This window comes from Alosa pseudoharengus, unplaced genomic scaffold, assembly GCF_046254945.1.
Source record: "Alosa pseudoharengus isolate Yale_2024_CS ecotype anadromous, Long Island Sound unplaced genomic scaffold, YU_APseudo_1.1 YU_APseudo_1.1_scf_11, whole genome shotgun sequence".
NCBI classification, from domain to species: Eukaryota; Metazoa; Chordata; class Actinopteri; order Clupeiformes; family Clupeidae; genus Alosa; species Alosa pseudoharengus.
In genome coordinates, this window is record NW_027468576.1 from 23,738,333 (window position 1) to 23,878,332 (window position 140,000).

Sequence of the window (140,000 nt, forward strand, 5' to 3'; positions counted from 1 at the left end):
CTCTCTCTTTCTCTCTTTCTCTCTTGCTCTCTCTCTTTTGTTCAGCAGAAGTCATGGGTCGAAAAGTTCTGGTCACCACCGCTCCAACAGCCGGGACTGCTCCAGCCTGCCACGTCACGAGGACTTGCACCCGCCGGGCAGCTCGGAGGCATTCCTGAACGGCAACGTGCCCTCGGCCGCCGCCTCCAGCCTCAGCCCCACGCTGCACCCCAAGAGCTACCAGCCGCAGAGCCTCAACCGCTCGGCCTCCTGCGGCAAAGACCTGGCCATGTCTAACCACAGCAACCTGCCTCACATGCTCCAAGGCTCCAAGGACCCCGACTTTGACATTGGACCGGGCCCCGGCAAGCCTGCTGATGGACCGGGGGCCAAGTACCTCAAGTCCATGGGCTCACGCTCGCAGAATCGCCACTCCTTTGTGGAGGGCAAGACCGGCACGTTGCAGGGGGACCGTGAAAAGCATGGTCGACATGGCTACGGGGAAGCGCTGTCCTCTTCAGGCGACAGGAAAGCCTCGTCGTTCCTGAGTTTCTCCAAGAGCCATGGCATGCTTAGTGACGCCAAGTCAGTTGGCAACCTGAGTGACCCGCGTCTGATCCCGGACGAGCCCCCACCTAGCCGCTACTTCCCCGCTAGCTGCTTAGACCTGCACCAGGGCCTGACCGCGCCTGGTAGCCCTTCCCTGCGCCATAACGACCGCAGTGGACACAGCCCGGCAGCCGCCTCCACCTCTTCGTCCTCCCGCGGCAACAAGGGAGAGCGAGAGGGCGGAACGTTAGACTCGTCCTTCCGCCGCTCGTCGTCGCGCCACAAGAGCCAGCAGCAGGAGGACTCCAAATCCCCCGACGCCCTGGACCCCGGAGGAGGTGGCAGGAGCCACGGCCACTCCCTCTCAGCGCCCCACGAGGCGGCGCTCCCCTACGGCCTGGGCTACACCAGCCCTTTCTCCTCCCAGCAGCGGCCCCATCGCCACTCCATGTACGTGCGGCGCGAGCGAGGACGTCCCCATGGCACGGACAGCGGCGGCGGAGGTGGCGGTGGTGGTGGTGGTGGCGGTGGCGGTGGCGGCGGAGGCCTGGCAGTTGGGCAGGGCATGCCAGTCCGAGCCAGCAGCCTGCAGCTGCTCTCGCCTCAGCTGCAACACCGCACACTGCCCCGCCATATGGGCAGCTCTGTCTCCAGAGAGGACCTGGGTGAAGACATGGGCAGGGTCTGTCTCTCCTCTTCCTTTCCTCCTGTTTATTATTACTGTCATACACCCACACTGCCTCCCTCACTCTCTCTTACTCCTGGCTCATGTTCATGTTTTCCAACTTACTCTCCCTTTCTCTCTCTCTCTCCCTCTCTTTCTCTCTCCCTCTCCCTCTCTTTCTCTCTCTCTCTCCCTCTTTTGGTTATTATTTCTCTTTGGCACTCCCTCTACCTCTCTCATTCTCTCTTACTTTGTCCCTTCCCTTCTCCCTGGGTTCTGTTCCATTTCCCCCTCCCCCTCTCTCATCTCTCTCCTTTCTCTCCTTTCTCTCTCTCTTTCTCTCTCTTTCTCTCTATATCTCTTTCCCTACCTCGTTCTCTCTCTAAACTACATAACTCTGCTCCCACTGGTCCAGTAACTGCTGTTTTTATGTGGGCCTGAGAGCAGAGCCGTGGAGCTGCGGCTCAAAGCACCGCTGCAGCTTCCAGCACTGTGTTTGAGAGCTCTGCCACCACACTCACTCCATCCTAACAATGGAGACAGAGGCTATTTATGTTCCAGGTGATCTTGCCCACAGAGCCGTAGCTGTTCACACTGCCTCACCATGCAAGGTTCGATACAAACAGCATCATGATAGTTCCTGGAGCCAATGTGTTTGAACCACTGGATAGAACAGGAGTCAATGCTGGATGTTTTAGAACTCTTGTAGCAGGGTTTTGTATGTAACAGAGTTGGGTTTGCTCTGAATGAGGCAAATCCAAGTCTGTATTTTGTCACACTTCTTCTTCTGCTCATATATCTGTGCCTTTGCGCTTGTAATTTATCTATGCTCTCTCATGTTTGTTTGTGTGTATGTGTATACATGTGTGTATGTTTATCTGTGTGTCTATATGTGTGCAAATGTGTATGTTATGTGTTTGTGTGTCTCTCCTGTGAGTTTGTGTGTGTCTGTGTCTGTGTCTGTGTCTGTGTGTGTGTGTGTCTGTGTGTGTGTGTGTGTGTGTGTGTGTGTCTGTGTGTGTGTGTGTGTGTGTGTGTGTGTGTGTGTGTGTGTGTGTGTGTGTGTGTGTGTGTGTGTGTGTGTGTCTGTGTGTGTGTGTGTGTGTGTGTGTGTGTGTGTGTGTGTGTGTGTGTGTGTGTGTGTGTCTGTGTGTGTGTGTGTGTGTGTGTGTGTGTGTGTGTGTGTGTGTGTGTGTCTGTGTGTGTGTGTGTGTGTGTGTGTGTGTGTGTGTGTGTGTGTGTGTGTGTGTGTGTCTGTGTCTGTGTGTGTGTGTGTCTGTGTGTGTGTGTCTGTGTGTGTGTGTGTGTGTGTGTGTGTGTGTGTGTGTGTGTGTGTGTGTGTGTGTCTGTGTGTGTGTGTGTGTGTGTGTGTGTGTCTGTGTGTGTGTGTGTGTCTGTGTGTGTGTGTGTGTGTGTGTGTGTGTGTGTGTGTGTGTGTGTGTGTGTGTGTCTGTGTGTGTGTGTGTGTGTGTCTGTGTGTGTGTGTGTGTGTGTGTGTGTGTGTGTGTGTGTGTGTGTGTGTGTGTGTGTGTGTGTGTGTCTGTGTCTGTGTCTGTGTGTGTGTGTGTGTGTGTGTGTGTGTGTGTGTGTGTGTGTGTGTGTGTGTGTGTGTCTGTGTGTGTGTGTGTGTGTCTGTGTCTGTGTGTGTGTGTGTGTGTGTGTGTCTGTGTGTGTGTGTGTGTGTGTGTGTGTGTGTGTGTGTGTGTGTGTGTGTGTCTGTGTGTGTGTGTGTGTCTGTGTGTGTGTGTGTGTGTGTGTGTGTGTGTCTGTGTCTGTGTCTGTGTGTGTGTGTGTCTGTGTGTGTGTGTGTGTGTGTGTGTGTGTGTGTCTGTGTGTGTGTGTGTGTCTGTGTGTGTGTGTGTGTGTGTGTGTGTGTGTGTGTGTGTGTGTGTGTCTGTGTCTGTGTGTGTGTGTGTCTGTGTCTGTGTGTGTCTGTGTGTGTGTGTCTGTGTGTGTCTGTGTCTGTGTGTGTGTGTGTGTGTGTGTGTGTGTGTGTGTGTGTGTGTGTGTCTGTGTGTGTGTGTGTGTGTGTGTGTGTGTGTGTGTGTGTGTGTGTGTGTGTGTGTGTGTGTGTGTGTGTGTGTGTGTGTGTGTGTGTGTGTGTGCTCTGTGCTTGGGCTGCCGCTGCCACTGCTGCTTCATCTCTCCGCTGACAGAGCGAGCCACCGCTCGCCTCCGACGCGCCCCACTCCCGGCCCCTAATCAGGGACTCCACGCGGGACAACACCACATCCTCCTTTCACGCCCCGCGCCAGAAGAGCGAGGTCCGAGTCAGCCAGTCACCTCACTCCTCCACCCACCTCCCACCTGCCAGCACTCACCTCGATATTCCTCTCTCTCCTCTCCACTCTTTCTCTGTCTGTCTTTTTCATGACTTACTCCCCCCCCTGACACACACACTCTCGCATACTGTGTATACCCCCACCTCTATCTCTCTCTCTGCTCTGCTCTTTGCTTAGCTGTTGCACCTTGTTGATAGCTGAAACAGCAGTGTGATCACAAGTGTGATTACTAATATCCCAGTTATCCAGAATACAGCGACAGGTGATATTGTCAGTACTGTAAATGTGTGAATGTTATGGTAAGGCTAGGCTTATTTAAAACTGGTGAGGCTGACACTGGATGTGTGAATGTTATGTTAGCATCCTTTAAAACTACTAATGCTGGCAGTGAATGTGTGAATGTTATGTTAGCATCCTTTAAAACTAGTAATGCTGGCACTGGATGTGTGAATGGTATGGTTAGAATCCTTTAAAACTAGTAATGCTGGCAGTGAATGTGTGAATGTTATGGTAAGGGTTTATTAAAACTGGTGATACTGGCAGTGAATGTGTGAATGCTATGGTAGGGGTCCTTTAAAACTGTTGATATGAGAGTGGATGTGTGAATGTTATGGTAAGGGTCCTTTAAATGGAAGAGTAATGTAGTGGAGAATCCTGGAGGGGGAATCCCATCCCAGCCATGTGAGGTGGGCTCAGCACATTTCCCCTCATTCTTCTTTTGATCTCAGCTTCCCTTGACTTCATTATTAATTCACATGGAAAAGAGTGTCTCCCCTGTCTCGTAGTCCCCTTCCTCCCTTCTTCTGTGCCACCCTCCACCCCTCTGCTTCAAAGACACTGTAGCAAAACACAAACACTGTATCAAGTTCATATGGTCAAGGAAAAATCAAATGCTTCTGGAACTACGCTACTACAAATGATGTAGTAATGAAAGCACTCTGAAAGCATTTGGGTTTTTATCTGACCGCTGAAGCCACATGCTGCTCCCTTGACCAGCCTGTCTTTGTAGTTGAGAAAGGGTAAGCAGCTGAGCAGCGTGTGCATGAGAGAGAGTATGTGTGTGTGTGTGCGTGTGTGTGTCAGTATTTCATTCTCTGATGTCACAGGTGGGCATGTACCACGAGCAGCACCCCGAGGACACTGGCTCCTCGAAGGAGAACCGCATGATCTACAGCGAGTCCATGCCCCGCAGGGTGGGAAGCTTCTACAGGGGTGAGCACACACACACACACAGACACAAACATACACACACACACACACACACACACACACACACACACACACACACACACACACACACACACACACATACATGCATACACACACACACACACGAACATACACACACACACACATGCACGCATATATTTTCTTTCCGGAATCTTCTTTTAATTGGCATTTTCTATGAGCTGTTCCTTGAGCTGTCCCTTGAGTTGGTTGAGGCACGTTGTTATAATGTCTCCCCTGTCCATTCGGGTCACAGTGCCCTCTCCTCGACCGGACAACTCCTTTCATGACAGTGGGAACCAGAACCGTGGCTCGGGGTTGACCGGAGGGGACAGCAGCTCCATGAGCAACCACGCCAAACGCCAGCCTGCCTTTGACCCCTGGTGAGTGGACAAGCCAACCCACCAGACTCAGAAATGTACAAGCACTAATATAGGGGCCACCCTCTCTACAGTATGACTAGCCAGCCATGCCATTTCAGGTAGCACTACATACTGTAGTAGAGTGTGTGGTGTATGGACAGCATAGGAAAGGTATAGGGTGAAAGAGATACTACTTAACTTAAAGATGGTGGGGTTAAATGCACTTGGTGTGACCATGTTTAATTGAAAAGCCAGACTTGTGCTGTCTTGTGTTACACAGTGTAAATGTCATGAAAGGGGTTGCATTTAGACATTAGCCCTGTATAGTCCTGGGCATTAGCCCTCTCTGAGTTATGCCAATCTGAAACGGATATTTGACCCAAACCTGGACTATGCATTGTGTTACTTAAATAATCATACATGATGTTATACCTCATAATCACAATTGTGTGTTAAAGATTTGGTAACCATGACACCTGAATGCACCTTCTACCCATACACCACCCAAGCACTGTAGTATGTATTATTGCTAGGACTACTAGAACTAGTAGCATATATACCATATATATAATAGCTAGTAAGATACTGTAAGATTGTATGGGAGTGTGTGTAAGATCTCAGTGGAAAAATGTAATGTAATTTATTAAGTGGAATGAAACTACATTGCTTACAACAAAACAAGCATGACAAAGCAAAGGTCCAACATGTCTATGAAGATTAATTGAATGTAAACAAAACCGTACAAGAAAGTGCTGAGGAGGGATTCTGTGGGACTCTGATTTCCTTAGAGGGTTAGCTGGTTTCCCCCCTTGGCTCCCGTGCCAAGTGTGTGTTGTGTGTTTGATGTGTGCAGGACGGGACCGGAGGCTGTCAGCATGAACGCCCCTGAGCCACCCAAAGAGAAAGAGAAGCAGGGCTTCTTCAGAGCAATAAAGAAGAAGAAGAAGAAGTCCCAGACGGTGGGTACTCAGATGCACATCTGTGTGTGTGTTTGTGTGTGTGCATGCGTGATTGCATGCATGCGTGTGTGTGTCTGTGTGTGTGTGTGTGTGTGTGTGTGTGTGTGTGCATGCGTGCACGCGTGTGCAATGCGGGCGTATGTTTATGTGTCCCTCATACAAGTCTGAGCAAGAATCAAATCAAAACGGCACATCTCAGAATGGGACAAGACACGAACAAACAAGACAAGGAAAAACCCTCCAGTCACTCTCCCAATTGTTCCCACCGTTAGCCCAGCTTTACATCATTTAGCTATCTGTGTGCTATTGTCTATTAGTCTACATGCTCTGTGTGTGTGCGTTGTCTCAGTGTGTATGATGTAAATTAGCAATACCACAGTGTACCCACCAGTCAGTAGCTGAAACATGCTTTACTCATGTCATGTCATGTCAAGACCCCCCTGTGAGATGGGAAATTGTCTGGTGTCTAGTTGTCCTGCAGCTTTGTTGTCCAAATGTCCCATCATGCATCTTGTGCCTCTTGTATTCCAGGCTGACGTCGTAGACGGACGGAGTCCCATCATCAAGAAATGTCTTTTCCCCCTGTTTAACTCAAAGAGTCACTTAAAGCATAACTCCTCTATGAAAGTGCTCCCTGTAGTGTCTTCACCGATGGTATATCTGGTCATTCATAAAAATCAATGTTCCATTAACCAGCCCTAAACTAGTGCCGCCAATCCAGTGCCATTGCATGCCACTAACATTATTAATCAACATTATTTTCTCCCAAAATCAATTTTGTTTTGCAATATTTCCACCAGATCCATTACATGCTTCCCACACTTCCCTACAGACAGACAGCTCTGATAGCTTTCTGTCTCATATTGCAAGTGCATAGGGCACTCTAAGCAGCATTAGCCATGCCTGCTGCCAATGGATAAAGACCTGGTGCTTACCAAGAGCTTACCTCTCTGACTATACGTCTGTATTTTGCCAACGCACTCTCAGGGTAAGCCTGTGTGGATCTGGTGGAGTGTCTTTTTTCAGGGGCCATCCGGTGGTGTGACAGGGTGGGTGGTGACATCTCAACTGACTCCTCCAGCATGTGAACAGAGGCTAGGGTTGGGTGGTAGTGGGCGGTGGTTTCCATCTATTGATTGTCCACCCAGGACAACGTTTGCATGACGCCAGAGGCCATTTGGAAGCCAGTGCCTGCTTACATACATTTCTTTTTAAAAAAGCACACAGAGTGTGTCGCCTTCACAGACATGCAACATCTCACCAGAGAAGGGAGTGTCCTACAGCCACAGCAATGATCAGCCACTAAACAGCAACCCAAAATATCACTGATTGCACGCTGTAGATCCAGTGTGCCAAGTCTTTTGCCAGATCAATTAGTCATGAGTGACTAAATGGCCTCTTGGTCTAAGTGAATTATTTAGAAGAAGTGCAATTTCCAAGTTTACTTATTTTAGCCTCAGACAAGAGCGGGCGCCTACTGCACAAATGGTATGGTTTTTAAGCTCGGGAGGAGAAAGACAAAATTCTCGCCAATTACCAGGCTCCCTGCCCTCGTTTATCACCCAGCTGTGATCGACGATGGGGGGATGATGGGAGGAAGGGCCTCAACGAGTGGCAACGGCCAGAATAGATTCATTCAGCCTCTCATGTTAATAACTTCCCCCGGCCTCAGATCAGCCTCAGCTGGGGAACTCTGTCAGAAAGCAAGCTGCGGGGGGTGGATTGCCTTGTCTTGTGCTTAAACGACAGAGAGAGACTGTTGTCAGGTTGGAAATATATATATATATATATATATATATATTATAATAATAATAATAGTCATTTACTCTTCTCGCCGAATGATTTGGCCAAGTGCGATAGCAAAGCGGAAAGCTTCAACAGATTGCCTACTCCTCCACGCGGTGACATTGAGAGTATATTTCCACCCTCGAGAGGTCCCAGCAGCAGTGCTGTTCCAGTTTTGCGGAGGCACACACTCAGTGCTTGTAATTGATTAACGATTAATTTCATTCCGCACCATTCTGTCAGAATTCAGCAGCTAACTCAACCGTTTGGGAATGCAAACGATCCAACACGTCTTCTAAATGGGAGTAGTAGTGTGGGAGTTGTACAGTACTTTTTCAGAGAACAACCACACTACGAATAAGAATGAGCTAATGAGAACAAGGTGACCATTGGCTGTGCTGTAGTACCCTCTCCTCATGGTCTATGGGGTATGTAGGGTTTGGGCTCTGAAGCGGTTGGCTAAGACAGTGCTGCCATTGGGCCACGTTGCATGTCTGTCTAATCTATCTGCCATCTGATTGGCCAGGTCCCAACCGATGGACCGGATCCTGTGGTCATGCAGAAGTCAGTCAGGTCATCCTCGCACCAAAGCAGCCGTCATCGGAACCGGACGCGAGACCGCGATCGCGACCTGGAGCAAGATCGAGATGAGTGGAACATTGAGAAGATTACAGAACCTCCTCCTCAGGTACCGCGACTGCTAACCTTTAAAGGAAAAACAATGTCTGACAGCAGAGTCTAACAGATAGAGGCTTATTCTAGAGCAAATATGCCCAAAATCTGGCCTTGGTCTAGCAAAAATCTGTCATGAATCTAGCCCATATCTAGCATGGATCTTCCACAAATCTGCCATTGATATCACCAGATCAGGCATGAATCTGCCATTGGTAAACCCAAGTGCGGCATAAATCCAACATAAATCTTGCCTGAATCTGGACCGCATCTGTCATGAATGTGCCGGATGTGGGCTAGATTGGTGCCGGAGTCAGCCCTCATCTGTGAGCACTGGCTGTGCAGCGTGTCTGGGGAGCAGTGCTGAGGCCCTCCCTGCTCCTGTGTAAACAGCGAGCGATGACTAAGGTGTGGGCTGACTAGCGGAGACAGAGCCGCAGAGCTGGAGGTGGCTGAAAGAGCACTGTGTAGGAGTGTGTTCCTCTGGCTCCATCACTGTGCACACTCAAACACACACACACACACACACACGCACACACACACACACACACACACACACACACACACACACTCTCACGGAAATACATACACACACACACACACACACACACACACACACGCACACACACGGAAATACATACACATACAAATACATATACATATTATACACATATACTGTACATATACACATACAGTATACACGTACTGTATATGTGTACACTCATACACACACAGACACACACTCACACACACACACACACACACACACACACACACACACACACACACACACACACACACACGGAAATACATACACATACAAATATTTACACATATACACACGTATACGTGTACACATATACACACGTATACGTGTACACATATACACATGTATACGTGTACTGTACACACATACACACACAGACACAGACACACACACACACATACACACACACACACACACACACACACACATACAGGCCTGCTCAGATCCCACCTGAACCAGACTTTATAGCGTAAGAGACAGAGAGTGTGTGTCAGCAGCATTGCATGGTCAGCCGATAGCTGATGATGGACCTCTCACAGAGACAGACTCTGCTCTGCCCTCCTCAGCTGGTGCTCTTTGGGGAGTTGTTGCTGCAAGTAATGAATATGGTGCTGAAAACATCCAAGCCAGTGGACTTTGTCAGGTAGAGAATGTCAAACTTGTGCACAGACATACACCAGTTGGCGGTGTTATAACAAAGTCCTTTAAGGCAAGTCCCTCCACTCTGCAGCCATATTGCTAATAAGGGTATAAGGATACACAACACCAATCTTGCTCCAGCAGCGAGATCACAACATGTGATTGGCCATATTGCTAATAAGGATATAAGGGTACACGACACCAATCTTGCTCCAGCAGCGAGATCACAACATGTGATTGGCACGATGTCTTCACAACACACCACATGATTGGCTCAATGTATTCACAACACAACACATGATTGGCTCAGTATTTACATGTCAATGTTTTGCCGTGGAAGGGGTGGGATATGTGTAGACATCTGCTATATTGGTGTTACAAACTAACCCCATGCATTTCTATGGAGGATTTTTTGAGTGCTGTGTCTCCTCATTAGAAAGTCTCTGGTTATAATATGCAAACTACTCTTGAATCTTGAATGTGCAAACTAATTTAGGTGTGTTACTGTAACATACAATATTCACACCATGCCACATCATGGAGACAGTGCCACGAATGTAATGGTATTTCATAATGAGGGATGGTTTGCTCATTGATGAGAACAACCATTTGACTTTTCTACCTTGGTTAAATTTGACCAAAATGTTCATGATACCTCAGAGTATGAAGAAAGAGCCAGATGTCTCAGCATTGTTTATGTAAATATTATGTAGATAGTATACCGTATCTGTAACTGTGAATATATTGCCTGTCATGAGTCACAGTAATGATTCTGGCCAAATGGTTTCTCACACACGTGTTTGTTTTCCCCTTGTTCCTGTTTAGAATCAGCCTCTCAGGTCCCTGAGGAAGCTCCTGCATCTGTCCAGCTCCTCGTCAAACCAGAATGTGCCCTCCGAACTGCGCTTCCAGGCACTGCCCAACCCGCCCTCCTCCAAGAGCGGGGGCTTCGCCGAGGCCCGCAGTGGCCACCAGGGGGGAGGCGGAGGAGGGGTGGGGGTCTCATCGCAGTCCAAGAGCCGGCAGGCCGTGTACCCACTCCCGGGGCAGCTGGAGTCCAGCTGGCACGCTTCGGCCCTGGGCCGCGCCGACGGGAACCCCTACCCCGACCAACTGGCCGCCCAGGGAGGCCAGAACGGCCACGGCTTCGGCCGGCCCCCTCGCTCGCGGATGCCAAACCTTAACGACCTGAAAGAAACAGCTCTTTAAGGGACAGAGCCATTATCTTACTCTCCCCACAGTGACCCCTGCTGTCCTGGATGACAATGACAGTATCCTATAGATTGCCTCTGAGCCACTGATGGTATTGGGAAGCACTCATGCAGGGAAATGGTGGGTCTAATAAATGTCTTAATTTTTTTTAAGCTTCCATATTTGATAGAATTTGTAATATTATTTATGTATTATTCTTATTATAATTTTGTTATAAAATAAATATGATACAGATGATGAATATATGTATATGTATATGTCATATGTTTATATGACAATCTAAGATGTATAGTATAATTGTGAAAGCTTTAGTTTCTACATAATAGAGAGAAATATTGCATTATCCTGCATTATAGTTATATATTTCATTAAGAGTATTTAATGGTATGTGTATGCAGTATTTAAGTTTTAAAGACATTATCACCGCAAATATACATACTTTGTGTTATAGTCTTGCCTGTTCTCAGTTCTGGGCAGATTAAGGCAGTCTGTCTGTAGATGTCCTCCCCTACACTGGTCATCCAAACTAAACTGGCCATTCGCTCTCCCTCGCTGACACCAGTTCTTTTGATTGTGACACACAGCCACATTTACTGTGCTGGTTTGATTTTCTAAATTTGTGTGTAGGGCAGCCATTAATGAGAACACATCAAGGTCATCCTCTGCGTTTTCTACCTGATGTTCCAGTGATGCAAGAGTGGTGCTGTTGCATTCTAGAGCCACCCTTTGGCCAAAAATTGTAATTGCAAGTTAAAAAAGCATCCTCCCATTGTTGAGATATTTTAGTCCGTAATACCATTCAAATGTGTCCCTAGTCATCACTGTGGTTTCATTTGTCTCATGTCTACACGTCATAGATATGTAAGATACAGAGATATATTATTGTATTTTTAAGAATATAAGAGCTATGAATTATATGTGCTATAAAAGTATATATATAATGGATCATTGTAAGGTATTATTCCGTTGTAAAGCAATCAGATGGTATTTAAACATATGACAAAAACTATAACTTTAATATAAACAAATTTATAGGTAGGCAATTTTATATATACATTTTGTCAACCTTAAAATTGTAAAAGGGCGCTGCTACAAAGATAAATGCTCATAATTTCTGTTTATTTTGTAATATCTTAGACATCAGGGATGGCATTCCCCAAGTTTAGAGTAACTCATTTGACCACAAGAGCTGGCTTTTTTTCTGTACTAGTCCCTCTTAGTTAATATAAGACCAGCATAAAGCCTCTACCAGTTACCAACTGTGATAGTCACAGAAGATCCCTTAGGCAGGGCTTTCCGTCTTTGGTCAGGTTTACAAGCAACTCATACTGGGAGGAGGTTAGGTACAGCAGTTATCCCAGCGTGTTCAAGCCTTTGGCATCATATCAGTCTGTGGCTGAGGGCATCCGCAGTCAGATGGAAGGACTCTGCACCTGGAATGGAGTTATCCCAAACAAACAAACAAACAAGCAAAACAAAGTCTACACAATGTAGCCTGGCAAAAACAACAAATCTCACTTTGTGATCCTTAATAGTGCACTTTACATGAACATGCTCAGTTAATGGACTTTTGTCATCCCTCCCAGTCTGTGGTCAGAGTTCAGTCAGAGCTCAGCTGAGTGTGATGACTATCTATCGAAAAAGGGGGGTTGGGGTTGGGGGGGGGGGGGGGGGGGGGGAGTCTCACATAGCCAGATCCCATGGCTATCTGCAATCAAACTTTTGTATTGTATTTTTTTGTCTGGTATAGAACATAATCAGTATACATACAGTATATCCCAGATCAACTTCAAAAACATCTGATGAAAGTACATACTGCAAAACCACCTGTCACTGACTTTACGTAATGGAATGAATGTTTTATTTGGGATTTTAAAACATGTATTATATTAATACCAATGTGAGAACATGTCTTTGGTAATATTTATAAAAATGGTTTATCCACAATGAAATGAAAACAGGTATTGAAACCTTTGTTGTTTTATTATATGAAGACACAGACATGACCTAGTAGCATACCGGTAGATTTTTAACGTACAGTATGGTCTGTTGCCACAGTTCACTTGTTTTCATTGGTATATTATCAGCAACCTGGCTATACAGCAATGTTTATATTTACATCTGTTACTGACAGTGACTCTCAATAAAACCTGCAATATATAGTACTGACCCAGACATACCCACTGTGAAAAAGCTTGTTCTTCTTTGTCGCACATTCCCTCACAATCTTTGGAGGTCTTTTGGAATAAATGGTTTCACCCTTATATTTTACATCACAATTAAAGCAATGCACACAATGAAGTTCTTTTACCTTTAAATATCAGCTTCAAACTCATTTGATGATTCGACACAGTCTTACAGTGCAAAGAATGGAGTATATTGTCGATGCATGCCCGAAATGCCTGGTACTGCGCTATGTAATGTTGTGTGGTTAAGAGCACGACAGGGGAATTCCTACAATGTGTTTCTTTAAACACACATATTTCCTTCATATAGTCAGAATGCAGCCAACCCGACCCCTTTGCAGTTGTCCTACACAGAGGACCTTTGTCTAGTGGAGCCAATTAGCATCTATAACACTGTTACTGTAAACGATAAATATTCATGTTCAGCTGCCGCCCGGGGCTGAACATTAATGAGATAGCTCAGGGGGCTCCTGCATGGCTGCCATTTAAAAAACAGGTTCACATCAGCCGCTATGATAATAGCTGCTCCATGTTTGTGCTTGTGTGCTATGTGGCGTTACATGCTATTTGTTTGACTAACCTCTGCCATGCAAAAGGATTATAATTGCTTAGCATTCTCAGCAACTATGCACAGTGGCATCCATCCATATGTCAGCATTCAGCAGTAATGGATGCAGATGGGGGCAGAGGGGCTGGTAGTCAGTCTGTCTGTCTGTCTGTCTGTGTCCATAATTGAAAAAAAACAACTATTGGTTCAGGTTTGCATTTCAGTCACTTTCAGTTTACTGACCAGATAGGGAGAGGGTCTGCAGTCACCTGACTGCCTAGATAATACATAAAAAAACTGGGTTGTTCATGCACTGCTCATCCAGTATAGAATTAGAGTCCTAAATCGAAAAGCTGAAGATAAGTACAGTTCAAACACTGGAATGATATCACTATTTAAACCCTTACAGACTGCACACACCACAGCTAGCTTTACTAAAATTGTCCTTAAACTCTGTTACATTAGGATACAGAAGAATCACAGTTGAAGATCAAGTGTGTGGATCATGTTGGTTTATTGAAGGACATGACTGCCCTTGAATAGTAATCACTTGTACACTCACAGAAAAGTAGAAAATAGACACCACCACTTTGCAGGAAAACAGAAGAGGTTTAGCTCTATTTCACCACCACGCATCAAAGCAGTAATCACATACACCACCACATACACAGTACAGTTAGGACCACATATCACACACACGCACACACACACACACACTCTTGATGACGCACACACAAACAGGGCACACACAGAGAACCACACACATAAAGCTACAGTCTGTCCACCCTATCCTTCACTTGGCCATGTTCATTGAATGTATAGCACCTGCATGTTCTATCCGCCAAAGTGTCTCATCACTTTTATCCCGTTCATCCGGTTAATCCAGGGGTTACACATGGCCAGGATAACTAACATTGCACATTCTTCCAATGGAATTTCAATGGTTCACTTCCCCCATCTAAAAGCTCTTTTTAACCCAACACATCAAGTGTGTTGTCACCATTGGCCACATGTTTTTAGAGTAACAAACCAAATGAGTAGGTGTTGGACAGGTGGGAACACAAAGAAGGGGACAAGGGGACACGATTAGCTGTTAGCACTACTCTTTCTGTGGGCAGGGGAACGAGGAGAGTAAGGTAAATAATCAGGTCTGGTTGACCAGGGCCTCAGAAGCTTCCAGAAGCTCAGGCGCACTTGTTGAGGCACATGAGCAGCTCCATGCGGATGGCAATGCGCGTGTGCCAGCCCAGGGGCAGCAGGCGGATGTAGCGTGCCACGATTGGCGGGCGCAGGAAGTTCTGCACCATTGAGGACCTGTCTGCGTTCCCGTAGAACACCTGGTGAAGCAGGAAGAACCCATGAGAACACTTAGAACTCCCCATCATCCCTTCAACAAACCTGCAGAACAGTCTCCTAATGCTTTTATTGGTAGGAACATTAAGGGTCATGTGTGTGACCTATTCGTTGCGGAGTGGATATGATGTGGATGATGAATGGATATCAATGATGATTTCACAGGTTGGAAAGTACAGAAGAGAGCATTAGCAATATAACAATAGATTGATTGATTGTACTGTTAGTACTTTGAATGAAACGATGAAATGACTCACTACAAGAAAGCTGTCACTATTTAAGTTGACGGTGTGCCTCACCCTGTTGTTCCCTGTTGTGTCCTTGTAGTACACCCAGTTGAGGTTCTCATCTGTGCGGTACTGGACGCTGTACTTGGTTATCCACTCGTCCGCATCACAGCGGCCCTGGGTCAGGATGCCAGAAATCACACCCACTTCCTTTAGGTCAACCTGGAGCCATTGGCTGGTGTCCTGGAACTTTGAAAGCCATGCACACCTTGGAAAAGAAAAGTTGGCATTTAGATTTTAATGTAAATTTGCCATGTGCATTTCCATTTTGATCATTACAGTCTATTCTAGATAAGCATAGGTTATTTACATTTATCTCCCAGTTCCCAACAATCCTAAATTTAACCTGAACCTGACCTTAATTTCCTTAGTGTCCCTGACGCCCTGTATTGTGGAAGGAAGTCCATTAGCTCAGATGGTGTAAGAGTTGGCACTCACCCATAGCCTTGGCTGTTAAGACGAGCCTTTTCAGCAGTCCAGGAAGAGAACCAGCCGATGTACTGCTCTTGTTTGCTGCAGCTGATTTGATCGGAAGTCACTGCGCCAGACTCGAAGCCGAGGGCTTGGTGGTATGGACACTCTGAAGGAAAAAAGAAAAACAGAGATCGTTGCCATTCCTCTCTAGGTATTATTCAAATCAAATCAGATTCAGAGTTCAGAGTTTTCTTCAGTGTCCCCCTTCTTTGTGTAGTTGAAGATACACTACTCATAAAAAGTCAGGGATATTTGGCTTTCGGGTGAAATTTCAGAATGAACCTAAAATCCACTATAACCTTTACAGGTTAACTTAATGTGACCTTCTCTAAACTTTTGAATGCGCATGTCCAACATGTACTTTCTGTACTGAAACATTACATTTCACCCAAAAGCCAGATATCCCTAACTTTGTGTGAGTAGTGTATGCTCTGGTGACATGCATGTTTTCATGGCAAGCGGGATTTGGAGTGACTCCTCTAAAGGCTATTTAGAGACGGCATGTGGTCCAAGTACCAGCTGGGTGGCTGGGTGCTACATATAAGATACAGTTGAACTGCCATGACATTCAGTTGTACATAGTATCACCAGTGGTCATGGCAAAGAAAGCTAAATGACTGTTCATCAGTTTTGGGCAAGCAGTCAGTCACATAAACCAAAGCTACTGGCAACTATTACTTTGCTTTGCATTCCTTCAGGTTTATCCTGCAACTACAGCACAATAAAGCCAATTACTGATTTGTTATCTTTTATATGACTACACAACATAAATCATGCAGGCAGCAGATAATTCATTAATCTCTCTTTTCACGTTTCCCTCGCTTCAGATCAAGTTATCAGAGAGCAGGTGGCGTGGGGGTGAACCAGAGCATTTTTGAGAGCCATTTGCTCTTCACGTGGGCTCTCGTGCCAGCCTTATTTCTGTCCCTTTCTTTTTGGGATTGGGAGAAGGACAGGCCCTATTTTCAGCCCTGTAATCTGTGCATCACATTGCTGCACAAGTAATGAGCTTAGCTGCTGGCACCCAGCCTCTCTGCCATGCTGTCTTGCCTTCTTGCTTTATTTCCCTCATCTTGTCTCCTCCTTTTCAGTTCAGTGCTTTTATTCCATCTCCTCTTTATCAGTCCTACTCATCCAATGACCTGAGAGGCATATTTGGATTATAGATTATTATGTGATGCCAGGGATCAGAGTATATTGGCAGTGCCCATCAAGCTTGTCTGCCATGTTCCCTTTGGTGAACCACTGCGCATATAGCTATTATCCATCCAATACAATGCCTTAGTTTAAGCAGCGGGATTACTTTGGTGCATAGATGTCAGAGTACAGACAAATGCTAATACCAGGTATATGTGCATATGTGACTCAAGGTTAAAAACAATAGTGGTTGTGCAAAGGTGCATTAGGCTACTCACAGAGGCATGATGCCATAGACCTTTAAAGTCCACCTACAAAAAGGGCCCAAAGCTGCCATCTTTGTCGTATAAGAAGATCCAGATTTCCTTCTATAGGCAAAAATGATACCTGGTTGTCCTTATATGGGCAAATATGGCAGCTTTGGGTCCTTTTTGTAGGCAAACTTCAGAGGTCTATTACCATCCTAGCTGTTGCCTACTGCAGCATGCCCAAGTGGTGTGCCACAGACACCCCGCTTGCCTAGATTGGCTTAAGTAGGCCAAGATCACTCACTCACTCACTCACGCCAAGGGCTCGCTCACCTGGCATGCATTCCAGGAAGTAGCGGGAGGGTGGGGGCGGAGCCACAGTAGTGATGGGTGCGAAGGTGGGGATCCCAGACGGGGAGCCCCCCTCGCAGTCACACGTGCAGGCCCTTCCTGTCCAAGTCTCGATGGACTCCTCTTCTTGAATATCTGGCTCCTCTTGCTCTTCTTCCTGCTCTGGTTCCGGTTCCTGTTCCTGTTCCTCCTGCTCTTCCTCCTGTAACGCACACAAACCCACATAACCAATGATGACCAGTAGGCCTCAAGTGAGTAAGTCGGTAAGACGGTGCTAGAACAGGAGTGTGGTAGATATGTGGAGAGAGCAAAGGGATAAATAGCTCTTACCTCCTGAGTGTTAACTCCAATTAACGCTATGCCGGTAAGTAGAATGCATGCAAGGACAGTTAGAAAGAGGGACTGAACCAATGACATTACAACATGACAAGCACTTTTTAACCAGACGTCACAAGAGCACCATCTGGCAATTAGAGACATTTAATTTTTCTTTTACTGACAAAAAGCTATTGACATATACATCACATTATCAACCAATGTGCATATACATATATCATTCTGCATTAAATTATGCGCACAAACTGAAAAGACACATATCAATACCCCCCCCCACACACACACACACACACACACACACACACACACACACACAATAACTTTTCACTGAAAACTACTTGTGACATTGCTTACTTAAACAATCACAGATAATCCTGTTTAATCACATTACAGGGCAAAAAATCACAAAAACATAAACACAAAACACAAATCCCACAACCGCAGACCCACTACTTTACCAAAATGGAGACCTATCGACAGTAATAGCACAAAGAGGAGCAGAGAGCAAAAGAGTTTGCACAGATCCATTCAGGTCTATCTTAAGGCCATCCTTAGGCCAAAGGGAGGGCAGTTGAGCCTCTGCACACACTTCCGCCACTGACGTTAGTGAGGATCACCGCACAGATGGGTACACATACCTTGGGTTAAGAGCAGGATAGCCAACAGAGCCACTCGTCTTGTCTTGATCTTCATGGTTGCCCCAGGCCTGAATGCGGCAGGACTTGCGCTGAGGGCTGAGGCGAGCGCACTGGATTAGAATAATCCACAGAGCTCCCATTGCCTCTCTTAATACCCTTTATCTCTCAATACAACCACACCCAAAGCTGCTCATCTACAATTTGGCCAATCTAGTGCAGAATAACCGCACGATGAAAAGATAACCGCAGAGATTAATGATATGCTGATTGCCTGATTTTGGGAAAAGACGATCCATTTGTGATATTTTTGCCAGGTCAAAGATGTGTGCTCCATGGAAAGCAGTGCTGCCATGGTAAGGATTGAGGACAACAGTGCAGAATTATTGTTTGCCATTATCCCAATCCAGCTGTTTGGCAATCTCACATGACAAACCACATTTTTATGACATGTTTCTAGAGGGTTGTGTGATTTGAATAATAAAAACAAAATTTGCACACTTGTAATTTTGTGCAAATCAGTTTAGATTAAGCAGTCAAACATCTTTCTCGTCTATTTTAGTTGCGTAGCCCTATGTGATATGTTGCGTAAGTGATATACGGTGACAGATAGGCCTACGTATGCGAAGTGAACGGAAGGTGAGGAGGCATCTCTTTTGCCAGTAATCTACCATGATGAAGTGGGCTAATTATCTCAAAATGAATACACCTGCTGTTTCCACAATCGATATGGATAAAGCTCATACTCAGACCCAATGCACGACAATCTCTCTCAAACTCCGGAGCGTCTTTTTCCTTGAACTGGTTTTGGCTCGACTAAACTTTAACAATGACCCATTGGCCAAAACAATCTAAGGAGTCCAGGAAACCGAAGAAACGTGACAAGAAGCGGACAAGGGAGTTTTCAAACTACATCTATAAGCTTCAGAAAGAGGTTAGTTGAAACATTTCTTAAAGGTTCTCTGTGTGACCATTTGGTTCAAAATAATTTTATATTTTAAAACAGAGTAGCCATCCGAACGTGGACGTTACGGTGCTCCTGCCTAAAGGAGACGTTTCACGTGTTACTGAGTTGGTTGGTGCTGAAGCGGCCCGGCTGTCGAAGTTCAACAAGCGGGGTGCCATAACGCAGCGAGAGGTTCTCTCGGCACTGCAACGACTTCAGTGGGGGAAGGACGTTCACACCGCCCGAACATGAGATTTAATGTCTTTATTTTTATAAATGTTTCAGTGATGTAAATTTTATTTAGTGTTCAATAAACTTCAATATACTTTTAAATGCCTTGGAGAATTTCCTGAGGTCTAGGTCCTGGTTATCAAGTTTAATATTGATCTTGACTGTTGTGGAGTCAAAAACCTTTCCTTGTCCAGCCATATGGTTTTGGTCTATGATCTTTTTGGATTTGGTTGTCTTGTACATCTAATTGGGTTCCTAAGGATATGACCAGGTGTGTGTGTCCTCATGATCAATGTCTGCCAAGTGCAGGTGTGTCCTCATGATCAATGTCTGCCAAGTGCAGGTGTGTCCTCATGATCAATGTCTTGCAAGTGTAGCCAAATGACCTGTCCACCAGGTTGTTCATTCAACCAAACAATTGCTGCTCTTTCTGTAACTTGGCTACATGCATCCTTTCCCTGTTTTTGCCCTAGGTAATCTGACCGCATAAGGTAATCTCTATAAGCTCATGCCACATGCCTTTGTCCTTTTAAAAACTTTGGCAGAACAAAGTAAAGGTTCATTAGGGCCTGGGCTAACCACTATATTTAAAGACTTTACTGACCGTCTGTTGTGGGGGGGGGGGGGGGGTCTTGCATATGTGACTGTTGCTTAGCAACCTGATGTGATCCTAGCACTGCCTCTGGAAGACCCATTTCTGATTTCGCAGCTGCCTGGATGTAAAAATAACAGCTTTTATCCTACATTCATTATTTATTCTTTTTTCCTCTCTCCCTAGTCCCTAGAAGCTGAACTCCTGCATAGCAAGAGCAAAAAAAAAGGGGGTCTTTGAGTTTGCCATGCTCCCAGTAAGGAATTTCACCCTGCAGGTCTCGAGAGCTATTCCAGAGAGATCAGACCAAACCAATGCAGGTGGCATTTGGCTGTAAATGTCTATAGATAGGCCTACTAGGTATTGGGTGTAATGGTTTGTAACATAGGGAGGTAACTACAATAACCCAAAGTATTGTTATTTGCCTTGAACCCTAAGGGAATAATATTGTATGCAGGACTTGTCAATGGTGGCTGGAAAAATGTTTTTGTGTTGGACATTTAGCACATTTTGTCAGTGAAATGTGGCCTGAACACTACAACCACTGATTCAAGGGGCATATTATGGGACATACTTGGTGCATTTTCATTTGGCAATTTAGTTAGTGGCACTGATTAGAGTACTGACACATATATAAAGTAGTTCAGTGACTAGGATTTGATCGATCAACGTTCTCAACAGATCTCTCTGTTCTTTTTTGTGATGGGGGGGATGTGATGCATATACAAATGTTTGAATACACACAACTGAAATGTTTAAATAAAACAAATAATTGTATAACTGTATTCAATAAGAATTTATTTTAATATGGTGCAGTGAGTGTATGTCTTAAATGCATTTTCCTATGACAAGTTATTAATGCTTGGCAATATATGCAAGTTTAACTTTTTAACTCTGGCTCTAGTATTGCAACATTAATATATGATAATATCTGTAAGGCAATTGGATATGACAGGAGGAATGAATACTCAGAGGTCATATTCCAAGTTTGTGGTTACCTTAAAGTAAATGGTAAACTGCCAAAAAGAAGAGACCCATGGATTGGTTTTGGTAGGAGAATGAAGACAGAAGGCTCTTCCATGAGGTTTACCACTTATTCCGAGATCATTTATCCAGGTTTGTCACTAAACCACACAGTTGGAATTGGGACACAAACAGCCTTGATAACAGGTTTTTGAGGACTAATGTGTGGACACTCCCATCTAGTGGATAAAATGGTGTAGTAACAAAAACGTCATGTAGGGTCTCTTGTGGGTCTATTATGGTCTATAATGGGTCAACGGGCTCCCTCGGTCACAGGTGCGCGCGCGGACACACACTTTTACGCACCAAACAACAAATCGAAACAGTGAATTACATTGTAGGCTAAATAGGACGCGACGACGTGAATAATTGTTGAGGGCAAATGTAACATTTGCCTTCAAAACAAACAAACAACACAGAGTTGCTATTACAAACTATTTTATTCCAAAAAGGCCTATAGGTTAAGGTTACACATTTTCCATTTTGCATTGTCGAATATCGTGTCCTCTTAACGGACAGAAGGGGGCGTTCTAGTTCTGCACATTACTTCTGTGATCTTTAAATCACCGTGAAGTTCATGCTTCCTCAAGTCAGTCTGGGTACGTGCTTGCGTAAAATGCGTAATATCTATGTTCAGTGTTTGAGAAATCCATAACGCGTAGAGGGTTCTCATGTAGTTGCCCTCAGTCGGCACTCACGAAAGAGGGCACAATTGAAACCAAAATTGAGAACTCGTAAATCTTTGAAATGTAGAACATATCTAATGTAGGCCTAATTAACCCCTGACCGGACATAACTGTGCTATAAGCTCATATGTGCAATGCCATCTATTATGAATCTAATTTTAGTGATAAAGTATTATCAGAATGCTATTATAGTTGTTGGTCCTTACTGTGTTATTCTTAAGAAACCATGAGGCTTATTGAAACGACATTGCGACTGACAGAAATTAGATTGACATATACTACAGCGAATCATGACCATATACTCAATCCTAGGCGAGTATAGGCGGGGATAACGGCAGGACTTGACCAATGAATATTTTTAAAGTAATCCTTAAGCCAATGAGGAAATAACGGCCAAGTGACGGTCCAGGGTAGCTCCGTCTCAGAGACAAAACCGAAGGGAACCCTGTGACAGGAATACACTGAATACAAAAACTCTGAAATCAGCGTGAGCACCACGTTGGGTATGCGCTCTTAATTTACCTGGAAAGACTGTCGTTTAAGGTCCATGGTGAGTACCTTCAGAATTCAGACCTCTGTAAATACGAATATGCTCATTGGAGCTTATGCTGAACTGTCGCGCTGCTGTCTGTCAAAAGTGTAGATTTACACTTGACGTCGTCTGCCCACGTTTCTTACCGTCTCGGTGTGGTATAATTAGCTATAAACTAGTTAACTGAATGAACTTGAAAGTAAACATGGTGGATCAGAATATAACACGACATAGTATTTTACTGCTAAGCCTGAACTACATCGAGCGCTTGTGAAACCAACACCGACCAGGTTACTATTGGGTTCTAAGTTGAGATGTTATTAGTTTAACGACCGGGCTGGTACAATTGTGTAATCCCTCATTTGTAAACAGTCAAGTGATGCGGGTAACTGGGCGCGAGTGCAGTTTTTTTTTTATTTACTTCGTATCAACATGCCGTGCGTGTACACAGTCTAAGATGCGGTCTCTAGCCAAGGCAATAAACAGATAATTCACGTTCTGAATTCGAGCGTGTTAAACATTGCCAATGAGTCTCCCTGTCCATTCTATTATATTCTGCTACAGTATTGTGAGAGACAGTCTTCCTCGATGTCGCCCTTCCACTCCCTGTGACAGAGTGAATAATTTTTTATTATTATCAATGTGTTTTATGATGGGGTTATAATGTCAGTTAGTATCTAGGTCAACATGTATCCTTGGAGTACATGTATCCTTGGATAACATTATCGATCCTGTAGAGGTCGTGAAGCTCTTCTGTCATAGGTTAGCCTAATTCATTCTAGTCTAGTCATTTTGGGATGGAAAAGAATCCTGTGTTTCTTCTCTACGCCCCCCCACCCCTCTAACCAACACCACCACCACTACCACCATTTCTCCTATGTGTTTGCGTGTGCATCTCCTTAATCTCATCTCTTCTGTTTATTTTTAAATGCTGCCATGTCCCCCTTATGAACTTTGACCCTGGCCTTCCCTTTCCGCTGCCCTCTTGTCTGTGTCCGGTCTCCGTCTCCCTCCCTGTCCCGGTGCTGCCATAATCACTGCACCTGCGGTCTCCCGTCTTGTCTCCCCATCCCTGCCCCTGTCCGTTCCTCTCCCTCTCCCCAGATGCAGTTCATGCTGCTGTTCAGTCGGCAGGGAAAGCTGAGGCTGCAGAAGTGGTATGTACCCCTGTCTGACAAGGAGAAGAAGAAGATCACCCGGGAGCTGGTGCAGACTGTGCTGGCGCGCAAGCCCAAGATGTGCAGCTTTCTCGAATGGCGAGACCTCAAGATTGTTTACAAAAGGTTGGTGTGGCTGATCTGTTTGGTTACGCACGCCCAAAGTGTCAGTGGAGTTACAGAGAGGCAGGAGAGAAGTGCAGTGCACCTGTGTGTTTATCAAGTTGGTTTTGTTAGTCCTATTGCCCTGTCAACATATTACTGTTGAATACTACAACGCTAACTTATGCAAGCACACAACATGTTGCCAGCCTTATCATAAAATCAGGGGAAATGCATTAGCTTTGAAGAGCTTTCAGTATAACTTACAGGTGCGGTGTCACCTGTTTCTACTGTAGTATTGCAGTGAGGGTGTGACATTTTAACCAAGAGTCGCTAGAATCAGCCTGTTTTTTTGTTTTCTTTTAGTCTTTCATGTTATTGACGGAGTGTGAGGCAGCATGCTCAGGCCGTTGAGAGTTAAGCTGGGGTTAAAAGAAAAGATGAAAGCAGTGGCACGCCTGGATTGCTGGGGGAGAAAAAAAAAGAGAGAATTTTTCTCGCCTCATTATTCACAGTTGCCGTGCCAACCAATGGGTTGGGGCTCTTCATGTGGGCTGAGCCACCGTGACCCATACGAGGTGGCACCACACAGCCACCAGCCTGCCAATCAAGCGGGTGACCGCACTCTGCCAAACAACAAACAGCCCCAGCTCATACACATGGATGTGGCTCGATTGGTGGTGCATTAGTGTTTTTTTTCTTAGTGTTAGGTTACAGATCCAGGTCTCAACACCCATGTCTTTAAGACATGCGGTCAGTTTCAGCACTGATGCTGCCTTCACACTTGCAATGTCATTGTTTATTCTGTGAGGCCTGTAGTGTTTTCTATGTTGCTGCATTTTCTCATGGGTGTTATTCCTTTGATTTAAAAGGTGTGCTAGAGGACACAGCCGTCAAGGGTCTTTCTGTTCTCTGTTACTCACAGAAATTTAATCAGGAACTGGAGCATCAGAAATCCAAGGAGAGACGCAGGGGTCACCTTAGGCCGAGAGTGGCAACGAATGTAAAACGAGCTCCCCTTTTTGCCGGAGCCACTCAAAACAGACCCACAACAGACAAACGTGCACCGAGCTGCCTGCATCCTCAACGGGGCTTAGGGAGAGACGTGCAGAACCCCCCTTCTGCTACAGTCACGGCGATGGCGGTAAATTAATACTGACCTTTCGCGGCAGATAAAAAACATGCTCATATGTGCTCGTCATTGTTTGCCAAGCTAATCCTCATTAGCTTCCTGCCACATTAAATAAGACAGACGTGCTTGGCAATCTAATGGAGTGGCAGGGGCGTGTTTGTCATTCGAAGAGCGCAGCATTTGGTGGAGTGTCCTGGCTGTTATCTCTGCGCCACGGTCGGGTGGAGACTGCACGGAGTGCGCTGACTCCCGAGCCCCCTCACGGCACGTCCCTTTGGCAGGTAGAGTCTGTAACACAGACATCGCCCTTCGCGAAAACAGTGACAGGTCTGCTGCGCTCGGCCAAGAGGACGCTCCGACTGGTGTGATTTATGAGCGCGAGAGAGGAAAACACAAGCAGCAGGAGAAAAAAGGGAGAATTCTTTCTTCAGAGATGATGGAGACATACAGAGAGAGACAGAGAGAGAGAGAGAGAGAGAGAGAGAGAAAGAGAGAGAGAGAGAGAGAGACAGTTGAAACTGAACATCAGAAAGACAAAACTGCTGCTGGGGGAATAGGGGTGAGCAGAAGAGAAATCCATAAAGAGCACCCAGGAGTAACAGAGAATCCTTGCCACCCTTGCTCAAGGCCCCCTGGTTGCAATGCCCAGTGCTCAATTATAAACAGATTTGCTCGGATGCAACATTCTGTCAGTGTGGTAATCAAGACCTCCGCCAGCTGATACCCCCCCCCCCCCCCTTCCTCATTTCCATAACACAGTCTGTTGCTTCTCATTTCAGGGCTTCATGAGGTTGAACAGCACTGTTGAGACTCAGTAAGAGCCACAGGCCAGAGTTTAGTCTCTAAGCGCATACTTGGCAGACTTGACAAGCGCCAACCCTTTGACCTGCTTTGCTTACTACTCGCCAGGCAAGCACTTGCACTCTTTCCAGACAGTTATGTAAGAGAGATTTGAATCTGAACAGCATATAGATCCTCTTTTGTGATGAGAGCAAAGTCATATAGCAATGTGTTTAGTTAGTTTAGCTTTTAGTTTTTCCTTGTCGCTGTGGTGTAGGTAGCATACCCAGAATATGCCTCCAAAGCTTTAGGTGATGATTATGGAATTGGAGCAGTTGTGTTGTGGGGCTAAACCCTCAATAATGAAATGAGATTACGGAGTTGTTTTCTATAAACTGCTTAAGCTTGCAATCAAATCTGGTCCCCCCTGCTTTTAATATAATATGCTATGGAAGCATAGAGCCTTTGCAAGTAGAGGAATGATTTCAAATATATGAAGAGAATAGAGCCCTTTCTTACACTCCCCACTTTCGTACACTATGAAAATTACATTTTTATGGACATATATTAATGTGCGCATGTTGTATATGAATAAATAAATAATCTATTTTCAGGATAGGAGGATATCCTTGCAGTGCTAGTCGTTCTGGGGTAAGTGGTGGATGCATAAGATTCAACTCAGGCACTTGCAGCTGCATTGTATTTGCACATGGTACACACTGTATACACTGGTGACAAATGCCCAGTGGTCCTCATAGAGCTTTAAAATCCTGTCAAGCCACTTGACACTGTATGACACTGTAGGCTAGGTCATCCTTTCATGATAGATAGAAACGCAGGCCGTGTTGACTTGGGAGCTGTGTCAATATTTCCACCTTTGATGGTAAGAAGGAGGCAGCCAGAGCTGGTGGCTGCAGGGTTACCAACTACTTGGATCTCTGTTTGTGATGAAGAGCGCTGCACACATATTCACACTGCACTGCATGCTGTTACACTCAGGGCTGAAGTGCAAGATGAACATGCACACTCAAGAAACTAATGTTATTATTTGTTAATGTTATTATCTGTTATTATAATATCTGCAACACCTTCTTCTTCCTCTTTTTTTAGGATCACACAGGGGAAGTGATATTGTATGTGACTGTTAGGGGTATTTTTGCTTCATGGCTCTATCAAAAGCAGAAAGAGACAAGTAAGCCTCTTGTAAACTTGGATCAACTTTCAAAGCGCAACGCGAGCGTCAGTTTAGGCAAACCGTGTGTGTTACTTAGGAACGAGATAGAACTTATTATGGTCTGAGCGTTGTGTTACGCTTACTGCTGCCGCTTTGTTATTTTCAGTGTGATCCCCGCTTCAGAGTCTTGTGTGCCCTTTCCCCACCCCCCCTGTGGTATTTCATCGAGTCACTCGTCTGCACGGTGGCGGTCACATGCTGAAATAATTCTTGTCTGGGAGAAGGTTATCGCAAGAGAGGGAAGAATAAGGGGAGGGAGAGAAAGCATTGAGAGTGAAGTGTGAGGGGGATGGAGACATTGGCATCCCTCGCCAGTCGGTCAAATGAATATCCTATATGCTGAAAACAGCAATACTTTATTTCAGGGGAATGTGTGTGAGAGGGGGCGGGAGGGACATAAAAAGACGCTCAGTCAGCACTTTGTGAATGAGCAGAGAGGCAATATATCACATGCGGAGCGAGGGGAAGTGTTCTCTGTTTGTGCTTTGTCTCCAGTTTGGAGGCAGAGAGAAAGACAAATGAGTAGCATGCATAGAGCCGTTAGCATCTTTAAAGGGAAAGAGATGCACATATGCACATGAGCACACACACACACACACACACACATGGAAATGCACACACTGATGCTTGCACACACACACACACACATGTGGGATAATTTTTATAGGTTTCTCATTGAATGAAATGTTTAGTAGAACTTATGTAGTGAAATCTGGTACCATCCTAACTTAGGAATAACCCCTCTGTCATCCAAAATATCCCTCTGTGGAAATTTCCAGAGTGAGAAGACTGTTTGCTGTAGGGTGTCTGATTGACTTCACCCCAAGGACACAAACATAGTCTAGGCCATTATAAGGTTATGGGGTCTTGTAACAGAGATGTGTAGGATTGTTACTTGACATTTGCTGTGAGTAACAGTCTCCCAGTATCGTGAATAAAGCTGCAGTCTCACACCAGTTGTCTTTGAGTAATTTTGACCACACATACATACGGACATACACACACATTGATGCATGCACACACACACATGCACACACTAATGCATGCACACAAACATACACACATACTGTACAAACACAGATACAAGACTGCATGCACACACACATGCACACACTAATGCATGCATACACCCAGAGACAAGAGTGCATGCACACACTCAGACACAAATAAACACACATACAAACTCACAGACTGACACACATATATGCCCATTCAATCCCAAAGCTGCTCTGTTTCCATCGTCATATAATGAAAGCCTTTTCTGCAGTCTTATCTGCCCTGTCATGCCAGAAGGGTCCTCCGTTCTGGCGATCCACCTTCATGAATGGCGTTCCTTTCATGGACTAGTTTGCCCATCTGTCACAGTGAAAGCTGTCCTCTGCGGCTGAAAGCGCTCTGAAAAAAGGGAAACTCTCTCTCTCTCTCTGTTTCAGATACGCCAGCCTGTATTTCTGCTGCGCTATAGAGGACCAGGACAACGAGCTGATCACCCTGGAAATCATCCATCGATATGTGGAGCTGCTGGATAAGTATTTTGGCAGTGTATGTGTTCCTATGCACAGTACATATTAATCTAAACATTTTTTAATGTAAGTTGATGACTTCACTTCACACACATACTTTCAAATAGAGATGGTGTAAAGCAAACATAATGTGGAGACTGTTGGACTGTGTGTGTGAATGTGTGTGTGTGTGTGTAATGAGGCTTCCTGGGCTGCAGGTGTGTGAGCTAGACATCATCTTTAACTTTGAGAAAGCCTACTTCATCCTGGACGAGTTCCTGCTGGGAGGCGAGGCGCAGGAGACCTCCAAGAAGAACGTCCTGAAGGCCATAGAGCAAGCAGACCTGCTACAGGAGGTAAGACTCTAACCCAACCCCCTACCTCCTCTTCAGCACTAACCTGCCAGAAAGAATCCCCGAGAACCGTCAGCCAACCTCCGTTAGAGTAGGTCTCAGCTCTCACTGAAACTCCTTTTACCAATCATGTCTCCTCCCCTGCGGATGAGCTCCTTTTCTAGTCGCTGCCTCTCCCTGTCTCACTCCCTCTCTCCTTTTGAACTCACTCTCCCTCTAGAGGTCTCCTCCTTCCTCCTCTCCTTCTCTTGCTCCTTTCCTCCTCTCCCTCACATTGACAGCTCCCCCTTCCTTCATGTTCTCTCGCAGAGAGCATTCCTTTTAGCACTCCCCTCTTGTTAGCACTTGTATATTAGCCTCCATGTTGAGAGAAATCACTCCCTCCTCGGTGGGTCACTCTTTATGGTATGAATTTAATATCCACTGAATCATCCGGAGGACGTTTTTACAGCCGGGAGAAGCCTGACCCTCTCCTGTGCACAGTAACCTCGTAAGATGCTAGGGATCACATTTACCCGAAAATACCACTGCAGCTTTCATGCGTATAGACACACACACACACACACACACACACACACACACACACACGCATAGTACCTATACACTACACTACACAAACTCAGAGTATTTACCAGTGCAATTTACTCTCACTAGTTTGAACTGCTCAGAAGTTAAAACGCCCCACAGATCAATCAGACAGACATACCCAGTCTGGGACTTAGTCAGTTTTTGAAGCATATTAGATGTCGCCCAGTTTGACTGAAGGGCCTTTACATCTGTCAAGATGGTGTAGCATGATGGCTTTTAATCTTGCTCGCACAGATATCAGAGGAGATATCTGATTGTTTCCAGTGCGAGGCAACACATTGACAGAACATCCGAAAAAGAGCGGCAAGCCTTTATATCGGTCGACAGTAATTACTGCTGACATTTGAAGAGCCGTTGCCAGGTCTCACTCTTTCCCTCCCCCTAGCTCTGGTCTTTTGTTGCTGTCAGCCTTTGAGTTTGTTCCTTTTTTTTCTCCTGACTTCAGTTAATTTTTTATGCCTTTTTTCTGTCTCTCTTTTTCTTGCGCTCTCTCTCCCTCCCTCACTCTCTCTCTCTCCCTCCCTCATTCCTTTCCTCCCTTCCTTCCTTTGCTCTTTGATTTACAGAATCTAGATTTTCAGATTCGACTCTTTCCAGGTACTGTCCAGCCTCATCTTTGGAGATGAGTTATAGAGTAGCTATTCTAGTTAGCCTAGTAGCAGTAGTCTTATAATGTTTAGCTAGGTACAAAACAAAGGTTTCTCACATACCAGTGACTTCTGCAGCAGCCATCCTAAGAAAAATAATTGATTACAGCACTTTTTGCTTTCATGTTAAAACAATGAAATATAACCACTAAGCTATATGTATTATAACAGTTCATTGCACCGTTGCACTCTGGATGCTGGTATGTAAAGGTCCTTTGATACAATATTCACATTGAATAGTGTAACAAGATGCCAAGTAGTGCTAGGCGTTAGGCCAAACAGAAAGTAATTAGACAAACAGGCGTTCACACCAAAAGAAATGTGTGTATTGAGGCCAGGGGATATAGTCCATTCTCTTGTCTCCCTTCTAATCAGATCAAAGCAGGTAATTGGCCTGTACAAAAACAGGAACTTCAGTTTCTGAAGCACCAGGATAAGATCGAGAGACGCCGTTTCCCTTCTCTGCTAGTGTGCTGCAGTCACCACAGACTGAACGCCCGTCCTCGGTAAATGGGTGTGTGTTCATCTCTGCCCCTCTGCAGAGTAAATTACCCACATCACTCCTAGGCAAAGCGCTGTCATCTTGGCCACGCTACAGAACAGTGTCATTTCAGCATATGAGGGACGAGGGGGCCATTTACATCCCCTCCTCTCTCCACTCGCTAGCAACTCTTTCAACCAGTCAGTCACCTGACCTCCGTGCTGCCTCGGCCGCCTCACACACACACACACACACACACACACACACACACACACACACACACACACACACACACACACACCCCGCCAGACATTTTTATAGGATTTGCTTGGCGGGGAGGCCTTTGCTAGCACGTCTGAAAGGTAGGATAATAGAATAAGAAAGGGGGAAAGGGGGTCAATCATTGTCTTGAGGTGCCAGGCTAAGGCAGCACACTGAGATATGACCCAAATGCACGGTCCACTGAGAGGTATCCGGCTGAGATGGCTATTACCAAACCTGTCTCAGCCGTCGTTATTGGAGTGCCGCTCATTCTCTGCTCCCGCTCTCGCAGGGCTGTGGAGAAGGCTGCTGCACTGCCGGAATAGCCACTGCTGGGGCTGCCGCTAATGCATCTGGCCTCTCGTGTGTGTGTGTGTGTGTGCGTGCGTGTTTATGAGTTACACTGGAGAGAACCTTAAAGGAATGCAACGGGTACACACTGTTAAGGAGTGATGCCGCATTCAAGCTAAGCAGCTTAAAGTAAAGAGCGTTGTGCATTTCCTGAAAGCATTTGAATGGTTGCTTAAAATGGGGAATTGAGAGAATGTGTGTGAAAACTACAAAACTAATGGCATAATTCAGACATTCAAATGCGCTGGTCTAAATGTGTGAGTCGCTGAGATTCCTGAAACGGAGATGGGGTGTGTGTAGGTGGGATAAGTGCAGAGGAAAATGAGTCGCTCAGAGGTTTGCTGAGAGACACTTACATGGAGAGGACTGTACATAGCAGTCATACTCTAAGCAGTCATAGTCTAATTGTCTAGCAAAGCAAAATGGTAATTGGAAAAATGGGATTTTATTCAGATTTATGCAAGTGCATGGATTCATGTTTTAATGCACAGTTCTGAGATGGGGGATAAAATTAAATATGCAATCTGAGCCTCAATATGCAATGTATAAAACAGCAAATAGGTACAGTTAAATAGAAATGGTAAAAACTATCATAAGTGTATAACAGAAAGACCAAGACTGCAGTCCCGATGGCCAATTAATGTAGCTGGCACAGGAAAACATCAATACTAATTTGCTAATTATCCAACATCCTCCAAGGAGACTTGCTCATTTTGCACAATTTGCAGTCTCGTTGGTTGCACTGCCTCTAAATCTAAAGGTTTGTATTGTAGTCACATGTCACTTGTGATTACTGTACTTTCACCTCATTACCCTTCTGATTGTCCAGCCCTCCCATAAACAGCAGTAACTAACCACAAGAGCTCGAGCCTCTCACAGTTACTGTCAAAAGCAGTATCCTACACCACTGTCCCAAATATGAAGTAGTTACCCAAGCTTTGATACAAAGTTTTGCTTCCTGACTTTCCTGACTCCTGAAGTTGTATTTACCCTTATGGATATTCTTGTTTTTCCACTCCGACTCAGAGAGGGACAAAAATGAACAGAGCTCCTGTAGCTTGCCCACAGACAATAACGACAACAGCAGCAGTGCAGGAAGGACTCAAGGCCCTCTCTGATTGGCTGGGTTTTGTGTCCGTAGAGCCAGACGGAGGACTGGGGCGGTTTGGCCAATGAGGAGATCTTATAATGATGAGGGGTCTAGAGAGTCCAGGCCTGCTGCCAGAGGGTCGGTAATTACCAGACTGACCTGGTCAGTCAGCATGGGGTTTTCTCCAGCCAGCTAGCGAGTGGCGTGCCCGTGTGGAGTGAGCGCATGTGGTCCCTCTCTCACTCATTCCCCCCTACCGTCTCAAGTGCTGTCAGTGGGGAGGGGAAACTCAAGGTCCTCCGCGGGGTGCCAGACAACTAGAAGCCCAAATTACTTAGCGGTGTGCGGAGGTGTGTTTTTAGCTAGAGGCCTTTAGGATTGTCCAGCCATGCAGGTTGGTTTGATGTCTTACATTTCTCAGTCTGTTGTCGAGGACTTAATTGAGAAATACTCTTTAACATGATCGATGTGAAGCCTAGCCTAGTCATGCATTGCAAAAGTAATTGGAATAGTTTAGCAGAATGCTTGTAACACAACCTGACTGTAAGTTGCTTTTGGGCAACCTGCTCAAAGTTTCTGAAAAAGGAACAGAAACTGCTAAACGCATGGGAATATTATTGTGTACATTCTTTGGAGCCAGACATTCATTACAATATCTGTGGTGAACAAAACTCTCTATGGTGAGTCATGTTAGAAAATCAAATCTGCACAATGCATAACAGATTGACCAATGGATGTAAGACTCTGCCCCTGCAAAGTGCCATTGCAACATTTAGAGAGCGACTGTTTGTATATAATTTCAGGGAGATAACAGCTTTGGATGGTATGAATATTTCATTGAAGAAATGCAATTTGGCAGCTTTTGTCTCAGACAATGCCAGTGTGGTCTTAGAAGTGACATGAGTCCAACACTAACGTATCAAAGATACATAAGTATCAACACTTAAGCATGATTTTTCATATATTCCGATCAACAACAACTATTGACACCAGTGATTCAGCATCATTGGGTCAGGACCAGAGTGTGACAAACAACAATTGCATTTCCTACACAAAATATTCACAAAGCTCTTATATCTGCTGTGTGTGTATATGTGTGTCTGACTGTGTGTGTGTGTGTTAGGAGTACTTAGTTCCTCCGTCATGCGTAATAGACCACAGAGCACTTGATTGCCCGGGTGACCTTGTTTCCCCTACTCAGACAGGCACAGCATTAAATCTATTGGTTTGGGTTTGCAGTGCCAGCCTTGACTCTTGCTTGTTCAGAACTACCGTTGTCCCTAGTCTGACGGCAATTGCTCTTTACTCCAAAGTAAAAGCAATTGGAGTCTTTTTTTTTCTTTTCTTGGTCTGTTTATGTTTGTGTATGTAAGTGTGTGTGTGTGTGTGTGTGTGCTTTTTTCTTCCACCAGCGGGGGTGTCTGAATCCAAAGTTCAGGCAGTAGCCTTAACCAAGGCGTCTCACACGTCAGATTCAAATGAAAGAGGAAGGAAGCAGTTCTTTAGTAACATAGATGGTTGGGACGATAAGAGAAAGAGCAGAAACAGTATTTTGTCGGAAGTATACAAATATACACAAAGAATTGACCAATAAATGACATCTGAAACCTGAAATATGGAAGAGGAGGAGGTAGGTGACGATGAAGGGTGATCTCATATTGACCTTTTTAGAGGCCTCGATTACAAATGGACCACAGACTGTGTGGGGGTAGGATGAAATTGACTCTCTGTCATCAGGGTCATTTCATCCATGTCAGTTCCTTAATTAAGCAAGAGGACATTTAGACATTTAGGCCATTTGTCCTCCATCCCTCGCCTGCTGAGGACGGTTTTCTTTATCAGCACTATTAGTAAGTCATGGTAATCAGGAGTAATAATTTCTCTCTCTTCCTCGATGTGTGTGCCTCTGTGTGTGTGTGTGTGTGTGTGTGTGTGAGAGAGAGAGAGAGAGAGAGAGACAGAGGAGGAGGAGGAGATAAAAATAATGAGAGAATGTACAGTATGTGAAAGAACGAGAATAGGAATGCAGCAAAGTGAAACAAAAGACTGTTATTAGGTAAAAAGCACTGCAGATACAACAAAGATCTGTACTCTCCCCTTGAGAGAAAAGAAAACCGAAAAACATTATTGACAAAAGATCTCCGTGGCACATGAGACTTGTTAGGTGTGCTCCAGCACTTTAATTGGTGAACTGAGCTGAAAGCCTTTCTCATGTTTGCTGTTGTGCCATTTGGCATCATCAGGCCTCAAATAAAAATATTGTTTTATGCTCGCGTTCCCACTCATCTTTTATCTTTTAAATAAGCCCTCTCTGAGTTATTAGCATGGCGTCAACACATAACGAAGCATTAATGAAAGCTTCGAGGTGAGGGAGTTAAATTGGAAGTATGGTAGGAGGCTTTGAGCAGCAAGCTGGGGCACCACACAGCTCCGATGCCAGATAATTACATCGGAAGACGACATTCCGAGGCAAATTAGAACGAAACCGTTTTAATTAGTTCTTAATGAAAAAAGAAAAACGATATGTGGTGGCGTTTAAGCTGTTGTTTGCATTCGGAGCGAGCACTTTTGTCCGGGAATAGTGGCGCCTCAGCAGATTCCCGAAGCACTTAAGCGCTGAGCTGGTTTTGTGCTGGAGGTAAGTGAGGAAGACTGAAGAGAGGAGGGAAGAGCTGGGCTGGGGTGGGGTAGGAAGAGGAGTTGTGCAGAGACAGAGAGAGTGTAGCTCAAAGAATTCAATCTTATATGGTACGTTTGTTCCTGAGGGACATACCTGGCCTGTATCCTCATTTGAATGATACAGCGCTTTTTCTGTTCCCCTGTTTCCCCTTAAACTCTTTGCCCTGCAGGTATGATGAGTCCTAATATGGCTGCAGAGTCCTCTGGTCTTTTCCAGAATTAAACACATGGAGGTGAATACTGTCAGTGTCTGTGTCAGCAGAATCCTCTTAGGGACTCTACTACATCACTGGTCATGTCAATAGTGTAGCGTACAGAGCCACCTACTCCCCCTTAACACCATGTGATAGTAAAGGTCACTTTTGCCCTTGGGTGTGTGCTATGTGCCTGTAGAATAGTGCTTATATGTACTGTATGTAGATAAGGGTATGTGGATTCATTCTTGTTTCACCCCAACAGAAAAAGATGAAGGTGGATATTGTTTATTCTTTGCTGTAGATTTCAGCCCTACTAAAGCGTTTTTTTGGTCTCAAAACAAATTAGATCCCTTTTGTGTAGCACGGTGTTGCCCTGTGTCCTGCTGTGTAGTGTAATTTGTCTTCTGTAGTCCTTTGTTTTGTGTTGGCGATAAGGGACCCTAGCCAGGACCTCCAACTGTTCTAGCTCTTAGTAAAAGATCTAAGCACAACATTCCCCAGGGAGGAGGAGGGAAGCCAGTATCTCGCTTTGGCCTCACAATCACAGTTGCTGCGCTTGAGTCAATGGCGAGAGCTCCCTCTGCAGTTCACACACACACACAGATAACACACACAAACACGGACAACCTACACACACACATGAACACATATCTCCCTTTTGCAGCAATGCAGTACTCATCATGTCAGTGTTTTTTTCTCCTACATTGAACATTTTACACATAGAGATGCGGCAGAAGGATGAATCTTAAGCCTATGCCTGAGGTCTACTTCTGTTCACATGCATAGACTTAATGCTATCTGACCAAGCACTAAATGGAGGAAAATAGTGATATTGATCAGTAGACCAATAATGTTGAGTACTGTACTCCTGTTCATTTTGCGTCCAAGTGCATAACTCTCAGTGGACCTTCCCCCTCTGCAAACTCCCTTTCCTGTGAACACGTCCATAGGCTGCCATTGAGTTGTGTGCTTCTGTGTCCTGTGTGCCAGTGGTCTGCATGCCCTGTGCTCTATGTCCTGTTCCCTCCCTCCCCTTTAGGATCCATGGCTCTAGAGGGTGACTGGAGAGTTTTGCTTGCCTTGCATGGTGACATGAGGTTTTTTGCATGTGTGTGTGTGTGTGTGTGTGTTTGTCTGCACCTCTCTATTTTTGTCTCTCTCTCTCCCTTAGCCACGACATGAGTACTTTAATGTGCCTGTGTATTAAATGCCCGCTGCTGCCCCCACCACTGCTGTTGCTGCTGTTGTTACTGCCGCCGCCACCGCTGCTGTCGCGGCCAGCTGTCCATCCTGCATGCCGAGCCACTTCACACGCCCTGCCCACAGCGTCCACTACTCAGCGCCCAGTTGTGCCTCCTCCCCCTCCTCTCCTTCTCCTTCTCCACCTCCTCCCTCTCCATCCTCACTGCCCTCTGTTGGCGGAAACGTGTCGGGGGATCACTCATGTCACGTGTCACCAGGCCCCCTGGGGCTGATTCATCTCCATACACACTCATGAACACACACACACAAGTCATCTGAAATGATCATGTATAGTTTTACTGTTTCATTTGTCATTCTCATGTATTCATGATGTCTCATTTTCAGACCGATCAGGAAAGGTTTTTGTTCTCTTCATATACACATGGTACTGTGACAGAAGCCATGCTTTTATCAAGTTTATTGTGATGTTTTTACATATAAGGTCGCTAGGGCTTGTTTAACATGAACTCAAAATAAAGGTCAGTGTTATAGTTATAAAATCATAGGTTAGGAATTTTAGTACTGTGATGGTTTTACAATGCATTCATTCTGTAGGAAAAACTGTTTTCTTAGGTACAATTGAATGAATACATTCAATGAAATGTATTTGTTTAAGGTAAAAAGAAGTAGATTGATCTGTATAGAAAAGGCAAAATATAAGAAGATTCCAAAACTTAAAAGTATGTTTGTAATCATAGGTTAACTCTAAGTGGCGTTAATGCGTTCACTACTACTTCTAGGTAGCATCTACACATAACAATTTTGTAAATGTTGAAAAAATTGTGTAATCATCAAAAGTATTACCTATTCAAATTTTGTGAATTTTGCACATTTGATCAATAATTAGATTATTTATTATTTTGTGTTTGTTAAAATGAATGAAATTGGGTCAACAAAGTAGACCCAAAAGTAGATCTGTCATTGAGTAGAATTTTATATTGAGTAGAATATTTATCACACGCAATGGCTTTTCAACAATCTGTAAAGCTGCCGTTTGTAGTTTTTGTTTACAGCAAAAAATTAAATTCCTCTAGATCTACTAGATTACTTAAAACTTCATATGCAATGTATTGGGTCTTGACGTCACTAAACATCATAAATGGTCCACAAATGGTGTCATTCTGGTTCCTATTCATGTCTCTTGTTTCACAGCTGAACTTTTGGTTCTTAGGTCCATTTCAGTCCATGCTAGTCAGTAATCATTTCCAATTATATTGGGTCATTCATTCTAGAAGCTTGCAAAATCTTAGTGCCTCAAGCAAAGTCACAATGCTAAATAATAAGGATAGGACTATTCCACAGAAGAGCATTGAGGGGTAATTATCAAGGAAAACATCTTTCCAAAGTTCCGTTTCAATTATGTCAGTGTTGGCCTTCAAACATTTAACCATCCAACAGCAAAAATGGCCAACTCCCAAGCTTTTAACTAGTGATTTGGATATCATTCAGACTGACACAGCGAATGGGATTCACAACCCCTGCGTTGTCTGAACGACACTTAAGGTGCTCGGCTGTGCTCCTTTCCTATAGTGTAGGCCAGGAATCAGTGGGGGTCTACATTCCTTGAGCCCAGCCAATGCTGACGGGGGTGTGTGTGTGTGTGCGTGCACGCAGGCATTCCATCATAATCCCCACACTTTACTTTTAGGGGAAGGATCCCCTATTCAGAAGCCATCACCCAAAATTGCAAGGATTACTTGGGTCTCAAGATGCATTAAGAAATTAATTCGTCTGATTTTGTGCTGCCTCGGCTGTGCATGGCGTTTTGTATCTGATTACTTGCATATGGAGGCTGGATTACTGCAGCAATCTGTTCCCAGTCCCAGAGGTGTTCCTCCTAATGAGCTGCTGGCAAATCTAATTCAGACAGCGAACACATTTAATCTTCATTGACCATGTCGTCCCACCCAAAAGCACAAATGAAATGAGATTACAGTAAGTTAAAGCCAGGGAAAGATGTATGCATGAAGATGTTTTTGGAATGAAATGTGAATGTCACAACATGAGGAAAGCAAGTTGAAACGAATGAATTCTTATCTTTGGTTGGTTTTATGCAGGTTCAAGATCATGTCCATATCAACCAAACCAGTGATATTTACAATTTTACAAATATTTTGGGACATTTTGCTTCCATGTTAAGCCTAATATTAAAGTCTAGAAAATGTGTCAGTCTTATGATAGTTGTCCGTAATTGCTACACTAATACTAACCTTGGTGTTAATGGGCTGTAAAACCCATCAAAAAAGTTGGCTCAGTATTTCATCTTATCTGAGTGCAACATTGGACCTTGCCTATAGTGCAGGTTTATAAAGATGACTAATTTCACCAGATAGCATGGATCAGAGAGCATACCCAAATGCAACTCAATTCTCCAGTACAGCCTTTTCCATTATACACTCATACACACAGACACAGGCATGCACACACAAACCTGGAGGTCTGCAATGACAGCATCTGTGATCTCAGGGAAAAAAAGGCCTTGACTCTGATTGGGTTTTCAATCCCTCTGTATGGCGGGCTCTACAGTCATGAATCATTCATCGCGATACAGCAGTGGAGAAATTACGCAGCTCTCAGAAGTGAACGATGGAAGTTAGACGTAAAGAGAAAAAAAATCAATATGTGGAAAAGGACACCTCCAGCTTCATGCCTCTCAGAAAACTGATGAAAATGAATAACTTGTGCTCACACTGCTCTTCTCTTTACTTTGTGCCGAACGTCATGTTAGGATGCCAAAGTAAGTGCTGTTTTTGCTTGAATTGTGTTGTCCCTGTGCACTTTAAATTCAACACATTTCCCTTGTGTGTTTATCATTAAACCATCTGCTTGCCACTTGTTGCTTCACTGCTTTCACACAACTGAATGTGTCATGGTCACATGGACATGTGTTTATTTACTGTGTTTTACTTGAGTTTTAAATTTGTGTTTTTTGCATTTTATGTCTGTGTCAAACTAACAGCCATATCATTGATGAGATTAAATTTACTTAATTTACCCTGCAATCTTTTACTCCTATGCCACTTGGTCAACTTGGTCAGCAATCTTTTCCATTGCCTACCCATTTCCTGTTTGTTTTTACTGTGTCCATTTCCTTTCCTGTCCATTTTCACTAAACAGCAGGTCTTCACCTCCTCAGTCTTCAGTTTAGTGGTCTCCCCAGTTTGTGTGAAGTGTCATAAAGAAGCTAGTCATTACCAATTAGTGTGTCCCTATATGATTATTAAAGAGTGACCCTCACATAATAGCCACCTTATGCGTGACTGATATGTATCACCCCTGGGGAAGAGGGTGGGGGGGCCGGTATTTGAGTGTCACCTGCGAGATCGGAGCAACTTTGACTCTGCCCACTTCCTCCTGTAGGAAGCAGAGACTCCACGGAGTGTTCTGGAAGAGATCGGACTGACATAAACACCATGGCTGTCCAACTGGCTGTCCACCTCACTTTGCCAGCTGCCTGTCTGTCTGCTTGAAGATGTAGCACGCACACACGCACGCACACACACATACACTCACACACACACAGAAATTGTGCTTCAGTGTGTTTCTCTAGACTTTTCATCATGTCTTCATTCATTGTCCTTTTTACAACACACACAGCACACAAAAACACACATGATGTAGCAGTGTACAGAATCATACAAGTTACCAGAAATCATCACCCTAAAGTTTTGGTTTCAGCCTTAAGATAGATTAACAGTACAGTCTTATCAGTGTACTGTTAATACAACCACAGTTAAGAAAAGGAAAGATAATTAGATAATTACAAATAATTTAGCAGCTATTAATGAGTTGGTTGAAATGACACAGACACACAGAGGGTGGTGTGCAGTCCCTGAGTTTGGACACTCATGCTTTTCCTGACTTATTTTTTAAATATAAAGAATAAGATAACAGTGAAGTTGGAGGAAGGAGACCCAGGCAAGAAAAATAACAAATATCATTCATATTTCTTTAAGTTGATTGTAGTTTTCTATACACACACACTCACTCACTCACACATATTGTTATATTATTGTTTTATACTTTAGTACTTAAGTATTGGTAGAGATGTGAAAAGGGATTCATTCTCAAAAACCAAAGATTTCTGTTTCTGTTCTGTTTTTCGCCTTGGTTAAACATTTAATTTGAGCAGTTGAGGCAACAAACATTGCGAAGAGTCTGCTGCTTGTATCCATTTTTGATTGGCTGTTACTGTTGAAAGCACAAAATGAAGCCCTTGATGTCACTGCCCTGAACATTCTCAGAGATGTTCCACTGTGTTTTGTGGTAAACTACTGCTCTTTATAATGCAAGTGCTACTGAATATGTTCAACGGAAGTATCGTCACATGTTGGTTATATTTTGTATTGTCACTGATGTCGTCTGCATTTACAATCACTGATGAGCATATTCCTGTGATACCCTACCACCCTTTCCTATTATGTATTATATTACTGTAAGTATTTAAAGCATTTGAGCATCACCTATGCCATGTGTGTGTATGTCTAGTCATGGGGAAGTATTATCTGTAATTGTTATGTCTGTGAATCTGTGCAGCAGTGTTTGAAACTAAATAAATTTGTCTACCGCCGTTTGTATGAGGTTGTGTACATTTCCACATTTTCATATTTCTCTGTAAATTTCTGCCCTAAGAAGCACACCACCAAGACCTTGAGGACTGTATCGTAATGCCATTGATTAGTTGACAACTGCAAGGCCTACACACAGCTTTCTGGCACATACTCCCTTACAAAAAAGAGCTACTATAGAAAACTATAGTGTTGCTATAGTTCTTTTTCAAAAGGGCTCTGTGGCAGGTCACTCATTTCGTGTGAGTCAATGCAGTTGAAACAGATGCTGTTTATGAATTTGCAAATGCACCCATGTTCACAGTCCAAAGACTATGCTTCCGCGGGGAAGAGGCGTCCTTGTTGAGTGAATATCCTTATTGACACGTGACAATTTTGCCTCAAGTGAAGCTGGCAAGGAGGGAACAAATCCAGTCTTAGGCAGAGAACTAGAAATGCAGTCCCAGACGGACCTGCCTTGTACGCTCACGTAGCCATGACATTTTCTTATTGGTTGGAGTTGAATAATTTGAGCCCTGTATTCCCAGTACTGCGTCAGTGAAACTAATTGTGCTTGCAAATTACCCTAGTATCATTCATGAGGCTCATCTTAAAGTCCCAAATGAGAGAAGAAGCCCCTTATTGGGCGAGCTGAAAATCTGTGGCATAGTGCCTTATCCGACTGCACCTCCAGTCCCACATGAGGTGGATCAGTGAGATTCCATTCCCACAGTCATTTCTGTGAAAGTGACTTTCATCTTCTGATGATCCTCAGTTCTACCAGAGAGACTCAGGAGGCAGGAACAAAATTAAAGATTTAATCCCGAATAGGACCCATAGCCATAAAGATAATTGATCAAAGACAAGGATGACAGTCTCTGGAGAAGTAAAGTTTTTTGGCATAGGTCCCCATCCACAAAAACATCTCAGATCCTGCCGACTCGAGAAATAGAGGAGCTTACACCCTGAATCAACACAGGGACGAACTGGTGGCTTTGGGGTGGAGGAAGGAACATAACAGTCGACGTACTGAAAGCACCATAGAAAGAGACACAACAGTTTTAAGATAAGTGTATGAATAGATTGTGTAGACTTTTTTTTTTTTTTTGAAAAATACTTTGACCTTTTCCTTGTTGGGTTGTCTGGGTTTTTATTAATTGAAAGAGTAATATTGTGGCATTGATCTCTGGCCCTACATAGGTCACTGTAATGGGGCTACTGATGACAATGCTTCTAGAAGCCTACAGCTGGAGATGACCAACTGTCATTCTGGGATGGTCCAGAGCCAGGCCGTAGCTATAGAGTCACCAAATGTCCCATACAAATTCATGACCAGATGTCATTATGTTTATATGTTTTCTTTTTTAAAAAATGGCAATAGTGTTCCATAGCCCTGTTCTTCCCATCTTTGTGTTATTATATCTAATTGCATAGATTTGGGATGAATAAATTACAACTATAACTATATAATGATTTGATCAAAAATGCATTGCTATAGAAAAATAAGTTTAGCCAGATTACCATGGTTCAATGTGATCATGTACACAGTAAAGCCAAAAATAACTGCAACCTAGACTAAGCTATGACACTTTTTAACTGGATAAGTTGTTATTCTTATTTCCACTGCTCTTTTCCTCACTCAACCATGCCACCTTATATCGCTGCCCAATTGTCATAATCTTGCGCACTCTCTCTCTCTCTTTTTCTACACTACTCTGAAGGCACCAAAGTGAAAACCCTGAAGGCCCTGTACTTAGTGCAGTATTTTGCAGACTGACTTGCTTTCACTAAAATGTTTGTTCCGTCTTCATGCAATTAAGGCCTTGTTTGGTAATATATTAGCAATATATTATTTGTCTCCACAATTACAGCTCCAGCGCAGAGAGAGACTATAGATGTTATTGTTAGCCTTTAAGACAGACATGCAGGGCATTACCCCATCCATAGCACACACTGCCTGCATGAAAACATTTACTGACATGGGACCTGGACATCGCTGTAGGTTACCCTATGCATGAATAAACCTGACTATTAGATTTTGTTTTTTCTCAGAAAAAGGATTGTTTTTTCTCAGAAATGCCAACACCCAAGGCCACCTGTAAGTGTGTGTGTGTGTGTGTGTGTGTGTGTGTGTGTGTGTGTGTGTGTGTTAGTTATGACGGAAACAATTATTTCGAATCTAGATAGTTAGGCCTATTCAAATACATGATGGGCAGTCGTGGCCTACTGGTTAGCGCTTCGGACTTGTAACCGGAGGGTTGCCGGTTTGAACCCCGACCAGTAGGCACGGCTGAAGTGCCTTTGAGCAAGGCACCCTCTCTGCTCCCCGAGTGCCGCTGTTGTTGCAGGCAGCTCACTGCGCCGGGATTAGTGTGTGCTTCACCTCACTGTGTGTTTCACTAATTCACGGATTGGGATAAATGCAGAGACCAAATTTCCCTCACGGGATCAAACGAGTATATACTTACTTATACTTAATGCCCCACCTTGATTAGAACCTTGTTATGGGAGACCATTTTTACATTGTGTTTGTTAAAAATGACTATCGGATATATCAGGTATCAGTTTTTGAAAAACTCAAATATCGAAATCGGTATCGGCCTTCAAAATCTCATATCGGTCAGACTCTATAGGAGATGGAGACAAATTGGCACACACACACGCATCCACACACACAGACACACACGCATGCATGCACACATACACACATACACACAACCAGACACACACACATGCACAAACACACACACAGACACAGGCACGCGCACACACACACACACACACACACATCCACACAACCACACACACATGCACAAACACACACACACAGACACAGGCACACACGCACACACAGGCACGCACATACAAGCATGCACAAAAGTTGCGAGAGTATGGGAATGGAGTGGATGGAGACAAATTGACAAGCGTAACAAGCGGGAGAGGATGTACAGGACTGAGCATATTTTGTACCGCTAGCGATACATCTAGTTCTCTCTCATATAGCCATGTTTTTATAACCTGACTCTCGCCAGATGAATTTCGTCTGAGTCAGGTTAATGTTTTTAGGGTGTATATTAATTCTTTTTCAGGTTCTGATTAGATAATACATGCTACACAAAACTATTAACAAAAGTCAAAAATCAAAAGTTTAAACACAAAATAATTTTTTCCCCAAAACATTCTTAGCACAGCTAACCTGAGGGGGGATATGTAGCAGCCCTTTCGTATGTACAGTATGGGCCATTTATAGTCCTGAGCTCTTTATTTGTACACCAATGCCCAGTGGGTGCAGTACTGGGGAAAAAATGCTGGTCCGATCTATCCATCTTTGTCCAGTTATCAGCGAGCACTGTAGGGGTCCTCCATGGCCCATCAGTCTCTAGTGCTGGCTCCCAACTGTATGAGCGTAATGGGAAGCTCTGCTGCGATTGATTTCCTTTACCGCGGCTGCTCAAATATTACCTCTCTAAGCACTGGGAGAGGAGTTTTCTCTCTTCACCAGATCTCATTGGAAATCAACACACCTGACAAGCAAGGTTCCCTGAGGAAGTACTACACAAGTAGTTAGTATTTTCAGTTTTCAGTTGCCTACAGGAGGGCTTTAGGAAAGGATCTTTGCGGAGCCAATTTAAAATGACATCAACAGTCCGCAATTCTCATAAATATTTCAAATGGAGGCAAAAATTATTATGTTGTGTGTTGGGTCATATTGTGTTTAAATGTTCCTTTATACTGTTACAGAATATTATATTTCTTTCTTATGTCTAATACAGTATGTTTTCAATATTTAGTTTAATATATGGAAGTACCGGTATATTTTGTTATCATTCTTTACTGATTCGATAAGGGAAAGGAAACCACAATGTAAAATTGAACATCATTAATGACTATATGTGCACCACATTGCATCAGGGTGCTCTGTTTTCTTCACATCATTTGCAATAGTGCCTAAGGCATGAGCTAGTTGGACTGGTTTCTCAGGCACAACGAGATGGATAAGAGAGGAGCACACAACCTTCACTTCAACCCCTTCAGGTTAACCAATATACAATCATGTCTGACACCACAGGATATTCACAAACATCTTCACTCATAACAAAATGCTGAAAGGCAATGTCTTTATTTTGCTTAACAGTAGCATAGCTAACAGCATTGTAAAGTAAAACAAGCATCAGCTTGGTCAAACAATATATGAAAATGTGTTCCATAGGTAACATAGTCTCTACTAATAAGGGTGTGATCTTATCTTATAAGTCTTCTTATAAAAGGGAATTCTATTAAGTTTCTTTCTAATCCATTTCATTACATTTTAAGATTTTGCAATACGTCAAGAATGTCCATTTAGATACTCGACTAGAGAAATAATATACATAAACCTTTAAAAGACAGATGATTTAATAAGAGCACAAAGTAATAAAAACATCCCACTCAATCCGACTGAAGATGCAACTCTTTAAATTTAAACATGAGTATGCCATTACCAAATGATACAGTATCTGCATTACAAAGAGAAAGACACTAAACGGTCCCACGATTGATCTAAAGACCCGCTGGCTGTAATAATAATACATCCTCCAACTCATTTTAGTGTGCTTAGCCAAAGTAAATTCATGTCCAGAAGTACCACCTGAAGACAAACAGACCACACCACTGCATATGCTAATCAATGTTGGTTGACTTCAACAAGTCTGATCTTAAGTGGTGCTGCTGAGATGTGTGAATCTGAAAACACAAAAGCACAGAAGGTTTACAACAAATTTGTGTCTTTATCATTACAATCACTAAATAAACGTCTCAAGAATAAACATCCCTGCAGATTGCACAAAGAGACAAGACGGGGGCTGGAAAAAAAAAACGACATAATTTTCTCTTCTAAGAGAGATGAATGTACAGTAAAAGGTAACTTTCAAATCTGCTAACAGATTCCTAATATTGTCAGTTTACAATAGCAGTTTGGCACTGCACATCGGACATCTATCTCCATGAACCTTCACACACTGACAGAGGGTTTTTTTCTTTTCAGGACTGTTCAGCTCTGGAACAAAATAACCTTACAGACCTCCTTCATATGTTAAGCTTTATATGTTGTATCATTCTCCTTTCATATTCTCAACAGGGCTAAGAATGGCTTTTTTCGAAAGCCAGCGACCTCAGTGAAACGGTCTTCCGGAAGTTTCTTCAGAGTTGGAAATGGCTGATTCATCTGGTCCGTCATGACTTTCTCCCACAGCAGGGCAATGAGAGAATATTGCCTCTAGCTTACTCATCCGCCTGCAGCATCTCCTCGATCTCCTTGTCCCAGTTGTCATCTCTGTTCTCGGCGTCAGCTACCACCTCGTATTCTTGGAGCTCCTGTTGGAGCTCGCGTTCCCAATCAGCCGTCTCCTCTGAAACCAGAAAAGGCAAAATGGACTTTAGAATAGACTCTCTAGGATTATGTCGATCATATTTTTTGAGCATCATAACCCATGTGAGATAGAGATCAACTCTCCACCCTTTAACAGGAGTTGAGACCTAGCCTACATCCGAGTTCTCCATATGCAATGCATTAGCTAGAATACTATCAATATGTTTTATTGCTAAACAAACTAATTGACTCAGGGTGGGAAGGAAATGGTTGCCTTCAAGGACCAACAAGCTTAGATAAGCTTATGTAGAATACAATGTTGATCTAGCTACTAATAGGCCTTGACATTCTACAAAGAGTAGGTGTAATTACTGAAGAAGCTTCAACTCAACCATCATTAGCAAATAACAAGGTTCATGTGTTTTCCTTTACTTTGTACGCCTTCAACACTTAACCACCACCTATGTGCCTCAGGAAGATCCAGAAAACATGCAACATGATGAGCTTACCATCCTGAGGAGCCGCCTCATCCTTCTTGTCCAGCACAAGTTGCTCCATCTCTTTCCTCAGGTCCTCCTGGTCAATGTTGCATGCATCAAAGGCATCACTCACAAACTCAGACACTCCTGGGCTGGTGGAAATTATCTCTTCTTCATCCTGTGGTGAAATGAGAGAGCATTATAACAGACGCAATATGAAGCCATTTCGCTGCTCTGCACTCAAACCAGCCGCAGCCTGTGGCATCCTACCTCATTTGACTTTGGCTTGGCGTTGATGGTAGTGGGAGGGGTTTTCGGTCTGATGGTTTCTGCAAAGAGAAGTGGAGCAGGCGTCATCACTTAAAAAGCAATTTAAAACTATGGCATTAACACTTTGTGTAACTGCAAAACAAGTTAGGAATGTCCCAGTTTTTCTGAGAACAGTTTTAATAAAATCCCAATACCTGGCATGTCTCCATCTGCGGTGTCTTCAGTCTTCTCTTCTTGGCGCTTCTCTGCAGCCTGCTGTTGGGCTGCCAACGCAGTGAGCTGAGCAGACTGCTTTATCAGTGACACACGGTAGAAGTAATTTCTCCAGAAGACCTCCTCCTTCACACTTTAAAGATTACAAGAGAATCTCCAATCAACACAACAGCACAGCAACAGCAGCTCTGCTCCACAAAGAGTAGAAGTAGCAGGCAAATGCATAGTGTCCCAGACAAAGCAAACACTGCTCCATATCTTGATAAATGCATTATTCATTGTATAGGACATTATTTTCAACTGGTCAACAGATAAAGCAAGGTCATCACTGGTTCCATTATCAGGTAGGACACGTGATAATCTACTGTCACGACAACCGATAACTGAAATGTAAATAACTAAATGTTAAAGTTTGCTGTCTTTTATGGCACCCAACAGGTTATTACATTATCACAAAAATATTCTACTCTAAATGAGAACTCACTGTTTGGGGACAAGATCAAAGCGCATCCGATTCAACAGTTCATCTTCTTGCAGCATCACCAAGGCAACAGGGAACATCTGATCAAACTCAAAATGAAACTGAACCCCAGCAGGGGGATCCCTCAAGAAATTCCTCTTGTCCTGCAATGATTTGACACAGAGTTCACACAACATATATAAATATATCAATCATCATCAAGCTTGACCAAATACTTACAGCTGATAAGGCCAATATTTGCTGCTGAATGGTTTCCTCCTCATTGTAACCAACCCACGGTGGAACAGCAACATCTAACATTGAGAGATACACACACACATACAGTACATACAGTACAAGTCCGGTTTATTGATAAACCCCTTTAAACAACACCAGTTGACCAAAGTGCTATGCAATCAAAAGCTCAGGACCAAGATGTATACATATGGTTAACAACAGGTTCTTTGTTGAGGAATTCTTTGAATGTCTCACCACTCCTTTTTGCATTCTTCTCTTGGACAAACTTCTGTTGCTCTTTTTGAAAGTCTCCCAGTATGGTCTGTAACAATCAAAAGCCACCGACGTGAATACAGGACATGTATATTTACAGTTAATATAATAATTCGAGCAACATCTCCAAAGACAACAATAAAGGAAACATTAGGTTACCTTATCAATAATGCCATCAATGTTCCCCTCTTCTACACTTTTCTTGATCGTCTGAGCTGTCTCCGCTACAGACTCAGTTATTTTCTTGGTTGCACTGCTGGCAAAGTTGAGAATGTAACCTGAACAGCAAGAAAAAAATCAGACTCAAGTAAACAATGCTAACATGAATTCGATAGCTAGTCTAGTTATTACTTCGGGAGCTATCCTGTTTAGGTCAAAGTCGGTTATGGTTATGGGATTTGGCAAACGCCTTTGTCCAAACCGACACACAAATACAAAAACAACATAATATTTAAAAGTCGGTCTGTCCGTAAAAGCTAGCAAGTGACTGAACAGCGTACAACGTCGATGACAAATGTCCCTTCTACAATCTAAAGCAAACGTGAACAATGTCAAAGCAGACAAAGTAGGCTACCATCGCAGGTTGAGCCTAGCCAGGTAACGCTACCTTTCATAAGAGTTTAACGTTATCGTTTGTTCGCTGGCAGCTAACTTGCTGAAACAGATTTGTGGCGTTAGCTATCCCCAGGTCGCTAGCTAGCTAGCCAACTTCCATTTTCAGACAGTTGAAGAAATACATTTTGCATAGTCAACTTTATAAAACAAATATAAAAATTTTTTTTACTTACCACTAAACCCCTTTGTTTGTTGCAAGAGTTGTTGGTCACCGTTTTCCCCTTCCTCGTCTAACGTTACATTTGCTTTTTCCTTGTTTACCTCGCTGTCCAGCACATCAGGTGAAGTTTCTCTCTCTTTTTCGACAACATCAGTGGGTTGATCAACCCCTTCTGATGGTGTTGTGGCACCATCGAGGCCTAGCCACGTACCCCAACCTTTGAACATTTTGAGCTGAAAGGAGCTTGCTTTGGTTAGGAAAAACGCTACTGTTTTCACCAGACATACACCAACATTACGCCATGATCAGCTTTTTGTGGCAGCTAAACATCGAACGTCATCACCATTCACTTCCGCGTTTTCAGTCCATTTTGTTATTTGGACGCCTTTGCTCGCCGTCCCTCGGTTGCCATGAAAACGGCGTCCCTGCAGCAAAAATAAATAAATAAATAAATAAATAAATAAATAAATACATAAATAAAGTCATTTTTATCTATAAAGCGCATTTAACATGTACTTTACAATCCAAAGCGCTCCACACACAAGACATTGACACATAGTGCTAAAGACAAACGATGCTGGACGGAGCGGCGTAGAACTAGTCGCCAGCGTACCCGTGACATCAAGACATAAACAAACAATTTACAAAATAACAAGACACAAGACAGGTGCCGGACAGAGCGGCGTAATCGCCAGCGTACCTGTGACACCACACCAAGACATACACAAATAAACAGACAAATAGACAGTGACAGTAAAGCAAGCCTGTCTTTACAAAGACAGTATAGGCTTACAGAACAAGACCACATAAAACAAACGGACTCAGCGCACGCAGACGCATTTATCTAAATAAACTTACAACAACGTCAATAAACAGCAAGCAATTTACAACAATACAAGTAAAAATGTAACGTTAATTACGTCTCCATGGTCTGTTGTCCTCTCTGCCTTGGTCACTGAACTGTGGTCGTGACAGAAAACCAACTTGACCAAGATTTCCAGAGACGTGCACAGATGACTTCAGTTGTTTTAATTACGTCGAAAAAGCTTTCAAGTTGCTAAGGTTAGCAGGTGATAAACAAACAGGCGGTAACAGGTGTTTCGGACACCCTTGAAAATTGCCCTCATGCAATATGTTGTATTTCGGAACCGATAGGTGGCGCCAATGCTTTTAACACAATTGATGTCCTTTCCAAATGGAATTATGTTACGTTCTCAGGTACTCTCCCCATCCGCGCCTCTACTGGCCAATGCAGGTTGTTGGCTGAACGGGACGTGTAATCTAGTGCAGATGAGCCTCTAGTAACAAGTTGCTCGGCTCCCCCCGCTTGCTTGCTCCTGTGTTGCCAAGTCTATTCAGCGGAAAAAAAGGATTTATCGATACGTGAGACACGAGGAATGGACTCTTTGAACCAACGCTTGCGCTGACAGAGCGAGTTCCAGAATAACTTTGGGTGACTGAATCATTCTAACTCCCGTGTCTTCTTTCTCGTTTTTGGATAAAGGAGTTTGTTTCTATTATTAAGATGACCGGGGAAACGCGATTGGTGCTGTGGTAACGTTACACACCATTAATTGCCTTTGGGTAACGTTGCCGGCTAGGTTATTACATTCATTTTACTGGAAGTTGAGTGTATGATGTACGTAGTTTGTATTAATTTGGAATAATGGGAACTGTGTAACGTTAAGTGTCCTTATCATCAAGCGTCAAGAACTTTGCTAACTAGCAACTGTTAGCAACTTGCTAGCCAACTATACTAGCTGACTGATGCATTTAGCTAGAAGTACAGCTTCCATACCAGTTTAAAGGTTGAAGTAACTTTATTTCAATTACTATTAAGTCGTTTGGCAGACACAAGATTTGGTCTGGAACTCGTAATTTTCAGTTGAGATTATTTGGTGTGTGAGTCAGCTCAATTGGTTTCAATTTGCCTAAGGGATTGATGAGCTGCTGAGAGTGTGATAACCTATTGAGTTAAACATGGCTCCTAATGGATTTAAGGGGGAGTAAGGCTGGAGAAAGCAGCTTGACTCGGCACTTGGTTGGCAGTAGGTCACAACAGAAAAGAGATGGGGTCCTTTACCCCCTCAAGCCGACAACATGTTGCATTTAATTCTCTATTTTAAGAGCATTAAGGGTCTGGATTGTGAACAGGTGTTAACACAGCAGTAACCAAAAGTAAATGCTACAGCGTGTGTACTACGAGAGGAAATACGTCCAGTTGCAGTTAGCTGGGAAATAGGTTTTCCTGTCATTTTGTGTATCAGTGTGGATGTTTAGCCATTTTGAGAGTCTGAGCTGCCATAAAAAACAATGGAAACCGTAGAACACAGGATAGAGAAGCAGTTTGTAGGCAGGGATCCCAACCACTTGCGGGAACCTGAGAGATACAGTTTGGACCAGAGAAATGTCGATGGAGAAGGATGGAGGCTGGTGGATGTGCTCCTCACTGGAGGGGCACCATGGGGTTTTACCCTCAGGGGAGGACAGGAACATCACGAACCTCTTCTCATAACTAAGGTAGGCCAGTGAATAAACACCAAAACACTATCAAACTCTGATTAGATTGAATATGTCTGCTTTGTATTTGTGTGTGTGTGCAAAAGGGGGATGGGGTGGTGGTAAGGAATGTAGACTGTTGCTTTTAATTTGCTTTAAAGACAGTCCACAGATATGTCTTAAGTCATCTTCCTTTGACTTGGGTCTGATGGGAAATAAATCACGCCAGATAGTTGCCTGGTTTCAGTGTTTACAAACGTACAATCCTGCATGACTTGTTGGATTTGATGTTACATCTGAGAAACATGGGGAAGCTTCAGTAACCACTAAAATCAGTTTTTTTTTTCACAACAGTGGAAATGACACCACTTTTGCCAGGCTGTAGTGTGACATGGATCTTAACTGACTCAGGGGCCTATTTTTGTGTCTGTTTGGAGAAACAGGAACATTGATAAGAACTGAAGAGCATAGCCTAATGTAAACAAACGTGACTTCATGTGTTATTTCACACATGACACACACCTACAGTGTACGGTTATCAGTTAGCCTATGTTTTAATTGGCATCCTTGCAAAAATATCCTGTCTCATTTGAGCCATTGCCACACTTAAAATCCATTCAATATGATAGTTAGTAATACAAATACTATATTATACCTTTACATAAAATGTTTCAGCCTGTCATATTACATGAAAATCATTTTTTTTGCAAAGGCTTGAATTGTAAAACTTCAAATATTCTTCTCTGCATGCACATTCTGTTAACTAGAAGCATCTGGACTCGCTCAACTCTGCCATCGTAAAAGCATCAATATTGGCTTGCAGATCTAAAGACTTGTCAGTAAAACCACGGGGGGTAAACCTATGGGGTAAACACATTGCCATCCTTAACTGACATGGCAATAGCTGAAAGTCACTGACAGTTTGCAACAAAGAAACATTTAACAGCTGCTTGAAGTTGCTGTCTAAAGCAGCAGAACATAGCCTAACCACGTGCACACATTTTCCATGTTTGTTTAAAGAAAGAAACAAGAAAATGAATCTTCATCCCACCTGACCATAACTTACTATGTAGATTTGGTCTACTGTGTGATCTCCTCATCTTCATCTAGATACTCATTCTCCAGTAGCCTGGTTGCTATGGGCACAGCTGACCATGACCATGTCTTTATTTCTCAGCTAGGCAAATGTTTGTGTACACGCTGATGAAAGAGGCTGAACTTGAACCACAAACACTATAAAGAATCTTCTTAATAACAGGACATTGTAGACATTTTACACTTCCCAAGCAGCGGGGTGTGAAAGTGAAACAGGGCTTCCCAACTCTTCTCTCTCTCTCTCTCTCCCCACTCCTCATTAAACACCCTGAAGTCTCCTGTTTATCTCCATGATGTCATTTATTTGGCCCCCGCCTCCATAAACCTGCTCCATCGCAGCTGCTGATTGGCGGCAATGCCACTCCTCTCACCTCATTAGTCTAGCGCACTGTAAACCTGTTGCAGGATCAAACGCGACCCAACACAGCCTAGCCCGACCCTGTCACACACACACACACACACACACGGGCCTCCGGTGTGTCTTCACTACCCTGAGGGAGCGCTGAGGCACGGATCCCACACTGAACTCCCGTGGTCGCTTCCATGTTCCTGCCAAATGGCTAGCATTCCATATTATGTGCCAGATGTGCATGTTCAGACTAGCCTTAATGGGTAATATAGGCTGTCTGTTACATAGTGGGAACACACCTATTTAAAAATGAGCTATCCCATTTATGTAACCATGCCATGAATGAAACAATCAACAGCATTTCAATATCACCTCAAACTAATATGCTTCTTTCCTTCTTGAGGTGCGTCTCCACCTTAACTTTGTATAGAGCAAAAATATCTCATGACAGATGAAAATATGTCTCCCCGAACAAGATTGTGTGAAAGCTGCATACGGTGTGGTACTGATGGAGCAGGTACTGTTTAGGAATACTAACCTTACCGTTCATCTGTGTGCTCAAACTTTAATGAAGGCTATTTGTAACTCTATGATGTGTATTTTAGATTTCCTCACAAATAACATAGATAAAATAAATGGTAAATAAAATAAAATGTATGTCTCAAATATATGTTCTGTTAGCCAATGTTGTCTGTAAAGCTGGTCATCTCTTCTCTGCCTTCTCCTGCCAAACCTATTTTGACAATAATGACCCAAGATCCAGTAGATTTAAAACATAATTTATTATTAATTATTTCCAATACAAATCTTCTCACCCTTCCAGTTATTTCCTTCCCTTCTTCTCCTCCCACACTTACTCCATATTGCCAAGCACAATGATCATTAACCAAAAGCTAATATAGCACTTATCACCTGACTAGAACTGACACTTGACTCTATGAAATTAACACACAATAATAACACTCACTGATGCACTAACATGTTCTTATCATACTCTACCTCTAAATTGTTTACCGTGTTGTGAGTCGATTTGGTTAAAAAGCGTCAGCCAAATGTAATGTAATAGAATGGCCATGGAAATGGCCTTTAACTTTGAAGAGCTAAACTAGTGTTTCTTTCATCAATATGTTTTTTTTTTTTGACACAACATAAAAACTGACTGAAACTGTGGTGAAATTCTCCTTGAAACCCCCTGCTGAGCGCTTGGGAATGTTCTCTGATGGGGTTAATGATGATCAAGGCGACATGGAGAAGTGGGGATTAAACTTGGCCTTGGTCGACTCATTGTTGCAGCGGTGGGTGAAGGTTGCCTCAGACACCCTGTGTGTGTGTGAGTCATCCTTCTCTCAACTGCTTGGCATGTCTTTTTGGGATTGGAAGCCAGGCCAAACGAAACTCCGCTGTGTGTATTCTGTGGGTTAATGATAAACCACCAATGACCTTGCTTGGGAGATTTGGTGGGTCACACCAGCTCTCCTCTTTGCATTCGGAATTTGCTTGTTGTGTTTGCAGGTGACCAGACTTAGTCCAAGGTCCACCCCTCTTGGGCATTTGCGAGCGGTTGCGTTGGTTGGTGAGCTTGTGGTGTACTCCAGTAGCAAACAACCAACCCCCCCCCCCTTTCTCTAAATCATTCATGCTCTTGTTGTGGGATGGAGGCAGACATGTGACGCGAATGAGCAGAATTCTTGCCATTGGTAAGATCTTTAAGGAGCTCTTAGGTCACGCCGTCCAGTTTTCTGGGTAGTTAATGTGAACAGCTCGGCGGGAGTCCACCCTGAGTGGGGGCACTTGCGTTGTTTGCTGGCAGTCTGATAGCAGCGCTCGAGGGGGGAAACTTGGCACAATTACAGATCTCCAGGGGACATTGTCACACCTCAGTGATCGGTAAGATGATTAATGTCGCACTTTTTTGGTCTAAGGCAACCTCCATGTGTTCAGTGTTTAATTGTATTTTAGACTTTGACCAGTTTTTTTAGTCTTTGATTTTATGCAATGTTATAGGGGGGGAAAGTACATTTAAACTACAAAGACAGACTACCTATAAACAGCCTACTTTGTTGCATAGAAAGCCAATAGGAAAGATCAAATATGGTCATCTGGCAAAACATGAGGTCACTGCATGTCATTCCAGATGCCAGTGCCCTTACTGCAGAGTATATTAAATGAGCCTTTCATTTAAGACGGAAGTCTGTCAGCCTCTGTTGCTTCAAGTGCATGCTTTATCACAGCACGCTTTAAATGCTGACTTGATCACTAATGATTTCCTTTTGTTGCAACTGTTGTAATGTACAGGATAATTGAATCCATGATCTTGCCCTTACTTTGCCCCAAACCAAGGTTGGTATGCATGTGGTTAAGTCAGGGAGTGTAGACCCAACATGTTGTTAGTGAGATGTCATAGGGTCATGTAACAGTTGACTCCTTGGATCTAGTTCATAGGCTATTGCTTTACAGGAGTCTTTGTAGATAAAGTATTGAACAAGCTTGTATTTTATGCAAGTTTTTAAAGGTAGGGCTTTTAAAATTGGATCCACATGTCACTGGTAGACATGGTTAGCATTTGAAACATGGCCATTGCTGACATGCCTAAATCTTCTCTTTATAGGACTGAGTCTCTGAGCTTCTATCTTGCCCACCTGCTCACTTGTTGCCTCTCCTTCCTTCCTTCTTCCTTCCTTCCCTTGGTCCCTTGCTCCCTTCCCCCTCCCTCCAAGTGATTTTTTTTTGTGATTGTTCTGGATGCTTTCTGGAGGTGGCTGGCAGTGCCAGGAGCTGGAAAGGAATGCTGGAGTCTCGTCGGATTCTCCAAATTTACTGAATTATTCCTGACAGCCTCAAGCCTGTCGGAATGGCATGATGCAGCATCTGGGATAAATTTAGCCAGGATTAGAGAACCTGGTCTTCTTTAGGCCGTGCTGAGAGTACAGTCTTTCAGCTCCGGAGGGAAGGATGGGGCCCTGGCTTTGTAGTGAAACCAACAAAGGAGCAGGCAGAGTATATTGGATTTATTTCTGGGACTTTAGATGGTTTATTTAGAAATGGTGGCTGCGTAAAACAGTACAGGGATCCCACACTATTGCGAACAATAAAACAATGTACGACGCTGACAATGAGCTCCTTTAAACAACTTCCATGTACACTGTAAACGGAAGTTAGTGAGTCATAATGTGTGCAGATGAATGTGAGCTGGCAGTTTCCTATCACCTGGCTCAACACACAAGGTTGATGTTGAGTGGACATAACTGCCAAAGACGAGAGAGCTTGGACATTGTGAATATTAAGAGTTGTCAATCTAGTTGTCAAAATATTATTAAGGTTTCTTTGCCATCATCAGGCAGTGCTCCAGAGTGCGACCAATTTGGTCGCATATGCGACCTAATTTTTCAAAAGTGCGACTAAAAAAAATCGGAGGTCGCACCGGTGCAACCAGCTATTCGAGAGAGGAATAAGTGTCCGCATTGAAACTCTACCTTTGGTTCAATAACAGACACATATTTGGCCAATATCGTGATTTAAACAAATCACAGATAGTGAAGGGCGGGACCTCCCCTCTGATTGGCCGTGGCCCAGTGCCTGTGTGTAAATTTGAAAATGCGTGTGCTGCAGAGAGAGAGAGAGGGAGGTCAGAGACCCGTCAGATAAACAGAGGATGTAGTTGCATTACAGTGTGGTCACATAGGCCGAGATAAATGTCCCCTCTCCCCACTGCCTTTCAGCAGCTGGCAGCAGCAAACCGATCAGACGAGCCCGAGATGATGATCAAGTTTATCGTTGCCTACGATAGGCCTAGTGAAACTTCCCTTCACCAAGTTCAGTCCGAAATAATTATTCACCAGAAATATAGTTTGAACGTAAACCCGGTACATGAATGCCACTTGCGCCAAATGTATAGGAGTCGTTGCAGATGAAAAGATGTCTTAAAATTGCGAACAATGCATACAAGGCCTTCGCGAACGACAGAGATACAGATATCGCCGAAAAGGAGTGCGTCATTGACCGCAGTTACATGCAGGGAGTAACCCGGTTTTCAACAGCAATATTCGTTTTGCGCGAGAGTTGTGTAAACTCATTCTGATGGCATCAATCAATTTAATCCGGTATTTGGCGCAAACCGAACATCGCTGCTACATTTAAAGCCCGAATATTCCATGCATGTATACAGTGGTCATTGTGTACGGTGAATTGAATGGACACATTTAGATCGAGCATGACAAGTCATTGCAATAGCCTATAATAATAGGCCTACCATTTCGTTACTGCATTAACCATATTCTTATTGAAAATTTAAAAATACTAAAATTAAAAAGTAAATTGCATTGTGGGGCTGTCAAATGATTATTGCAATCATCATTGCAAAATCACATAAAAATTCCCCTAGGCTACTTGGAACATCTCTTTAAATTGTGCTCAAATACATTTCTATGGAAGATGCTAGCATGGCGAGCTGGTTTAGCCAAGGCCTAAAGATTATGAAGGATAGTATGTAAAACATTGAGCCATGAGATGTGCAGTTTGAAGCCCTTAAAGACATGCACTGTTAATTTACTCACTGTTATTTTTATTTAATACATCTTGAGATGTTTTAAGTTTAAATTTTAGCTCAGTGAAGCACTTAAAGCACCAACACTTCATTAAGTTACTTTTCTTGTAGAATTGTAAATCATAAGTCATAGGACAACCTATATAGGACAGTAATTAAGGGAAAAAAGTGAACCTGCTGCGGTGTTAAATGTGATGTGGTTGAAAATTTGGGTGCACCTAACTTTTGTGCTGGTGCACCTAAGAAAAAAAGTTAGGCGCACCAGTGCAACCAGTGCAAAAAGTTAGTCTGGAGCCCTGTCAGGGTTTCTTTTTCTTTCAAATTTCAATCACGTAATCTGAACAGAGGGCTACTTCTCATTATTTTGTTTGTTTATATTATTTATATTAATTTGATCTTTACTGGGTCTTGACCCAAGATGTGACTGGTGCAAGCATGTGGGCCAAGCATGTGGGCCCTTTCAGGCCACAGGCGTGATCATGTGTTTGCATTCCCGCTTTGTTTTTTGTGTTTGTGTCCGTGCGAGGGCTTGCATGTGTGATGTCTCTGGCACAGAGCTTATATGTCCTTTGTCTCAGGGTCCCATTACCTCTATGTGCCTGACCATGCGTGGCCGCAGCTCTATGGGACTGGTGCAGCAGACAGGGCCGGAGCAGCACACAGGCTCCCCTCTCCCCAAGCAGTGCCAAAATCACAGGCTTTGTTTGTTATTGCCTCGTTTTTTTACGGGCCTTCTGGAGCACCAGTGAAAGAAAAATAAATGTTCAGGAGATAGCCGGACCACTGAATAGCTCCATTTAAACACAAAGAGAGCAAAATGTTTAAAAAGTGCGAGAGTAAGAACCTGGAACTAATTAAAATTCTCAGCATTCTTGTCATACCAAGAGTTTTGCCAAAGGTCTTCATCGACTTTATTTAAATCCTCCCCCCGTTTCAATAAACCCAAATAATCCTGTTTTACACTGCACGCACCTTGTATGCTGGCTTTGCAGGACTACATGTCTTTTTGTTTTCTCATAAATGCTTTCATTTGTGTTTTGGTATTTCAAAACCAACGGCAACTTCCAAAGCAGCGTGCTCCCTCTTGTTTAGTCTCCCTATGAGAAAGAAAAAGGTCCTTATGCCGGAGTAAGACATGAGGAGAAATGTTACTTTCTTCTCCAGGCTTGCTCACAGTGGAAAGAAGTAGACTAGTGGCGGAAGTACGTTTTGTGTATTTTTTCTTACCATAGCTTACTGCTCTTTGCAGTATGTGTTCAACCTTTGGCAAACCTCTTCTTACTTGCATGATGATGTGCTAAGTGGATAAGAAGGCCAATTCTCTTTTGTAAGTGATTTTAGTCACATCATTACTTCACTACACACACTTATTTGACGTGTACACACTCACAAAGATATAAACATAAACACACACACACACACACACACACACACACCGACACAGTGTCATACTCAACACTATTTCTACTCACCCACACTTCAAATGTTTAGACTTCCCCCAAGCAGGAATCTGTTTGTGTATGTTGGGTGGGGTAAGTGAATAGTTCAAGGTCTGCAGTGTTTTTGTGCCTTAAAAAATCTAGTAGGGAAGAGGAATGCAGAGGCTTATTTACTATTACGTATATTCATTTTAAACAGACTGTTACAGGCTGAGGCCATTCTTCGTTTGACAAGTGCTCCTTAAAGGGCTTGAATCCTACGTCTTAATGGGGTTTACAGAATAAGACCATGAGGCATAGCCTGTGGTTTAAAGGAGTGGTTGTGGCTACTGCATTTATGGCCAGGCAGCTGTCTAACACATTCACCCTGTTGATGGTAGCTTTACTTGTTAGACATTTTTGAGGTGTAGTAAATGGCACAGCTGTTTGTAGGTGGTTGCCTACTTCTGAGGATGGAGTCAAGGCCCTACTGACTGCCATGATGAGTTGAATAGCTTTAGCTGATGAATGTTGCTACATACACATGGTTAGTCTGGTTTCTCTGTTGGGTTTGTATAAAGCATAATAGTGTTGCCCTGGTCCTTGAGTTTATTGCTCAATAGGACAGAAATTTGCATATAGTCCTAATCTTGGTTCCGTAGGATAACTCATAATATTCCTTTTGGCCTTCAGAGAGAAACTGAGAGAGAGAAATTTCCCCTTGGGGATCAATAAAGTATCTATCTATCTATCTATCTATCTATCTATCTATCTAAGAGCTTTTTGACTGAAGCAGTGGCTTACCTATCAGAGAGAGTATTGTTTATTCTGTTCAACTTCTGTGTAGTTTTATCTTTTCATTTCTTTGGTACCTCTGAGATACCTGAATACGTGGAAAGACTTGTGAGATGTGTATAGATACAATACCAAAAAAACACTTTCTATTTATTTATTAGTATGATAAAACCATGGCGGTCATTTTTGGTGCAGGAGAGTACTTTGCACTGTGTTTCTTCATCCCTGGGGCAGAGGTGTGTGTTTACGATCATGCTCTACCTCTCCTTACTACCTCTCCTTACTCTCCGAACTCATCCATGGTGCATTGTTCGCTGATATGCTCATCGGAGAGAACATATGTCCTTGCTCTTGGTTCTGTACTGAAGATGTGGTTTTAAGGAAGGAATGCTCTGATCATGTCAGCTGTTAAAGCTACGATGAGTGAAGATATGTTTGCAGACTTACTATGAAGGCCACTACGATTCAGAAATGTTGTGTGGATTTTAATGTCTGCAAACTTGTTATCACAGAATGATGCCTGTTGGTAAAGGGACCCTGATACTCCATTTTCTGATGCGGCGCCTGCATAGCCTACTCTAAGCAGTCAGTGGGATGGAAGAATGGGCAGGCCCTACAGCTATGAGATTGACGTCCAGTCAGCAAAAGTGGAGAGGATGCCTGTCAGCAGAACACAACATTCTTGACCGCCACATCCTTCCTGGGCTGCCTACCACCATCTGCACAGCTCTCCCACAAGTCCCCCAATGGACACGACCGCGAGAAATTGAGGCAAACACTCGGCGGTGGACCTTTGAGCATTAGTTTCGCAGGAAGAGAAAGGAATGGGTGGTTGGTTGGTTTACAGGGCTTGAGGGTGGCGTGGGGATGCTCCGAGACATTTGAGCCCTCTTAAGGCTGAGCAGTGGGGAGGTAGGTGGAGAGGACTAATCCAAACCAAGACCACAAACCCCCTGTGGTCCGTGGAAGTGCTTGTGTTGCTGCCAAAAATTTGGCCTGCGTACGGCAAGCTCAGGACCCTCTCTCTACATGCGATGCTGCTCCGGCCCCTCTCTTTACATGCAATGCTGCACATCCTCCTTCTCCCTGATCTAACCCCCCCATGCACCAACTCGCTGTTAGGTAATACCTCCCCAACCCCTCTGTGGATAGGACAAAGCTCTCATAGTGGGGCCTGTGCATCGCTTGCTCTGTTGACTTTCCAAAGAAAATTTCCATTGTTCTAAGCCATTTCTTTTCTCACCACGGAGAGGGGAGATGCCAGAGGGGGGCATCTGTGGAAGGCCTGTTTTAAATTACCATCCAAGGTTATTTTAAGTGTGGCTTATTTAGGCATTCTGAAAGGTCTGGCATTTTTTTGCTTTTTGGGGTGGCTGTTATGGAACCGCAGCTCCGGATGTCACAGAGCCCTGCTGATTTTGAAATAATAAACGAGGAGAAAGACTACGCAAGCAACAACAAAACTATCTGCTGTTGTGCATTCTTTCTTGTTTTATTTGCTGTTTAAGAGGCTCTGCTGGCCTATGCACAGGGTACTTTTATCATCTGTTTGAAGAATAGCCTTAAAATAACCAGGTTGCTTTTGAGCTGTGCCATCCAGCCACCATGAAAGGCTTGATCCTGATAGGGTAAAATCCAAGTTCAGTTGCTGAAATAAAGCTGATGGTGACTTGTCAGTGATGGGTAAAACTACTTTTTAAGTGTCAAGAGTCTATGGTCAAAGTGTGCACATGACGCTTGACCAAGTCTTGCTTTCAAAGTCATCCCTCTCTACTGTGATAAGTTGTTCCTGCATTGTTCCTGCTATTTCCCAGAATTCCAGAGGCTGGACTCCTGATAAGCTCTTGCCCCGGCCTGTTACCACCTCATTTGTCATCAGCCCAAGGCCCCTAGTCTGGTGTAAAACCAAGATAGCACGTGAAGGAACAGCACGGTGCATTATTCATCGTCATTGGAATTTACGAAACTCGTGCCCCCACCACGTACCCCTCTGAACCAAGCCCACAACCCCCCACCCCCACCACCAGTTACCCTGCCCCAGCCACTGCACCCTACATCCGAAGGCTCTACCAAATCCACTCTTTATGAGGGAATAATGAAGACGGGATATGATTAAGCTGCCGCTAACAGGGTACTACTGCTAATCTGTGTGGGGGTTGAGCCCCAGGCTTCACTGCAGGAATCGATGGAAAGGTAGACATAACTCCAGACTTAAGTCATAGATAGAGAGCCCCCTCCCAGCTCCAATGTGTTAATCCCAAGATACCCTGTGACCTTAAGAGGTGAAGGTCAAGCACTTATCGTTGCAGTTGTAGGTGCAGAAAGTGGTTGTACTTGATGAAAGATGCATTTAGGCTAATCATTGATGCCATTTGAAGGGACCATGCACAGATTACCCGTCACAGTAGTTTTGTGTCTGTGTGTCTTCTTGTTTCTTTGTAGTTTTACTGAAACAAAGGGTGGCACCTTCCCTGTGGCGTTTTTATGGGCGCTATGGGGGAATGTTGTCTACATTTGAGCCAGCGTTCTCCTTGTAGCCCAGCTTGTGTACGTTTCCTGTTTGTTTAGATTCAGTGGGTCTTGGGATTATGGGATATTTTGAGATTGGTCCACACAGCAGTCAGTAGCTACGGAGCCCTAACCTCTCACCCATGGCTGCACGGCTGACCCCTCAGGTCAGACCCCCTCTCTGGGGGGTGCTGGGTCTCTGTGCCTCTGTGCCTCGTCGTGGAAACTTCATGAAGTTATGCACCCTTTTTTTGATTTGGAGTTCTGCTTAAGTGCCTCAACAAATTGCTAGGTTGAGGAGGGAGCGTTGGTGTCACGGTCCATTCCACCACACACACACACACACACACACACACACTCTGTTTTGTCAGGTGTCCCTGCCCAGTGGGTGTCCATGTTGTAGAGGCAGAGTAGTGTCCCTTCTCTCACCATGCAAACACAATGTGGTTTGTTTTACCTTCTCTTAGTATCACCGGTGGCCTCTTTGATACATTTTTAGACTTAAAGACTCCTTACAGACTCTCCTGGGTTTTTCCTATAAACAGTGCTACATTTAGCCTCATAATGGTTTACGGTTTTATGTTCGCAGAATCCCTAGATATTCTCCTGAGACTGTTGAATTTTCAAAGCGTGATGCAGAGAATTCAAGCTTATGGAGATGAATCACTTGAGACTGTTTGCCTGAATGTTTTCTCTTTGTTTACCGAGTGTAGAACAGCTCTGCAGCTGCATAAGTAACCCTGTCTTGTTTGTCATCTAAGGGATTAAGGTGGTTACTCTATAACCCATATGCCAGCTCCTCAGATGGATTAGTGTCGGTCCCGCCTCTGCTGACATGTGCCTTTGTTGCCAGCTATTAGTCGCTCTGATATTGCAGGTTGAGTGTTGAGTAGAGTGTGTGATTTAGCTGTGTGTGTGTGTGTAAGAGAGAGAAAGAGATGTGTGTTGTGTTTACTCTGTTGGGGGCAATGGGAGTTGAAGGAACCATGTATTGTTACCATACAATAAGTTTGTATTTCTAAATGTAGTGTATTTGTATGCTTGTTTGTATTTTGGTGTATGTTTTTAGATTTTTGTTTTCTGTGTGTGTGTGTGTGTGTGTGTGTGTGTGTGTGTGTGTGTGTGTGTGTGTGTGTGTGTGTGTGTGTGTGTGTGTGTGTGTGTGTGAAATCATTTCAATAAAGCGCATGTGGTTTTTGTATAACAGGTAGAGGAGGGTAGCAAGGCAGCAGCTGTCAGGCTCCAGGTTGGAGACGAGCTGGTCAACATCAACGACGTTCCCCTGAGCGGCTACCGGCAGGAGGCCATCTGCCTTGTCAAGGGATCCCACAAGACTCTCACGCTGGTGGTGAAAAGGTAATTTTATCACCACTCTGGCATGCACAAACACAACACACTCAACATACATACATAAATACATACATACTAGGCCTGCACGATAAATCGTTATAAAATCGCGATCTCGATTCACCCCTGTGCATGATATCATTTTTAAATGACTTCGATTCTCATTTAATTTTACTAGCCGACTGCATCACAAACGCTACTACTTTTTTGTGAGTTTTAAAGCGCTCCCAAGTGCTGCAAAGCTCTCCCTTCTCTCACAAAGTTCAGGGCTTCACCCTCAGCCAATGACAAAGCGCCTTTTACTCACGTGTTTCACTGGTGGAGCGAATACGGTCTTCGAGGCTGCAGCATCGTCGAACTAATGCGACAGGAAATAAACAAAATTTACTACTGTAATTTAGTTACTTTATTGGGTGACGAAGTAAGGTAACACATTACAATTCAAATTTCAGTAATCATTTACAGTTAGGCTGAATAACCTGTCCATTCCTGCGTTACTTACAATAACATATTAACTTATTTTTTCCTTAGGATCACACAGTGATTGCTTATTTAAAATATAGGTTAGCCTAGATACATTCTTTCATTGTAGAAATAGAGCATGCATTCTCTCCCTGCACTGCTCTCCCTCAAATAGGTTGGCTTCAGCCCGCACCGCTTGTGCAAGGACTTTTCATTCAGACTACTGTCACAGTGTAGCCTGGACAATATTCAAAATTGATGCATTCAAGTTAAAGTTAGTAGGCTATAGCCTAGGCTACTTATCACAACGTTGTCAATCGCGTTGTCAATTGCAAACGCTATTTATTCAAACATCTCTCTACCGAACTACGTGGCTTAATTTGCAAAGGACGTAGAGAAAACACCAGTTTGATAAATGAACCAGTAGTGGAGAAATAACTTTTAAGAAGTAATCTGTAGCCTAGAGTAGGCTACTGCAAAAAGCATTGGGTACTAGTGACGAGAATCAGCCAACTGAACGGAATGGCCAGTTGAATGTTAATACTCTAAAAGGCAAGCAGTTCAAGAGTGCTTAGAAATCATTCTGATTTTGATACTGTAAGCCTACTTAAATTGACAAACTCCATTTCTCTAGAGACTGTAGCTGCAGTATGTTAATTGACATGTTTTAGTTATGTAAAGATATGTTCAAGGAGTTCAGATAGAGCCAGTATCAGGACCATATTTAGTTCAATGTGTTATATGTGTGCTACTATTTTTGGTAGCCTATTGTACTTAAATGGCCAGTATTTTCTTTATTCATTGAAGCCTCTATATTTACATGCTTGTGGCGATGCACAATGTGCTATAGGTGCCAAAATCTATGTTTGGTACTGCCAAATTGTTTTGTTTTGTCATGGTTCATGTGTGTAATAAATATTACACTTTATGGGGGGGGGGGGGGGGAGAAGAGAATCATGATATCAATTTTAAGCGAAAAAATCGTGGTTCATATTTCCCCCTGAATCGTGCAGGCCTAATACATTCGCACACACATACACACACACACACACACATACAGACACACGCATACAGACACTTACTTAGACTTACGCGCTTACAGTCTTATCAAACATAAGGAAACACTTCAAACACAAAGCCTTATCCCCCCATAAACACACACACTCTCTCCATATTCCCAATTGTCATCAGTGAGCCCCACCCACTCTGTTATCCTCACCACTGAACAATATTCTGAGCTCACCTTGTCTCCATGGCTACCTCCATGAAACTATGGCGATGGGTCAGCTTTGATTGGAGGTGCCTATGCTGTGCGAAGCAGCTGAATCCCATGCATCTAATGGCTTCCCGCAGTGAGTCCGCCTGCCCCCTCTGATGTTTTCAACAAGCATGAATCCCCTTTCATGTACTGTGCCACCGTGGTAATTACATGGGTATTCCCAGGTGTCCCCGTTTTCCTTGTGTACTGCGAGCCCACAATCTGAATATCAATGCTCTCTCGATGCAACACACTCAGTAGGGTGGAAATCTAATGCTAGTCAACTGTATGCACAAACTGAGTGATCTATCTATGCTCCAACTTTGGATTTAATTCCCTTTCCAGAAATGTAGGCATCATGTACATGTTGATTGTTTATTGAAGGTGTCAGTGAAAGCAAGTGGATCTTCTTAATGACGGTCTGTTTGGCTTGGGCTAAGCTTAGTCTGTAACTGTCAGAGCGTGAGACCTTTCTCCCAAGCCTGCTGGGCCTGTTTGGTGAGAGCAGTGATGACGGGCTGTGATCATGTGACCTGTTGATTTAAGATGAAGGAAGAGCGGCCGGGGTGGAAGGGTGAGGCTCTGAGATTTATTGTCTCAGACAGACTGTATTCAGTAACCTATTCTAGGTATGCAGCATGACCCAGTTGTAGGACAAATTTTATTATTGTTACTTCATCTGGATGGCATTTATTCAATAATTGTAAGTATTTGTTTTGTTATCTCTGTTTCTGTATTTAGTGTGTGTGGCACACCTTAATGAAAGAATAAAGCTCCCATTGAGAGCTCCGATAAGTATTCTTGTCCTCTTACAGAGTGGATATTGAGGTATCAGTTGAATGCAAAGTGACTTGATTTCTCGCTTCTGATTCATGTCGGTAGAGGTAAATCAGCTATCACATCACATCTTGTATGCTCATGCCTCTGGGTTGTCCGGAACATAGGCACTTTGCATAGCTCCCTTGGCAACAGCCCTATTCAAATACATTCGCCACTTCCCAGTTTGACTCTTCATCTGTGCTGCTTACACTGTATTGTAATTTGCTGCATAACACATCCACATTCTCTTTCACTCACACTCACACAAGCGCAATCTCTTCACACGTCATTTACCCAGCCCAATCCGTTTCCTCAGCTTCACTGAGGCTACTAAAAGGGCCTATCAGTAGATTTGCGGGTGTCATAACCTCCCCAAGTCATCAGTGAGGTGCTGTTGGCCACATAGGCCGCCCCATTGTGTGCCACACACTGCCCTCTTTGTCTGGAGTCTGCCCCGTCTGGAGCACTCCAAGAGTGTTGGATCACATTATAACGTAATGCCTAAACAAACACTGGTGTTCAGGGAAGTCCACACAAACCCCCCCCCCCCCATTCTTTTTGACAATGACATTGCAATGAGGGCTTGATTCGCCTGTGGCCCCTATACTACAAAGGCAGGAGAACTGGTTTGGAACCAACGCCTTGCATTTCCAGTTTCAATCCCACTCATGGATGTTACAAAAACATTTCACTGAAACAAAAACTAGATAATACCGACGTGTTTGTTGCCAAATCATGTAATTTCTACTAAAATACTGCTCAAGGGGAAAAACGGCTGTTCTATTCATCTATTTGTGTAGAAGGTGAATTTTTGGTATTTGATGAGTTCAAGCTTAAATATGTTGGTGACCTGAAACTGGATGAATCACAGTTTCATATAGGCTACGTGTGTTCCATTACGTACAGTGGGGAGAATAAGTATTTGAACCCATGCTAAAGTTGACTAAAAATAAATTTATCTTAATGCCTAAATTAAAAAAAATAGTAAAAATCCAACCTTTAAGAACACCAATTTTAGTGAATGAAGAATGTATCGTAAATAAATAAATAAATGTTCTTCCTTAAAATACAGGGATAATAAGTATTTGACTCCTATGTTAAATTCCCATAGAGGCAGGCAGATTTTTTATTTTTAAAGGCCACTTATTTCATGGATCCAGGATACTATGCATCCTGATAAAGTCCCCTTGGCCTTTGGAATTAAAATAGCCCCACATCACCACATACCCTTCACCATACCTAGAGATTTGCATGGTGTATCAATTTCTAACAGATTATTTTATATTCCTCTTTTTAGTCAACTTTAGCTTATTAGCTTAATACTTATTCAACTTTAGCTTATTAGCTTAATACTTATTCTCCCCACTGTATGTATACGAACGTATGTTTCGGTAAACACTGGGTAGGTAGGATGACAGCAGGAATGTTCATCGCAGAACATTTTTGCAGGTTTTGGCTGCAGCGCTTACTTTCCTGTTTCACTGCTTCACCGGGATAGAGAAACGGCTCAGATTGTTTTGATTTCTCAACCCCGCGGAGCATAACAAGACCAAGCAAGAGGGAGACTCTGAAAATCACAGAAAAACACAGAGAGAACGAGGTCATAACCAACTGTGATTATAACTGCGCACACAAACGATATCTGCAGCTGATAATTTTCCCCAGCCACAAAGAGTAGGCCCGAGTCGGAATTAGAATGCTGGGCACAGATAAGGGGTCATTACGGAACCACAGTGTAGGGCAGGGCCGCCTAACCACCTCTCCCTCTGTCTGCAAACGGCCGCATTAAAACACGAGGTGTGAACTTGGCTGTATAAAGAGATGGTGGTGAACAGTGCTTGTTTTCTCCTCCACAGGGGGTTATACATTTTAACAGTTTGGTTTTGAGATAGCACATTCGCCCGTGACTTGGCACAGTCAGCCTTGCTTTATTCGTGTCTCGGGTTAGCCTCAAGTGAAATGTTTTACGTGTCTTTCGAATTGTGGTTTTCATGTTTTTTTTTGGGTGATACAAAACATTTGTATTTTGAGGTCAAACAGTTGTTCAGATGTGGATATGAGAGCAGTGGGTTTTTAATCATGGTTTTCCCTCGCCTTAACGGGAACCTTAAAATATGACCGAGAAGTCACCCCTCATCTAGAGGAAAAATCGCTGAACGTTGACTGTCATCAGATATAGTAATGACGTGTGACCGTGCTTTTGTTCTTTTTGTGTATCTTATTGTGGTCAGGCTGTTTACATTGTACTGGTTAAGCGGGAGGTTTCCAGCACTGTGTCATCTGTGTGAATGGCTTGTGTGTCTTGTCAGTTGGCGAATGAGGAAAAAGGAAGCTGTCAGGACCTGCTGCTGTTATCTGTAGGTGTGGCCATTGTAATGCCCTCAAATTAGGAAAGAGGGACATTTTTGGTGGCAGTGACTCCATGATCTCATACTTTCTCTGTGAGTGTATGTATATGTTTGGGGTGTGTGTGTGCGTGGAGAGGATGTTTCAGGTACAGTATTAATATGTCAGCTGGGTGTGGCAGCGCGTGGGAAAAGAGGCTCCAGCTCAACGTATCATCCAGGAACCAGTACGTTTTGTGGAACAATCCAGAATTGTCGGTTTCCTTTACATTCCAGGAAGGACTTTCGCATTACCGCTCATTCATGATTCACCCCATCTCTCTTTGTGAAACGCTTTTTTGTGTTTGGTGACAACACACCCAACTGGTCGAGCCAACTGAACACAAAAGCAATTAAGCCATCGAAGACATTAACAAGTGTCCTCTGGGCGCTGAAGGAGGCAGATTCATAATCTGCTACACAGGGTTGCTGGGATTATGGACTGTGTGATTAAAATGGGATTGGAAGTCTGCGCCATGGGGCTTTACAGCCCCCTCTTCCCTTTTAAGGACAGTCCAAGTCGGTGACAAACTGTATCCAACAAGCTCTTCCCAGAGTATTCCCACAGAGCTTAAGGCAGTTCAGAGAAGATGTGAACATGCTGCATACCCATAGAAAAGCACAATTATACATTTGGTATACCTGGTCTGTCTTTATAAACTTTCATTGATCATTGACTGGCAAACTTGTGTCTAAACCCTTCATTGTTTGGACTGTCAACCTTTTTAATGGTGACTGTCCACTGTGGCGTGTCCTCAAGTGGCCACGGGGTTGTTTACTGTGCCCCAGTCATCCGCAGAGTTTTATGTGATGGCACTAAGCCCCTTTATCCACTGGAGCATGTATAAATCGGTGCACTTTACCCCTTTTCTTGATCTTTAAATTACTTATCCCAAACTTGCAAGAAATATCGCCAGCTTTCGTCATTAAACTGGCTTGTACAACAGCATTTTGTGATGACTGAACAGTGGTCAAAGTTACAAAACGGGCAACGTTGATATTTAACCTACAGAAAAACATAAAATAACCTGTAGTCAGGATACAGTAAACTGTTCTAAAAGACACATTGATCTCCGCTGTTAATATGTCATTGACACAATTGCTGATGATAACCCTCAACAGAAAGGGCTTTATGTTTTCCACCCGACTGCACCCTCAGCTCGGTCTCACAAAGGCTGCCCACGGACAGGCTTTTGTTGCCAGGGCCGACCTCAGTAACCCAGCACACTATGTTTGGATTCCTGAGGTCTGGCTAAGCCCTTTGCGCCACTGTTCTCTCAGGTCACAACTAGCCGTAGAGGACTCTTTCTTTCTTTCTTTCTCTCTCTCTCTCTCTCTCTCTCTCTCTCTCTCTCTCTCTCTCTCTCTCTCTCTCTCTCAGTAGTCAAATGGAGATTTTGCTTAGCAGAAATCTATGTCACCTATGCCAAGGCTGCCCGGAGACTGTTGAAAGTGAAGGGTCATGCTGAAACATCAGTGTCTGATCTACTCCTAGACAACCATCCAAAGGCTGACACCAATATCCTACCCCAACTCCCCTTACTCAAAGCAAACCATCTTCGTCAAACTCCCCAGGGCCAGAACTATGATTCACAGCAGTTGTGGCATTCACAAATATCCCCAATGTCCCACCCCAACTCCCCTCACCATCCCCACCAAATCATCTGAATGTCCTTCGCAAATATGCAGAGGCTGCTACCGAATGCCAGGCAGCTTTTTTTCTAGCCCAAAAACATCAGTAGCTCCCCCAGTTAATCACCAGCCTATTGATACAATGTCTTTTACTAACCCGAAACCTTCAGCTGTTTTCACAATTCTTACAGCACCCAAAAGTGCAGAGCACCTTAAAGTGCAGAGCACCTCCGCCCCTCCCACCCCATTCAGAAGGATTTCTGAAGACTAGCAGCAGCAAGAAACAAATCATGACTTTAAATACAGTATGATTGTATGATATGTTGTGAGTCTCTGCAATAGATATGGTACTGACTGTAGATTTTAGAACAAGCCGGGAGCCAGTATGTATATGGCATTCTCTATTCCTGTCTTACTTTTAACGGAAACATGGTCGGATCAAGCAAACGGTGTTACTACCCTCCTTGAATCAGTGCTATCGTACTTTTGGAATATGAGCATTCTTCTCAGTTGTCATTTAGAGGAGAATTAAGTTATGTTAGGTGGATGCCTGTAAATTTATCAGCTGATGTTGGAATTTGTCCACTTTTTTCCACACTTTCAAAGTCCAAAGCTGAGTTTGTATAGAGTATCGTGTTGTCTGTTATTCTTGTTCTACCACTCCATTGGTGTAGCTCTACTTTGGTCATTGTGTCAATGAATAAATGATCCCATTGCATCAGGGCTGCATAACAGTCCATAACAACTCCCTGCTTCTTGGAGTGGATACTCAGCTACTGCCATCTAGTGGTGTAGAGCTCTATTCAAAGCTGACTTTGGCAGCTCAGCCCTTGGCTGAATGCACCATGCTTTTCCCAAAGCCGTGGCCTCTTGTCATGTGTAATAAAGCTCTGATGAAGCCACTGAGGGGGTTGAATTGCACATTTGCATGAGGCCTCTGGGTTCTGAGTGAGGACTGAGTGCACGATCGAGGTCTGTGTTGATAAATGTGGTCCCAGTGTGCAGGTTCAGTTTCTAGTGATAGGAATCCTCTGGCCTAAGCTTGTTGGAAGCTTGAGATCCCTGTGGGTTAGCTGTAGCGTATGTTATCATTTTTCTTTTTTGCAAAATACTGTTCCATTGTTTTTCTCCATCCAAGGATTTTATTACTGTGCATATTGGAGTGGTGTCACCATAACAGGGGCATTCTTTTTCTCTCCCAGCCCAAGGACTGTACATTTCAAGATTCATTGCGTCCAGGCTGAAGCTTCCATCATATTGTATACTTTGTATGGGTACTGGATAAATGGGTGCTGCTAAAAAGGAGGGATGCACCAGATATATGACTACTGTAAAATGTATGTGTTGACAGTAAAGATGTCCAACATTCTAAATAAACAATTTAACCTAGATTTGTGTTGTTGTGAAGGTACGGAAATGGATTGTACAGCTTCTCCAGTCAGTTGGTTACCTTCCAGATCTAATGTTATAGAGGTCACGGCCTAAGCGCCCTTTCAGACATTGATCTGACACCAATCTCAGGGTATGTCTGAAGATTAAAGCAGTCCCGAGACGGCACATGCTGGTTGGTGGTGTTTAAAAGAGTTGTGGGGAATTTATTTTAAAGCAGCCTTCCTCAAAATATACCAGAATATAATCTTGATCACCTGATCTCACTGACCCGCTTTTAATTGCCTTGACCTATTTCTATTTCCAAGTTTTGCAAAATGTCAGGAGAGTACCGGTATGTTTCTAGAATTATGAAATTATATGCAGTTTTATGACCTCTAAATAATTTCATCCCCATTGTAATGCACTAAAACTAGATCAGTTACCAATTGATAACATCTATAGAAAGCGCATAAAACTGCATATGACCCATTAATACCCATCACTGCTCAAGTAAGTCTTATGTCCTATTGATCCTTTATAGTTTCACTATCCCAACATGGTAGTGACTTTGCCGTTTAGCTTTTGATGATCAACAAAAGGCTTGTACGTGCTGTGCTGGTCAGTGTGCAGTGCCCACGCTACTTTGAGCAGCACAAATGTGGAAGGCAAAATCCAATTATGGCAAAGCTCCTACGTGTACGAGGCTGGAACAGGACAGGAGGAAGTAAGCAGGAGAATCCCAGTGCATCTGAGATCTGATGCATTGTCAAAAACCAACACTGTTTATGCCAGTGAGTTTGTTTGTGCTATGGAGATTTTTCATTATTGGAAGGAAAGCTGTTTTCTTGTCTCTGGAGTGATGAGATCCTCATGACCGTGTGTGATCCAATTTAGCCAGTAGTGAGGCCAGTGTTGTTTGGCAATATTTTAATGTATTTTTAAGGTGTTAGTTTTATTTGAGAATCAGTTATGTTATATTATTTTTCTTCAAGAAGTTGTTTATTTATATTAATATAAACTTCACAGTGGTGATAGTACTATAAAAATCTGTCTTTTATACTTCTATTTTCTTATTGTCTCCACAAATAGTCTTCTCTTTTTCAAACTGGCCCCTTACCCCTTTTCCTCTGTGGAGTCTGTACATTTAATATTCATGTAGTATTCATGTTCCATGATCCTTTGTTCTGTGTGTGGTGATCAACTCCCTCTGCACCTCTGTTGCCTCTGGTTGTCATGGCAGCTATTGCATCATCAATCAGAGAGGGCACCCATGAGGAAGTACGAGCAGGGGGATTTGTGTGATGCACCAGCCAGGTGGCTGAGATTGTCATTTGCTGCTTTGCAATAGGCAAACAAAGCCATCAGGGTTTTTTTTTGTGAAGTCTCTTGGTTTTTGTTAGAGTGATCTTGTAGTCTGTAGGAGATGTGTGCAGTCAGTCAGTACTGGATTAGCCAATATGGCAAACAGTGCAGAGTGATTGACCCAGAACATTTGGAACGATCAGCGTCCACCACACTCTACTTTCCCTAACCATGGCGTGTAAACAAGCCAGTTGTATTGCTGATCTTTATGCATTTTCTCATGCAGTGTATTTGACATACGTACCTAGTGTCTCCCTCACTCTTGACCCAGTCAGGTTTAAGATTTAAAGTTAGACATGTCTCAAGTGGAGACACTTGGAAAGTGTTCAAGTGATATAGTCATTAGGGTCACTGGCTGTCCTGCAGCCCTACCTCCATTCCCCCACGGCTCCTGTCCTGTCTTTCTTTGTGACCAGTAGACCAGTTATGGGTAAAATGTAGAAGACAAATTCCCTACAGGAACTTGGAGTGTGAGCCAAGTCTGGAGCAGCTTGTCTTTTTTATTAGCAGATTAGGGTTCTAGGGACTAGAGTTCAAGTGGTTGAGTCAGTGTGCCGAGTTGAGAGGCATTGGTAGATTGTGCTTTTAATGACCATCAGCACATATTTAAGGGATAATTCTGCTTACTTAACCTTAAAGTTGTCTATACCCTAACTAATAGATTGGCTAATTTAGCAGAATAAGGACTTTTCCTTTCTCCTTTCTCAATGTCCAAAAGAAGTGGACGCGGCATGGCATGGACAGAACAAAACAAACAGCAGTAACAGATAGCATGTGTGCGACGGGACGTGCAGTGGCTCTGTCTTGCTGATGTTCTCCACGCCGTCAGCCTCGAACAAAAGAGGCCCAGGTGTGAGACGAGGCTAACTGGTACAGGGGTTGGGGGGGCCATGGAGAGGGGTGGGAGGGAGGCAGATGTACCCTGCGCAGCATCAGCCGCGGTCAGTGAGTCTCTCCGGTTGGTATGTCACTTAACCCTGGAATGCGCTAGTCATTACGCTGGGCTCATGCTTCACCTCTCTTGCCCCCCAAATCCCCCCCACCACCGTCCATCCTCCACTCCCTTCCCCCCTACTCACCCATCTCTCCCCCCACCGCCCTGCTCTACCATGACTGGCCTGATTGTGAAGGCAGCTGAAGAAGGGCCTTTGTGAGTCCCTCAGACAGCAGTCAAACCTCCAAGTCTCCTGCAGGGCCGCAGGGGACTGCCGCCGCCGCGCCACACGGCCCCGGTCAGCAGTTTCCCCAGCTGTGCATATAGTGTTACAGACTTTTAGCACACTTTTAGGCCACTGTTTATTTCCCGACTTAGGCAAGAGCTAGGCATAATTAGGAGAAGGGGGCATTTTTATTGTTATTTGTTGGTACTGTGGTGGTAAAGAAAGGAGTGTATGGTCATTTTTAAACAGGATAGAATACTGGGAATTTGGATTTCTTCTCACAATAATCAGCAATATTTTTTGTTTAAAAGTATGCAATCTTTGTTTACTTTAAACAAAAAAATCTTGCATCTGATCCCTTTGACCCCAGACTACTGGTTACAGGGGTAAACAAGACAGAGTAAAGGTCTCCCTTGATTTCCCATTTGTCTTTGAACAGAAAATGTAGACCATTGTTTATCTAAAGGTAAATGCCTCAACGTGGCCCCGTGTCTGGAATGCATAGGCGAAGAGTGGCCTCACAATAGATCATTGTGAAAGATTGTTTTGCAAAATCCCACCCATCTACCATAGGTCTAAACAATTCGGTAATCTTCTTGCCTGTCACCAGACAACTTGTTTGAGTGCCAGGACCGGTTTTAATCAGACCTTTGTGGGTCAAGTCCTGATTTAAAAAAATGCCAAAACCTCTTTCTTTCCCATTTCATTTTTAAGTAAACATTACTATCAGTTTATTTATATAAATGATAGCTAATAGTTGTCTATGTGCTGGTATCTGGGGTATTGCCAATGCTGTGCTGTTTGAGTCCAGATGGCTCTTGTCAGATGCCTAAAGACCTAGTCTGTCAGAGCATGTCACATGATCATTCAGGGGGGCAGGCCATGGTCAGGGGTCCATTATGGTGACCGGCTTCATATACAACTTGTAAGGAGAAGCTGAGGTGTCAATGATTTTAACACTGATTATTACATTTATATCATCACATTTATTACATTATACATTTATTATCAATGTAAATGAATAAATGTAAATGATTATTAGTATGTCTGTCTACAAATTATTCTTGTTATTTTAAAGGCCCCTTTTCCCTGTATTTCTTTAACTATTGTTATTGGAGCTGCCATTTTGTTTTACTTTCAGTTCATTTCATGCTTTGTTTTGGTAAGACAAGAGCCTTGTTTTGTATGGTTGCTAACATACTGTAATATTGGGTGACTTGCGTGTGTTGTGTGCCTTTGACGTAGAGAGCTGCTCACTGTGTTTCGGGTAACTACGCTCTTGAGAAAACTAGAGCACTTGGACCGCCACAGAAATCAACCTGTTGCCATAGAAATGGAAGAAACGCAGGTCTGCTGCACAACAGGAGATGGAGAGAGGAGAAGGGGGAGGAATGGGAGAGCGAGAGTCCAGCATTCTCAATTGCTCATTAGCATAGAGGGCCCAAGCCAATGAGAGGGAAGAGGCTGCCAGATTACTTAAAGGGGACTGGCTACGACCCTACCCCCCCCCCCCGCCCTCCGACTCTCCTCTCAGCACCCCTCACCTCCTTTCAGGGGGTAAAACCACCATAATCCTTTGGGAGGTCTGCCCCCACTAAAATGCACAGACCACAAGTTAGTCTGTCTATATGCACGCGGTTTGCCTTGACTGGACTCCGAGCTCCCTGTGTTGGATGTCATAAAATCTCACTCTCTTGGTCTGTCTTGGAACACGGCCCGTTAGGCGCAACGGAAGAGATGGCCCCTCCGCCGGCCACAGCCAGCCGTATGTAGCACACGGTCTTTGTCTTGGCCTGTCTTTTGAAGTGCTTGTGGAATGCACAGCCCGAGGAGAGCACTGGGGCAGAGCCGGGAGCTGTCTGCAGTCTCTCCTCTCGCTGAGGGTCTCAGGTCTGCGACGACCACGCTCACAGCACCCCTTGGCACCTGTTGAAGGAGGGTTTTTTGGCCTCAAGAATTTTTCCACCTCTCCACTGTTTTTGTGGAGTCTGGTGAGTTTGGAGAGTTTTATTATCACCATTATGTCGTCTGTGTTGTGTTTTGTTTGTCAGCAGCCTTTGTTTCTCACCACCTTGTTGTGTCTTTGTTGAATTTAGACGTCTCTGTGTATGTCTCAGACATGTCTGATTGTTTGGAATTTTAGGGTTCAGATTGGGGTGTGCGTGTGTTTTTTTTTTTTTCCTGTCTTTTTACCCTTGAAGATTGGTGTTGTTTTGAGGGACTGTGTGTTACAAACTGTGAAACCTGGTATGCATCTTGACCCAAATCAGGATTTTAGTCTAGCACTGGGCAATGCATCTTAGACTAAGCCGTTATAAACAATGTAGGCCTAGTGTTTAGTGTTCCTATTACAACTTAGCTACAGTGTGAGAACTTACCAGGCATCATGTTTAATCAACTTAGCTCGACCTGTTTTCCTTTCTCCCCTCTCTCAAAGAGATGTGGGTTTTTTTCTTCTGGTTGGTGCTCTGAATGGTTTGTTCCAGGGGAGTCAGTTTGGCTCCGGTCTTTGCAGTAGTGATTTGTTTGTTTTTGAACGTACCTCCCTTTGGAAACAGTGAAGGGGGACTTTCCCCGCAAGTCCCCCCTTCTCCCCCACACCCCTCCATGCCCTCCATAGCTCTCCGGCTCCTCCGATTCACTGCTCTGGCATATCTGTGCTGGACCAGCTGTAGCCCTGACAATGCGTCTAATAAAAACAAGCCCATTTGCATCTCAATGGCAAGCGCCATGTGTGGCTTGCACAGAGATCGCTCGGAAGATAGTTTATGCAGCTAAAGGAGGCTTAGTTTTACCAAATTGCAGGAAGCTGTGTTCGGTTGAGTTCACTTTTTTGGAGAAATATCCAGTGTATAATAAGACTAAGCTTATGTAGACTAGAGTGTTTAACTCACCAAGTCAGAATGAAGAAGAACTTTTAGACATTAAGTGTGTTTCAAGAAACTTCTTAAAGGACTTGTGATTGAGGAATGCCCCACTACACTACACACCATCTTAGCGATCCCGCTTAAATGCAGGGCAGGTTGTCGAAAGGGGCTAAGACCCCTTGACCTCTTGGTCGAAAGGGCCATTGTGAGGCGTCCCTTGCTCAATGAGAAAGAGTGGGGTGAGACCTAGACCTAGAGGATAAACCTCTCGCAGCCCCCACAATGACCTCACCAGTCAAGGGGGCAAAATAACACCCCTCTACCCAGTGGGGGTTGATTTATGCCCACGTCTAATGAAGTTTGACTTGAAATTCTTTGGGGTTTTGTTGGGCATATAGTGTTTTTGCAGTTGTGTTGTCAAATCATTTTGGCGTGTTTTTAGACAGGCAGTGCTGTTGTGAAAGATGAGAATGTTAAGGGCGCACGGGTCAAGTGTAGGGGTGTGTGTGCCTTGTTGTAACGGAGTTTGAGGTAGCATATGTGGAAAGGAATGCCTTGAGCTTAGGCTTAGAAACCCATAAAACTCAAATTAGTTATGTAGCATCTTGAAATTCACCCTTAACAGGTATTATAGATGGTGAACATTGGGCTTGCGACTTGCGAGTTAGTGTTCTTTGCAAATACTTTGCCAAAAAAGTGTTGGGCCATTTTAAATGATTACTCTTAAACCATTCTTCATTATGTTTTTTCACTAGGTTTTGAAGTTCAACTGTGATTGTCAAGATCAGTGATTGAGTATCCACATAGCAGGATGTGTAATGTGTACAGTTCCTACTCTGTTATAAAGCCTATTGTAGCTTATGCATTGTTGTGGATCCCCCATGTTCTCCTGGTTAGAGGTGCCATTGAAACAGGGCTAGTCTCCAAGGCAGACAACAGATTGTCCAGGGCAGGGAGGCAGCTGATCTGGTTTTTGTGAGACATTCCAAGGCCTCTAAGCCCCCACCAGCCCCATGCTGGGGCTCTGTAGCCCCCGAGGACCATATGGCAGTCTCAGGGCACCAGTTCACCTCGGCCTTCTTATCGGCCATGTTTGGGCTGGGCGAGTGGTGACGTGGACGAGCTGTGGCAGGTCTGTCCCGATCTCTCCGCTATATTAGCGTGACACCAATGGAGCTGATTGAAGGGACCACTGAGATAATTGTCAAGGCTTAAGTGACTTTAACGATCCGATAATCTTTGGGGGCTCTCTACATTTTGGAGCTGCTCTGCACGGTTGGTATGTCTTTAAAAAGCTCATCTCTTGTCTTCAGTGCAAGAGGTCACTTAGTTGCACCCAATGGCCAGGAGAGGGAGTCAGTATCCCATGGCATCACTATAGCATGCTGGGAGCCGCAGGGTAGTAGTTTTACATTATGTAGATTTTCTCTTCCTAGAGGAACAAAGACCTTTGTGCTGGACACAGAATATAGGCTATTGTGTGCCATATGTTTACAGTGTCTCTGGTTTGCATTATGTTTGGTGTACTTGTGTGTTGTCTCTCTCTCCGTCTGTTTGTCCTCTGTAGTCGTGTCGCTGTTTAATTGTTATGTTGTTTAATGTAGTGTTTTGTGTCCAAAGTATGTTGTTGGTTAGTCATTCGCCATCCTTGACCACACACAGATGCATGCATACATAAGTATTTCGGTTTCATGTGTCTTGTGTCTGTGTAGTAGTGGCAGTGTCCCCTTTTCCCAGCTCACACTGAATTCAGAACTTCAGGCTTTGTGTTCCTCCTCTACTCTAACCCAGGAAAATGAAAATGGTGGATATTGTAGCACAGAAAATGCCATCAGAGAGTGACGTGCATGTGGCCAGGAGCTTTCTCACGAAGATTTTGCGAAGTTCCATGAGGTAATGGCACCATAGAAACCAACACCAACCCTATACCTTCCCAACTTTGCCATCATCCAATCAGATCTGCTCGTCCATCATCCCATCTCTACCATCGTCTTGTGATGTCATTTCCCTTGGTCCAGTTGCCAGTTCTTTGCCCCAGTTATTCACTCTCCAGTTCCATCTTCTACCTGCCAACTTTCCATTTTAGTATCCTATAATAAATGGTTGTAACGTCTTCTTGTCTGGTTTTTGTCTTTGCTTTGACCAACAGTTTCAGTTGTTCCTTGTTTGTATAAACTAAGAAAATTGTTCAATGTGATATTCTTAGCTATAAGGACAAAATGTTTACAACATGGAGGTTGATGTCTGCCAGGTCAAGAGCAACATGTCTTCTGCTATTTCTTTTGAGAACACACTAAGTTACAGTATTCTTTTTTATTTTTTTCTCCCAACATGCATTGCAGAAAGAACCGCTTCAAAGGGTATGTTTTTAAATGCAAGACTGCGAGTGATTGCGATGTGATGAAACCTCTTGTGTGACCTTTTATGTTTTGGACTGTGCATGAAAGAGTGGCTCTTCTGTGGCTTGTGTAATATGTGTTTGAATTGGCAGCTCCTTAAGGAAGCCTTTGTCAGGTGTTTAGGGAATATTATCCTCCGCTCGCTGTCGCATGTGCCATTTGCTGTGGTTGATCTGGTGTGATGTCCTTGTGTGTTTTCTCAAGTGGACTGTCACAAGCAGCTGTGTAGAGGAGGTGCATTTCAACAAAGCAGTAGTTCACTAAATCTAACACTTCTTTCTTTTTCATTTCCTTTTCTTTTCTCCCAATCCTGCAGGAGGAATGAACCTGTAAGCAGGCCTCACTCCTGGCACTCAACCAAGTTCAACGAGGGCCAATCGGAGACGTCCAAAGCACAGTCAACAGCCTCGCCAGTCTGGCAAACAAGATATGATGCAAGGTGACTCATGATTTAGTGGAGTAATCTTCAGTTTTACTTTTAAGCTGCCAAATTGGCCCGTGTTAAGTAAGAAAAAGTCAGGTCATCATCCTGCTTGCAGCTTATCTTGAAAAATTATATTTGTACTTAAATCATAGCAATAATAATAATCATAGGATGCTTATTTTAATTAACAATGCAGCATCTAAGATACAATGTCAGCCATGTCAAAGTCATGAGTACCTCTGCAAGTATTTGTCAATGTTGATTTAATCTTTAACACAGAAAACAATGAAAGAGCATCACCTAGTGAATCTCTTTGGAACTGTTTCCTTTGTTCCTGTATGAATATTTTTGACCTATAACAACCACAAATTTTGAGGCAAATTAAACTTTAAAATCAGGATATACAGTGTGAGTTTATTAGTTTGCAGGGGAAAAAAGCCACCATTAGAGTCCTAATCGATCGAACTCACTTAAACAGCAAACTGCCACATAGGTCTATTTAACCCCTTTTCCCTTCCTGCCTTCTCTATAGTTCATCCTCAACGGATCTCTCATCTGGCTGGGACCAGACAAACCTGCGCCGAGTGTCTGACCAGTTCAGTTCTCTGGGCAGCATGGACAGCCTAGAGCACGCGCCCCACCCTTACCCACCTGGGCGTCTGTCTCCAGGGAAGTCCAACAACAACAGCGTGGAGCACCTCGGAGGCGGCAAACGTGACTCAGCATACAGCTCTTTTTCCACGAGCTCTGGCACACCAGATTATACCCTTTCTAACAGTAACGCAGCCTCCACTGAAAACATGCTTTATAAGGTCAACCAGTGGGACTCGGGCAGTAGGCACACCAATGGAAGGCATAGTGTTGGTGAAGGGGTGCGGCAGGATGAGCGTCCAGGCTACCTACAGTTGCCCTTGGGCACGGGAAGTGGCGAGCCGCCCAGGACTGAGGAACAGTCAGGCTCCCGGCACTCAAGCTCGAGTCGAACCAACTTTGGACCTGTGTGGCACGTGCCAGACAAGAGGAAGACGTCAGCCCCTTCCCCTCCGCCACCTCCACCCCCAACCCGCAGCGATAGCTTTGCTGTGACCAAGGTCCACGAGAAAGGAATGGTGATCGCTTACCCAGAAGCCCCGGGGGCTCATGCACAATTGAAGTCTCAAGGCAAAGGGTTAGACTATCAAGGTAGCGAGAGGGGCTCGGAGGCTCGCCGTAGTTATATTCCAAGTAAAAATGACATTGTCAGTCCCTACATTTCAGGAGAGGCCTACAGCCAGCCGCAGTTGAACTCCAACAAGACATACTCTTTCTCCAGCACTGACGTACGAGTTGGTCTCCCGCCTGCTTATTCCCACACGCCCTACCATCAACGACAGTACAGTGATGAGAGCACTTTACATGCCCAGGCCAGGGCTGTGTCAGCACCCAGAACTAAGAACATCAGTGGTTACTACAGCAGCATGCAAGAGCTGCCCACCAACAACCACTCTCAGATCTACAACCAGAACCAAGGAAAGACACCAAGCACTTCTTTATCCTCAAATGCCATCGATCAGAACGCAGACAGCGGAGGCCACAGCCGGTACTACTGTGTTACTTCTAGACAGCCACAGTCAGTATCCCAGGCCTCCATAGCAAAGATGGAAGACTGGAAGGCTGGTTCTAGTCCAGAGATGGCACAAGGTGGAGGGGAGAGGAATTCTGTCAGTGCTCAAGGGGGGGTTAGTAAACCCAAGTATCCTCCAACTCAGGTACTACAGTACAACCTAAACAGTAATGGACAGTGCAAGCAAGGGGAGAACCAGTACTCTGCTATCAGCCCTGCTAGTTCACTGGAAGTATCAAAGGTAACACTAAATGTTGAGCACAGGTCAATTCAGAGAAGGAACAGCGGGCCCATTTCAGAGCCATACTACATGAGCTATCCGCCGAGTAAGCAAACTGAACAGAGGAGGACTTCTGGCCCTCCAGCGGCAAAGGAGCCTGCCCAGGAGCAGATTAAGATATGCCCACAGAAAACGCCCATGCTGCACTCCCTTTCCAAAGCAAACTCTGAGCAGGAAGGTGGAGCCCCAGGCAGTGGAGCTGAAGGATCAAAGGAAGTTGTGGAGATTGTCAATGGCAAGCAGGTACGACGCGCTGATCGGTTCGCCACCACACTGCGCAATGAGATCCAGATGAAGAGGGCTCAGCTGCAGAAGAGCAGAAGCGCCGCTACCCTGAGTTCCACCGAGGAGGCCGAGGAGACGCCAGACGATTCGCCAACCTCAGCCGAAGGGTCCTTCACAAGCTCTTATAAAGACCATCTGAAGGAGGCACAGGCCCGGGTCTTGAAGGCCACCTCGTTCAGGAGGAGAGACTTGGAGCCGGTATTGCTTGAGCATCCTGAGCCCCAGCTGCCAGGTCCTCCCACCACAACAGCCATTAGTCGTAAAGAGGGAGCCTCCCTGCCCAGTGTCTCCGAAGTCCTGCAGACAAAACCTGCGTCCGCTGGCGGCCAGGTGTCCCGCATCGGGTCGCGGAAGCGCATTCCTGCAGACAAGAAGGTGCGATCGTTCTCCGAGCCGGACAAGATTCACGAGGTCGGAGTTGATGAGGACCCCCCATGCCCCCCAGACAGTGCTGTGTCCTCAGCAGGGCGGCGCAAGCTCTACGAAGCCACAGGAAAGCCAGCCTTTCCCAAACCACTTCCTAAGCAGCCACAGCAACATGCCTCCGATGACCGCAGGGTGACCAGGCCTGGTGGTGGAATGCCACAGCCAGGGCAGACCGAGGATGTCACGGAGAGAAAGCGTTCTGGAACTCCTCCGCAGGGCAGTTCCATGGAGGGCCAAGATGGCCTCAGCTCAGTGCAGGGGCTGGAGAACCAGAGGTTGGGCACGTTTGCAGAATATGAGGCCACATGGAACATCCAGAGGAAACCCCCGGAGTCAAAGCCCACGGGAAGGTATCACTCTGCAGATAACATCTTGGACCCAGCTGTGGAGGAGAGAAGTAAACCACCATGTGTTCACGAGAGGTCCAGGTCCTCCCCCTCTGCTGACTTCTATGGCCAGGTAAACTAGTGTTTTGTTTATGCTGGACTAGTTTAACTTTAAATTCCACTCTTTACCTATAATTTAACACCCTGAAAGCTTTTGGTGTTGGTGGGGATTTACACTGCTCTTTTGAGACGCTAGGTCCCTCAAGATGAATGAGTAGCCATGCCTTGTTTAGACAGGTCGACACAGTGAGTAATAGGAGAATGAAAGAAGACGCTAAGTCAAACATTAATCCAGGTTTGCCTATAAAGACACACCCGCAGACGTAGTGAAGCATGCAGAAGGAACACTCCGCTGACAGAGCAGCAGTAAAACCTCTGAAGTGAAAGGCTGCAGACAACAATAGTCACGTCATGCAGACAAGGTTATTGCACTCAAGTCGAGGATGGGGTTGGTGTTCTAGTCTCAGGTAAACTCGACTGTTTAAGTGTTGTTCTGAAGAACCGCTCGTGTGCCCTTCATCCTCACAGAACATCCCTGTGCAAGGACGGAAATCAGCCGAGTACGCGCACACAGAGAGCAAGCTGTCCGAGCTACAGAGGTCTGGTACAAGGTAAGGAGTCAGTCTTGTACAAGTCTCAATGCAGTCTCAATGTCTGCTGAAAAAAGTTTCTTTTGTTGGCATTCATTTGGGAGGATTTAGTCTCACTATTGATATTGCACTGATAGTATCACAAAGCTGGTCTTGATTGTTTAATAATATTTAGTAGGCTTTTAGATCTTTGTTGTGGCATCCGTGTGGGTAGGCCCGAATGAGATTATGCTGGGGTCTAAGTAAAACCTAAATGGCTAATGCTAACAGCTTCTATTATGAGCCTTTGGTTTGAGAGAGAGAGGAATCCAACCCCGTGGGGCGCCTTGCATGCTCGAGATCATAGAGGAACAGACCACTCTTTATGGCCTGGGGTAGACGGTTGGCACGGCCACAACCCAGCTGTGACAACACAGGTCATCTGCACACTGACTGGGCTTTGTATGGAGACGGGTGGCTCTGAAGTGTGGGCTGCAGCGTGATACAAGAGGAAGTGTCTTATCAGCTCAACCAGGAATACCACAGAGACCGCGGCAGACCAGATCAATGTTATCAGTAGTTTTTTTCCACATTTAAGCCACTGCGTGTCCATTAGATAAATCTGGCACAAATCTGCTACAAAATTATATGTTTTAGCCTGTGTTATGGAAGGTATTCCTTCCTCATTCCTAGTTTTTAATTGCTGGAGCCCAGATTTGCTTTATGACATGTCCACACATCCCGAGAAAGGGTTTTTTGTTTGCCCCTCTGGCATCTTGGGGAGAATAAAAGTTGCCTGCAGCATATTTGCAATATGGCCCCTACTGAACATGTGCCCATGACACAGAAGAGCCATTTGATGCCAGCGTAGGGTGACCTAAATGCTTAATTCAATGAGAGTGCGGAGAACAGGGCCCTTTGAATATGACAACCATGCCTTTCCCTGTGAGCACTAGAAAAACGCCTTTGTGTGCACACCAGCAGCCCTGCTGCGGTTGAATAATACATTAGGACGGTACCAAGCAGCTGGACTCCAGTCCCAGCTTGATGCCATCCGTCTCGAGCCACAGTGCCACAGTAATTATGCAGCAGCACACCCTTACCTTACCTCACCCCTATGTTTCTCTGCATGTGCTAATTAGTGTCTCTGCTACTTCAGCCTGAACTCGGTGGTCTGCAGTGACAGAGATGAGGGATTTGCTACTTAGAGTGTGGCTAGTCGGGATGCTACATTGATGACCCCCTAAGCTACACTATTTGGATGAATTGCGTCACTGAAAAGATTAAAGAGGCCACTGACAAATGCTTTTTAATGAGTCTTGATTACGTCATTTTTATTTAAACATTTCGGAGAACTTCAGAGAACCCCCCCCCCACACACACACACACACACATACAGTTGGTGCAGTGGGCATTGTAGGTGTGAACAGGTTTGTCACTGTATGCTCTCTGGGTGGAGGCTGTGTGATGGTCATGTGGAGCCTGTTTGCTGACCTGTCATGTGATCGGCAGGAACCAATGAGTGTAATCCCTACGCAAACACATGACATCATGCTGCTTTGGGGCACACAATAATGGCCTAATTTAGGTGCTGTTATTCAGTGGCTTATCACTCTCCACCAACCTCTCACCTAATGACCTGAAGGCAACAATCAGAGCTCGCCCTGAGAGGGGGCTGCAGTGCGGTAATCAGTCTGTCTGTCTCCATCCATCCACAACTTGAATTGTCTTATCTTTACTAGGAAACGGTAGTGTTTCAGTTAGTCAAGGGATCCCTTCACTGGCAAAACAAATATGTAAACCAATTTTTTTTTTTAAAATTCAAAAAATTATTTGGGTTACCTGTTCTAGTTTCAAACACTATGCTAGCTGTATACAGCCTTTGTGCACCAACAGGCACATACCACTAGCCCTGACCCTCAGTTATCCATCACCTAATTCTGACCATACTGTAACTTAACCCTAACCCCCCTCGTACAACCCCCAGCCCTCACTAGCGCTAAATCCCTAACCCGAAATGGAAGTCTTTTTGCTCATTGTCAGCAGAAGGCAGACAAAATGGGCTATCCTCATGCAACCCCCAGCCCTTAACAAGCATTAAATCCTAACCCTAAATGTAAGTCTTTTCGTCAGTGTCAGTAGAAGACAGACAAAATGACCTATCTGGCTCTCCCCCTTAACAAACATTAAAAAGTGATAAAACGGAGAGCCCTGTAAACTTTTTTTTTCACCTCTAAAAAGCCAGATTCCTTTTGTGTCAGTTTTGAAGTAAAAGCCACAGTTTAAAGCCTCAGATTTTTAAAGGTTTGTCCCTTCTGTCTCCCAGGCTCTCTGTTTATGTTTCCACAGGGTGACTGCAAGGGATGGTTCTCTTTAATAACCATGTTGTGTGCAAATCCCTGCATCCATCACGTTAAGCTTTTAAATTGCACCCTATCAAGTGATCAAGTCCTGACTACTGCTTGTGTTAAAGATGTTCCAAAGTGCCAGTTTACTGCTGAAATTGCACATCCCCCCTTCGCTGCTCTAAGTCACTCAGTGAAAATGGAGTGAAAAATCAAGCGCTGTCGGTGTAGCGACTTTTGATTGACCCTGTTATTGTTCACTGCCAAGTACATTTCACCAGTAGTGAGTGAGGCTCAACAAGTTTTTCCTGTATCTTTTCAGGAAAGGTCTCTTGTGTTAAACCCCCTCCACCCTCCATGGAGTGCAACCCATGGCAAGGTGTAAAGTATCCATTCTGAGGTAGCTCTGTTGACCGAGGCACCCTGTATGACTCGATTAATTTGCATCACAAAGGGAGTGTGTGGTGGTTGTTAGACCAAAGTGTGTCAGGTGAGCTTGCCTGGACCCCACCCAGATGTGTCGTGGATATCTGGGGAAAACAGATCCTGGTAGCGCCTGTCAGTGCACATCCAGGAGAGTACAGGCTTCCCTGCTCCACACTGTCACATTATGAGACTACCAGGACATAATCTTGGCTATCGGTAAGTCCTGATATCGAACCACAAAAACATTTTGATGAAGTGTCAGTTGTTGGCTTATGGTGGTTCCCCTTCAGGGTTCCAGATTTCTTATTTTAGGGACATTATTTAACATTATGCACCCCCTATCAGGACGATTAAGAATGATTGCTAACTTTTTGTGTAATTGCTTGACTTTTAAGAGCTCTGGGTACATAAGTGCCTTAGTTGTGAATGATTTACTCCATAGAAATACCACCATGACGTTGGTTCAGTCTCTTACTCCACTGTAATTACATCTTAGCCCTTGTGTAATAAATCGGCTGGGGATGACAGAATTAGGAGGTGATGAATGAGTGCACAATGGAACAGTTGTCTTGTCTCAGTCAGCTGTCATCATATTGGGGATTCTACGATTCTCCAGGCCTGGCTCTTTTGTGTTTGTCGAGGTTTAATTTTCAGCACTCTTTTTGTGTAACTGGAAGCACACAGTCATTCGTATACATTTGAGCAAGTTTATAGACATATAAGCATGCATTTAGACCCTTGATAGCTTTAAATGATACCACCCTGAAGGGCAGGTAATTCTAGTACAATATGTGCCCTGGAAAAGGCAGATTTGGGGCAGGGTCGACCACAATCTCACAGCCGATACAGCCAGGGTAAGTAATGTAAGAATCATTGTGAAAAGTTGGTGACATTTTCCCATGTGAGCTACAACCAACCTGTTAGTCTTTCATGAACAGTCTCTGTCTGCCACTTTAGCTGAACTTTATTTTTGAAGAGACAACTGCTGCATGGCATTGCATTTGCAGTCATCAACATGGCTTGCCTTTTATGTCTTAATTGTGTCTTAGCACATCTTACGCCTGCAGTGAATTTTTAATCTACTCTTATATTTTGTAGTGTGGATTTCCTGTTTCTTGTTAGAGAGGGACCAAAAATTCAGACCATGTTTTTCTTTCTCCCCGAGTAACCTATTGAGACACAGATGGAATCCAGTCCAGACAGCACAACTTAATAACCTATGCTTTGGGACTAGAGTTAAAGGAAGAAGAATGGACTGATTTGTTGGGTTGGATTCTACGAGGCCAGACTTGGATCCTTATAGTATTGAACCAGAGCTCATCATACTGAAAGTATGTCCACATCAATAAACAGTCCTGCTGACAGACCTTGGCCCAGTGTGGTGGGATTTTAAAGGTTTATAGACAGGGTCTCAGATCTTGTGTAGAGCAACAACAAAAAAACCTCAAAGAGTCCAGCGTATCCATAAATCAGTTCTACAATCTGTTACTTCAGCTTAAAAGAAAATGAGTTGCTACAAAAGATTGATGGTCAGTAGAGAGGAGGAATGAGGAATGTTTTTTATAAGATGCAACAATTTTGTTATCCATCCAGCTGGCCAAGGTAAGAGTAGCAGTAAACCTGTTATGGTGCACATTTGGATGATACATACAATACAAACATGCATAGGAGATGGCAAAGCACTTAAAATGGTCAGAAGTATTTGGGCATAATCTTTAGATGTTAAATATGGATATTGTGATTGAACTATGCTGACTAGATAAAAATTATATAGCATTGTATTACATTTTCCCAAAGCATTCGGTGCAATCCTATTCAAGCTGCTCCTTCAATAAGTTAACTTTTTGCATTTGCTTGGTAAACCATGTGCAGTGAATCGTTTTCATCAGGCAGTAGGTTTAAGAGTGTACCTCAGTTTTGTTATTTGGGCCTATTAATGTATTTCAATATACTATATGTATATTCAGAACTTAAAAGTGCATGGGACTGTCCCTTAATTTCGTGTTTGTGAAGAGGTCTAATACCACCAATTGATCGATTTATCACTAGTGGCAATGATTTGGATTAGGTGCTGATATGACGTTGAAGAGAAGAATATAGTGCATTACTACCTAGACTCATATTAAGGCCCGGGTTCCTACCAGATGCAGACTGGTAATAACGGTGTTGGCCGGGCACTGCGACCGCACTGCGTCTGATTACAGACTGCTGACACAGTGGCGGAGCTGCACGCCTCAGCCCGCTCGCAGACACCACGTGGGTTTGCACCGCCGCAAGCTGCCATGCACTGTACCTCTCTCCTCTTTGGCATGGCGTTCACTCCTCCGCTCCTCGCCCCACCCAAAAAGCTACCATCACTCGGCAGCACCAGCCCTGACTCCCCATATCCAATGGCATTCGGAAAATGAAAAAGTAGCCTACTTAAGTCTTGTGTGCCGTGTCAAATACCTGAATGACATATTCTGAAGATGTTGTTTGTCTTTGTTGGCGGTAAGAGACAGCATGTATTGTCTGTCTGTGTGTCATTTCCTTTCTCATTCTCCCATTTTTCCTTTTCCTGCCTCTTTCCTTCCTCTTCCAACACACATTTCCCCCTTTGCTTTTCTTTTCATCTTCACTCAGCCTGGAGCGCAGCCAATGGTTCTTTGTGCCTGACAGGTACTGTGTATGTGTGTGTGTGTGTGTGTGTGTGTGTGTGTAAGGGCATAATTTAATTCTTATTGGAAACACCGGGGCTGTTTTTCTCTTTCTCTGTCTCTTTATGCTTGCTGTCCGCTTTTCAAAAAATGTGGCCCTGCTTACTGCTGTTACTGCAGCATCACAGAGCTTTCAGGCCCAAGCCGCTCTCACAAAATAGATGCGTAGGAGAGCCTCCTCTTTTCAGTGCCACTGCTGCAAGTGTGCAGGATGTCCTGGGGAATATTTTGGGAAACAGGCCTCTTAATGACCATTGTGGGTTTTTTTGTTTTTTAGACAAGCAGCTGATTTGTCCCCTTCTCACCACCACCATTCATACATTTTGTGTTGTCATTGACAGTCCTCGGACTCCAAATATGTGATGAAAAATCAAGAACCCTTTCTTTAAAAACCACACACACACACACACACACACACACACACACACACACACACACACACACACACACAAAGTGGTTGTCCGTTCCCCTAGAGCCTGCCGAGGCTGTGGGAACACAAATATGCCGTCTGCTGCGGTCGCAAGGCTGGACATCAGCAGCCAGGCACACACACAGGCCGAGATGTGGGATAAATGTCCTCTCCTATCGTTTTACACCAGACACAGTGGAGCTTTGTGTGCCGCGTGCACTCTGATGAAGAGTTGTACTCTAGGCAGGCCCAGAGAAAAGGAAGGCTTGTTTGTAGCAGCCCTCAGATGTCGCATGGTCCTCAGCTCAATGGCTAACATATCTTAGAAATGTGCTTCGAAATCTGCACTAGTCAGCACTTGGGAGAAAGTGTGTGTGTGTGCGCGAGTGAGTGATAACCCTACAGTGATGTTCTATTTCTTGTCTCAGGTTGTCTGACAGAGGACCTAGCGAGTTGCGCGTAAAACCGAAGCCTGTAGAACCCGACCAGTTCCCAGACCTGCCCCCTCCTCCTCTACCACCTCTTCCACCTCCTCCTCCCCCAGCACCTTTGGAGAACCTCGACTCCCCAGCGTGGGACGCCCCTCTCCCTCCTCCCCCTAGTCCTCCTCCAGCCACGCTCCTCCTCGACCCAGTCGACCCTGCTCCACCTCACCTGCACCTGCACCCGCAACCCTATCCCCAAACCCTCTGGAAGAGACAAGTGCTGCCCCGCCCGGACAGGTACCAGCATCCAGACACCGCACCCTCCCTCCCCGACCCACACCCTATCCCCCTCCCCTTTTCCGGCTTTCAGGGCGGAGTCCTGCATTTCCACTCCCCCAACACCGAAGCTGACCCCGCCCTCTGTCCACACAGGGATCTGGAGATACTGAAGAAGGAGGAAGAGGAGGAGGAGGAGAAGAAGAAGAAGGAGGAGGAGGCGGAGAAGAAAGAGGAGGAGGAAAAGGTGGAGCTGAAGCCGGAGCCTGCGCTGCCCCCGCCCCCGCAGCAGCCCTCGCACGGGGCCCCGGCGCTGGCCAAGCCCACCATGGAGGGCCAGCGCTCACCCTCGCCCCAGTTCTCTCCCCAGAGGCTGACCGACAAGCCCCCCGTCTCCCTGCAGGATGAAGCCCCTGAAAGGTAAGAGCTGGGCTCCGCCCGACCCCGACCCCCCCCCCCCCCCCCCAACACGTCGCCCGGTTGTTGGTTGTTGCCCGGTCCTGTCTGTGACCGGCATCTTTTTCTGTCTGTGCTGTCTGCTCGAGCTTCTCACATTATGTGAATTTTCCTCGTTCCTCTTTCCTCTCACTCACTCACTCTCTCTGACCCCTCTCTCTCTCTCCCTCTCTTTGTATCGCCCTCTCTCTCTCTCTTTCTCCCTCTCTCTCTCTCTCTCTGTCCGCACATCCTGCAGAAGTGCAACAGCAGCAGTGGAGTTTTCCACTTCTAAAACCACACAGCTGGGTTGCTGTTTTTTTTTCTTTTCTTTTTCTTTTTTCCCCTCCTGCTGCTGGAGTCTTAAATTTATCACTGGAAAGAGTCTGTCTCTCCAGCCCAGTAATTTAATGACGGCGCTCCACCATGTCTGTCCTTATTGTATTCATACACATACAAGAGGCTTATTGATAGCCCTCCGCACTGTAAGCGGCATGCTTGTGTGTGTGTGTGTGTGTGTGTATGTATGTGTATGTGTGACTGTCTTTCTGTATGTATGATCTATTCATGAAGCATGTTTAAGGCAGCCATGGACAGTTCATGTTTCAAGTTTCTAGTCTTAAATTGTCATCGTAGAGTGCTGTGGGTTTTTCTTTTTTGTGTTCTCTTTTTCCCTCTCCTCCTCTCACTTTGCACACTGGGTCTCAGGGAAGGGCTGCTTTAGAGATTTGTACAGTGCAGCATTCCGGCCGCGGTGGAGCCAACACACAGGGAGGAGTCCGGCAGCCTTGGCGTGCCAGGACGTTGGGCATGGGAAAATGGAGAGAGAGAGAGAGAGAGAAAGAAAGATAGATAGAGAGAGGGAAGGAAAAAAAGCGAGGAGAGCGCCTTAATGTCATCATGTCATATGACTCTTAATCAGTTTCTCCGTATGGATGGGCTCTCCCCGCTGACTGTACTGTGCGTCTGCCTCTGAAGAGTCTGCTGGGGAATTGGCTCCTCAGCCATTCCTAACTGACACATTTAATGCTGTGGTCTGTGCCGCGTCCTAGGCTGACCTTTGCAAAGGAATTATTTTATTTTGCATTATTATTGGCTCATTTTACAGCCCTTTTCCTGGGTGGTTGTTTTCGTTTTTTTTTTTTTTTTTTTTTTTTTTTAAATGGGTGGATGTATGGTGAGCTTAAAGCTCAGTGCTTATGTTTGTGTGTCCTTTTGGCTGCTTTGATGACAGGATGGAGAGGGTGAGTGAGAACAACAGCGCTGCCAGAAAAGTGCCCATCAAGATCGTCCATGCCGAGAGCGACACGGAGAAGGAGAGCAGGCAGTACCTCCACCCTCACAACGTAGCTGGTGGTGGTGGTGGTGTGGCCAGCGGGACAGGCAGAGAGGCCCCTCAAGCTCCCTTGGGCCCTGGAGCCACTCACCTGACCAGCCTGTCTGGCCCCGAGCAGTCGTACTCCGTCTTCAGTGCCTACTCACGACAGCAGAGGGACCACGGCCCAGAGCCCAGGTCTGCCGCCGACATGGGGGTCCAGAGGGAGCCGTCTGAGCCCAGGAGAGACCCGCACAAGGGCCCCCAGGCCGAGCACAGGCCCTCGGAGGCCCCAGCAGCACCGCCGACAGATGCCCCCCACCACGCCCCTCACCCCAGCAGCAACGGGGTCCCAGCAATGTCCATCAGCACCCGGCTGCGGTCAGCGGAGGACGAGAAGAGGGATGAGCTGGCGAGGGACATCATCGACAAGGACAAGTCCCTGGCTGACATCCTGGACCAGAGCAAGATGAAGACCACTATGGACCTGATGGAGGGGCTCTTCCCCCAGGGCGACCAGCTGCTGGAGGGGGCCCACCAGCGGAGGAAGGTGGCCCCCAAGCAGGCCTCGCCCCGGAGCTTGGAGGAAAGGTGGGCAAGCTTCTACTCTACACCGTACTACTGGGCAGTTTGGGCAACATCAAATTCACAATGCTAAAACATCGGATGGATTTAGATTGCTGCTTTAGCCTTTTTAATAGCTGATTATACAGTCAGATTTTGATACTGAAGATGGATCAAGATTGACATTGTCTTGTTTTTTTTAGAACTATTTTATATTCATAATCAGTCCACCTGTATTTATGCCAGAAACTTTGATGGTGGGTTCGAATGGAGGGGTCAATTTATCAAAAGGCTCTGAAGGTCTAGTTTAGTTTTTTGGTATTGTGTTTTTCCTTGAATGAATTATATCACTCCTTGATTTCCTTTGGCTGTTGAGTATGCTATATGGAATGTGAATGGTGTATCAATCAGGACTGAGGCAGTTGGACAACTGAGGCCACCTGCTGGCAGAATCAAGAAATGCGCATTGACTAAATGCATTCTCTTTTAGTCACGTTTTCTTTGCTAGAAGTCGTTTAAAAATGTTTACTTGAACAGTTTTGTATTGTGTCTGATAGTCATAACATAACCTCTGTTGGTAGAGTTCAGTGCCCTTGTATCTGTTGCCTCTTTTGCCTGACCACTCTTTGGTCTTGTTTACTTCAGGAAAGCGGAGGAGAGCACCATGGCAGGCGCCGTTGCCCTGGCGACCAGTTCCACCTACTACAGCACGTCCGCTCCCAAGGCAGAGCTCCTTATCAAGATGAAGGACATGCAGCAGGAAAGTGAAGAGCAGGAGGATTCAGAGGAGGAGCTTGACCACGAACTGGCCAATAAGAAGGTACTGGATACCAGTCACTGCTGTCACTCAAGTTGGGCCCGTGTTTGTTTCATTACTCGTTTAGTCATTCCCCTGTCATTCATCCACTGTTTGTCAACACTGAAGCTTTTGGAGTCTCACAGTGTTCTCTCTCACTCCCTCTCTCCACTCTTAGCTGACTGTGTCTGTGCTCCCCTCTCTCAACCCAAAACCCCCAGTTTCCATTTTCAACTCTCTTTTCCCCGTGTCCATTTAAGATCCTCTGTTTAATTCAGGTTTTGGTTAAAGGTGCTCTAAGCGATGCCACAGGTTTTTTAGGCTAAAACATTTTATGTCACTTACTGCAAACATCACCTAACCAACCGTTAGCTGTCTGTGTCCTGAATACACTGTAAAAAAACGCAATCTCTGTGGATGGCTCCAAAAACGGCAACAAAAACAACCTGGGCAAACCTAGCCCATAAAAACATAACAAACTGTTCCCGCAAATCATAGACAAGATGCCCGTTTAGGAGAGTTTCAATTGCATGGGAGCAGCACGGGAGGGAGGGGGAGGAAGTAGCGAGCTAGCTCTCTGTTTTGTTTGAAAGTCAACAGAAGTGACGTTACCCAACATCGCTAAGAGCGCCTTTAATGATGGTCGATGACCTCTCGTCTCTGTCTTCCACACAACAGCAAGAGCTGATCGACAGCCTGAGCCGCAAGCTGCAGGTGCTGCGGGAGGCGCGCGAGAGCCTGCAGGAGGACGTGGAGGAGAACAACGCGCTGGGCCAGGAGGTGGAGGTCACCGTGCAGCAGGTGTGCAAGCCCAACGAGCTGGACAAGTTCCGTATGTTCGTGGGCGACCTGGACAAGGTGGTGAGCCTGCTGCTGTCGCTCTCTGGGCGGCTGGCACGCGTGGAGAATGCCCTCAACAGCCTGGAGGAGGACGCCTCGCCTGAGGAGAGGGTGAGTAGAGGGGAGAACGAGGGAGGGAGAAGACAGATGCGGAAAAGAGAAGACTGAGGAGATGGAAAGAGAGAGGGAGGAGGAATAGAGGATGATGAAGAGTGGTTGAATGGCGGAAAGAGGATAGAGTGATGGACAGAGTGCAAGAGGAAGAAAGGCTAGGCTTAGGGGATAGAAACTGAGAAGGGGGAAAGAGGTCTCTGAATGGAGTCAGTATTCTGAAAGAGCTGCACTGGGTATTAGTTTTGCTATAGCAGGTGAATGGAGCAGAAATTAGACCCAGGGGATAAGATCATGGATGGCAAGTAAGGTTGGTCTAAAAAAATCTGAAGAAAAAATAATCACATGAGGAAAGGTGGGTCAAATTAGAGCAGTCTTTTGTCCTGCAATTGTCCAGATCTGGGTCTGGGTCATTTAGTAACTGTGTGTCCCTCTCGTTCCTCTGTAGCGGATCCTGACGGACAAGCGCAAGCTGCTGATCCGACAGCACGAGGACGCCAAGGAGCTGAAGGAGAACCTGGACCGGCGCGAGCGTGTGGTCTACGACATCCTGGCCAGCTACCTGGACGAGGAGAGCCTGGCGGACTATGAGCACTTTGTCAAGATGAAGTCGGCGCTCATCATCGAGCAGCGCAAGCTGGAGGACAAGATCAAGCTGGGCGACGAGCAGCTCAAGTGTCTGATGGACAGCCTGCCGCTGGACCAGAGGCTGCCCATCTGAGGAGACCTCTAGACTGGAGCCGCATTCGAAATGTTCACTCATTCACTCACTCACTCCCTATAGTGAATGAGTGAACATTTTGCATTTCGACCACAGCTTGGGTGTCCGACATTCCGTCCAGACCTCCGTCTGGACCACTTCCTGTCCTCCTCTGTGACCCCCACCCCATCTTGACTGGGCTCAGCCCTTTCAATCTATACCAGACATGGTCTGATGTTGTTCAGACACCACTGAGTGCTTAACTGACTCTGCTCCCTGACCACAGTTTGACCCCCGCACCAACCACTGTGTAGCTCGTCTTATTTGTCTGGGCAGAGGAAAGAACTGCCATATCTGACAAAGAAACAGCCCTTAGCCACAGCTCCCTCTCTGAACTGAATAGAACTGAACTGAGCTGTCTGGGTTGAGACATTTTGCACCTTTAGGGCACTTCGGCAGACGGTGCTCCTGACCACAGAAGAACTACACTCTTGACAAACCACTGCTCGGCTTCTCGCAAAAAAGGAGCTTTCTGACCACTAGAGGGCAATGTTGAGATGGGCTTACGCATCTGACTGACCACATGTTACATTGTTAAAGCTGTGTGTCTACATGTCTCACACAAACACATACACAGACACTAAGACACACGCACACACACGCACACACACACACACACACACACACACACACACACACACACACACGCACACATCTGAGAAAGTGAACTAAGGTAATTTCAGTAAGCTTCAGGGCCCACGTTTCTCTTTCTTCCAGATTCATCATGATGTTCAATGTCGCTCTCACACTCAGTAATCTTATTCAGGGACACCACTGAAGCCTGATGGTTTTTCAACAGGGCAGCACATCTCCAAAAAACAACCCAAGACTCTTAGATGGTACATTATTTCATACCACATTGTTCTGTCTTTTTGTGTCATATCACAACGCAAAATAAAATGAAATCCATGTTTTTTTTAGTAATTTATTGTAGCCCTTTTAAACTTGTACATAAATTAGAGTAGGCTACAGTAGTCTTTTTCCCCACACACCTGATTTTAGCCAGGCCAAAAGTATCACATCGGTCAATCACTTTTGAGTAGCTGCTTATCTCTAACATTGCATTAACTCTTACTGTAATTGCTACATTGCTACGTAACCTGAGACTTGCCTAAAACCGTTCCATGTTACTCCATTTTGGATTCAATACTTGTCTATAAAATACCAGCTGCCTTTCGCTCTGTTCCTTGTCTCATTGTGTTTTATTTCCTCTCTGTCTTCCATGCCCCATCATAGTGTTTCTAAATCATGCATTTGATGATAGATAGATAGATACTTTATTCACCCTGAGGGAAATGTTGCCGTTTTTACAGTTAGTTTTTCAGTAGCTTATACAACCATAACACAACAAACACGCATATATATCTCACATGCATAGAAATCACTCACAGAAATGTAAAAATGAAAGAGCATGTGAAGTGATTACAAAGGTCTGGTATGGACTGACCATGATAAGGTGCTATGTTGGTGTGTGTGCAATGGTTGTGTATTAAACACAATAGAATTGCTTTAAAACAAACAAGAAAAATAATATACTTTAAGTATAAGTATATATACTCTTTTGATCCCGTGAGGGAAATTTGGTCTCTGCATTTATCCCAATCCGTGAATTAGTGAAACACACTCAGCACACAGTGAGGTGAAGCGCACACTAATCCCGGCGCAGTGAGCAGTGAGGAATAAGTGATATGATGGTAGGGGCAGAGAGAGATGGGCTCATGCTGAAAAGTCCATTTCTCCCCTCCCCTTTTGTGTGGCATTGAAAAGTTGGATGGCCCTGGGGACTAAGGACCTCATCAACCTGTTTGTTGAGCATGACAGTGACAGAAGTCTACCACTGAATATGCTCCTCTGTTTATTGAGTCATTGTCCATAATCACCAGCACCCTGCTCATGGTCTGTTTCTCTGGAGTTGTTGTGAGTGACTCCAGCTCAATGTCAACAACAAAGCCAGCTTTCCTCACCAGTGTGTTCAGTCACCCAGCGTCCCTCTTAATGCTGCCTCCCCAGCACACCACAGCATAAAAGAAGACACTGGCTATGACAGACTAGTAAAACATCCAGAGGAGCTTACTGCAGACATTGAATGACCGCAGCCTCCTCAGGAAATAAAGCAGACTCTGCCCTTTCCGATACAGTGTATCTGTGTTGGCTGACCAGTCCAGTTTATTGTCCATGTGTATCCCCAGGTACTTATGTGCTGACCACCTCCACATTGACCCCTTCAATGGAGACTGGCAGCATAGGTGGCTTAGATCTCCTGAAATCCACCACCATCTCCTTGGTTTTTGGGTTCAGCTGCAGATGGTTGAGCCTGCACCATTGCACAAAGTCATCCACCAGGTTCCTGTACTCGTCCTCCTGATGTATGATAACTGGAAAGTCCAGTTAGGTTGACATTAGATATAGAGGAACTACCAGAATCTCAGAATCTAGCTTCACATTGCATTCAGCATAAGAGATAGACTCATTTGTGTGTGTGTGTGTGTGAGTGTGTGTGTTATGGAATGTGTGACAGCATCTATTTAAATTATATTGAGCCTTAAGTGCTTTAGTACAGTTCGCAAAATAAAGGTTAACATCCATAAGTATGCCACGTAACTGTATCGCCCATACTTAAGTAGTGGCAATTACTTGAGTGAGCAATCACACACCCCTTTTAAAACAATGAAATACATTTCCATATTTATCTACAGTGCAGCGCAATGAGGTGGTGTGATATTTAACAGTTTCTTAAGGCCCTAACACAGAACAAGTGAGACCTTGACAAGTTCAAGGCACGCCTGATTGTAAAACCCACCATGTAGTCATAGTTGCATTTCAGTGTGTGTGTATGTATATTTACTCATCTAGCAAAATGCAATCATTTGAATTTCATACTCGTCCAGATGCACCTGATCTGACCTATATGACTTGTGTATACAGTATCATAAGAGCAGGTGTAGAGCTACCAATAAAGGTCACCTGATGCGGCACACCCCTCCCCTTCTGCTTTGGAGATGCCGTGTTTAATGGTAAGTCAATCATTAACCCAGGCTATATTGACTCTGACCGTGTAACTTTGGAAAGGGCCTTTGTTCTAGCGCTGCTCTGAAAACAGCAGCCAGTTGTGTTTACCTCGTGTCCTGCTGTTTCCGTGGCAGTTTACTGTCCACCACTGAATTTCAAGAGCTCCATGTTGTCAAAAGTACGGTAACTTTCTTTCTTTTCATTTCTGTGTTCTGTTTAAATGTTGTTTTATTGTGTTTTTCTTAGCTTTTGACGCCATCCATTCCATATGTATCACTGGAGATTAGGGAAGTGTAGCATAAAATAATTCTAATGACAATTCTAATAATTGTCTTTTGGCTGCTTCAACCTGCTAGGAATGGTGATAAGAGATAATGTCCTCTTGGAACTCAAGTTTCAGATAGGGTGTGCTATATTACCGTCAATTAAATTTCTGAATGGTTCATTACATCACAACCTCTCAAATGTAAACATAGTTAAATCTACTAATGTTCCTCAATAGATTTTGCATTATTATTCACTGTCTATTCAATGTAAGTGGTTTAGATGCCTTGTGGTGAAAAAAGGGAAGTATATTTCCGGACAGGAAGGTTGGCACTATACGCCCTCTTCCAAGTATGCCATAGCGTTCCATGGTGCTGTCTGTCTTATTGGAGTTTTACAGCATATGAAGAGTTAACACACTGTTACAATTCCCCCATCTCCAACTCATCATGTTGGAGCGCTGAGTTACAGTAAATTAGCTTAAGGCATTCCTGAGCCCCAGGTGTGCACTCAGTCATGCAGTGATTCTCCCGGCCTCTCTTGAGTTTACTGCTGGCTTGAGTTTCACTGTTTCAGTGTGTGGTTTTACTCAGGAATGCTGGACGGATTGGCTGAAAGTTGTAACTCGTATCATTGTTAAGGATGTATGTTTAGTACACAGTAAATGTAATTCCTACTTTTACGAGGCACCGACCTCTGCATTTGACAACAAACCATTGTCTTTCTGAGTTGAGTTCCCCTTTTTAAATTCAGGTAGAGAAGTTAAAAAATCTTGTGCAATTGCCAGTAGAACATTTACTGCAATGCATCCATTTTAGTGGATTTTACTCAAATACATCTGCACAAATTGTTCTTCATGCACATCTCTTAACTCACATTTTCTAAACAGATTTTTACTCTTCTCTCTTGGCACAGGCAGTGTTATTGTCCACTCAGAATGACGCAAAACTGCTGTCTTTTCTCTTTCCTCAGGCCCTTTAGGTTAGGTCCTCATGAAGTCCTCAGTGACTGAGAGGACCTGCTGCCTCCCCTTGGAGAGTGAGTGAGTGAGTGAGCGATCTCCAGATCTCTAACTTCCCGTGTCCCCCTTGTGGCGAGCGTGATGGCTTACCTGGCCCACACGGCCCATCTGCAATTCCTGGGCCTGCTACTGGGCATCCTGGGCTGGATCCTGATCATGTGCAGCGCCGGCATCAACGAGTGGCGTCTATGGTACGTGTCCGATAAGTCGGTCATCACCTCCGGGGTGGCCTGGGTGGGCGTGTGGCGCGCCTGCTTCTACTCTCACATCATGAGCACGGCAGAGTACTGCCAAGCCCTGGCCATCACAGACTCCTTTCTCCCTGCGGACATCGTACTGGCTCAGGTTCTCATTATGATGTCCGTGGTTACGGGCATTATCGGGAACCTCACGGCTGGCTATGGCATGAGGAAGGTCTACTTTGGGCTGGGGAGGCGCCGGACCATAAACTTGACCTTCTGGTCCGCTGGGGGGATGTACCTGTTCACGGCCACATGCTCTCTTGTGCCCTTGTTTATGAACACAGTGGCGGTGCTGAACAACGACACCATCGCCTTCCCCCCGGAGTATGACTTCCCTCCGGCCCCAACGAGCCAGGGCATTGGCTCAGGAATCGGGCTTGGCATCGGGGCCTCTTTCCTGGTTGCCTTCAGCGGACTGCTCTTCCTTGTCTACAGGTACCCCAAGAAGGACCAGCAGGTCAGCACGGAGGGTAACGGCTACCTCGTTGACTCAAAGCCTCGGCCGTCTGTGGGCCTAAGGTCTATCACGGAGGGCAGAGAAGAGATCAGTGCCAATGAGGGGGAGGACAACCCGGCCTTTGAACTAGAAGAAAACTGATCTTCACCATCAACTCCAGGTAGCAATGGAGAACCTGAGTGGTTCTCAGGCTGAGAAATTGGACACTTACTTAAAAGCTGTGAATGCTAAACAGTCCCAGCTCTTATTTTGCAACAGTGCTACACTAGGACTTAAGATGTGAAAGATTGCTGCACATTGCCTGCCTGCACAGATTTATTATGACTTTTGAATGGATCAGTACATTCTCAGCTCTCCAACACGTTACATTTAATTATCTGATAGTGTTCAATCCAGAACTAATTTCCTCTGCTCAAATGTATTTATTTCATGAAGATATTTCAAAACAAACAGTCAAGTTCATTATACAAATTAAAGGGAAATTAAATTCACTCGGGGCTGAATTATATGAGTCTATTGTTTGTCTATGGATCTCAGTAAAAGTTTTTTTTCATAATAGCCATCTGGTGGCTGATTACAGATCATTAATCACAAATGTTTATTTTTGGGGATATACTAGTTTGGAATTACTGTGGAATTTGATATTGTTTATTGATAAATAAATATGGCTGTTTAGTTTGGAATTTATCCACTAAATCATTTTTTTGTGCTTTCATGCAATCTGCAATCAGCTTTCATTCTTGGTTCAGCAAAGTGTCCGTTTCTAGTCTGGACAACACCGCTGAGGCTCAGTCATTCTCCCTCACAGCACACCAGATAAACTTTACAGTTGTCAGCGCTAGTATGGCTGATATAATCTTTAAGAGAGATGGGGTCCAGCGTTAGGTAAGGTGAGCACAATTACCCAAGTGCCCCATGCTGGCCATGGCCTGCCCCGCTGGGGAGCCTAATGAAGTCTGCCAGGGCCTCCCTGAGCGATGTCGGCTCTTATTAGGGATTTTTGTCCTCCGCTGGCCCTCATTGACTCCTGTTTTCAGGCGTGCCAAAATGTAATCTTATCAAAATTAAATATTAATTTCGACAGCAATCTCTGTGAGAAGTACATGATTTGCTGTTGTTACAAAACCGCCTAATCCCCCTGGATCATACAATAAGGGGAAATTATTTCTTGCCAATTAAAATTGATTTTATATCCAGCGGGGAATTGGCATGCTGCTGCGCCGACAGCACAGTGTTCTTTGAAATAAATCTCATCAGGGTGTTTGTCCCATTATAAATAATGTTTTACATCCCACTATTTTGTATTGTAATAGTGGCAATTAAATTCATATAAAATCATAAAATCATAAATCATGGTGCATTCTAATAGCTGTGGTTTGGGGACCTATTAGTGGCAATTAGACAAAGGCCAATTCAAACCAACAAATCATGGGAGTCTTATTCTCTCTGCCCTGTCATCAGGGCTTCTTCTAAAACCAAAATTGTATAGTTTCATTGTCCAAACGTGAAAGACAGACAGTAGGCATGGACTGAGGCATCCCCTCCTCCTCCCTCTCTCTGCCTGGCTTGGGGCCTCTCTCACGGGCCTGAGGTATTTTACTCCCGTGACTCGCCGAGTGGAGGCTGTTGTTGGCAGAGCGGTGAGGCCTGTCGTCGTGATGCTCTTGGGGCGGAACGGAGCCTCCCATCACAACTTGTGATTGTTGCCCAATGAGAGGTCAGAGTCTCTCTCTCTCTCTCTCTGCACCGGGGGTGGCAAGGGCTCAGAACAAAAGAGCCTGTTGAGCCCATCCTGCTCAGCTCCACTCCAGAGTGGATGGACCTGCCAGGCTCGGCATTGACGTCAGTACTACTATGATGTGGTACGGCTCAAATTAAGGCTGACGACTGTGCCACTTCAGGGGAACCAGGAAGTTCTGACATAGGAAGACATATATATGCTCCACCAACCAAAACACCCAACATAAGGAGGTCTGAGCAAGAATGGTGACGTTGGAGCTAAACAGAAAGAAAGAGAAACATCCGTTCAGTCACACTGCATAAATTCTCTCTCCTGTTTTCATCTTTGTTTTATCATTCATTGTGCAACAGTATTGGCAGTATGGTATGGTGTGGTGTAGTGTGGTGTAGTGAATGATTCACTTCAATTCTACTTCTCACTCATTATTCCATCTACAAAGATAAGTCAAAAGAGGGCCAAGGGTTAAATCAATTTTTATCTTGGTTAGCTCAGCAACTTCTTATCCATTCAGATATAATATATCCGTAATGAGAAGACAGTACACTACAGTAACAGTAATCATCGTTGTGGTATAGACTATGGCTCATGGCATTCGTGGCTGTGGTGAAGAGTGTCTCCTGGTAATTGTGGTTGTGGTGCAGTTTATGTATCACTTATTTATTCCCAGGAAATTGAATGGGAAGTAAAAAACTTCTGATGCACCACATTATTATTTGCTTGCTAGTAATTGCTTAATAGCATTTGATCTTTTTTACTTAATATGCTAAGGGTCACCTTTCCATGTTTGTGAAATGTCAAGCCGTAAAAACTTTATCACCAGTAGATCATAGCTCCTGCCCAAGGTCTAATGGTCACGCTCCACGTTCCATCCCTTCCACTCTCTATTCCACACAAGGATCGTGTGTTGTGTCTAGGCCTATGTGTGCATCTGTGTATGAGTTTCATAGTGTGCACTAAATATATACTTTCCATGTTGTTATTATTATGGTGTTTATAAAAAGGCATAACAGTCCACGTTGTTGCTTAAGGTTAATGATCAACAAAGGTAAATGACAGTCATAAACTCGATCTCTGAGAGTGCAGTGATGTGAAGGTTATTTTCAGATATACATCTTCCTATCTCCCGATTGATACACTATGACAGGGCTCGAATTATCTTTTTGTCTTTAAGGGGGTCTCTCTATCTCATAAAAAGTTGGCACACCCCGCGCATAGCCTAACAAGGCGATACAATGAAATAGCCTAGGCGCAAGTGGCGCTTTTGCGCACATGCGCACGGTAGGCCTAGGCTTTACCTTGACACACGCACACAACAGACATAGATTTTTCATAGAAATTGATTACTTTTAATTAATTTCAACATATTATTGATTGTAATAGTCCATATTTCATTTCAATTTCACAATACAAAGAAATAGACTAAACGATTTAGTCTGTGCCATTCTCAATTTCACAATGTAATTCATTTAAACCAGACCACCGTCTCAGATAGGCTATCGCAGTGTCAAACACAATAATGCATGTAGTGCAGAGGAGGCTTCTATAAGACTACAGGTGAAGCAGTGCTTCACCAAAAAAAAGTAAAAAAACAAAACACAAAAAAAAATCTTACAATTATCACAATTTTACTCCTTTGAAACAGAAATACAGTTACTAACACAAGCTGTTTTCCTGAAATCAGTTCTGTGAGTGACAACAGCGCCATCGCACCCGCGGTGAAACAGAGAATTACAGTGAATCAGACTGCTTCACCAACTTTTCGTTTTGCTTCACTACCATAGATATCTTTCCCCATTGACTTCAATGTAAATCGAGTGAAACCCCAGGCGGCTCGTGGATTTTTTCAGTTTCAATTGATCCTTATGGCAGATAAGTCCCACCCGTGAAGCAGTGACCGATTGGCCAGAATTTCACACTTCCTGCCGTTGAATATGATTGACGCAACACTCTGGCCAATCACTGTCTCCATTAGCTTGCCATCACTTTTCAGTTGCCTTCAGTGACCTTACTAGAGTTTCATTATGAATTGTGTAATTCATTCGCATAGTTTGTTTTACATTAATTTTGTAAGGTACATCGGATTTTTTTCTGTGTAGGAGAGAACGTTTTATTTAGGATTAGTGTGTGTAGCTCTGTGTTTTCTAACATCAGCTAGGGGTCTCCCCCACCAGTCAGCTAACGTTAGTGACTCGCTAGAAGCTAAGTCCTAGCAAGATGGTTTCGACGGAAGTTTCAGGCGATGAACATCGTTGACCGCAACGTACAGGATTCTTTACAGTTTTTTTAAATGAGGACCTATGAGTGAATGCAGAGGGGAGACCAAGAGACTTCCTGTGAAATTAACACAGTTCGTGGGTGCTACTTTGGCTACGGTAAGGATAAACTTGATAAACTGTAGGCTACAGTAGGCTATGCATTAGAAAGTGCAGCTTCTCAACGTAGCCATCCTGTAAGTTCATTGATGTGTTATGATAACATTAGCCTATGTTATGGATGTGTTATAGGCCTAACGTCTTGGCTTCCCATTTTAAAACCTCAACTTTGTCAAAGACAATTCAGAACAATCTGCTTGAAGCTAAATTTCAACTACCATTTAAAAACGAAATAGACACTGATTTGATTTAGAAAAAAATCTAGGATTCTTCAATGTATCAGAGGCAAATGCCAAGTGGATCTTTACTTTTGTAGAGAAGGAAGGCAGTGACAGAAACAAACTGGTTGGTCAAACATATGCCAGAGCAACAGTCATGGTATAATTTCTTAATATATCCCAGAGGCAAGAATGTGTCTCTTAATAGGCTACTGAATTTGACATTGCTTATGGGGCATAATTAGTAGCTTAGAATATTGGAAGGTTGTTGTTTCAAGATGTTGTGGACATCAACAACTTGGCATTAATACACTGCAAAAACGTACCTAGTCACTAATAAGTGCTAAAGTGGAGATGCTCTTTTTTGGGGGCATGACCATAGATAGCCTAGTCTCTGCAAGCAATATGTCTAACAAAAATATGCAAACTTATAATAATAATAATAATACATAAACCTTGTTTACTGTCTTGTCCAGTCTTAGGCCCACTACACCCCATTTGTGGCCTGTACTTCGAGATGGTGGTAAACAGGTCTTGATTTCTCAACAAATTACTCTGAGCTCTCTGACTGATCAAACATAGCTTTTGTTTAAGCCATTGCAGACAGTTCAATGTCATCATGTGTCTCATACATTCAACCTCACCAACTTTGCCAGGTGTGTTAGGCACACACAATGTTCGTTTCCTTGAGGGGGGGGGGGGGTCATAATTTCATAACTGCTTCACTAGAAAAAAATACCACCAGCCGCCACTGATGTAGTGTAACTTATACACAGGGGAAAAAGCACTAACTGGCAGAAATTAATAAAGCCAGCCAAACTATGTTCTAGTAGGCTAATGTGTTGAACCGTGGAAAATTAATAGACAAACAATTTTGGAGTTTGCACTGAGATATTGTCGGGTAGCCATTGAATATTCCGACATCAGAGATTGCTAACAGGTGTTTCAAAATAGCTGGGAACTTTCCGGAGCTCTGAATGGCAGAGGATAGCTAGATCATCAGACAACACAATCATTGTAGGCTGCATTATGGGCCATAATTTATGGCTTTGTCAATCAACATAGAATAGGTGAAGCGCAAGTTCAACAGCAAACAGGACTTTTCAGCACGTATCAAACCACGTAGGCTAGCCCAATGAACGCAAATAGACAAAACACTCACATCAAAGCAGGGTGACTTCTTCAGATTTGCGAGTGCTGTCAAATCGATACGGTTTGCTCATATAGTCTAGTGGTGTGGTGGTGAAGTGTCATGCATGCGTTCAAGAGCGCAGTGTAGGTCTACGTCCCGTAGTAGCCTATATTTTAATTTAACATCTTTAATGGTAAGAGATCGCACAGGGATGGATAATGAGCGGTTGTCTAAGATTAAATTACAATGCCAGACACCTTCAGATATGAGAGACCCCCTCAGGTTTTTGACTTTGTTGCTTTCATGGGAGCCAGTCCTCACTATGGAAGCTCGGCTCCCTCTGGCTCCCACGTAATTCGAGCCCTGATATAGGCCTAGCCATCCTCACTGGGTAATTGATAGGCCTGATATGTGTCGATGCTAATTGGTTGCTTCCTACAAATATTATTTTAATTTGTTCAATTGTTGCATTTGGTTATTGATCAAGAGGTAATTTTGTTAACTTTTACATATTGTTTTCATTTAAGGGTTACCATTGGAACGAGCTCTCCAACAATGAGGACACCAGATGATCCTCTACATCGTCCTGTCTGCAACGACCCTTCTTGCTCTCTGCATCTTGGTGTTCCTTCTCTACCGTGGGTGCTCGCGGAGCAAGCTGCTGAGCCTCGCCAACGTCATCGCGCTGGACTTCCAGGACGCCGAGAGCGGCGTCGAGATCCTCTCCTCGCTCACCGGTAAGTCCGAGAGGCTTCCGAGCACCAGTTCCGACGTGTCCGACGGCGTTTTCCTCATGGTGTACCTGCCGCCGCCCTACGAAGAGACGCTCACCAAGATCACGCGGGCCGCAAGCCTAACCACCAAGACGTTGACTCCATGAACCACACACAACCATTGTCTTTGGATTAGACTACTTAATAACCACCTGAGCAGCCAGCAGGTATTGCTCTTGCATGGGGCCACGGGACAACTCACTCTCCGGAGAATGGTCGACTATGAGACGTAGTCCTAGGAAGTAAGACTGTGATGAGGTATTGGGGTAGACATGTGTAATCTGGTCCAGTGCAGAGGATCAACTCATGGCTGTGTGCAACATACTTTGGTCATATTAGTCCTTTTAGCTTAATGAATGTCAGTTTTCACTTGGTCATTCAGGCTTGAGACAAGTCTGTTTCAAAATGCAAGAAGGGAAGATGTCGGGTCAACTTAGCTATTATTGTAATGCCCATTTTCCATTTCATTTTCACTTCCACCCATAATTTCTCTATCTATCTATCTATCTATCTATCTATCTATCTCTTTGCATCATCATCTGATTGTGTCTGCATAATGTAAATGTATAACATTGATTGTAACATACCATAGATAACATGTAAACAACATGTTTGCTATTTTTTAAATAAAGTGTTTAGATTCACATACTGCCATGTGTATGGCTAATTTTTGGAGGCTTAGCCAATTAACCACATTGCATTAGAACACATAGACTGAAGCATTTCATAAGGAACCATTCACACAATATACCACTCCACCATGTCAGTGAAAACCAGGTCTCATACTGTGAAACTCTCAATTTACACGGTAAGCTATGTCGATTCATAAAGGATATTTAAGAAGTAGCCCAACTACTTTCTCCTTAACTCTACAACTATGTTGACAGTCATGGTACTGTTTAGCTGTCGCTAGTCTATGTTTTTTCAAAACAGTAACCTTTAAAAGACCATTCAAAGAGCACTCCATGGGAATTGTTCCTGCTTTTTGGGGTAAAATGTGTAATCTGTAATGTATAGCCTACGTATTTCAGTGGCCCATTTTCTTTATTCTTGGTTTGAAAAGTTGAACACAATGTAGGCCTATATCTCAATAAGCTACAATGTGGTTTCACATTTCCCTTTCATAGCCTCCTGAGGCGTTGATCCTCTCCGGACACAGAAACATGACCTGTGCCTTCTCTTCTCCCTTTGACTGAGACAATAGGTCAGAAATAATCCAGAAAAGTCAGCTTTAGTTTTACATTTAAGAATGAGCAAACGGGGTATCTCTCTCTCTACCTTTCTCTCTATCTCTCTCTGTGTGTGTGTGTGTGTGTGTGAGAGAGAGAAAGAGAGACAGGGAGAGGAAGAGAGGGACAAGTTGAATGAATTGAGATTGTTACAGTACAAAGGGAGGCCCAACACCTTTCATCTGACCTGGGGGCAGTAGTCAGAAACATCTCAACCAACCCCTCTGTGCTATCTCCATCTCAACAATTTGTCTATTTGAATTGGACAAACTCCAAAAAACTCAAAAAATTCATTTTGCAGAAATATATGCGTTTTATTATTTCTTTTGAGAAGGCGTGATTGGTAGAACTGTTGCAATTTTACTACTCTACAAAATGCAAATAGGGAATGATTGCATTTATCCTACTCTTACAACATGGCCTTGAGTCGCTCACTGGCAGGCGGCAAATAACTCCTTGTAGTTTACAGCGCTGCACTCCGGCTGGAACAACAGCGCCATCCTGCGACAAGAGAGAAAAGCGATACAGATGTTGGCCTAGCTACAAACTGGCAGCTTGTGGGGCATGCAAAGAAAACACGGCGCTATGAGATATAGGCTATAGGTTTGGTTATTCATGGCAATCACAATTAAATACGTTTAAAACAAAAAATGTACATAATAACATACAAAAATACTGTGTTTATTTTAGGAAATAACCCCAATTATATAACTAAGCGATGTTGCAGACAATAAGCCACATTTATTTATAGGCGAAGCGATTTAGGCTACTGCAATGTCCTTTCCTCAAACAAGATGACAGGCCGACTTGAACACTTGCCGTTATAAGCTATAGCCTTATTTCTGCTATACTCACATTTTCTTTAAGAGAGCCTTGGCCTCTGTGTGTTCATCAGGGTTGGACATCCTGTTTATGAGATATAAAATATCCGACATGAGAAGACACATGTGTTGTGATAATTCCTTTTTTGCAAACAACCACAGTGGCCTATGTTATGTTCATCCTACAATTACATTTTGGGTATAATTTTTACAGCGCAGGCGATATCATCAGCAATGTCATCATCCAGAAAGGCTTAGGGGGAAAAATTAAATAATGTAAGAATTGAGCTGACAATGACATTATTTTATTTATTTATTATTTCTTTATTTATTAATAAACAAAAACATCTCTGTCAGTTCCATGCAGTTTTCAACAGCTATCAAAAACAAAGGTAATTTTTGGATGGATGGATTTTTTGTGAATGTTTCTTCTTCTACATAAGATTTTAGTCATCTTTAGTTCATGTGATACTTTATTGTCAATGCACAAATTAAGTAGGCTACCAGTAGTCTGAAACGAAATGCAGTTTTACATCTAACCAGTGGTGCAAATAACTGACATGTCCAAATGGGCCTTCATGAAATGCGTCGTTAGACTGTTCACACATTTTAACGGGGCAAGTTGAAGAGCTGTTGTCCGTTATTGTTTGTGCAAATATAGGCTGATTCATGTTCCCTTGCATTGTGTAACTGAGGTCCATGGCTAGTCTGGCTTTCACCATACCAAACTCAATCTTTTAAGAAATCAAAAAATAAATCGCCTGCAGATAAGACTGGGTTCACCCAGCCTAGTCCATGGTAGGCGCCCGATATTGTTTAATTTTCCGATTGAGATATCCACGCTCTGGCTATTCTAAATGCAAAAATGCATCAGGGACAAAACCGTAACTGTTAACAAACTAGATCCTAATAGAAAGCTGTTAGCTTCCCTAAGCTACAGGTATAAGGTAGGCCTAGCTATTTACAACATAAATTGCGACACAAATAAAATCGCCTTTGGAAACCAATGGCTATCAAGCGGACTTCAGCTGCCACATCGTAAATTCATGCATCACGGAAAGCGCAAATGAAGTAGTAACTTCTAAATGGGACCCACTACACAGTAGCTTAACTTCCAACAAAATTACGTCTCACTGCAATGATGCGCCATCTAGTGGACAAACGACTATGTATGGCCAATACTGGAAATGCAGCCATGATGATGATGATGAATATTTGGCTTTCCTTTAATCCTACTGAATTTGTAATTATGTATTGGCTGTTCTAATTGCCGATGCCGATAGTATGTGCGTGTCTGTGTGTGTGAGCATGTGTATATGTGTGCACCGCCATCTACAGGCCAATGAGTGTACAGTCACTAAATGTACACATAACCTACATTTTTTTAGACCCCCATAGATGAAATTCTACGAAACTTGGCATACCCCCAGAAAATGCCAGGTTAATCATATACATACAATTTGGTGCAGTTCTGAACATCTTAACTGAAGATAGGGGCATTAAAGCAGAATGATATTGCATTTTCAATGAGTGATTATGGGCCAGGTTGATGTGGGCCCTTGAGACCAACATACCATAAAAAATTCTTCATCCTTAGTGCCATGGTTCAGGTAGTTATTTAGGAAAAACTGCATTTTTTTGGGTTTCGGGGGGCCCAGCGCGGTGGGGGAGTGGCCCCCGGGGACCAAACAAATTTCTAGTCTAGTGGGGCTACATACCCACCAAATTTCATGTGCCCCGGTGTTTCGGTGTCCCGGGTATCGTTGACCAAAATTTCAGGAAGTAGATGACGAAAAAAAAAACAAAAAAACTTTGACAATCCCTATATGACCGCTTCGCTAGCGGCGGTCATAATTATTTATCATGTCAATGATTTGTCCATTATGAGGTGCCCTGATCGCCGCATCTACCACGAAATCAACATCTTGTCATGTCATGAGCTAAGGCCTACAACCTTTACAAGGGTGCTATTTATATAAAGGTGTGCGTTGGACGACGCAGGCATTTTCAGGCAGTAGGCCTATAGGTAACTCACTCTTCGCCATCAGGTCTTCTGTGTCGTTCATGAGTAGCCTGTTGAAGACCTCTTGCATGTGTCTTCACCTCGCATTTGGACAGCACCACTGCTTCGCTGTTGCCGACAACCATCGCCAACGCAGCCAGCGCGGCCAACATTCCAGCACGTAGTTGTCCGCATGATTTCACCTGTAGATCTCTTTCTGCGATGCTCTTGTTCACTACCAGAATGTTGCCTGAAATCAAGTGTAGTACGGTGTACATTTTAGGACATCCTCAGCTGTCAGACTCAAGTGTCAGACATCAGATGAAAAGGCATCAGGTCTCAGGAAAACCTCTGTCAAGTTTACGGAATTACACAGTCATGTCTCAGACATCAGATGAAAAGGAGTCAGGTCTCAGGAAAAGCGGAGTCAGACGAAAAGTTCTCAGATGAAAGGTTATCAGAGTCAGGTTTCAGACATCAGATGAAAAAGAGTCAGGTCTCAGGAAAAGCGCTGTCAGGAGAAGCGGAGTCAGACGAAAAGTTATTCATGGGTTTCATCAGGTCCCTTTCCACAGGTGTATAAAATCAAGCACCTTAATTATCAATGCAGACTGCATGGTGCTTGATTAATACACCTGTGGAAAGGGACCTGATGAAACCCATGAATAAGATGAAAAGTTATCAGAGTCAGGTCTCAGGAAAACCGCTGTCAGAAGAAAAGGAGTCAGACGAAAAGTTCTCAGATGAAAAGTTATCATAGTCAGGTTTCAGAAAAACAGCTATTTCTGTTAACTGGTACAACAAGCAGACTCATTTGTGATATAAAAGGCTACGAAATAAAATGCTAGTTGTTTTCTGAAAGCTAGTTCACTCGTGTAGGCCACGTTTAGTCCTCCAGTTGCCATGGATACTACAAACAAATCCAGCTGAAGAATCATAACGTGAACTAGCTTGCAGAAAACAAGAATTCTATTTCGTATTACAGGGAAGCCAAAAACAATCTTTGGGGAAGCTACACAACTGAAGCGTTGCATCTGCTGCAACAAAGCTTCCACTATAATCAATGGAAATAGCTACACCAGACGTGATAGCGGCGCATACGTTCGAAAAAAATAGACCACTCTTAAATGTTTTTATGCGCTGCAAAAGGAACGCTCCTGGTGTAGCTTCCCTTACAGTAGGCTAGGCTATTATATCACAAATACGTTTGGTTTGGTACAGCAAGCAAACTGGTACAGCAAGCAAACATATTTGTGATATAATCATAGACTGTATTGTTTCTTTCTGCAAGCTAGTTGGGCAATTCCATGCAAAGGTCATCCTTAACATGGAAAAAAAAAGTTGTGCATACGCAAATAGAACTGTTGTTAAAATCTTCATTTAGGTCTATATTTTATTGTTTGTAACTGATCTGATTGAATTTGATGGAGAATTACACTCTTTTTACATCATAAATATGGTGTGCAACCATACAGAAACAACATTTTTTCACATGGTAATATTATACATATTTAAAAAGTGGATAAATGGACCCAAGGTTCAAACAAATTGTGTCATTTGACAAATTCCAGATTGACAAGGGAATGGTAGAGTAATGTCTATGCTCAGCTTGCCTTTAAGAGCACAACTCCTTACATTTGTAAGGCTTTTGTTTTTAAGTCAGCAAGTTCCATGGCCATGTCACATCCATAACGTTTTATAGGAAAAGTTTATGCTACACATACAGTGTTGATGCGACAATGTCCATAGTGTCTGTGCAAAGCTGATTTATATCAATGTAAAGTGTGATGACCAAATTGTGCCCCTTTCTTACTTTTAAAACCTTTAATGGTGCGTTATGGATGTGACGTTATGGATGTTACATAATGTGAATTTACAAGACTGGAGACTTTGTTATACCTCAAAGCCGATAAAACGTCTGTTCTAGTGGCATGTCAGTTTCAACGCATTTCACCTTAGTGTTTAGGCCTACAATTGACATTTCAAAGATTATTAGGTTGATCAAAACCACAAGGAGGCCTTGCCTAACTATTAGCAAAACAAACATAATATTAAAATACCTCCAGTGATTAGCCTAGCCATAGCCTATTTTCAAGTGGCCTAATAACGAAAATCTGAGCGATTATCTTCCTGTAACTGTCATACTGTTGTTGTACAGTAACTGAATTATCGTGTTAGCTGGTGAAGATGGCTGACTTTGCAGCTGGAGTTAACATAGCAACCTTCTGTTGTAGATCTGTTCAGCCTGCCGCTCACGTCTGCTTAACACAGTTTAATTTTAAATGTGACGCAATATGCCAGCATTTGAAGTGTCAGGTCCTCTGTAGCTAATACCCACAGAGTAACATTAGTAACGGCAGCAATAAACTAGATGTACCGCATAGCGGTACAAAATAGGACCGCCTCTCAGTCCTGCATATTCTATAAAATAAATCATGCTTGTCAATTTGTCTCCATCTCTTACTCCTGCAACTCATGTGCATGTAAATGAGTGTGTGCATATGTGAGTTTGCTTTTGTTTATAAGAGTGTGTGTGTGTGTGTGTCTGTGTGTGCATGTGCGTATGCGTGCCTGTGTTTCCATGCGCACATGCGTATGCGTGCCTGTGTGTATGCGTTTATGTGTCTGCATTCATGTGGGTGGGTGTTTGTGTGTGTGTGTGTGTGCTTGCCTGTCTGAATGTATTTATGTGTGTGTGTGTGTGCTTGCCTGTCTGTATGTGTGCGACTGTGCGTGGGTGTGTGTGCGTGTGTGCACGTGCGCGTGCATGTACTTTATGTGTGCAAATCACAAATGAGTGGGTATGGGTTAGGTTGATGTGGGCTCTTGAGACTAACATACCATAAATATTTTGTCATCTTGGGTGCAACGGTTCAGGTAGGGCTAGTTATAGGGCTAGGTATATACATGTTCCCTGGTGTTTCAGTTGATGACGGTAAAAAAATATATGTATATATATTTTATATTTTAAATGACTTATTGTCCTGATTCTTCCTGTGGATCTTAGTGGGCACTGAGGAAGCAATAATTTCATCGCTAGTTTTTCATGATTACTATTTCAATTGTTTCATATCAAAATTCACTACTTAATTATGTGTTTTATGTAGTTTGTCGAGGACTGGTTCAGACACGTCACATCCATAACGTGAAACCGTCACATCCATAACGCCAGTTTTTCCTACATAATGCATTACAAAAATGACGTATAGTTTCAAAAACACACTTTTTGTGTTCATTCAAGTCTCCTTCATGCTACATATATCTTTCGGCAGTTTCCTTCAAAATTCACAGAGTTTGTAGAATACCTGTAATCTCTCACAAAAGTGTGTCCATTTCATGTCACATCCATAACGCTGATATAATGCCTTGTATTCTTAGGATGAAATTGATTATATGAAATTTGAGGATTTCTCAGTATTCAGAGGACATAGGTTACATTAAAAGTTATGCAAATTAATTCACTGATACTAATTTTGCCCCCACTCTAAGGCATTTTGTTTACCAATATGAGTCCAATTGTCACATCCATAACGCTGGAACTGCCCAGTTTGAGCACTGCTCAAGTTCACGTGATGTATGATTCTTCAGCCGAATTGTTTGTAGTATCCATGGCAAAGTGGGTTTATTTTAGCCGAGTGAACTAGCTTTCAGAAAACAACTATTTCGTAGCCTATTATATCACAAATAAGTTTGCTTGTTGTACCAGTTAACAGAAATCTGAGAAAGAGTCTGAGAACTTTTCATCTGAGAACTCTTTGTCTGACTCTCATTTTTCTGAGACCTGACTCTGATAACTTTTCATCTGAGAACTTTTTGTCTGACTCCCCTTTTTCTGAGACCTGACTCTGATAACTTTTCATCTGAGAACTTTTTGTCTGACTCCGCTTTTCCTGAGACCTGACTCTTTTTCATCTGATGTCTGAAACCTGACTCTGATAACTTTTCATCTGAGAACTTTTCGTCTGACTCCGCTTTTCCTGAGACCTGACTCCTTTTCATCTGATGTCTGAGACATGACTGTGTAATTCCGTAAACTTGACAGCGGTTTTCCTGAGACCTTGATGCCTTTTCATCTGATGTCTGACACCTGAGTCTGACAGCTGAGGATGTCCTAACATGTACACCGTACAAGTGACTTGTTGCCCTTTATAGAGTGTGCAAGTGACGCCACTTCCATTTGCCTCCATGGGACCTATCTTTCAAAAATTTTTGAACGCCAGTCTATGGCGAAAAAGAAATGATTTTCTGGTCCCGGTTGACTTGTGCCTTGAATTACCCATATGATGTTTGTCAATTTTAAAGACAAATTTTCATATAAGGGACTGTACGATATTTACCGGGGGGAGGGCCTAAGATAATTTTTTAAGCCTTAGGGGAAGGCCCAGGAGAAATTTTTTGGCCTGGGGGGAGGGCCGAGGGAAATTATTTTTTCCTGATCCATGATATTTTTTTCCCACTGATCAATGATCCGTTTTCGATATTTTAAAAGGTTTGTAGGCCAAAATGATTCACGTCTCTTTGACAGAGTGGGCAAGTCCAAAAAGTCGCAACCCTACCTGAATCTCCCACAACTCCCCTCGTAAGCTTGCAGGTCACCCGCGGTTATGAGTCATAAACAAAATATTTTAATGATATTCGGGTCATTTGCGGGCGGGTCAGTTAAAATTAATTAAATATATATTTTCTACAAATAGGCCTACTTAAAATATCACGAGAAGGCTAGCATCAATACAGTAAAGCATCGATACAGTAAGTCAACAGTAAATAAGCTGAAGACGCGAGTTAAAATAATAAAGACACCCCTTCAGGAAAAGCGATATAGGAAATATTCGGAAAAGTTCTTAAAGAAGATGACAGTAGTACAAGTTATGGTCTAGGCCTACTTTTTGCGAAGCCATTTAAAAGTATGACAGCCGAAACGGGCAGCCTGCAGGAATAAATCTTATGGCACAGACTACACAGCCATATCTACCGCTAGGTTCGCGCATGCATAAAAGTTACCTTAGTTCGTTGTGTTTAATTGTGACTTTAAACAGTGGATGTGCTTTAGTTAAGCTTTGTGCTTCATTCAGCATTTTAAACCAGTTCTTACGCTAACGTTTTGACCAGCAATGTATCTCCTACCTTGCCTCCCCATTTCTATTTTCGAAAGAAGTATGTCCATGGCCAAATCTTATCCTAGTGTTCTAATCCTTGGTGGTTGCGTGCGTGCTTGCGCTCTTATTCATTCTCTCTCCTGCGCAAACATTATGTCCTGCATGCCTGCGTGTAGTTCTACTGCATAAAGTTTCGCAAATAAATTCGTTTGTTTTACAGAAATGGACTACTGCATGCAGGCTATAACCAAAAGCACACATTTTGTAAATAAGCCGGTCGGATCGCGGGTCGGGTATAATTTTGTCCTAATTAATATTCGCGGTCCGAGTTGCGGTCGGGTTGATTAAAATATCGGGCGACCGCGGGCCGCTTGTGACCAAACCGCGCAACACTGGTTTGTAGCCCCGTGTGTGTGTATGTGTGCTTATGACATTTGCTGGCCGTTTTAACCTTGTAAACGTCATTTTTCGACCAATTTTATTTGATTCACGTAGGGGGGAGGGCCTAGGAGATTTTTTTTGAGCCGGGGGGAGGCCCCTGGAAAAAAAAATTTGACCAGGGGGGAGGGCCAGGCAGAACATTTTTAACCCAATCGTCTGGCGACCGGCCCCCCCCCCCCCGCTAAATATCGTACAGTCCCTAAAGACATTTGCAGTTTGTTTCGTAACTATTGAATTACAACATTGTGAAAGATCGTAATTCCAACGACTACAAACCCATCAGTCGCAGCCAAACTAGATTGTAGCCTACAAGCATACCAGGGTGATTCTCCAACTATGGTACTTTTTCTGTCCTTGACATATATTTAAAAAAAATTAAAAACATTTCCACTTTTTTATTTTTTTCACACTTACTACATATTTAGGGTAACCTATATATAAAAAATCATTGTTCAATTATGTTGTTTTTTATAAAATATAAGACATTTTATATGCGTTTTTTACTATTTTGCCTCTGTCCCAGGCCAGACTTTGGGTCTTCGACCTTATCTCACTTAAAATCTAATACTGATATAATTTTAAATTCAAACAGAAAGTATGCATTATAACCCAATTCATTCAAATCTACTATTTGTTTTTATATTTCTTTTCGATTTGGCATATTTTAAACATGTTAAACACTTGTCCCTTGGGTTCACCGTCATTTCCACACCTCTGCATAAAATACAATCCCAGGCTCAGTATTCTAGATTTGTATACTCAGTAACCATAGCAACTGACACTCCAGAGGGATCCACATGGCTGAATGAAAGAATGATCCCAGCAGAGGTTAATACATAGAAGATATATCAAGGTAAATATGAGAAATACCGCGAGTATGTTTATTGTACGTCATTTCTGAACCGCTCATAATTCATTCCGATGGGAAAAATTCTGGATTTTTACAATTTCATTAGGTGTAATTTGAGATAATTTAATGCTAACTCTAAAACTAACACTAACAGGCTAGTCAAAGATATTAGAGGGAAAGTGGGAAAATGTCATTTCCACGACCGTCTTTTCCACATCTGTCTCCATGTTAGTGATAGGTAGACAGGTTGGCTTGTTTTTGTTCAGTTGTGGAAATGACCATTGCTTTTGCCATTGTCTGGAAAAATGTCAAAAAATACATATTATTCCATAAAAATCAGCACAGCCAACTTCAGGGCAGGCATCTAGGCATACTGGGGAAACAAATTATGCCAGTAATATTTTAATTAAAAATGTTTCATTTTCTGAAAATGTTCAGGTCCAAAAAGTACCATAGTTGGAGAATCACCCACCAGCAACAGGTCTTAATTGGGCTTTCCTTGCCGATTAAAATACCATGAGTCAGAGGATTAAACACATCAGGTAAGTTGTATTCGTCCATAGACTGTACCTTAGATACTGTTAGGTGACATAGCAGGCAGCAAGATGCAACGTTAACTAGCATAACAGCTATCAGCTAGCTTCTAATCATAGATATATACACTAGATGTCGCCTTCTGCTTCTCAGCATGCGTCAACACCGCCGCCATCTTGGTACAGGGATCTGAAGCGCTAAACTAGTTCTCCTGTATTGTCAGCGTTACCTATTTAGCGACGTTTGGCCATCCCCAGCGATAGAAAACCTTTTTAACGATTAGCGACAAATTTGGGAACTTCTCACAATGATGGCAGATCGGCTTCTTTGTTGTTGAAACGTAAGAAAATCACCTTTCTCATGGCTTTGTCATTTATGAATTCAGCTACATCTCGTTTGCCCATGGCACTGACCCATGATTATAAAAGTAACGACTGGCGTAGCCTATGTAGTAGCAGAGGTAAATGTTCTACAGATCTACAGCAACTTCTGGTGAGATTACAACTTACATGAGTAAACGAGACGAGGGGTATGTGGCCTCAACCAGAGCCTGTCGACGAAGAGCCTGTTTACTTTCATTGTATCGAACCTGGTTGCAGTTTACTCATTGTTCCTCTAGGGGCCGCCGCTAGCTAGTGCAGAATGAATGGGAGTCTATGGGGCTAGACGGGTAAAATGTATCTTTATTATCGTCTTAAGCTTAGTTTTCTCTAGACTCAACCATAAATACATGCCTGTCAGTTGGAACAACCCAAAAAAATAGATAATTGCTTGAGATTTTGACGATTTATGGTGATTTTATTTTTGCTAGATCTTTGCCCAGATTGACGCTAATGCATTATAGAGGAGTGGATCACTGAAGCAAGATGGCGTCTCGATTGACGCATTCGTTCCAATGAACAGCAGTAGTCAAGGCGACATCTAGTGTATATATCTATGGCTTCTAATCTTATCGTTTCATTACGTTGGTGACGTACATCGTTCGAGACGAGAGATGTAGGCCTAGTCCACTGAGCGGATTCGTACAAAACCAACATAACTGTCTATCGAACAACAGTACTTTCTTGACGTGAAAAATTATCTTTTAAATTCACACACATCATATGTGAAATTCATGGCACAATTCAAATGGGACCAAAAAATAATTGTTATCTCTCCATTAACTCCCGTTCATATTTTTTTGAAAGACAGGTCCCTTGTAGCGGAAGTAAAACGGAAGTCACTGGCACACTCTATAGGCCTAGATCCCCGCCCCCCCCCCCCCTTTCTTTCTGCGTTCCCACGCCCCGCTTAGCCTATTATGCCTCTTTGTCAGATGTCCTGTCCTCAAGTGTCAATTGAAGTCCCAATAACATAGTCCACACTCTGTGACCCAGTGTAACGTTTCAAGGGTGGCGCTGATTCACGGAACAGAACAGAAGACAGTAACAAAAACAGCAAGCTAAACTCTGTGTCATGTCGGCCCAGACATAATAAAACCCGCCCATGCAGAGATTGTATCTCTGCAGGATTCATAAGGTCTAGTCAGTGTTGCGGCACCTGTCACTGGATACAGGCATTATCTTCCTGTGGCGACTGTAGGCTAATCAACCAAATATAATCCCAACAACAACAACCAGGGCGGAGTGGGGCACTAAAATCGACCGGGAACATTCTGACGGCTAGCCTACAGACAATGTCAACCTAATAACTTACAGGGTTCTCGCACACGCAATTCAACAAGTTCACACGCTCACACGCCACACCTTGCATTTCTCACGCAGAAATATTACTAGGGATGTCAAGGTATCTGCATAATTATTAGAGGCGCAAGGGTACCAGAGGATTTCTGGCAGGGTTCAGAACTAGCGCACCACTCAGCAGCTAAATAAAATAAAATAAAAAAATAGCCACCGACATCCAATCAAAAAATAGTGTATCCTGGTAAAATTCCAAAATAGGACATCCCAGAGCCAACAGCGACAACTCCATTGACTAATGTTCCATTTTTTTCCAACAATGGCAGCTAATGGAAGCCTCAAATAGTTCCCGGAAGTTAACAATTAATAATAGCAGCAGTGCAGTTACAGCAGTATAGACTGTTTGTAGCCAACATTTCAGACTCAGATTTACATTCCTTTGCCTCATCCGAATAATAATAATAATAATAATAATAATAATAATAACAGTAATAGGGCGTTACCATCTCAGAAGACCTCACCTGGGACAGTCACACTCAGCACACTGTTAAAAAAGGCCAACAACGTCTGTACCACCTCAGACGATTGAGAAAGTTTGGTATGCGACCCAAGATCCTAAGGTCTTTTTACAGAGGCACCATTGAGAGCATCTTGACTGGGACCATAACCGCATGGTATGGGAACTGCTCTCAATACAATAGGAAAGCACTTCAGAGAGTTGTGCGTACAGCACAGACCATATGCGGCTGTGACCTACCCTTCATACTGGAGTTATTTGAGGGAAGATGCATTAGGAAGGCAAAAAAAATCTTGAATGATCCTAGTCATCCCAACCATGAACTATTTGAGCTATTATCATCTGGCAAACGATATAGAAGCTTGAAAGCTCGTACCACCAGACTCCAAAGTAGTTTCTTCCACCAAGCAATTAGATTGCTGAACTCATGCTGAAGACAACAAGGCACTTTTTTTCCCCTACACACACACACACACACACCCTTTCATTTAGCCTATTTATTTTTTGAGGAGAAAATCTTCTTGAATCTTGAATCTTGAATCTAATAGTAGGCTATCAATAGCCTAATTATAATACTAAACGATTTATGTATCGACTATGACTTTTCTGCTGCTCAGTCTTTATCACTTCCTCATCAAATAAATGAAAAGAGGCTAAAAGCCCAATAAATGTGCCACATGTAATAGCCGAATATAAGATAACCGTTGCCTATCCCATTTCAATTAGGCAGCACTACACCACCACGAACAAGCTGTCATTAAGTTTTTGCGTTTAGTAGGCCTAGGCCTACAACTTTTATGACGTGACGTTTCTTGGGCATTTAGCTTCACCATCACGTCAAGTTGTAATGTATATGCGCAATGCTCATCTAGGCTATGGATTTAAGTGGCTTAAAGGCAGCAAAAGTTGGATATAGTGCAACTGCTTCCCCAAAACAATTCCTCCATAACTGTGTATTTAATCGTTTGATATGTGGATAACTTAGTTTCAGTGGACTAAACAAAAGGTAAAGATTTTGTTATCACAAGCAGGGCTCGAATTACGTGGGACCCAGGGAGCCGAGCTCCTGAGGACTGGCTCCCGTAAAAGCAACAAAGTCAAAAACCTGAGGGGGTCTCTCATATCTGAAGGTGTCTGGCATTGTAATTTAATCTTAAACAACCGCTCATTATCCATCCCTGTGCGATCTCTTAAAGACGTTAAATTAAAATATAGGCTACTACGGGACGTAGATAGGCTACACTACGCTCTTGAACGCAGCATGACACTTCACCACCACACCACTATAGGCCTATGAGCAAACCGTATCGATTTGACAGCACTCGCAAATCTGAAGAAGTCACCCTGCTTTGATGTGAGTGTTTTGTCTATTTGCGTTCATTGGGCTAGCCTACGTGGTTTGATATGTGCTGAAAAGTCCCGTTTGCTGTTGAACTTGCGCTTCACCTATTCTATGTTGATTGACAAAGCCATAAATTATGGCCCATAATGCAGCCTACAATGATTGTGTTGTCTGATGATCTAGCTATCCTCTGCCATTCAGAGCTCCGGAAAGTTTCCAGCTATTTTGAAACACCTGTTAGCAATCTCTGATGACGGAATATTCAATGGCTACCCGACAATATCTCAGTGCAAACTCCAAAATTGTTCGTCTATTAATTTTCCACGGTTCAACACATTAGCCTACTAGAACATAGTTTGGCTGGCTTTATTCATTTCTGCCAGTTAGTGCTTTTTCCCCTGTGTATAGCCTAAGTTACACTACATGCATTATTGTGTTTGACACTGAGGATAACCTATCTGAGACGGTGGTCTGGTTTAAATGAGTTACGTTGTGAAATTGAGAATGGCACAGACTAAATCGTTTAGTCTATTTCTTTGTATTGTGAAATTGAAATGAGATATGGACTATTACAATCAATAATATGTTGAAATTAATTAAAAGAAATCAATTTCTATGAAAAATCTATGTCTGTTGTGTGCGTGTGTCAAGGTAAAAGCCACAAAAGCGCCACTTGCGCCTGGGCTATTTCATTGTATCGCCTTGTTAGGCTATGCGCGGGGTGTGCCAACTTTTTATGAGATAGAGAGACCCCCTTAAAGACAAAAAGAGAATTCGAGCCCTGTCATAGTGTATCAATCGGGAGATAGGAAGATGTATATCTGAAAATAACCTTCACATCACTGCACTCTCAGAGATTGAGTTTATGACTGTCATTTACCTTTGTTGATCATTAACCTTAAGCAACAACGTGGACTGTTATGCCTTTTTATAAACACCATAATAATAACAACATGGAAAGTATATATTTAGTGCACACTATGAAACTCACACAGATGCACACATAGGCCTAGACACAACACATGATCCTTGTGTGGAATAGAGAGTGGAAGGGATGGAACGTGGAGCGTGACCATTAGACCTTGGGCAGGAGCCAAACACACATCATTAATGTCTATTTTGGCATCTTTGGCAAAGACATGCCACTCTGGCATGGCAGGCAGGCCTTACCACTTCCTCCCTGCCAGCTTATCTGTCAATAGGCCCCTAAGGCCATAGCCACCCACTTCACCTCCGGGCTTGAAACCGCCATTGTGATAATATCTCCCATTCTAATTATGTTTTATGCTAAAGCACACGAAGACAGACTTGGTGGGTGGACTGTCATCATGCTGATTTGCTAACTTCGTGATTGCTCTTTAATTGCCCAGTTGACAAGAATGAAAGAGAAACATTTTATTGCTAGTAGTTAAACCATAACCATCCATAACCATAGTTTATTTTGTTTGAGATGAAACAGATCAGCACTGCGGTCACTGAGTGAAGAGAATGACATTGATCACAATAGAATGTGTCAGATTTATGCGATATCATCTCATATTGTGCCCTCAGATGCTCCTCTATAATGTGTTTACAGTTACCTTAATGAGGATGGAACCGTGCCATTTCCCATACACAGTCTTCAGTCAATGTCTCTCAGACCCCCAAGCAGCCAGGCACGGAGTCGTAATCACACAACGAATACATAAACACCATTTGGGGTAATCATACTTGCTGCGATGCGGCTGTTCCTATCAGCAGGAAGCCGGCCGGGTGCGTCCTAATGGCTCATCTGGTCGAGTGGCGTCAGTAGGTCTTCAAGACACACGGGGGACGTCACCGGTTGGCTGGAGCTCGTCGTTTTGGTTCCCAGTTTTAGTGGCATCTGTCCTCCATGTCTTTTGGTTTGGTGGGTCATTACATAATGTTTAATTATCTTGAATGGTCAAGTCAAATCAAGGAGCCAAAAGCATTTAGGCTTTCCATAGACATAATTGACCATGTTCAGGCACGTGGTGATGCTGTTTAAAGAGCTTTACCCAAGCCCTCAAATTGTTTATTCATTAGAAATTTCCACAGACAAATGTGTAATGTACCTTATACTTACATCGCTACTTCTATAACATTATGTGAAACCAGATGGTCGAAGAGATAGCCTACATACCCTATGAAAACAAAAGATAACAACAATTCTTTCAGAGTGCACTATTTAAACTTTATATGAGTGCGTAAACTAGAATACAATAAAAAAAAAAAGAATACAATGACCATATCATCCATGTCCATTGGAGTAAGAGAGACCGACACAAGGGGGGAAGAGAAAAGAGAAAAGGAAATAGCCATATAACCCTCTGACCTTGGCAGGTTTGTGTAATTATTTTAAGGAGAAGGTGGAGGGGCAGTCTGTCCTGCATTCTTCACAGGACGTGCTGCTCGTTAGAGCGATCGTTAAATGCAGCTTATCCTGGTGACTGACAAGGGAGAAATCAGAGGCAATTAGGCTCAGGACAGGAGTTTTTCACAACACCGCAAGGACACTTTTAAATGACTGTTTGGCTGCTTCCTTGATATGGACCCCCCCTCCATGAAGGCTTATATTGAATAGACCTGATATAAATCTTAAACATTTTGAAAATGTAAATTAGCTATTTTTTTTACATTTTTTTCCTGAAGGTTCCATTTAGGTGTTATACACATCAAACCTTTCATGGAAAATGTATGAGGTTAGCGTGAATGTGCAAAGTCAAATTATTCTGGAGAGCCAGAGAAATTATATTGTAGTAACAGCTTGCTAGTAGCAGTTAGATCTACTTAAAATCCACTTAAAGTTAAGTTGTCCAGTTGTATTTGACATGGAGAGGTTGCTCTCCTTCACCAACCTTAGAGTGTATGCAAATGTAAGGTGTTTAAGCTTAATAATACCACACCCTAAACTGAGAAGAGAGCTTTTGAGCAAACAGATGTCTCAGAATCATATTAAAAGTCCATATTCAAATTAAGCTGTGAACTCTTTATAAATCAGTCTTCGCATACAGTACATTTCACTGTCATTTACAAACGACTACACATTGTGCTTATCCACCACTTAGTGTGTGTGTGTGTGTGAGTGTGTGTTTGTGTGCTTGTTTAAGTGTGTAAAATGTGTGTGTGGTTTCTGTAGCTCTAGTTGGCCTATGTGTCCAAATAACTGTACAATAATTATAATTTACATTAAGATACATACAGTAATCATAAAGTCATATTTCTTCAATGGATGTTTCATTCTGATGTTCTTCAATCTCATTCACTTTCTCAACTGCTACACAGTACAACACAGTAGATTATATGTGTAATGTATAACATTATGTCAAGAAAGTCTCCTATCGTCAGATTCAATAAAAGTATGTTGGCAGTCTAAGAAAACAAAAGTTCATTATTAAACTCACAGGTCATAAGAATAAAAAAAGCAAAATATGAGGATCTTTGTACAGCAAATGAAATAATAACATGTTTGAGCTGGTGAGTGAACTACTGAGTATATACTGCCACTCAATATGATAACATACATATTTGTCTATGAATGACTGAATTTTACTGAATGAAGCGCATGCAGAGTGAGTTAAAAAAAGAAATATTACCTGACACAAAGAAGACCAGTTGAAACATTAACACCGAACCAAAAATAAAGGTGTTGTCCTCAGAATACTGAGCAGAAATGATCAGCAACCACTCCAATAGTTTCTTTGATTTAAAATAACAACTGTGATCTGAACTCATTTAAACTGAAAATGTTTGCCAGTATTTAGTCTTTCAGCTCAATAAAAACTTCATACTGGATCCGGGCTGAAGGGTCCCTCCACCCCTCTCCCCATGCACTGGGCTCGGAGCTGGAGTGGCTTAGACATACTCGGAATGCTTCCTAGGTGAGCTGTGGATAGTCCTGACCTGTCTGCGGTGGTGCTGCGTGAATCTCGCCTGGCCTTGGTTCGATCCTGGGCAGGACGTGATGAGCAGCACCCCTGCGATCACATGCAGGAATCCAGCCACCCATCCGATGAAGATGGCCTCGCCAAATTCCCAGCGCGGGATCACCACAGGCACCCGCTCATCAAAGAACTTCACCACGGTCGTGTGCGCTGCCACTGACACGGGCACTAGCTCTACCACGCCGGACACCATGCACAACGTCCCGGCGATGATCTTCAGCGCTCGCTTGGCGCATTGGCCTTCCTCGCCCTGGCAGCTCTTTATCTGGCTCAGGCCGGGCACGGCCACCAACAGCCCCAGCAGGCTGATGCTCAGAGACAGGCACATGAGGATGCGCGCCAGCTGGATCTCGGGCTGCAGGCCCAGGATGGTGTCATATGGCCGGCACTCCAGACCGCCCATCTCCTGGACCACGCACGTCTCCCACAGGCCCTGATCGAAGCTCTCCGTAGGCAGCAGGTCGGTGGAGAGCGTCAGCCACTGGGGCAGGAGCATGGTGGCCAGGGAGCAGAACCAGGCTGTGGAGCCCACCAGCATGCCCAGCAGCTCCAGGGTGCAGATGCATGGGTTGCCCATGGTCTCCGTGTGGTGGTAGTGGTGGCCCCTTCAGTGGACGACTCTCGACGCTGTGTTCCTCCTCACCCAGGTAGGAACTTGAGAGACCTCTCCTCTGGGCTTTTGAAGAAGGGAAAAACAGGGGATGAAAGAAAAGAAGAGAGGACAAAAAAGAAGAAAGAGGGAGAGAGAGAGAGAGAGAAAAGTACCGATTTGAAAAATAGGGCTTCAGTGCTCGCCTCAGCTCCCCTCACTGTCTGTCAGGCGTCTCCAAGAGAGCAGATCTTCTTGAGTGGCGAGAAGAAGGAGGAGAAGGAGGAGGAGGAGGAGGTGGTGACGATTGAAGAGGAATAGGAGGAGGAAGAGGTGGAGGAGAGGGAGGAGGTAAGCAACATTTTGACATTATACACTCTGCCCTCTTGTTGCGGGGGTGGGGGGTGGCATGAGTGCTTTGCTTGGCCAACCAGTGCTTTGCTTACTCACACCCCCCTCCTTGCTGAACCTCTCCGAACACAGTCGGCCACACGGGATGCCATTAAAGTGTAGACAGGATGTTATTAAAATGCAGATTGTTGTCATTACAGGAGTCAGGGATGGTGCGTAGTTTCCCTTCCCCTTGTTTGCATGTTTGTCCTTTCTGTTCACTGTCTCTTGTTAAAGGGGGTGGGGAGGAGGAGGGGGAGGGGGGCTGAGATTATTTTGCTTGTTGCACTTCATTCTAAAAAAATAAAGCTAAGAGTGGAGTTGAGAGAGAGAGAGAGAGTGAGAGTGAGAGAAAGGAGAGAGTGAGAGAGAGAGAGCTTTTCCAGTGACTGCGTGTTAAATAGGCCTCCTAAGGAGAGCATGCCAAATTTGCAATGTGCATCACACCAAGGAGTCTTTGATGCTTGCTTACCACAGTGAAGCACATGCTTTATTTGATTCAGTGGTTAATTTCAAACAGGTCTCTTAGGAAATATGATGCTCTGTAACTTCAGATTGGCAAACACATAAACAAGCAGTCATTGTTACAATTTTGTGATTATTTTTGTAAGATTTGTGTTACAGCAATCTTGCCACTGTCCTTGCCTTTAACAATTACCATTTGCTATAAATTTTGCCTCCAGAAGCAATAATCCAACACAATACTACTGAAACAAAGAATAGTAATTGAGACTACCATAATGAAAACACCACACTACAGCTCATAAGATTTGCTTTGATAATTGGAGGGAATGTTTGTCCTACCTTTCATGTGAAGTGCCAACACTCTGCTGCTGGGAATGGGGGTTATTTGGAAGCATGTGATTGAGGAGCTTGTGTTTGTGGAAACAAAAGTATGTATTGTGCATGTGAGATGCAATGTCTGACAGTAGGAGGCTGCGGATTAAATTATTGGTATGAAAAAATGTCCTCTAACATGCAAACTCTCTCTCTCTCTCTCACACACACACACATTCACATTATTCCCTCTAACTCATTATTATCAACATCATCATCACATTTGTTCTTATAAAATGCTGTCAGATACCTTGAACATTTATTCATACTTTTATACACACACACATTCACCATAACTATTAATGTACACTGTGTCACTAAAATGTATTTATTAATCATTATGCAACAGTCATATTGTCTGGAAACCTATAAAAGTCATCTAGTCAGGTAAGTACTAAGTATTTTTTTTTATGGAGCCAAATTCTCAGACAACTATGGTAGTAAATAACACTAAGCATTTCTTTGCGTGTCAACAAATCTCTTACATGTATGGCCACCCATCATAGGACTAACAAGAGATTAAATAGGAACAATGCAACCTGGTGTTACTGTGCAAAATGTGTGCAAATTGGCACCATTGAAATGTCACTGGCGATCAGGTCAGGAGATTAGCAATGGGTCACAAACATCGATCTTTCCTTAACTGAATCTGCCTGGTATTTTGCTGTTTCAAAGGAAAATCTAAACAACTATGTGTAGTCATGTTGGAACAGTTCAATTAGCTTGCTTTGAGGCTTGCCTTTTCTCCCACAGAATCGGCTGTAATGAATGGTTTAACTTCAAGAGATTTACAGCAGCTCACTGATATTATAAGCTTACAGTGCGTGCTGCAAGGCACAATCACTCTAATGTGATGCTTTTGCATTCATTCTTAGACTAACTTAACTTCACACTATGATAGAGCCAACTTTAAAATACAGACATGAGAGATAGAGAGAGAGAGAGAGACATAGAGAGTGAGAGAGGATGAAACATCATGCATTTATTTGTTGGCTTGTTTGATGTCAGATTAATAGGACATAGTCTTGACACATTCATTTCCATTTCCATGCATTCTGTACCGCCTAATTACTTAAGTACAGTAATTCATTGTTAAATTGTGGTCTTTAATTTCTTTACTACATTCACCAAATGCATTATGATTAACTCTTGACAGTCGTCCATGGTCAGTTTCTCTTTGGAGCCAGATGGGGGCATTAAAGTGCAATGTCTCCCATGTTGAACGGCTGGAAATCAAGCAAAAACACACTTTACAGAGATATACTGACTGTAGCCTACATGATGTATGAATACATATTCTGTTGCCTAGTCCATAGTTGAGTTTGTCTATAAAGAAACAAATGTTAAAATGTATTTGGATCGTTAAAGGGCATTGGTGAGAAAAAGTCCATGCTCATCTCCCCATTAAATATATGCTATGTTATTGTCCTTAGACCTAATATAACGTTGTAGCCTACTGTATATAAAATTGGGCAACAACAGGGACACAGGGACAACATGCAGACAGGCCTATACACTGAAAATGTAGGCATATAGTCACCGGGGGGCGCTCCTACGTCACATACATTTCCATCTTCTTACATTAGGCTACTCTCAAACACTAGTCAAACACAATTTTTTCCCCATTTGTCAACCACAGTTTATCTTAATCCATTATGATATATAAGCTATTTATATAATCTTACCAGCTATTTATATAATCTTACCAACATGACCTACTGACCGACCTGTAATTAAGACAACTACACTATTAAGATGACATAAATCCTCTCCAAAACAAAAGTAGTTTTGGATTATGGAAATAAATTGGGCTTCTTTGTGTTTATTTATATTTAGTGAAACATAGCCTAAACTTCATCTGTAGGTTACAAAGTCAGTAGCCTATCACCCTTTTCCTAAAAATATCTGAATGTAACGATTTGTGTTTAACAAAGTATCATGAAGGTTACGATAAGGCATTTCATACGCATAAAGGATACTTTGTTTGTTAAGTATTCTACTTGACTATTCAATCGGCTATTCTTAAACTAGTTACCTTTTCTTCTGCCACTAAAATGCCAAAATCATGCGACTCACTCTATTGGACCAGCGGGCTCGTTTTAATCCTACGTTCTGTCTCGTGGGCACCCCTTATGCAAATATCCTTTGCCCGAATATGGACACCACGGAATGAAGTAGCCTATGTTCGAAGAGGCAAACATGGAGGACCGACGCTGAAGAGTCATGAGAACGCCGCAAAACTTTTTGGATAGTGGATGCAGGCTAGCCTGCGTCGTTTACTTTCTTGTGTATTTTTCAGTTGTTTTGTACTTTCGTCGTTTAAACCACGGAAAGAAAATGTTTGTAATGCAGTAAAAGACTGGTCGTTGTTTTTGGAGAAAACGCAGGGGGTCTGGCGCTGGCGATATCCCCCTCAACCATCCCAACGCTATGCCGTGGGTAAGCAGCAACAAGCGAAGAGAAAGCTCGGAGCTGCCACTGCCCGCGGGCTGGGAGGAAGCACGGGATTACGATGGCAGAGTTTTTTACATTGACCACAACACTCGACAAACTTCTTGGATTGACCCAAGAGACAGGTAAATGTTCGCTCTGATCAATAAATCTCCGCTGCTCCACCAGGGAAACCCCTCTGATTTCGCTGTCGATTTAAGTCGTTAAGCATTAATCAATCGCATCCAGAGTAGTCTACGGCTCGAGGGCGGGGGCTTGTGATGATGAGAAAGTAGCCAAAGAAGTTCAGAACTGATAGCTAGCCAAAACCACAAATCCTGTGCCTGATAAGACTGGCCATATGTTTTGCGAAATTCTTACATTTTGTGTGAAGTGATAAGGGGTGAGGTAGGCTAAACAAAGAACACTAAAGCACTTTGGACACCCAATTGAGCCTAATTGCATATCTCAAGTTTGTTATTCTCTGGTTGTTGGCGTTTTATATAGCCAATAAACTAAACACAAAGTATTACTTTGGGTAGCCTTCATGAAATTATGCAATGGATGGGATAAACGAGTGCTGTGATGACTGCTCGTGCGGGAAGTCGTTCACTGTTGTTAGCGAGACATGTCAGTGTGGGATCTTAACTGGCTGTGTTGACTGGAGACGGTGGGTGTTTTTCACGGATTGTCAGGACAGCTCCGCAAATTCTGCAACGTGTGGTGCTCCCTTTCAACCACCCCTGACATCTTGACTTAGAAGCTTCTGCTGGTCAGTTTTTGTTTTTCCTGTTGATCATTCCAAAACATATTTCCCCTTTGTCCTCCTTTTCAATACTCCTCTAGAGGAAGACGAAGGATCTTGGAGTAGCCTAGCAAGATAATTCATGCTATTTGGAGACTGTATGAAAAGCCCTCTGAATATGCACAATATGGCCGAGTACCCAAAGCCTATTTCAAGCACAGTGTCTCCTTTTCAGTACAAGCAGAGATTTGCTTTCGACTTGACATGGCATGATGACATTATTGGAAGCAACGTACGAAAATAATAGTAATTTGACATGGCCAAAATCAAGAGTTTCTTTCTACCTCATTTAAAATCAAAACAATGAAGTTCAGTTCTTGAATTTCCCCTGGGGATCAATAAAATATCTATCTATCTATCTATCTATCTATACCAGACAACCATTCAGTCATGATCAGTAGGCTGTTTTATCAGTCTTTCTCTATTGTGTAGACCCACTAATCACAAGCAAACAGATCTCATTGTCTAAATCTGTGCCATAATGTGGTTTGTGTTTATCTTAACCACTGACATTTATGCCACACTGTTATATAAGCTTAACAGGGATTTCCTCTGGGTGTGTGACAGTTGCCTTTTCTAGTCTTTGGTGTTTATTGAGATTACTGACAGTTGCTGAAGGCTGCTGTCATCAATATGTACAATCAGAGTTTTGACATTAATGGGACTGAATTACAGTGAACATCTGGTTGATGGTGTATAAAAGACAGAATCAACATCACCCACAAATAGTTTTGTTACCTCTCCAGATTTCCTGTGTGGCTGTTCACACACAACCAAATGGAAGTAGTCTTTTCACTGCTCCAGAGAGGAGCTATTAATGTGAAGGGTATAAAAAGTGTATGGGCTGTTTTTTTTCTCAAAGAAAACAAAATGTTTTATGTAGTAAAAATGTTAATGCAAACAGAGGCCCATATGAAAGGGAGAATTGAACTGCAGCTCCCAGAGTTCCATGTGCAAATATGTGAGGAATGCCAGTTGGGCCAGTGGGAAAGCCGTAAGGATGTGCTGTGTTTTCCTCAGCCTAGAAACGAGCTAAAACCAGGCTTTTTGCAAGGGCTATTTGAACACATCGTTTCTCACTGAGCTCCGGGTCTCTGCTCAATGGGAGGGATTTGCTGCCACTGGCAAGGTCACAGCTCGTTTTTTTTTTTGTCGAGCTGTGGTCATTGACTTAAAACAATGAGCAACAATTTCAGCACCTCTGAGTGAGTGTGCTGGGCCTCAGTACGACGACGAGTCAGTGGCAGATTGAATGCCATTGTATTCCAAAGAAGAGCATTATCAACTAGCTCGGTTTTCACCAAGCATGTCTGTTTGGGTTGTCTTAGAGCTTCAGCAGGCAGTGAAGTTAAAAGACCAACAAATGCTTTTGTGTTGTTTTTGTTTTCTTCACAAGAAGCACCTCGTTACACGATCACCTTTTTAGATTGACAGCTCGTGAAAAGATGTGTGAATGCCAGGCATTGCTCTCGTGCCTGCAAGAAAAGAATCCCTGTGAATAATCTATATGATTATATGCACATACTTTTAAATTCTTTCCATGCCTTTGCAATCCTACACATTGCACTTTCATGTATACAAACACTTTTCACCGACATTAGTCTTAAATAACGAGTAAGGTTTAGTATCCCAAGTGATATATGTTACCTGTGTAGTCTGGAACCTTAAAAGTGGATTCCCTAGCCCCATCTCAGCAGGTCATGTACACTTCAGAGTGTCCATGGAAGAGCTCATCCTGGAGAGAGTACTGGTGGATATTGTATTGAATGTGCACTGTTGTAATGTCCTATCAAGGTGGAGGATATTTCTGAAACTCATGGTGTGGAAGAGGCAGAAACCCTTTTTGAGCTGCACATCTACTCAAAATTCTAAGGCTCATTAGACAAGTGAGGTAGTTTTTAACAAAAAGTTTGACATGTGAGCCTTTTATCATTTTCACAGTTTTGTTTTGCTATGGGGTCATTCCAAGTGAAAACAGCCAAAATCGGGGTATCATGTACATGGTACCTCTCAGATTTTGCTGAAAAGCGGTGAAAATATGCCTTATGTTACCAAACGAGGGAATATGCCTTATGTTACCAAACGAGGGAATCTGAAGTTTGTCCGGCAACGACATCTGTGAATATTGTATCCTGTGATATTATTTTCATCTGTATATTATTTTTGAAAATTGTTATCAAGCAATGATGCGATCGTGTTCCACTGATCGTTTTGTCCGAGGCGTAACTCTCCAATTCAAATGTTTCCTCATGTTTTTTAATATCTTCTGCACTAACAAAGAAGAATGAAATGTTCTAAGCAACAAAACCCAATTTTCCAGCCAGGAAAATACAATTTGTGAAATTCATGAAGTGTATCAACAACATCCTCACATGACCATCGGACCAAAGACAGATCCCCTGTTGGGTGCCATTTCAACATATCATTTGTTGTGTCAGTGTGCCAGGCCCAGACATCTATGGACGCAGTGCTCGCCAATACAAACTTGACCAAAAGGACCATGACAAAATTATTAAAAGACACTATTTAATTAAATTTTCAATTCAATTTTATTTGGAGAGTGACAGCGGCAAGGAAAAACTCTTACACTATGTAACATTCTTCTTATTTAGTTCTTACACTATGTAACATTCTTGTTATTTAGTTCTTACACTATGTAACATTCTTCTTATTTAGTTCTTACACTATGTAACATTCTTGTTATTTAGTTCTTACACTATGTAACATTCTTCTTATTTAGTTCTTACACTATGTAACATTCTTGTTATTTAGTTCTTACACTATGTAACATTCTTATTATTTAGTTCTTACACTATGTAACATTCTTGTTATTTAGTTCTTTAAAAGTTTGATGGCGGGTCTCTTTCATGGGGGATAAGGGGTTAATCCGTGACAGGCTCAGTATTTAATTGTTTGCCATCACTGAGCATAATACTAAGTTATTTCCACTATTTTCATGCTTTATCATCACTAAATTCTCCCTGATCTACATTCCAGACTTCTGGAAACAATGTCCAAAATGGTGCATTATGAAGAATAAAATTCATATTATGGAGCTTCATATTCAAAAATGTTATTTCATTAAAAGAAAGAACAAATATGTATCTTAAACTGGTATAAATCCCATTAGGATCATCAAGTGCCCACATGGTCATTTGGGGGTCCAAATATGGGGTTCCAAGAGTCACCTCTGCCGGAGAGGGTTTTTGGACCCCCATAAAACCCCCGCCAGTGGTACCATACCCTTCAAATTCATTTTGGCAATAGCAAGGTTCCCACATATAACAAATAATCCAGTTTAGAATAAATATGATCATTAATTGTGGTGCAATTAATGATCATATTAAAAAGTGAAAAATCACCAAATCAACATTTTTTAGGACTTTGGTGACCCACCTCTCACCCAAACAGTAAGAAATGTTGATTCTGCCTCCAGAATTGTGTAGTACAGACTACAATGAACTACCACACCAGTTTCCAGCCTTCTACCACTATTAGAACAGACGTTATGGGCTTCCAAAAATGGCAAAAGATGAAATGTGAAATTACAATGTGTCAATTACGGCCGTGGCACCCGAAATTCAAATGGACGCCACGGGCAAACCGTTTGAGATATTGACCTGAAACTTCAGATTCCCTTGTTTGGCATATTTAGTATGCCTTGTTTGGCATATATTGTAAGGCATATTTTCGCCGCTTTTCAGCAAAATCTGAGAGGTGTCATGTACATGGGTGGCTGAGTTGGCGTGGAATGACCCTATGGTTGTTACTGGCAGAATGCCAGCTTGCTGATCAGCTCAGCTGTATAGATTGTGTACAACCCAGTTTCCTCTGAAGGCGTCACTTGTGACGCATGTCACTTACAAGTCATGAAGACCCATATCTCTTTTTGTACTTGACTACTTTAGACACGGAGGTAGCATACATTCCACACACAGACATGAGATTGGTAAGTAATTTCTTTATGGGGCTACTGTAATCCTTATAATGACAGAGCAGAGTGCTATTGCTATTTGACCCCTGGGGACAAATAAAGTGCTTTGAATTTAATTGAATTGGGCCACTTTGACTATTTTTTGTTCTGACTAGATGATCTTTGCAAAAATATATGGTATTGTGTGTCCAGTGCTTTATCATAGTTTCAGTTGGTTTGTGTCACTTTGACAGCCAGCTCATTCATTGGGTTACCAGAGTGATGTGAGATGGCAATCAATAGCCAGTGTGGGTGATGGCGAGTAGCCAGTGCTCTATGTTGTATCAATTACCACTATCGAGTAATATGTATGCACATGTCTAACACCCATTCAGAGAGAAGCCAAAACTGTGCCGTTCCAGACAGTGGCATTGATTGTGACTGAAAGTGGATCTCCTGTGTGTTTCGCGTGTCACAAGAAAGGAGACTAGGCTAGGAAACTGTAGAATGCAGTCCAGAGAAGCAGTTAAGGTGCTTTGTTTCTGAAGAGTTTTGTCCTCAAACCTTTGACTGATGAAATCCTTCCCTAAGGGTAAGAACCAGGCATGGGGAATGTGTGAAGATAATCTGTGAAAAGGGGTCATGACTTCTTTATGGGCTTAATCACCAGTCAGCTGGCCATCTTTGTATTGCTTTCTTGACACCATAAATCTCCTCAATAGCCCAGTGTTTAGTCTCATTTTTACACCAAGTCCAAATGGATTTCCTTAAGGTGAGGTAAGGTCAGTCTACGACTAGACCAGGAGGCCTGGTAAGACAGGAGGTGAGTGTACGTCAGAAATCTTCTCATGGCATGATGCTTCTGTGGTATGGAAAGTTTGAAGAAAGGGTCATCAATAATAGGTTTAAGTGTGGGATCACAGCTCAGCGATCAGAAGAGTTTCTTGTATCTGTAGGCTGCTACTGTAGGTTTACTGTACTCTTCACTAACAAGTTCCTTTTAGTGCTCATCTCTCAAAAGTAAAGGATCAACAAATACCAGGCAGTTATTATAAAGCAGTAGATTGCCTTGACTGAGCAGGTGTAGTATTGGTTGCCTTCATTGTGATTCTGCACCTAGCCTCCTTTTTCTTTTGTTTTTGTTTGCTAGGAGCTGAGTAGCTGACTGGAATCTAGATAAGAAAAACCTGATCGGCTCAACGACTTTAGCCCGCCCCGGCCCCCCACCCCCACCCCAACCTCTCCCTACTCCCCTACCCGGAGTCATATGATTACCAGCCTTTGTTACTTGCGGCTGATAGGACTCTTGACAAAAATCTCATGTTACCGCCAAGGCCTGGATACATAGGCATGGAGGCAGCGGCTATTGAGGCAGACACTGTCAGCACGAGCTGTCTCTGAGATGTTTTATCTTTAGCTGGTTTAATGGACAGGACTGTGGCATCTCGCGGCTATTTACAAGTGTCTGGGGATTTAAAATTGCGTCGACCATAGTTTGGCTTGGCTAAATGACCCTTTATGTCAGAAGTGAACCATGAAGTCCTGTTTCCCTTGGTCATTTGACATTTCTTACCCTCACCCCCCCCCCCCCCCCCATTTTCCTGCTGCAGATTCTTCTCACTAGAAAAACTGTCTTAAAGGCGAGAGTGAGAGTAAGTGTTTATTTATTAGTCCTGGTGTTGCTACACTCGTTTTAGGCATCATGGGACAGGTCTGCTGAGCTCTTCCCTTTGGCGCATGCTTTTAGTGAACCACTGTGTGTGTGTGTGTGTGTGTGTGTGTGTGTGTGTGTTAGGACCCTTGTTGTTTGTTGGCCGCCACAGTTTGCCAGAGAATTGTCCAGCAGCATTGTTTGTCGGTGTTGTCCCCTGGAACTGGGCAGTCAGATGTGCTCTGTGGCTGCTGGTGTGAAAGCGTGGTGGTGGTGGTGGTGGTGTGGAGGCCTGATGTGCAGCAGAGGGATGGTTTTATTAGGTGGCACTGGCTATGTGACGGCTTGTAGTGAAAAGTGGGATCTGCATGTGAATTCACTGCACAGTCACCTGGAAACCACTGGAGCCATCCTGTGAAAGAGGACTTCGTTCCAACACATAACACACAACTCTCCCTTACTCTAGCTTTCTTTCTCACTGACTCTGAACAGTCATTAATACACATATTTAAATATGCACTTAAATACACACATACTGTACAGTACCTATATGCACCTGGTAGTAAATAAACATTTGTTCATTTCTTACGTATGTATGTACTAATATCTGTGGAATGTCCTGCATTCCAAACAACGTTTTCGTAATAAAACCTTTCTCTGGGACCTCGGTCTATATCAACGTCCATAGATATGTAGTACATCTACATCCATAGAGCTATATATTCTGAACAAGAGTTCCTCTACTGTTGATGCCCTCCTATCTAAGGTACCTCTCAGGCCAGGCTAAGCCCACCACCACCACCAATCCCCTGCAGATAACGTGTTTTGTGGGATGAGGGAGGGTTTTTGTCTCTGAGGAATGAGTACAATGTCAGGCATGCCTACACTAACACCCGGTGCTGGCGTGGGGGGGGGGGGGGGGTAGTTGGGGCGAGCGGGTGCTTCTGTCCACCAGTGGCCCCAGACAAAGCTGCCCAACAGAGGCAGTTCCCACGTGTGTGTGTGTGTGTGTCTCCCCCCTGTCCCCCTCCTGCCTCTGTGCTCAGCTCCGCACCAGTCCGCTCAGCTGCCCGCTGCTCCACTGACACTGCCCTGCTCTGCCTCGGCCGCCGGCCGCCAGCCCCGGTCCCGGCCAGCCTCCTTTATTAGCTCTGTTATGTAAGGACCGCTGCCGGCCTGGCGCTCCGCAAAGGGAGGCCTTTATACGTGGCCACAAAGCACACCAAATTCAATTATTCTGGAAAGAGGGGAGCCGGACTGCCACCGCCGAAAGGTTATTCACAGACACTGAAACCCTCAACCCCCTCCTGCTACCATTTCTGCTTCTCTAGGTGTTTTTATTATTGAGGTGCTGTTTTTTTTTTCCTCTCTTGTTTCCAGCAGGATGGTGGAGCTGGCAAATATGCTATTGTTACATCCACTGTTGTGCGTGTGTGTGTGTGTGTGTGGTATTAGTTGGTGTAGCATGATATTATGTTCCCTTAAAAGACAAATTACTCATTGTTTTATGGTTTATTGTTCCTGTTTTGTTTCATTTATGCTATTTCCGTCTGTTTTTCTTTTGAGAACTAATCAAGCCTCCTGTCACACACCAGGACTTGAATATACAACATGATTAAAAGTGGCCCTTTTGATTTCTATGTGTATGGCATTGAAAGTCCTCAATTCTGTTCTCCAGAAGAAGACCTAATGACCGGTCCGACCCTTATTTCGGCCCAGTCTTCCCAAGGCCTTATTGTCCAGAATGTTCTCCCCTCCCTCATCCCCTCCCTCCCGGCATTCACTGCTGGATCCTGACACAGGAAGCCAGACAATTCCGAAACTCCTAAAAATGCCAAACTGCCGCTGTGTCAACAAACACAGGATTGCTTGTTGGCAGTGCGTTGTGAATCTTCAGGTGAGGGGTGTTTTTTTTTTTTTTTCCCCTTCTTCTGCCTTGTCAGATTATGGGAGCATTTCCCATGTTCAAAATGAATTGCTTGTAATTCAGTTTTTATTAGCTTTATTTCCCATGTACAACACCGAAACCCTACCTCAGTTGACCTCCCGCTTGTTGAAATAGTTTTTTTTGGTTTCTGAGATGTTGCCGTCCAAATGGCACGACTCCCGTATTCATAGACCTGTCAGAATTCACAATTCCTCTGTTGATTTGTTGATTCATACTTGTGGCTATAGCCACACTAATTTTTCATTGTTGGAAAACAGTTTGGCTTCCACAAACTCGCTGGCTCTGATTGACGTCCAGGCGTGTTATGTTTGGCTGTTAAGTGCATCAGTCATCAGGTCCCTTGAGCTGCTTTGCTGACTTGACAAAGAAGACTAACTGGGGGGGGGCAAACAGGCCATACACCTCTCCGTTAGCACGACTGACATTGTGATCCAGGAAGTCAAATCCACCCAGGTTTCTTTGTCTGGGACAGGAGCTCACGCTGTGTGAGGCTGGCATGTGTTAATTAACTCCATTGGTCTGGCCCATGCTCCGGTGCGTATGCTCATGGGTAATGCCGACCATGCCAGGAATGCTAGCCGAGCAGGATGCTCCAGCCTTGCTGCGCCAACCCTTGTGTGGCTCTACAGTCCGTTTGTCAAGGCATGAGTTTGTCAAGAGTCCTCACACCTCGGGGTCTAAGGAACGAGGCGATGCTGGAGCTGAAGCATGAAGAGGATTAGTAAACTGCCCGCCACACTCCCTGCTTTTCATGGGTATATACTGTACCTACCAAGTTGTTGCGTGTGAATGTGTTGGCATACATGCATGTATGGTATGTGTGTGTGTGTGTGTGTGTGTGTGTCATTGCATGCATGTTTGTTGTGCTCATACCATACATGCCAAATCACCCAAAAACTATTTAGCAATTATTAAACAGAGCAAGAAAGAATATTATTGTCTCAAGTCAATCACACCGATCCCCTGCCACCATGCCACCAGTCTCCCATGTCGTCCCTGAATTGCCTTCAGACTGATTTCTGAGATGAGGTGGGGTGGGGTGTGGTGGGGTGGGCCTTGGGCATTAGTGTGTGTGTGTGTGTGAAGATGAGAGAGGCGCAGCCGGAGCCTGGGGCCTGCTGGTTCCCATGCGATGGTGATGGGGGGGGATCTAAATGCGTCTGGAGACAGAGATGCCGTGCTCCGTCCGGGGTGGTGCGCTACTTATAGTCGGCCTATTTCCATAAGATGGGGGAAGATAATAGAAGGAGGGGAAGGGCCCGTCGTCTCTGTCTGCCTGACATGCTCAGCTGCCGGAGCTGCTGCTTCCCAGCCCTGTCTGAGGGGGCTCGCATAAATGGCATTCCTCCCAAACTTGTTTTCGCATCTCTTCTTTTAAACCCAGAATGGAATTTTTAGACGAAAGGCTGAACTTAGACGTGTGTATTTCCGTGTGTGTGTGTGTGAGTGTGTGAGCGAGAGAGAGAGTGTGTGAAGGTGTCTATGTGCCTACTGGGCAGAGCTATCAGAGGTAACAGTATTTGTCAGACCAGGCCCTGGCTTGGCATGACGTTATTTGCAGCGCGCATGGAGGCTGAGTTAAAAACGGTGGCTGTTCCAGCATTTTCCCGTATTGGCTCATGCCCATGTAAGACCTGGCCTATCTTGGTGTGTCACACACATTTGTTGTTTTTAGTGTCATGCGTGTGATGCTCTTAATTCCCAGAGGTCAGGCCCAAGACTTTTTCCGGCCTGGGGGCCTCAGTTGTTAACGTTTTGGGCATGACCGCTATGTTAATGCCTCACATTAATAGCGAATAGCTGTGCTTTTTGTCACTGCAGCTTCGGTATTGAACACACTGCAGACAGATGAGAGGATGTGCCTACGGGCTAAATCAGCCCCGTGATTGAATGCGTGGAATCCAGACCTCTGGGAATGCGTCCGGTGTGTGGATGGAGCTTTGTGTGTGTGTGTGTCTGTGTGTGTGAGAGAGGGTGTGTGTGTGTGTGTGTGTGTGTGTGTGTGTGTGTGTGTGTGTGTGTGTGTGTGTGTGTTAGGGCTGCACACTTTATTGATTTACAGTCAAAATCCCAATTTGAACCAATGCAACTAGCTAATGACAAAGGCTGGAATTAATCGCGCATCTCGCAACTTTGTCCCAATGTCATCACATCTTGTCATCACATGTATGATTTTTATATTTATGCCATTCTCCTTGTGTGACAGAATGAGTGTAGCTGTTGTGTGAAGCTCACCGAACACGAGTGTTGTGCTTCTCATGCACTAGGCCTGCTCACCAATCAGAAGTGGCCCAAGTTAAAGTGAAATCAAACTGCTATTGCAATTAGATATCTTCCCCATTTTGTGTGTGTGTGTGTGTGTGTGTGTGTGTGTGTGTGTGTGTGTGTGTGTGTGTGTGTGTTCCTCCGTTGATTCAGAAGCTATTAAGAAAGGGCTTGCCTCCTCTGAGACAATAGCATTACATCAGTACCACACGAGTCCCCATTTAAAGAGCATCCCACAGCAGCAAGGCCACAAGTTGCCACGGCAACAGATTGTCCAAACGAAGGCTGCGGGTTAATTAAGGCCAGTAAAGGCAAGCCTATAATATTATACAGAGCTGATCAAACCGCATGAAGGGGCCTGTGGCTTGGGAGATGGCGTGCCAATTTATTAACGTCTCCCTAGTAAAACCGCACCGCTGCCAATTGCCAGGCTTTGTGTGTGCTACTGGTTTCGCCGTCCCGACTACGGGCAGAGGAGGGCAGAGTGAGCGCCGCAACACGAGCAAGCAAGCGAGTCCAAAAGCATTAAAACACACAGCCTCTGGGGCGACTATAATTAAGTTTAACTAGGGGAATATTATTTTTAGGGAAAGCATTCTCGACGAGGAATGCAGAGGGCTGTTGTTTTGGAGCATCTTAATTTGCAGGCGGAATGTCACTCCCGCCTTTGTTGTCAGCCGGAGGCCCAAACCGAGACTAGAGCAGCACGAGGCCCGCACGGCAAAGCCCAGTGTAACGGAGGGGCCAGTCCAGGCCAGTCCAGAGACCCCGGCGGTGCCACGGGCGGACGAGAGCCCACCCCTTGCTCCAGTTTCACATGCCACGCTCATGCATATGCCCCCCCCCCCCCCCCCCCCCCCACACACACACACACACACACACCACAGGGCACCCAGGGTCACCCACCCAGGATAGAAATACCCAGTGGTGTTGTTGGGAGGGGGTCCTCTAAATGAGGTGAGTTTCAGACGTTGTGCTTTTCTTATTTTGTGTGCAATGCAGCTCCCCAGC

At 43.8% G+C, this 140,000-nt stretch overlaps 8 protein-coding genes across 20 annotated transcripts in view; 5 read left to right on the plus strand and 3 right to left on the minus strand.

Moving 5' to 3' along the window:
* The window catches only part of LOC143117039 (cyclin-dependent kinase-like 5), a 57,630-nt gene extending 45,118 nt beyond the window's left edge, over nucleotides 1–12,512 (plus strand). The window contains exons 12-19 of one of the 2 annotated variants that reach the window (XM_076278487.1): nucleotides 46–1,210; nucleotides 3,349–3,456; nucleotides 4,581–4,686; nucleotides 4,958–5,084; nucleotides 5,917–6,022; nucleotides 6,554–6,676; nucleotides 8,334–8,495; nucleotides 10,491–12,512. In XM_076278487.1, the coding sequence (XP_076134602.1) occupies nucleotides 46–1,210; nucleotides 3,349–3,456; nucleotides 4,581–4,686; nucleotides 4,958–5,084; nucleotides 5,917–6,022; nucleotides 6,554–6,676; nucleotides 8,334–8,495; nucleotides 10,491–10,874 (2,281 nt within the window). In that variant the 3' untranslated portion in view covers nucleotides 10,875–12,512. The remainder of the gene's footprint in view (nucleotides 1–45; nucleotides 1,211–3,348; nucleotides 3,457–4,580; nucleotides 4,687–4,957; nucleotides 5,085–5,916; nucleotides 6,023–6,553; nucleotides 6,677–8,333; nucleotides 8,496–10,490) is intronic. The other variant, XM_076278488.1, reaches the window with a different exon arrangement.
* Nucleotides 12,513–14,794: 2,282 nt separating this feature from the next.
* Nucleotides 14,795–18,489, minus strand: LOC143115451 (retinoschisin-like). The gene is made up of 6 exons (XM_076277507.1): nucleotides 18,435–18,489; nucleotides 17,791–17,816; nucleotides 17,443–17,662; nucleotides 15,689–15,830; nucleotides 15,263–15,458; nucleotides 14,795–14,947 (listed from the first exon to the last, which is right to left on the minus strand). The coding sequence occupies exons 1-6, from the start codon at nucleotides 18,487–18,489 to the stop codon at nucleotides 14,795–14,797; spliced, it is 792 nt and encodes a 263-aa protein (XP_076133622.1).
* A 3,825-nt stretch (nucleotides 18,490–22,314) lies between these two features.
* Nucleotides 22,315–40,807, plus strand: LOC143117040 (AP-1 complex subunit sigma-2). Of its 5 annotated transcripts, none has more exons than XR_012985948.1 (6): nucleotides 22,315–22,459; nucleotides 23,546–23,724; nucleotides 28,280–28,388; nucleotides 28,567–28,704; nucleotides 32,171–32,281; nucleotides 39,598–40,807. XR_012985948.1 is itself a non-coding variant. In XM_076278492.1 (6 exons), exons 1-5 carry the CDS (start codon nucleotides 22,457–22,459, stop codon nucleotides 32,216–32,218), a joined length of 477 nt encoding a protein of 158 aa, XP_076134607.1. In that variant the 5' UTR covers nucleotides 22,315–22,456; the 3' UTR covers nucleotides 32,219–32,257; nucleotides 36,167–37,356. The 5 variants fall into 5 exon arrangements, 4 of the variants coding, with proteins under 4 accessions (XP_076134607.1, XP_076134606.1, XP_076134608.1 ...); XM_076278492.1 differs by lacking the exon at nucleotides 39,598–40,807 and adding an exon at nucleotides 36,167–37,356 and having other exon boundaries at nucleotides 32,171–32,257; XM_076278491.1 differs by having other exon boundaries at nucleotides 22,316–22,459; nucleotides 32,171–32,257.
* Nucleotides 40,808–44,888: 4,081 nt separating this feature from the next.
* syap1 (synapse associated protein 1) lies at nucleotides 44,889–49,176 on the minus strand. Its single transcript, XM_076278494.1, has 10 exons — nucleotides 48,852–49,176; nucleotides 48,223–48,341; nucleotides 48,046–48,112; nucleotides 47,794–47,867; nucleotides 47,578–47,717; nucleotides 47,075–47,226; nucleotides 46,881–46,939; nucleotides 46,641–46,788; nucleotides 46,048–46,171; nucleotides 44,889–45,506 (listed from the first exon to the last, which is right to left on the minus strand). The coding sequence occupies exons 1-10, from the start codon at nucleotides 49,063–49,065 to the stop codon at nucleotides 45,479–45,481; spliced, it is 1,125 nt and encodes a 374-aa protein (XP_076134609.1). The 5' UTR covers nucleotides 49,066–49,176; the 3' UTR covers nucleotides 44,889–45,478.
* A 968-nt stretch (nucleotides 49,177–50,144) lies between these two features.
* Nucleotides 50,145–95,662, plus strand: shroom2a (shroom family member 2a). Of its 3 annotated transcripts, XM_076278496.1 has the most exons (11): nucleotides 50,145–51,358; nucleotides 63,253–63,401; nucleotides 79,423–79,545; nucleotides 80,063–82,583; nucleotides 83,039–83,121; nucleotides 89,384–89,677; nucleotides 89,813–90,076; nucleotides 91,326–91,997; nucleotides 92,616–92,790; nucleotides 93,445–93,717; nucleotides 94,166–95,662. In XM_076278496.1, the coding sequence occupies exons 1-11, from the start codon at nucleotides 51,152–51,154 to the stop codon at nucleotides 94,436–94,438; spliced, it is 5,034 nt and encodes a 1,677-aa protein (XP_076134611.1). In that variant the 5' UTR covers nucleotides 50,145–51,151; the 3' UTR covers nucleotides 94,439–95,662. The 3 variants fall into 3 exon arrangements, with proteins under 3 accessions (XP_076134611.1, XP_076134610.1, XP_076134612.1); XM_076278495.1 differs by having other exon boundaries at nucleotides 89,384–90,076; XM_076278497.1 differs by lacking the exons at nucleotides 50,145–51,358; nucleotides 63,253–63,401 and adding an exon at nucleotides 64,881–65,815 and having other exon boundaries at nucleotides 89,384–90,076.
* A 1,881-nt stretch (nucleotides 95,663–97,543) lies between these two features.
* Nucleotides 97,544–106,225, plus strand: cldn34a (claudin 34a). 2 transcript variants are annotated; one of them, XM_076277525.1, is made up of 3 exons: nucleotides 97,544–97,664; nucleotides 98,723–99,630; nucleotides 105,461–106,225. In XM_076277525.1, exon 2 carries the CDS (start codon nucleotides 98,853–98,855, stop codon nucleotides 99,609–99,611), a length of 759 nt encoding a protein of 252 aa, XP_076133640.1. In that variant the 5' UTR covers nucleotides 97,544–97,664; nucleotides 98,723–98,852; the 3' UTR covers nucleotides 99,612–99,630; nucleotides 105,461–106,225. The 2 variants fall into 2 exon arrangements, with proteins under 2 accessions (XP_076133640.1, XP_076133635.1); XM_076277520.1 differs by lacking the exon at nucleotides 105,461–106,225 and having other exon boundaries at nucleotides 98,723–100,270.
* A 16,966-nt stretch (nucleotides 106,226–123,191) lies between these two features.
* cldn33b (claudin 33b) lies at nucleotides 123,192–125,031 on the minus strand. Its single transcript, XM_076278498.1, has one exon. It carries the CDS (start codon nucleotides 124,736–124,738, stop codon nucleotides 124,073–124,075), a length of 666 nt encoding a protein of 221 aa, XP_076134613.1. The 5' UTR covers nucleotides 124,739–125,031; the 3' UTR covers nucleotides 123,192–124,072.
* A 3,212-nt stretch (nucleotides 125,032–128,243) lies between these two features.
* The window catches only part of wwc3 (WWC family member 3), a 59,436-nt gene continuing 47,679 nt past the window's right edge, over nucleotides 128,244–140,000 (plus strand). For 4 of the 5 annotated variants that reach the window (XM_076278499.1, XM_076278500.1, XM_076278501.1 and 1 more), the window contains exon 1: nucleotides 128,244–128,553. In XM_076278499.1, coding sequence (XP_076134614.1) covers nucleotides 128,408–128,553 — 146 coding nt within the window. In that variant the 5' untranslated portion in view covers nucleotides 128,244–128,407. Of the gene's footprint in view, nucleotides 128,554–133,120; nucleotides 133,162–140,000 lie in introns of all 5 variants that reach the window. The other variant, XM_076278503.1, reaches the window with a different exon arrangement.

Coding starts and splice junctions, on each gene's coding strand:
- LOC143115451 (XM_076277507.1), bottom strand. CDS start 18,489: ATGAAGATCAAGACAAGACGAGTGGCTCTGTTGGCTATCCTGCTCTTA. Junction 17,817..18,434: donor TATCCTGCTCTTAACCCAAG/GTATGTGTACCC, acceptor TTACCGGCATAG/CGTTAATTGGAGTTAACACT. Junction 15,831..17,442: donor CTTCCTGGAATGCATGCCAG/GTGAGCGAGCCC, acceptor TTTTTCCTTCAG/AGTGTCCATACCACCAAGCC.
- LOC143117040 (XM_076278492.1), top strand. Junction 28,389..28,566: donor TGGATAAGTATTTTGGCAGT/GTATGTGTTCCT, acceptor CCTGGGCTGCAG/GTGTGTGAGCTAGACATCAT. Junction 28,705..32,170: donor AAGCAGACCTGCTACAGGAG/GTAAGACTCTAA, acceptor TTGTGTCCGTAG/AGCCAGACGGAGGACTGGGG.
- syap1 (XM_076278494.1), bottom strand. CDS start 49,065: ATGTTCAAAGGTTGGGGTACGTGGCTAGGCCTCGATGGTGCCACAACA. Junction 48,342..48,851: donor ACAAACAAAGGGGTTTAGTG/GTAAGTAAAAAA, acceptor CTTGCTGTTCAG/GTTACATTCTCAACTTTGCC. Junction 46,172..46,640: donor TGAGGCGGCTCCTCAGGATG/GTAAGCTCATCA, acceptor TTCTGGTTTCAG/AGGAGACGGCTGATTGGGAA.
- shroom2a (XM_076278495.1), top strand. CDS start 51,152: ATGGAAACCGTAGAACACAGGATAGAGAAGCAGTTTGTAGGCAGGGAT. Junction 83,122..89,383: donor CTACAGAGGTCTGGTACAAG/GTAAGGAGTCAG, acceptor TTCTTGTCTCAG/GTTGTCTGACAGAGGACCTA. Junction 91,998..92,615: donor CCCCGGAGCTTGGAGGAAAG/GTGGGCAAGCTT, acceptor TGTTTACTTCAG/GAAAGCGGAGGAGAGCACCA.
- cldn34a (XM_076277525.1), top strand. CDS start 98,853: ATGGCTTACCTGGCCCACACGGCCCATCTGCAATTCCTGGGCCTGCTA.
- cldn33b (XM_076278498.1), bottom strand. CDS start 124,738: ATGGGCAACCCATGCATCTGCACCCTGGAGCTGCTGGGCATGCTGGTG.